This window comes from Salvelinus namaycush, chromosome 19 (genome assembly GCF_016432855.1).
Source record: "Salvelinus namaycush isolate Seneca chromosome 19, SaNama_1.0, whole genome shotgun sequence".
NCBI lineage: Eukaryota > Metazoa > Chordata > Actinopteri > Salmoniformes > Salmonidae > Salvelinus > Salvelinus namaycush.
In genome coordinates this window covers 27,765,872-27,866,816 of record NC_052325.1, presented here as the reverse complement: position 1 = coordinate 27,866,816, position 100,945 = coordinate 27,765,872, and the positions used below count along the sequence as shown (strand labels likewise).

The 100,945-nt window shown below is 43.1% G+C and overlaps 2 protein-coding genes and 1 pseudogene across 4 annotated transcripts; 1 reads left to right on the top strand and 2 right to left on the bottom strand.

Annotated features, from left to right (window-relative positions):
* Positions 1 to 4,196: 4,196 nt before the first annotated feature.
* On the bottom strand, positions 4,197 to 8,053 carry frzb (frizzled related protein). Its single transcript, XM_039014082.1, has 6 exons — positions 7,211 to 8,053; positions 6,992 to 7,030; positions 6,780 to 6,839; positions 6,421 to 6,486; positions 5,864 to 6,068; positions 4,197 to 5,588 (listed from the first exon to the last, which is right to left on the bottom strand). The coding sequence occupies exons 1-6, from the start codon at positions 7,668 to 7,670 to the stop codon at positions 5,465 to 5,467; spliced, it is 954 nt and encodes a 317-aa protein (XP_038870010.1). The 5' UTR covers positions 7,671 to 8,053; the 3' UTR covers positions 4,197 to 5,464.
* Positions 8,054 to 11,984: 3,931 nt separating this feature from the next.
* Positions 11,985 to 82,846, bottom strand: LOC120064270 (nck-associated protein 1). Of its 3 annotated transcripts, none has more exons than XM_039014715.1 (31): positions 82,574 to 82,846; positions 73,343 to 73,453; positions 70,762 to 70,854; positions 70,617 to 70,673; positions 70,296 to 70,438; positions 70,003 to 70,093; positions 69,624 to 69,761; positions 65,563 to 65,611; positions 65,122 to 65,278; positions 64,914 to 64,970; positions 64,702 to 64,798; positions 61,270 to 61,376; positions 60,084 to 60,216; positions 58,249 to 58,330; positions 57,818 to 57,876; positions 52,957 to 53,102; positions 45,460 to 45,592; positions 36,143 to 36,262; positions 33,343 to 33,482; positions 32,319 to 32,450; positions 30,823 to 31,041; positions 28,333 to 28,463; positions 27,879 to 27,976; positions 20,550 to 20,643; positions 20,194 to 20,276; positions 18,735 to 18,815; positions 18,428 to 18,521; positions 15,500 to 15,616; positions 14,964 to 15,073; positions 13,359 to 13,448; positions 11,985 to 12,185 (listed from the first exon to the last, which is right to left on the bottom strand). In XM_039014715.1, exons 1-31 carry the CDS (start codon positions 82,691 to 82,693, stop codon positions 12,069 to 12,071), a joined length of 3,399 nt encoding a protein of 1,132 aa, XP_038870643.1. In that variant the 5' UTR covers positions 82,694 to 82,846; the 3' UTR covers positions 11,985 to 12,068. The 3 variants fall into 3 exon arrangements, with proteins under 3 accessions (XP_038870643.1, XP_038870644.1, XP_038870645.1); XM_039014716.1 differs by having other exon boundaries at positions 20,194 to 20,273; XM_039014717.1 differs by having other exon boundaries at positions 70,762 to 70,848.
* Positions 82,847 to 83,843: 997 nt separating this feature from the next.
* LOC120063895 lies at positions 83,844 to 86,386 on the top strand (annotated as a pseudogene).
* Positions 86,387 to 100,945: the final 14,559 nt, after the last annotated feature.

Below are 100,945 nucleotides of genomic sequence, written 5' to 3'. Positions count from 1 at the left end.
ATTTGCACACACTGTATATATACTTTTTCTATTGTGCCTTTGACTGTATGTTTGTTTATTCCATGTGTAACTCTGTGTTGTTGTTTGTGTCGCACTGCTTTGCTTTATCTTGGCCAGGTTGCAGTTGTAAATGAGAACTTGTTCTCAACTAGCCTACTTGGTTAAATAAAGGTGAAATAAAAAATAAAAAATAAAAGTCCCTGGACAGGTAGGTATTGTTTTGTTCTCAATGTAGCCGGTGTGAAATGCCTAGCTAGTTAGCGATACGTAGCGTTCAATCGCTGATGCCACTCGCTCTGAGACCTTAATGTGGTTGTTTCCCTTGCTCTGCAAGGGCCATGGCTTTTGTGAACAGATAGGTAACGATGCTTCGTGGGTGACTGTTGTTGATGTGTTCAGAAAGTCCCTGGTTTGAGACAAGGAGAGGTATGGAAGCAATACATGAAGATTGAAAATGCTATTCTATTCTTCCTCAGTGTAATCCAGTGTGAAGTTACAGCCTGTGGGTAACTTTATAGGCACTCTAATTGAGAATGTAAGTCAGGCACTTGATGGAGAAAAGCCATTAACTTGAATAGAGGGCTCCTGGGTATAAGTAACCACTATGTGAAACACATAAACAGATAGGATAGGGGCCACACGGGACTCCCCGTGTACGTTACTTAGCCTGACACTTTTTCATTGTGTGAACCGACCTTTTTCATTCTAGTCTGTGGCTGCTGCACACAGTTTGAGCAAATTAATTTAGGAACGTAGCTACAAATAAAAACCAAACTCTCTCAGTTGAACTATTATCCAATGAAATTATAAAGCTTATAACACAAAACAAAATTCCAATATTTTTTCTAATGGTTATTTCAAATGACGTACACTTTCAAAGTTATATTGTGTGTTTTCCGTGAACTTCAATGTTCCCCTCATAAAAACCACACTGTGGTTATAAGGTGTTACAACTCACTGACGCCAGAAATGGTGGAAGGGCTGCCAGCTCTACACCGCTCCACAGCTCTCCGCTCCAACCCATTCCAGTGGCCCCGGGTTGGTCGGGTGGGTGGGGTTTTTCCACCTCTCAGAGGAAAATAAACATGGAGCAATCATTCAGTCACCCTGAGGCCCAGCAAACAGGCTCAGCGAAGCCTCGTTGAAGCCAGCCATCAGCAGGGGAAGTAGAGGTCATCTCTCCAGGGGGAACATTAAACACGCTGGGCCTGGGCAATAAGCAGAAAAGCAGCAGCACAGAACCTGTCTCTATACATCTACCCAAACTTCATGTTTCACTCTTCTAACGCCCATGGTCTGGCCCGTTCACACTTCTACCAATGATAAACCACAAGATAATCCATTAGGGTCTGTTGCAGCCTGTTAAATCTTATCTGACGCAAGTTAGTTTGCATTGGACATGGGACAAAAGCAACCATGGAACCAGCTGGGACACTGGTTAAACACATTTTGTCCGGTCTTGATATGCTTCCTAGCTAATTCTTCTAACATGTGGCTCTTCTACTCATAAAGCCAGAGGATGAGGACGGAACAGATCAGCCATCTCCTCCAAAGGGTCCAAAGGGGTCGCTTGTGGTGATGAGAGATTTTGTTCCAGTGTGTTCTCTATGTGATGGTGGTCGGTGCGTACCGCAAACCGGTGAGGACAGAGAAAACAGAGGTTTCTGACAGAGAGAGAGAGCAAGAGAGAGAGAGAGGGATGGAGAAAAGATGGAGAGAGAGAGCGAGAGAGATGGAGAAAATATGGAAATAGAGAGATGGAGAAGAGATGGAAAGAGAGAGAGAGATGAGTTTGATGTGTTGCCACTGTGTTCTCATCCCTGGACCGTTTCATCTCTCTCTCTCTCCAGCCACAGCCTCTGAGCATTGAGCCAGGGAGGGCTTTGACCCAGGGTTCTCCCCACCCCGTCACCTCCCCCCTGCCTTCCCCTGAGCTCCAGCACAGGAAACAGGGCTGCTGAGCTTTCATGGGAAACGGGTAGATACTGCCTCAGTCTCCCCAGCGAGGTAGAGGAGAGGAACAGATAGAAGGAGAGCAGATAGAGGTGAATATTCTGGAGTCAGGGAATAGTTTCTCAGCATGCGTCATTGCGAAGAATGAGAGAATGACAAATGGCAACTCTAATGAAATTGTTTTAGAGTTGATGCATAATTCCATTATTGCAAAGTCATAATGTGAAATAAAATCACTCCTTTTGCAGAGTGAAGAGTGATTAAAAGTGCACTTTATCTGGCCTATAGTTCCAGCTTTCAGCCGAGAGGTAGCGGGTACAGTAGGGCTTGATGGTGTGTCACTCACTGTGCTCTTATGGAAGTCATTAAATATGTGTCTTATAAACCCAGTCAGTAATGTGTTTAGGGAGGCAGGAAGGCGCTGGCCTGGAACAGAGTGGTGCCCCTTCCATGATCTCACACCACTTGATCTGTGTCCAAATGACACCCTGTTCCCTAGATAGTGCACTACTTTTGACCCTGGCCCAAAGGGTAGTGCACTATAGGGAATTGGGTGCTATTTGGGACACAACCCAGCACTGAGCAGAGCGGCTACGCCGGAAAACAAGATTTACATCTCTCACTGCACTGTACTGGGATTTGATGGTTTCCATATGGTGCATAATTTACGTGAGTAAAATGCAGGAGGTGGGACAGATTAATTATGAGAGTGATTTATCCCAAGTGTCAGGTTGCAGTAAAACAAGTCAGAGGTAGTAGTGTGTGTGTGCACCTGTGCATGCCTGCGTGTGTATGGCTGAAGATGGCCTCCCAATTCATGGACCTAACATCGAGGTGGGCTTGTTATAACAAGTTCATTTTGTGTTCATTATCTCATAAACTCACCACAGACAGTCCATGATTAAGTTGAGTCTCCTCACTCTACTCCTCACACTATATTCCTCCCCTACACTTCATCTCTGCTCACCTGTAAATAAGGTTCTGGCAGCACCCGACAGGATGCCGTTGTCATAGAAATAGAATGATCATCATTCTTAGTCTATGGACTTCACATAGGGAGATTTAGAATCTTTGATGACGTACAGTAGTGTGGGCCAGGAAGCATTTAAGACCTCAGTATTATCGCTGACCTGGGTGACAAATAATACACTATCCACTTTCATATTTAGTTTCATATGACAAGTAAGCAACAGTAAAATAGTTAAATTATGAATTGTATTCTTGTTCTATTGTGCATTTTTTACTACACACTCTATTCTTCATTTGAGTGGTGAATTAGGTTGCTTCACAAACTAATAAACTTTGTATGGTTCATGTAACATTGGTAGACCTCTTTTAGTGTGAGGAGAATCTGTTTTGCTGCTTCTGTCTGTCACTGCGCAAGGCCAAGCTTTGTCTGTTCACAGCGAGCAAGCCACTGTATGTCAAAACAAGCATTATTTCACATTAGAGGCCGACACTCTTTCCCTATCGATTGGTTTGGTTTGGAGACTGTGTACTGTTGGATGATAAACAGACTCCCTCTGACTAAGAGCATGAATGCTTTCATAGGCCGGGAGGGAGCAGGCGAGCAGTACGCTGATTTGGCCTCAGTCCAGATTCTCTCTCTGACTTTCCTCAACATGGTAGCCACTCATACATACAGCTTCCCTCTTCATTACTTTTACTCCTGTTCATTTACAGTACCATCCAGACTTCTCAACAAGCTTCTCTCAATATGTTGAAGTGTTAGGCTAGTCAGTCATGGCTACCCATGTTGTAGTTTAGTCCTACCGGGTGGCGCAGTGGTCTAGGGCACTGCATCGCAGTGCTAGCTGCGCCACCAGAGTCTCTGGGTTCGCGCCCAGGCTGGGCTGGGTTCGCGCCCAGGCTCTGTCGCAGCCGGCCGCAACCGGGAGGTCCGTGGGGCGACGCACAATTGGCATAGCGTCGTCCGGGTTAGGGAGGGTTTGGCCGGTAGGGATATCCTTGTCTCAGTATGTAAAAAAAAAAAATGTAATAAAATGTATGCACTCTACTGTAAGTCGCTCTGGATAAGAGCGTCTGCTAAATGACTAAAATGTAAAAATGTAGTCGGGTCAATTTAGTTTAAATTGTGGACAGGTTGATTTCTTCAAGTAGGTTAGGCTATACTGGTTCGGGTAATACTGTACACTACGTGTTTGCTGAGGAAAATATTGTTTCGGAATAAAAACATGTTCTGATCACATTATGTGCAAGACAGCTCATACAGACATGGACTATGCGTTGGACATGACACCAGCCAGACAATGTTTAATAAAGCACTCAAATCAGATTTACAATCACAATTGAGTGGTGGTTAGCATTTCATAGATTGATATATGTATGTATGTTGTGTACGAAGACAAACCAGAGTGATGTATATGAGAAGTATAAAACTACAGTTCAGTTTAGAAAAACCCAAAGCACCAAAAACGACTAGAAGAAAGAAACCTAGCAAATCATCAGAGCTCCAAAGCATGAGACATATAAGAAAGCAATTCAACCTTTTTGTTCCACAGACAGACAGACAGACAGCGCTAAGCCGGGAGACATATTACATGTAATGCAATCATTATTTCAATAGCTCAATGTTGTCGTGTTTTGTGTTGTCATCAATGACATGATATACTCTGTCTTCTTGGATCATTCTGACTTTTCTTTGCATACTGACAAAAAAATATGTCCCCCTCCCACCTTCCTCATCCTTTGTTCATTTTTCTCCTTTGAAACGTGTTAAATCCTCTTGTAGTGGAAAATAGCCAGATTACAACTTGTTTGTGTTTCCTTTAAAAGAAATAAAGCATAACAGAGCACCCCATCATAAAAGCACTTTGGTATCTTAAAGACATCCACTTCATCCCATGTGCAGTCTCTAGCTGCTAGATAAATATCCACAATTTTTCTTTAGAGTGCTTCTAACATAATGCTGTGCTAAGACCTTTGTGCATCCTAAATGACACCCTATTTTCCTATATAGTTCACTACTTTTGACCAGAGCCTGGGCCAAGTCCAAAGTTCCCTATATAGTAAATAGGGTGCCATGTAGGATGCAGTCCCTGTCACTCTTCCAGTAAAGTCCCTCGCAAGTCTCGTCCAACTGTACACTGTTAAATGAACATTTTGTTTGTGCAAAAAAAAAAATGAAAATACACACACAAAAAAGAATTATAAACAAATATAATACAAAACAAAGCAACAACTAAAAAAGAATCTACATTCAGCTACAACAGTTTTGAAAAAAAAAACGTGCAATAGTGCAATTTCAGTTTTCTGTCTGCAAACACTTTTCTTTCTATCTCCATATGTTGTCCCATATGTCATCATTTAGGGTTGCAACATTCTGGTAACTTTCCCCAAATTCCCAGAATTCACAGTTGGAGGATTACAGATTTCTTGCTTATTCCCTCCTGATTCCAGAAAACTTGGAATTTTGGGAAAGTTGTGGAATTTTGGGGAATTTGGAATTTTGCAACCCGATCATCATTGCACAGGGACGCGTCTTGGTTGATCAGTGGCGGCTCCTCCGCATATTGCTTCTCCCCGAGTTCCCCCGGCTCTGGTCCCAACGCCTCACCTTCCTCCCCATACGGTCCTTCCACTTCTGTGCAATGGAGCCTTCGATGAGCAGAAGCCTACAGACAGGTGGTTGGCATATGAGTTACAATGTGGTATGAATTACATAAAGCTGGAAGTAGGCTACAGTAGGTCCTACTGCCCTCCTTAAAAATGTACAACAGGGTTGGAGTCAATTCCATTTCAATTCAGGAAGTAAACTGAAAGTTCCATTCCAATTCAATTATGAAATTTGGAATTGACAGCTCTGCTGATGTACACAATAATATATACATTATTGCATGAATGATTGTTGCTAATAGAGATACAGTAATACGACTGGCTAAAGACGTACCTGGATCTCTCCTCGTTCTCGTAACCCATGATGATGTACTCGTCGTTGGCAGTGAGAGGAGGACAGGGACAGCCAGAGTTGTAGTACAGTGTGACTGTATCACGAGGGATGTTCACTAAGGAAGACTTCAGGATGTCTTTGACCTCCACGATGGCACTTAGATCATGATTTCTGCTTCTAATCTCCTTCACCCTCGCACGAATCACTGGGAGGAAAAGATTAAACATGATTTTAGTTCATTTGATTATTTTAGGATCCTTTACATTTGAAAGCCAATTTGTTTGACTGAACATTCAGGGCCGGTTTCCTGGATATGAATTAAGCCTAGTCCAGGACTAAAAAGCGCGTTTGATGGAGATTCCATTGAGAGTGCTTTTTACTCCATGACTAGGTTTAATCTGTGTCTGGAATAACATCCAGAGTTTTAGGACAATGATAATATCATGCATTGTAATAATCAGCTAACTATATCTCTCTCATTCTGGAATCTTCTCTCACTCACTCACTTCAGAACTGCAAAAATAATTGCCTAAAAAATCATACAGAAAATAACCCACCATAGTTGTAATTACTCTTTAGGTAGGTCTTGAGACCCAGTCTTACCGACTTGCACTTGCATCGATCTGAAACAATAAAAGGATGTGATTCATTGTAGAACATCTGGTTTTTGAACAGCAATATTACATTCTTGAAATGAATGTAATGAAAAACATATGACATCAAAATCTATATCATATTCTAACATAATACTGTACAGAAAAGATTCTTCAGCACTAAATTCAATAGCCAAAAATGTTGTAGACATACATTTCTAAGCACATTAGGTTACATTTTCAGTATGTTAGGACAAAAACAGCTCCATGCAAAAGTATTCAAATGTTTAGATAAAGCAAAGAAAGTTTGAATATAATTTTACCATTGTTGGCTCCTTTACAGTTGACATTGTGAGAGTCACTTGGAAAGTCAGGAGTTGATTCTGAATAAAAATAACTATGATGAGAACATTTTCACTGAAGAACAGTACAATATATCAACTTCACAAGTAGCCTCTAATAAAATAGGCAACTGTGGTTACATTTTTTTGTCACTTTATTTTGGGAACATATTCAAGGGTCACATGGATCTTACCAGGTGAGCATTTTGAGGGGTCTTGATAATAGGGGTTGTCTGAGGAAGAGAGGAATAATATTTACTTACAAGTGGCTGATGTAGAGAATTGTACAACATCATCATCATCATCATATTTTCCCTTTGATCTCCCTCTCTTTATATTATGTGAGGTATATTTATTCACAATATCTATTTCAGAAATACACCATGGAATCATCATAATCACCCTTATCCTACCTGGTCCTTCTGCTTTGACAATGGCCTCTGGCGAGATACAGACTCCCCTGTCATAGACTGGCAGATCCTCGCAGGCCAAGCTCTCTGGCCAGGTGTGATTATACCGCTTCATCACCGGTTCACAGCCGCACTTCGCCCGTTCACACACCGACTTGCAGGGCTTGATAGGGTCGTGTTGGAAGTCAATAGTGCATATTGGAGCGTACATGGCGCACAGGAAGAACAGTAAATCTGGACTGCACTGAGTGCCAAGAAGCCCTTCAAACTGCTCAATCGCTAGGACTGCGTTCGCCTGGGTGCTGTGGTGGAGGTGGTTGGGCATTTTCGTCATGTTCCAGGGCATGGACTTGCACAGTGGGATCCGGATGGGCTCGCATGCCGCTGCGGACGCTCTGGGTATCCCAAACAGACAGGTAACCGCGAGGAAGGAGACGAAGAACTCGTGTGAAAACATGATCATCCTCAGTTATATTCAGACAGGTGGTTTAGGATAACAAAATTTAAAAAATGAAATCTAAATGCAATGCCTTGTTATGAAGTCGGCATGGATAAACTTCAATGCAATCCTAAAATCTATAGCCCTAAAGTCGCTGTCGAAAGTTGTCTGTCTACCTGGACGTGTCCAAACTTAGCGTCACGTAGAAGGAACGAAAGTCATCTTTCGTGCGTAAAACCAAAACAACAAAGCCTATTCGAATCGAATTCCTAGCGGGAGATAACGTGGAGATTCCTTTAGTTTTCCCACTGTTCTTTTGTTGCTTATTCCATCGGCGCGTGTGTGATCATATTGGAAGTGGACTGGGGTGGTGGCTCCGCTCTCTCTATCCCTTCCTCCCCAGACCAGTTTGCGCTGCAGTGATTGCTCGCTGGAATCGCAGTGACCGCACAGTGCGGGACCAGCTTTTTTACCCCTCCGCATCATCATCATGCCTCAGTCTGACCCAGGACACTCCTACTCTCCTGCTTCAAGCCAATACCAAGCAGGGCTGGATAGCTTGTCCCACAGCCTTCTTTGAAATGCTTGGTCGTTATGGAATAGGCTATATAGCCTAACTCATTTCAGTAGCTAGGCCTATTCATTTCTATTTGGATTAAAAGTAAAGTCATGAAACCCTTATAAAGTCACACATCTAAAGACATATGAGGACAGTGCTAAGTACACAAGAAACTTTAATCAAGCCTAATTATTAGTGTAAACACAACACAATTGTCTTTGATGAGTGTTAATAGGATCATTGGCTGTTGACAAGATTAAGAATGTGTTAAATAGCATCCTTTATGCAGTGTTTAAATAATATACAATGAACAGCATGGAGGATTTTAAAGGGATCGTTTACATTACATGTGACAAAGAGGTCATATAGGGTCAAATAGTTAATTATAATTAAGATACAGTATTCACCATTTCAGTGTTCACTATTTAATTAATTACCATTTCAGAGTTTTCTGGATCCATACAAAATTAGGCCAAATAAAGTGGAGCAAATTACTCTGTTATGAAAGCTTCTTAAAGAGCCTTTTCATTTAGTTTCTCACAAATGCTGTACCAGTGGAAAAGAGAGCAGATTTAGGATTTAAGATTTGTAGATCAAAGGGTCGTCTGATTACCTGTCAGCCATTATTAGAATGTTCATATTTGTTCCTCCAGTCAAACTTGAACACGGAAACTACTGATCGTGTGTGTGTGTGTGTGTGTGTGTGTGCTTACGTGACTGAGGGGGTGTTTAACATGATGACCAGGGGAACGTCAATGTGAGGGCTGCTGGCCGGGACCCTCAGAGCGGAGGAACACTTCCCCACTAATATTTTGACAGCAAAAAAAAAAAGAAGCACGAACCAAGTGACTAAGACCAATATTGGCCTACGAAAATACAACTGTTCTAGGAAAGACCTTCAAGTTCTAGACAACCTTTGTTTCAGAATACTGAGAAGCCAACTCAATAACACAATAAGACAATCAGGTCAATGTGAGTTTGACAATTAGCTCCCAAGTGTGACAGCTTGAACTTTTGTGGACAATTCTCTAAACGAATGTCTCAAATGCAAACTCAAGTTAAAATGATTAGGCTAATCGTAGTACTGTATGTCTGTCTGAGTATGTATAGCATTTTGTGTGCAGTTTGTGTCCTGAAGTTTAGATTCAAACATGTCAACAACAAAGAAATCCCACATTAGGCCAGTAAGTGGATATAGCCTAAGATTTATTGGTCACGTTATGGAGGATACACGGTTCATTGAAACATCGAAAACATATAAAAGTGGTAAAAGGAGAGCTATTTATTAACATTCAATAAATATGAAAGAATGTTTATTATATACCGTACAGACAGGTACAATGGAGTGGTTATGCCAATGCATTTAGTTAAAAAATTATTCTATGCTTTATACAAATATCAACCATCTGTTACCACTTTTCATAATATTTAAGTTTAATACCAACATTTTAGCTTAGCTCCAAATAATATAAATGCTATGGTTTCTCAACAGTTTGGCAAATATCTCAAAAGAACACAAGAATGTAATTAACACAAATTCACAAATACACATACTGTAATAATCAACAGATGATGATGGTGAATGTAATAACTGTGGATCATCATTTTTCCAAAAATCTGCAATTAGTTTTGCACATTGCAATGCTTCACTTTACCCTTAATAGCAATTTTAGTGTTACATTTTTTAACCCATTCAATATTTAGAAACTGAAAAACTAAGACAGTATTCAAAAATGTAATTAAGTAGTAGTGTACCACTGATCATTGTCAACAAAGCTTACATCAGATTCATTTAAGTAAACAAATTACTCATTCATAAAACTGGGTGAAAAGAAAAAACCCTGATCCCACAAAACCAATAATATTATTTTTTGTTTTCTTTAAGACAGAAGATGAAACACAGCACACCCACAATGGTCACATCATCATATCAGACTCTCAAGTTGTCCAGAGCCATATATTTATATTCTCAGTATAGGGCTCTGGGGCTGCCTGCATGTATCAAGCGTCTCAGAGTAGGAGTTCTGATCTAGGATCAGGTCCCCTGTCCATGTAACTGCTGGGTGTAACCCTAGCTAGCAAACTGTCATGGTCAAAACATATAGACTAAATGGTTGCTAAAATGGGAAGACTTCTGTTCATGATAAGAAGTTGCTCTGCTTTCTTGGCATCGAAATCAACCAGACAGGTCCTACAGGCCCTAGTTTTGTCACACTTGGACTACTGCCCAGTTGTGTAGACTTGTGCGGCAAAGAAGGACATAGGAAAATTGCAGTTGATCCAGAACAGAGCAGCACATATTGCACTGAAAATGTATACAGAGGGCGGATGTCAGTGGTATGCATGTCAATCTCTCTTGGCTCAAAGTCTTTTTTTGCCAGGTGTTGATTGGTTAAAGGTATCAAACTGTTTGTTCAAGCAGTTGGCACATAGTTCAAACACTCATTGGTACAACACAAGACATGCAGCCAGAAGTATCTTCACAGTCCCCTAGGTCCAGAACAGAGGCTGGGAAATGCACAGTATTAAATAGAGCCATGACTGCATGGAACTCTCTACCACCCAGGATAACTCAAACTAGCAATACAACCAGATTAAAACAAATGGATAAAAGAACACCTTACGGCACAACGGGGACTGTGAAGAGACAGACATTTTTATATATTTTGTATTATATTCTGCATTGTATTAAGTATTGTATTATGTAGTGTATTCTGCATTGTATTAAGTATTGTATTATGTAGTGTATTCTGCATTGTATTAAGTATTGTATTAAGCATTGTATTATGTAGTGTATTCTGTAGTGTTATGTATATTATGTATTCCATTTGTTGTTTTGTTTCCTGTTTGGACTCCAGGAAGAGATTAGCAGTGGGATCCAAATAAAATATAAAATCAAAACTGATCTCAAATTAGCACTCCTACTCTGAGAAGCTTGATACATAAGGCCCCTGGTGTTGTCTTCTTCACTCTCTGCATGCTAAGGCTCCAGACAAAACCGCTTTCTCTCGCTAGGCAGGGAGCGTCCCCACCTGCCTTTCTCTCTCTCTCTCTCTCTCTCCGCTAGCCTCCCTGCCTCTCTCTCTCTAGCCTCCCTGCCTCTCTCTCTCTAGCCTCCCTGCCTCTCTCTCTCTCTCGCTAGCCTCCCTGCCTCTCTCTCTCTCTCGCTAGCCTCCCTGCCTCTCTCTCTCTCTCGCTAGCCTCCCTGCCTTTCTCTCTCTCGCTAGCCTTCCTGCCTTTCTCTCTCTCGCTAGCCTTCCTGCCTTTCTCTCTCTCTCTCTCGCTAGCCTCCCTGCCTTTCTCTCTCTCTCTCCAGCCTCCCTGCCTCTCTCGCTAGCCTCTCCTCCTCTCTAGCCTCTCCTCCTCCTCCTCTCTAGCCTCCCCTCCTCCTCTCTAGCCTCCCCTCCTCCTCTCTAGCCTCTCCTTCTCTTCCTCCTCCTCTCTAGCCTCTCCTCCTCTCTAGCCTCTCCTCCTCTTCCTCCTCCTCTCTAGCCTCTCCTCCTCTTCCTCCTCCTCTCTAGCCTCTCCTCCTCCTCTCTAGCCTCTCCTCCTCCTCTCTAGCCTCTCCTCCTCCTCCTCCTCTCTAGCCTCTCCTCCTCCTCCTCTCTAGCCTCTCCTCCTCCTCCTCTCTAGCCTCTCCTCCTCCTCCTCTCTAGCCTCTCCTCCTCCTCCTCCTCTCTAGCCTCTCCTCCTCCTCCTCCTCTCTAGCCTCTCCTCCTCCTCTCTAGCCTCTCCTCCTCCTCTCTAGCCTCTCCTCCTCCTCCTCCTCTCTAGCCTCTCCTCCTCCTCCTCTCTAGCCTCTCCTCCTCCTCCTCTCTAGCCTCTCCTCCTCCTCCTCCTCTTTTCACCTCCTCTCAGGGCTTTCAGGTTGAGGAAGGCACACTCTGCTTGTAGACGGCGTGGTATGCGTTACGGAGTAGCACATAGGGGAAGCAGGACTCCAGAAGGTCCATGGTCAGGAATGGGGACTCCTGCACAATCTGGTAGAGAAAACACATGGATGGATAAGGATACAACCCAAAATAAACACTGAGAACAAAGTTACACATAGAATTCATCCCAAATGGCATTATTCCCTATTCCCTATATAAGTGCACAACTTTTGACCAGGGCCCACATACGGCTCTGGTCAAAAGTAGTGTGCTATATAGGGAATAGGGTGCCATTTGGGATGCAGATTAAGTTTAATCACACTTTTGTGATCTTGCCTTGTTCTCTATGTTATCGGGGCAGAGTATCCCAATGGATAAGGCAGAAGGGTGTGTGTGTGAGTGTGTGTGCGTGCCTCCGTGTGTGTGTTCTATCCTATGCCAGGTCCACTGCAGGATAAAGACTGTGGCTGATTCTTCCTTCTTTCCATTACAGTTGTCTTTCTATTCAACAACCTCCCTCCTGTAGATTATTCTTCAAAGGAAAGCAAATCCCACAGACCAATGAGTAAGCATCTCTGATCAAAAGACCATACATGTGTATGCATGACTGCATATGTAATTTTCGATACAGTCAGAAAGAAAATAGTGCTCTGTTCATTTTCCAAGGAAAATAGTGCTCTGTTCATTTTCCAAGGAAAATAGTGCTCTGTTCATTTTCCAGTAGAAAGAGGTTATGCGATTCTCTTCCTTTTCTTTCTACTTTGGGCTGGCCAATGCTAGTGAGAATGTTGACCTTGGAACCAACTGGTATATTACATGTGTTAGGTAGGTGATGGCTAGATGATAATTAGATGATGTGACAATGTATTAGATGATGGCTAGCTTAGTCATAATGCATGTCAAGTTCAAAGTTCAAGTGCTACAGTATACAGTAAAACTCCAATCTACTTGGACTATTGTAATCCTTATTTATAGTAAGCCTAACTTTATTAATCTGCAACTCTTAGTCATTCGGTTTGATATAGTATCATCAATTTTTAGTATAGGACTCTCTCCTAAATGAATTTCCCAGGTCTCCTTTGAGAAACATTTCTTCTGACCTAAACAAGACTTCCTGGTTAAATAAAGGGTTAAAATAGAACATTAATCTGCATCCCAAATGGCACCCTATTCCCTATATACTGCACTACTTTTGACCATGGCCTATAGGGCCCTATATATAGTGCACTATATAGGGAATAGGATGCCATTTGGGACTCATTCATACAGTATGTGACTCACCATATCCAGGAGCAAGTAGACAGATTCTCTGTTCCTTGTTGTGGTTTTGTCAGTCTCCTGGCCGATCTTCAGCAAACTGGAGGAGGCAAGCTGCACGGGAGAGAGAACAGTTTAAATCAGTTTCAACTGACTGTGTAGAAGAATGGTAAACTAGAAGCTTTAAGAACAACTTAAAAATGGGGCGGCAGATAGCCTAGCGGTTAAGAGTGTTGTGCCAGTAGCCAAAATGTCCATGTTCCCTTGAGCAAGGCACTTAACCCTAATTGCTCCTGTAAGTCACTCTGGATAAGATTGTCTTCTAAACGACTCAAATGTCAAATGTAAAGTTTAACACTGAAAGAAGCATGGTGTCTTTTCACAATGTTTCTACAAGTCACCAAGCTGCACCGGAGAAAACAACTCTCACACCGAGGGCCGGTTTCCCAGACACAGATTAATCCTATTTCTGAACTAAACAGCAAACTCAAACTTTTTGTCCTGTAAGATTTATCTGTGTCTGCGGAAACCGGTCCCAAATGTATAGAAGCACTTGTGTCTCTTCTATCAGTTTCACAATGTTACTAGACATTTAAAGCACAATGTTACTAGACATTTAAAGCACAATGTTACTAGACATTTAAAGCACAATGTTACTAGACATTTAAAGCACAATGTTACTAGACATTTAAAGCACAATGTTACTAGACATTTAAAGCACAATGTTACTAGACATTTAAAGCACAATGTTACTAGACATTTAAAGCACAATGTTACTAGACATTTAAAGCACAATGTTACCAGACATTTAAAGCACAATGTTACCAGACATTTAAAGCACAATGTTACTAGACATTTAAAGCACAATGTTACCAGACATTTAAAGCACAATGTTACCAGACATTTAAAGCACAATGTTACCAGACATTTAAAGCACAATGTTACCAGACATTTAAAGCACAATGTTACCAGACATTTAAAGTCTACCACTCTAACCTTGCCTCTTGGATTTTAACTAAACACTGCAGGGTTTCAAAGAGGACGGGGCTTGGGCTGCATCTCACATGGTATCAGACTGGAGACAGCATTACATATTTTAACACGGTTGTAGTAATACAATATTGGAGCGCAATACAAAGTAAGAGACAACATTTTATGAGGAATAATTCCAATGGAAACACAGAGGGGAAAACAAGGTTGGTGGTGTGCTGTACCCTCCTCCGAAGCGATGCAGAAAAAGCCCCGGCATCCAGGAAAACTCATTTCAGATATTAAAATAAAAAATGATTTAGAATCGCAGAAGGTTTATGGAACATTAATGTTTATCAATCCCGGTCATGAAAATAAAAAATGAAATAAAATAAATATCCTGCCTCCTCCCACGCTGTGTGTAATAAATTCTTACACGACCTTGGCTCTGTCCCAAATAGCACCCTATTCCAGGGCCCAAAAGAAGTGCACTATATAGGGAAGTGTGCCATTTAGCATACACTCGCTAGCATTTTGAATAACCCACCAGAGAGATTAAATAGAAAACAGATGAAAGAAGAGAGCTGCTTATAATAAATAATAAGAAAGGGTGGAGAGAAGTGTGGTATAAACCAAATGGGCTATTACTATAAAACGTACTGCGAGGAACTCTTTGAGGCGGTCCTCGATGCTGCCCTTGTGGATGGTGAATAAAGCTGCAGCGATCTGGTTAATAGCTTTAGCCAGACAGTGGATGTTGTTGCAGTGACCTGTGAAAGGATGACAGACAAGTAGATATTAGTGTCTCGACTATCTTTAAACACTGTGGGTAAAACTATCTACTATATCTTTCTACAATGTTAACTTGAGACTAAACCACATCAGTCCATATACATGTAACAACAAATGAACATAAAATGTCCTTAAGACAATTAAATGTACAATATCAAACAAGATAAATCATAAGACAGTTATGTATATTCTTCTGTATATCAAATTATATATACATGAACTTAATTTCCTTTAAAGACTCAGCCATTAGTTAGAATCTAAATATTGCACAATGTTCTCATTTGTGGTTGTGTCACAGCACTGTTAACAAGGACTATTATGAAGGAACCATATCAATAAGTATAACAACAAATAGACTTAAAATGTACATAGAACATTTACTTCATGTATCTAAAAACAGGTACCTTCAATAGCAGGGCTATACTGGGACATGACGTTGCTTGCCAAGGTGGGCATAGAGACTGCCACAAAGACCATCAGCAGGCACGCTATCTTGTACTCCTCCTCAGGACTGATGTTCTCTGTTACCAAAGAAGGGAAATGTCTGTTAACAAACCATCACCATGACAGCTTAACAGCACGCCTTTATCTTGGCATCATGACAGAGAAAAATATATATAAAAATAGCAGTTTGGGGGAAATCGGGGGGATCCAATTTGGATATTATCTGAACACGAAGACCCTCTAGCCAAGACAAACTGCAATAAGGCTCCGTAATTAACTGTAATTTATATTAACAGGACAACACTGGGAGATGATTCAACTATGTGGAACCAACATGGGGTAGGAGTGCCTCCCAAATGGCATCCTATATTGCACTACTTTTGACCAGAACCTTATGGGTCTCCCTATGGGCCCTGGTCAAAAGTAGTGCACTACATAGTGAAAAGAGTGCCATTTGCATCCTAGGAGATGAAGTTGAGGGTTGATAACTATTTTGATATTAAACAGAGGTTTGTATAAGAGCAGCAGGGGCATAATAGAAATATCTTCGCTGGCCAAAAGGCCTGCAGGGCTCTTAATGGCTCTGACAGAGTTAAAGCAATGTTATTGAGTATTTTCCTTAGAGCAACAGAGAGAGGCTGGGAACTTGAGGAGAGCCAGTGGCTTCGTCCCAAATGGCACCCTATTCCCTATATAGTGCACTACTTTTGATCAGACACCTATACAGGGGATAGGGTGCCATTTGGGATGCAAACAGAGGAATCTCTGGGAATAGGGTAACATTTGGGACATAGAGTGCATTCGGAAAGTATTAAGACCCCTTGACTTTTTCCACATTTTGTTAAATTACAGCCTAATTCTAAAATCGATTAAATAGCTATTTTCCCCTCAATCTACAAACAATACCCCATAATGACAAAGCAAAAACAGGTTTAGATATTTTTGTAATAAAAAACTCAAAACTAAACTGAAATTAGACATTTACATAAGTATTCTGACCGTTTACTTAGTACTTTGTTGAAGCACCTTTGGCAGCTATTAAAGCCTCACGTCTTCTTGGGTATGACGCTACAAGCTTGGCACACCTGTATTTGGAGAGTTTCTCCCATTCTTCTCTGCAGATCTTCTCAAGCTCTGTCAGGTTGGATGGGGAGCGTCGCTGCACAGCTATTTTCAGGTCACTCCAGAGATGTTTGATCGGGTTCAATTCCGGGCTCTGGCTGGGCCACTCAAGGACATTCAGAGACTTGTCCCGAAGTCACCCCTGCGTTGTCTTGGCTGTGTGCTTAGGGTCATTGTCCTGTTGGAAGGTGAACCTTCGCCCCAGTTTGAGGGCCTGAGTTCTCTGGAGCAGGTTTTCATCAAAGATCTCTCTGTACTTTGCTCCGTTCATCTTTCCCTCGATCCTGACTAATTTCCCAGTCCCTGCCACTGAAAAACATCCCCACAGCATGATGCTGCCACCACCATGCTTCACCGTAAGGATGGTGCCAGGTTTCCTCCAGGCGTGACACTTGGCATTCAGGATCTTGGTTTCATCAGAACAGAGAATCTTCTTTCTCATGGTCTGAGAGTCCTTTAGGTGTCTTTAGGCAAACTCCAAGCAGTCTGTCATGTGCCTTTTACTGAGGAGTGGCTTCCGTCTGGCCGCTCTACCATAAAGGCCTGATTGGTGGAATGCTGCAGCGATGGTTGTCCTTCTGGAAGGTTCTCCCATCTCCACAGAGGAACTCTGGAGCTCTGTCAGTGTGACCATCGGGTTCTTGGTCTGGTCCCTGACCAAGGCCCTTCTCCACCGATTGCTCAGTTTGGCTGGTCGGCCAGCTCGAGGAAGAGTCGTGGTGGTTCCAAACTTCTTCCATTTGAGAATGATGGAGGCCACTGTGTCCTTCGGGACCTTTAATGCTTAAGATATTTTTTGGAACCCTTCCCCAGATCTGTGCCTCGACACAATCCTATCTCGGAGCTCTACGGACAATTCCTTCAACCTCGTGTCTTGGTTTTTGCTCTGACATGCACTGTCAACTGTGGGACCTTATTTAGACAGGTGTGTGCCTTTCCAAATCATGTCCAATCAATTGAATTTACCACAGGTGGACTCCAATCAAGTTGTAGATATATAATTTTGCAAACATTTCTAAAAACCTGTCATTATGGGGTATTGTGTGTAGATTGATGAGGACTTTTTTATTTAATACATTTTAGAATAAGGCTGTAACGTAACAAAATGTGGAAAAAGTGAAGGGACGCACATATGGAATGGACAGCACTTTGTGGATATGGCTGCAGGCTACATGACTTGACAAACTAATACCAGTGTGTATAAGCATCAACATGTCCTGTTAAGTAACACGTCCCTCAGGGGTGCTGGGGTGTTAAAACATTACCTAAACAAAGCCTGGCGTATCTGTTGCGATTATGAAAAATTGACAGGACATGTATTTCTTTTTAATTTATGAAAACATTGGTTTGATACATGACTACAACAGGGAATGTAGTTCTAATGCTTGTCCAACTCTCTCTTCCTTTGCTATTATTAACAGATTTATTTTCAAACTCTGAGATTTCAACAGCGAATCAGTCATCCCTATACACAGTGTGTGGACATGTAACTCAGGCTATGAGGCATATGATAGCCATCATCATTTCAGCTCAACAACTAAACATATCCATTCATTCAAAATGTAAATTGTAAATGGCTGATTGACTAAATCCAAGATGTGCAGCAAACTAGTTCACATGTGTTCTTGTTACAGTTAGTCATTATTCAACAATAATTTCATCGAATACACAATCATAGAGACGTCCTCAACAATGGTGCGTACAGAGAAATGGACTTCCATGTATCAGCTGTGTTATGCAGCAGTGTATGGCGCGTCCTATCTTACCTGACTTCTGGGAGGAGAGGGCCACCACTAAGGCAGGGTCTATCTCACAGGGCAGGCCTGCTGCAGAGGACAGCTCATAGACATTCATGGCCACCTGATGATCAACATACAGGACATCAGAGAGTCAGTCTGCTTCAAACACAACAGCCATTTATATATCATATTAATAATATGAATAATAAATGCCACTTGGCAGATGCTTTAATCCAAAGCAATTTACAGTACAGTGTATGTGATCCTTGTGGGAACTGAACCCACAACCTTGACATCATGAAGCATCATTTAAAGGTCCTACTGTGTCTCTCACCTTCATGTCGGTCTCTCTGGGAATGTGATCCTTGAAGTCCTCCACTGAGCTCACCAGGAATGGGATGTGGCACGACAACACCTGTTGACAAGAAGATAATGTGTTACCTCAATACTAAGCCAGAAATATTTGATTTAACTAACTTCAGCACAGGATGAAATATGAGAAACCAGCTTTAGACAACTCAAGATAATTGTGTACTCTATTGTGTATATGATGCCAATTAAGTGGGTGAAAGTTAACCCCCTAGAGTTGATTGATGCACCCTTGCGTCAATATAATTAACATAATGAAATAATCTCCATACAAATCTGTCTGTTTAAGCTAGAGATATCATAGGGCTGCGATGTAATCCACTGCATCCACCGATGTCAGCCTCAAACGAACACAATGTGTTTTCCGTTTTGTTCTAAGACCTCCACAAGCCCCAAAGGCAGTGGTGGAAAAAGTACCCAAATTTCAAAAGTACCCCATTTTAAATGTACTTAAGTATCAAAAGTAAAAGTATAAATCATTTAAAATGTCTTAAATTAAGCAAACCAAAGCAAATTGTCTTGTTTTTTTTAAATTTACGGATAGCCAGGGTCACAGTTCAACACTCAGACATAATTTACAAACGAAGCATTTGTGTTTAGTGAGTCTGCCAGATCAGAGGCAGTAGGGATGACCAAGGACGTTCTCTTAATCAGTGCATGAATTAGACAATTTTCCTGTCCTGCTAAGCATAAAAAAATGTAACGAGTACTTTTGGGTGTCAGGTAAAATGTAAGGAGCAAAAAGTACATTATTTTCTTTATGAATGTAGTGGAGTACAAGTAAAAGTTGTCAAAAATATAAATAGTAAAGTAAATTACAGATACCCCAAAAAACTACTTAAGTAGTACTTAAAAGTATTTTTACTTAAGTACTTTACACCACTGCCCATGGGACACGTCTGAAGTCGGTACCGCCAATGTGCCAACTACTGTCTGTAGCTTCTGAACTGTTTGGGCTACAAACTAATATGACTCCACATGGAAAGGGGAGATTCTCACAAACAAGATGGTGTTCCCCGTTTTGCTCTACGACCCCCACAAGTGTCACAGGACTCATCTGAAGGTAACCTTGTACCGGTAAAAAGAAATGAATGGAAGTAGTTTGGTACCGTACCAAAAAAGGGGCTTTTGTAAAAATCTGAGCTTTTGTATATCTCCTAGATATAGGACAGACACTTTAAAACTTTATTCGTTATGATATCTTTTTTTACTCTCTGTTTTGCCATTCATGAATGTGTTTCTATGAGCTATAGCAGTATTATTATCATTATAATATATATTTTTTATATTGCTACAGGGGTCCTACATTTCAAAATCAAATAACTAAATGATCTGTGGTATGACCATCTTAAAACTATTCCATGTTAGCTTAGTAGAACCCCCCAAAGGCTTAGACTTTTAGGGGGTTTAAAGAGCCGACTTACATCTCGGAGTGCCTCCTGAGCCAGTGATCGGAATGAGAGGATAACGCCGATGATGGTCATCCGTTTCAGAACACTGTCGACTGCTATAACACCAAGACAAAAAACATGTGAGCCTCACAGACAACGGACATGTCTCTAGTCATTTTACTGGTATGCAAATAAGATTTAGATGTTATGTTATGTCACTTTTAACCTTCAGCAGCCACAATCAAAGGTCCGTACGCATAACAGTTTTATTTAATGGGAGAATGTATCATGTATCTGTTGCTTATTTGGCCCTTGGCAGCACTGAGCCTAGTGTCTGTCTAGCACAGCAAGACTGACCAGGCCAGTAGAAATACAGACAGACTACCCACATGAGAGCTTCTTGAACAGAGCAGCCATTTCTCCAGGCTTGTCAAAGCTGGTCCTCATCTGGGTCAAAACCTCAACGTTGTCCACCACCAGTTTCTGAAGAGGAGAAGAATAAGTTGAGGGAGACAGGGAGAGGAGTAGGAATGTGAGGGAAAGTGAGAGGGAAAGAGGAAGGAAGAGAAATAGGGATATAAAATTTATTAAATTAACTTTTTTCCTCATCAATCTACACACAATACCCCATAATAACAAAGCGAAAACAAGTTTAGAATTTTTTGCAAATGTATAAAAAAAAAAACTACAGAAATACTTTATTTACCTAAGTAAATTCAAACCCTTTGCTATGAGACTCGAAATTGAGCTCAGGTGCATCCTGTTTCAATTGATCATCCTTGAGATGTTTCTACTTGATTGGAGTCCACCTGTTGTAAATTCAATTGATTGGACATGATTTGCAAAGGCACACACCTGTCTATATAAGGTCCCACAGTTGACAGTGCATGTCAGAGGAAAAACCAAGCCATGAGGTCGAAGGAATTGTACATAGAGATCCGAGAAAGGACTGTGTCGAGGCACAGATCTGGGGAAGGGTACCAAAAAGAAACTGCAGCCTTGAAGGTCCCCAAAAACACAGTGGCCACACAAACTGAGCAATCAGGGGAGAAGAGCCTTGGTCAGGGAGGTGACCAAGAACCCGATGGTCACTCTAACAGAGCTCCAGAGTTCTTCTGTGGAGATGGGAGAACCTTCCAGAAGGACAACCATCTCTGCAGCACTCCACCAATCAGGCCGTTATGGTAGAGCGGCCAGACGGAAGCCATTCCTCAGTAAAAAGCACATGACAGTTCGCTTGGAGTTTGCCAAAAGGCACCTAAAGGACTCTCAAGACCATGAGAAACAAGATTCTCTGGTGTGATGAAACCAAGATTGAGCCCTTTGGCCTGAATACCAAGCGTCACGTCAGGAGGAAACCTGGCACCATCCCTACGGTGAAACATGCTGATGGCAGCATCATGCTGTGGGGATGTTTTTCAGTGGCAGGGACTGGGAAACTAGTCAGGATCGAGGGAAAGATGAACGGAGCAAAGTACAGAGATATCCTTGATGAAAACCTGCTCCAGAGTGCTCAGGACCTCAGACTGGGATGAAGGTTCACCTTTCAGCAGGACAATGACCCCAAGCACACAGCCAAAACAATGCAGGAGTGGCTTCAGGACAAGTCTCTGAATGTCCTTGAGTAGCCCAGCCAGAGCCCGGACTTAAACCCAATCGAGCATCTTTGGAGACCTGAAAATAGCTGTTCAGTGAACACGGAGGCCTACAAACCTGACTCAGTTACACCAGCTCTGTCAGGAGGAATGGGCCAAAATTCACTCAACTTATTGTGGGAAGCTTGTGGAAGGCTACCCGAAACGTTTGACCCAAGTTAAACAATTTAAAGGCAATGCTACCAAATACTAACTGAGCGTATGTAAACTTTTGACCCACTGGGAATGTGATGAAAGAAATAAAAGCTGGGGGAAAAAATCACTCTCTCTACTATTATTCTGACATTTCACATTCTTCAAATAAAGTGGTAATCCTAACTGACCGAAGACAGGGAATTTTTACTAGGCGTAAATGTCAGGAATTGTGAAAAACTGAGTTTATATGTATTTGGCTAAGGTGTATGTAAACTTCCGACTTCAAGATCTACTTTGTGCATGACACAAGTCATTTTTACAACAATTGTTTACAGATATATTATTTAACTTATAATTTACTGTATTACAATTCCAGTGGGTCAGAAGTTTACATACACTAAGTTGACTCTGCCTTTAAACAGCTTGGAAAATTCCAGAAAATGATGTCATTGCTTTAGAAGCTTCTGATAGGCTAATTGACATCATTTGAGTCAATTGGAGATCTACCTGTGGATGTATTTCAAGGCCTACCATCAAACTCAGTGCCTCTTTGCTTGACATCATGGGAAAATCAAAAGCAATCAACCAAGACCTCAGAAAAAAATTGTAGACCTCCACAAGTCTGGGTCATCCTTGGGAGCAATTTCCAAACGCCTGAAGGTACCACATTCATCTGTACAAACAATAGTACGCAAGTATAAACACCATGGGACCACGCAGCCGTCATACCGCTCAGGAAGGAGACGCGTTCTGTCTCCTAGAGATGAATGTACTTTGGTGCCGAAAAGGGCAAATCAATCCCAGAACAGCACAGTAAAACGACCTTGTGAAGATGCTGGAGGAAACAGGTACAAAAGTATCTATATCCACATTAAAATGAGTCCTATATCGACATAACCTGAAAGGCCGCTCAGCAAGGAAGAAGCCACTGCTCCAAAACCGCCATAAAAAAGCCAGACTACAGTTTGCAACTGCACATGGGGACAAAGATTGTACTTTTTGGAGAAATGTCTTCTGGTCTGATGAAACAAAAATAGAACTGTTTGGCCATAATGACCATCGTTATGTTAGGAGGAAAAAGGGGGAGGCTTGCAAGCCGAAGAACACCATCCCAACCCGTGAAGCACGGGGTGGCAGCATCATGTTGTGGGGGTGCTTTGCTGCAGGAGGGTCTGGTGCACTTCACAAAATAGATGGCATCATGAGGCAGGAAGACTATGTGGATACATTGAAGCAACATTTCAAGACATCAGTCAGGAAGTTAAAGCTTGGTCACAAATGAGTCTTCCAAATGGACAATGACCCCAAGCATACCTCCAAAGTTGTGGCAAAATGGCTTAAGGACAACAAAGTCAAAGTATTGGAGTGGCCATCACAAAGCCCTGACTTCAATCCCATAGAACATTTGTGGGCAGAACTGAAAAAGTGCGTGCGAGCAAGGAGGCCTACAAACCTGACTCAGTTACACCAGCTCTGTCAGGACGAATGGCACAAAATTCACACAACTTATTGTGGGAAGCTTGTGGAAGGCTACCCGAAACATTTGACCCAAGTTAAACAATTTAACGGCAATGCTACCAAATACTAATTGAGTGTATGTAAACTTCTGACCCACTGGGAATGTGATGAAAGAAATAAAAGCTGAAATAAATAATTCTCTCTACTATTATTCTGACATTTCACATTCTTAAAATAAAGTGGTGATGCTAACTGACCTAAGACAGGGAATTTTTACTCTGATTAAATGTCAGGAATTGTGAAAAACTGAGATTAAATGTATTTGGCTAAGGTGTATGTAAACTTCCGACTTCAACTGTATATAGAAAGAGTGATAGAGACCTCCTGAGTTGTGAGGGGATTATTTGGGGAATCAACTAGGGATCCTAATTCCAAAGACTTTCCCCTTCGTTTGAACAACAGGAAAAGGCCCTTACCACCACCAGATGTTGAACTATGCTGTGATCTTACAATGTGTGTCCCCCAAATGGCACCATATTCTTTATATAGAGCACTACAGAGCCCTACGCAGGGAATTGAGTGCCATTTGGGACACACTCAAAAACAATTAGAGGCGTAGAATTTTCTGTGATGGGTGTCTTGGCGCAACGAGCCAAAGGATTATTTTTGAAATGTTGAGACAGTCATGTGTGCCGCTCGCAATGCCTCACATGTCATCCACTCCTTCAGTTTGCTTTGAGACTATTCGCCAAAAAAGTAACTTGATGACCACGACTCGGTGTGTACAGAGACTGAATAAAACCAATGCTTAATTCCTACATCTGATTGTGAATCAGATACCAAAACAATTTTATTTTCCCAAATTGCTTTCAGATGTGGAGGGAAACGTTTGCATGTTAGAGAATCATAAATATGTACCTGAGCTACGTTGACACACCAATGTGTGCTCTAGGGACTAAACAAATTATATTACAATCCAAAGACCGGTTTGAAAAAACATGCATAATATTTTGTCAGTCTGCTGCAATAAAATAATTTAACATTGATTATCATTCTTTAGGTAAATGACATTCCAACAAGAACTCGTCTAAAACAGTTTCGCAACACATTACGACATTAGTGTCATGTAATGCACACTACCGTTCAAAAGTTTGTGGTCACATACAAATGTTCGTGTTTTTGAAAGAAAAAAATGTGCTTTTGTCCATTAAAATAACATCAAATTGATCAGAAATACAGTGTAGACATTGTTAATGTTGTAAATGACCATTGTAGCTGGAAACTGATGATTTTTAATGGAATATCTACATAGGTGTACAGAGGCCCATTATCAGCAACCATCACTCCTGTGTTCCAATGGCATGTTGTGTTAACTAATCCAAGTTTATAATTTTCTGTGAAGGGAGTAGTACACAGCGCTGTACGAGATCTTTAGTTTCTTGACAATTTCTTGCATGGAATAGCCTTCATTTCTCAGAACAAGAACAAGACTGACGAGTTTCAGAAGAAAGTTCTTTGTTTCTGGCCATTTTGAGCCTGAACCCACAAATACTGATGTTTCAGATACTCAACTAGTCTAAAGAAGGTCAGTTTTATTGATTCTTTAAAATCAGCACAACAGTTTTCAGCTGTGCTAACATAATTGCAAAATGGTTTTCTAATGATCAATTAGCCTTTTAAAACGATTGGATTAGCTAAAACAACATGCCATTGGAACACAGGAGTGTTGGTTGCTGATAATGGGCCTCTGTACGCCTATGTAAATATTCCATTAAAAAAGTTTCCAGCTACAATAGTAATTTACAACATTAACAATGTCTACACTGTATTTCTGATCAATTTCATGTTATTTTAATGGACAAAAAATGTGCTTTTCTTAAAAAAACAAGGACATTTCTAAGTGACCCCAAACTTTTGAACGGCAGTGTATTTCTATAAGGACTGATTTTGTCCCTAACCATAGTACCTTTTCATCACAGTTAGACTAAATCTAATCAAAGAGATTTTGCAGCTCTAAAGTGCAACACTAACCAAATAATACGCCATGGAACGCAGAGGTCTACGTATGTACAGTACGTCTATTAGAAGTGATTTTGGTTCTGATGTAGGTTTATCAATAGGCTGGTTAGCTGCTTTCCTAACACTTACCATGAACCCATTTTGTCCCAGTCTAATATACCGAACAAAAATATAAACACAACATGTAAAGTGTTGGTCCCATGTTTAATGAGCTGAAATAAAAGATCTCAGAAATGTTCCATACGCACAAAAAAATATTTCTCAAAAAATGTGGTGCACAAATTTGTTTACATCCCTGTTAGTGAGCATTTCTCCTTTGCAAAGATAATCCATCTGCCTGACAGGTGTGGCTAATTAAGCTAATTAAACAGCATGGTCATTACACAGGTGCACCTTGTGCTGGGGACAAAAGGCCACTAAAGTGTGCAGTTTTGTAACAAAACGCAATGCCACAGATGTGTCTAGTTTTGAGGGAGTGTGTAATTGGCATGCTGACTTCAGGAATGTCCACCAGAGCTGTTTCCAGAGAAGGGTAATGTTCATTTTTCTACCATAAGCCGCCTCCAACATAATTTTAAAGAATTTGGCAGTACATTTAACTGGCCTCACAAGCACAGACCACGTGTAACCATGCCAGCCCAGGACCTCCACATCCGGCTTCTTCACATCCGGCTTCTTCACCTGGGTGGCTGGTCTGAGACCAGCCACCCAGACAGCTGATGAAACTGTGGGTTTGCACAATCGAAGAATCTCTGCACAAACTGTCAGAAACCATCTCATGGAAGCTCATCTGCGTGCTCGTTGTCCTCACCAGGGTCTTGACCTGACTGCTGTTCGGCGTTGTAAACGACTTCAGTGGGAAAATGCTCACCTTCGATGGCCACTGGCACGTTGGAGAAGTGTGATCTTCACGGAAGAAACCCGGGTTTCAACTTTACCGGACAGATGGCAGACAGCGTGTATGGTGTCGTGGCGGCAAGTGGTTTTCTGGATGCGGGGAGGTTATTTTATGGGCAGACTTAAGCTACGGACAACAAACACAATTGTATTTTAACAATGGCAATTTGAATGCACAAGGGATACCGTGACGTGATCCTGAGGCCCATTGTAGTGCCATTCATCCGCCTCCATCACCTCATGTTTCCGCATTATAATGCACGGCCCCATGTTGCAAGGATCTGTAGACAATTCCTGGAAGCTGAAAATGTCCCCGTTCTTCCATTGCCTGCATACACACCAGACATGTCACCAATTGAGCATGTTTGGGATGCTCTGGATTGCTGTGTACGATAGCGTGTTTCAGTTCCCGCCAATATCCAGCAAATCGTAGTCACTCCAGATACTGACTGGTTTTCTGATCCATGCCCCTACCTTTTTTTAAACACATCTGTGACCAACCACCATATTTGTATTCCCAGTCATGTGAAATCCATAGATTAATGGATTTATTTCAATTGATTGATATACTTATATGAACTGTAACTCAGTAAAATCTTTGAAATTGTTGCATATTGAGTTTATATTTTTGTTCAGTGTAAGATCTAATCAAAAAGACTTTGCTGACCCTACAGAATTCAGTCGTCCTCTTTTTTTTAATAGAATTCTTATTAGTTACCCAAAATTCAGTGAGGGTAGGGAACCTGATCCATCGTCAGTCAGTCAGCAGTAAGAGGTTAGCCGTAACCCACACTGCCTCTGCTCTTCTCTGGGAAACACCTCATTAACGAATAATGAAGAAACAACAAAATTGCTCCGCTGTGGGTCTGGTTCTGTTTCTGGAAAGAGCATCTAACCTCTATTGGCTCATACAAGGCAGTATCTGAAATGGCACCCTATTCCCTATATAGTGCACTACTTTTGACCAGAACCCATAGGAGACCACCATAGGGCCTAGGTCAAAAGTAGTACACTATATAGAGCAGGGGTGTCAAACATACATGTCCAATCCAGCCCGTGGGTGGTTTGAGCAAAAAATGTAATAAATAATAATAAAACAAATCGATATACTTTAAAATTAGTAAAACCAAATCGAAACTGTGTAGAAATGATAATAGACCTACATTCATACAATTTACTGACTGTCCAGCACATTGGCAATGAAATATTTAAAACATTCAGTGCAGCCCTCCGGACTTCATTGAAGACCGATTTGCAGCCCGAGGCAAAATGAGTTCGACACCCCTGATATAGGGCATAGGGTCTCCTTTTGGACGCACACTAGGAATTAGAGAAGCAAGAAACCAGGGTCGTGTTCATTAGGCACCAAACGGAACAAAGTGGTCCTAAACTGGCATGGGACTAGTTAGACCAATAAAAAAATATATATATCATTTTTTTTTTTTTTTTTGCTATGGCGGAGTGCCCTAATGAACATGACCCAGCCTGCCCTGAGTTAACCCTGGATTACCTCTGGGCCGCGACCTGTAACCCCTGACCTCCATGCCCCCTCACCTTGAGCTCGGCCACCTGGGAGGAGATATGCCACATGAGACTCTCACTGAGGAACTTCATCCCATAGGGCCCCAGCAGCTCTGACAGGGACCGCATCTCTGAGAAGAGAAGAAGAAGATAGGAATAAGATGACTTTATTGTCCAATAAATGTCCAACGGAAATTTGGCGTTCTGCTTTAAACCAATACAAGATGTCTTCTTCTGTATACATCGTCTGTATACTTAAGGTGCTTTATCGTCCACAAATGTCGAACATACATGCGTTTTTGTTTTATCCCAATCCTTCCGACATAAGATGGTAATGTTTTGTCAGTGATTCCTTGTGTCATCCAACACTGCTATGGCTATAAAAAAGCAATGTTTAAATATGCTAGATAGTAAATCATCAGACTCACTCTCAGTAACATGAATGTATATTGGTGTCTAAAAGGACAATATAACTAATGAAGCTTACCTGAGATATCAGAGTATTCCTCTGCATTGAAGGTGAGCTCGTTCTCCGTAGGCAGGTTGACAAAAGCCTTCATGGCTGGGAAGTAAGCAATGTGTCCGTTACTTACTTGGCGCAGTAAGGTCTCCAGATACCTGTAGCACAGAGAATGTATGGTGTCTGCGTCATTGAATGGAAGGCATGATCAAGGCTGGGATTCAAACCAATCAATTTCTCAGATGTTCACAGAGATCCCGTTCACTGCCTTCCTGAAGACAAACAATGTATACGAAACGCTTCAGTCTGGTTTTAGACCCCATCATAGCACTGAAACTGCACTTGTGAAGGTGGTAAATGACCTTTTAATGGCGTCAGACCGAGGCTCTGCATCTGTCCTCGTGCTCCTAGACCTTAGTGCTGCTTTTGATACCATCGATCACAACATTCTTTTGGGGAGATTGAAAACCCAAATTGGTCTACACGGACAAGTTCTGGCCTGGTTTAGATCTTACCTGTCGGAAAGATATCAGTTTGTCTCTGTGGATGGTTTGTCCTCTGACAAATCAACTGTAAATTTCGGTGTTCCTCAAGGCTCCGTTTTAGGACCACTATTGTTTTCACTATATATTTTACCTATAGGGTATGTCATTCGGAAACATAATGTTAACTTTCACTGCTATGCGGAGACACACATCTGTACATTTCGATGAAACATGGTGAAACCCCAAAATTTCCCTCCCTGGAAGCCTGTGTTTCAGACATAAGGAAGTGGATGGCGGCAAATGTTCTACTTTTAAACTCGGACAAAACAGAGATGCTAGTTCTAGGTCCCAAGAAACAAAGAGATCGTCTGTTGAATCTGACAATTAATCGTGATGGGTGTACAGTCGTCTCTAAATAAAACTGTGAAGGACCTCGGCGTTACTCTGGACCCTGATCTCTCTTTTGACGAACATATCAAGACTGTTTCAAGGACAGCTTTTTTCCATCTAAGTAACATTGCAAAAATGAGAAACTTTCTGTCCAAAAATGATGCAGAAAAATGTATCCATGATTTTGTCACTTCTAGGTTAGACTACTGCAATGCTCTATTTTCAGGCTACCCAGATAAAGCAATAAATAAACTTCAGTTAGTGCTAAATACGGGTGCTAGAATCATATTACTCCAGTGCTAGCCTCTCTACACTGTCTTCCTGTTAAGGGGGTTAAGGAGTTAAGGGGGTTAAGGAGTTAAGGAGTTCAGGGGGTTAAGGCGTTCGGGGGTTAAGGAGTTAAGGGGGTTTAGGGGTTAAAGAGTTAAGGAGGGTTAAAGAGTTTAGGGGGGGGTAAAGATTTAAGGGGGGTTAAGGGGTTTAACTTCTCTAGGGTATAGGGCAGTATTCGGAATTTTGGATGAAAAGCAGGCCCAAATTAAACTACCTGCTTCTCGGGCCCAGAAGATATGATATGCATATAACTGGTAGATTTGGATAGAAAACATTCTAAAGTTTCCAAAACTGTTAAAATAGTGTCTGTGAGTATAACAGAACTGATCTGGCAGGCGAAAACCTGAGAAAAATCCATCCGGGAAGTAGTTTCTTTTTTGTAATTTTCTATTCAATGACATTACAGTATCCATTGACTTAGGACTCAAATTGCAGTTCCTATGCCTTCCACTAGATGTTAACTGTCTTTAGAAATTGTTTCAGGCTTGTATTCTGAAAAATGAGGAAGTAAGAGCAGTCTGAATGAGTGGACCCTAAAGTGTGTCAGAGCTTTTTCATGCGCACGACCGAGAGAGTGCCTTGTTTACCTTTTATATTGACGACGTTATTGTCAGGTTGAAATATTATCGATTATTTAGGCTAAAAACAACCTGAGGATTGAATATAAACATTGTTTGACATGTTTCTATGAACTTTACGGATACAATTAGGATTTTTTGTCTGCCTGTTTTGACTGCGTTTGAGCCTGTGGATAACTGAAGAAAACGCGCAAACAAAACTGAGGTTTTTGGATATAAAGAGACTTTATCGAACAAAAGGAACATTTATTGAGTAAATGAATGTCTGCTGAGTGCAACCATATGAAGATCATCAAAGGTAAGGGATTAATTTTTATCTCTGACTTGTGTAACTCTTCTACTTGGCTGGTTACTGTTTGTAATGATTAGTCTGCTGGGCTATGTTCTCAAATAATCGTAAGGTATGCTTTCGCCGTAAAGCATTTTAAAAATCTGACACCGTGGTTGGATTCACAAGAAGTTAATCTTTAAACCTATGTAAAATATGTTTAGTTTTCTGAATTTTTATAATGAGTATTTCTGTATTTGAATTTGGCGCCCAGCAGTTTCACTGGCTGTTGAAGAGGTGGGACGCTAACGTCTCACGTACCCAAGAGAGGTTAAGAGTTCAGGGGGTTAAAGAGTTATGGGGGGGTTAAGGAGTTATGGGGGGGTTAAGGAGTTATGGGGGGGTTAAGGAGTTAGGGAGGTAAGGAGTTCGGGGAGTTAAGGGGTTAGGGTTAAGGGCTCACCAGTTGGTGTAGAGGCTGGTGATGGTTGGTTCTCCGTGACTGTCCAGATGTTGTGTCTGCTGCAGTAGCACATTGTTGAACACCCTGGTGATATCTATTTGAACATAGTTCTCTATGCTCTGGAGCACAGTCATGTAGGCCCTGACACTGGTCAGCAGCTCAGACGGTTTGGCTATCTCCTGGGTCGACTGGTTATACATGGTCATCCCCACGATAGACCTAGAGAAGGAACAAAACACGATCAGTCAATCAATCAAAGGCACGATGATCAATTCTTTATATTTCACTGACAGAGATGCAGAGAGGGAATTCATCATGTCCAGGAATTTGATATTTGACTGACAGATCCAACAGTTAAGATTGGAATAATAGGGATCAATCAATCAAATGTACTTATAAAGTCCTATTTACAACAGCAAATGATCCCTGTTACTGTTAGTTACATGGACTCCAGGGAGTTTGGGCGACTCTTCAACAACGTTCAACAATGGCTGTATTGTTTTCCCTAATGCCTAACCTTTCCGTATTTCTACGTAGATAACTTGGTGTGGAGTGGGCAGATCTGATCCAACATGGCAGGGTTAAAAAACTATGGCGCAACAAGTGGTAAAACGCTTTTTCACACCCTGACCGAGCATTAGGAACATTTTGTAAATAACTAGCCACTTTTCCCTTCTGTCTGAAGTGTGCTGGGAACTGGGAACCTAAGAGCAGTAAAACTTTTATCCTGCGCTGATCTGGAGGAGCAGGGCGGAGTGGTAAGTGGCGGTAATGGGGTATGTGTGTGAACCTTCTACTCTCTGAGAAGCCTGGACAGTGGAGGGGTTCATGGCACTGTGGAGAGGGGCCAGCCAGCCAGCCAGCCAGCCAGCGCACGCACGCACGCACGCACGCACGCACGCACGCACACCAGCCAAATCACCAACGTCACAACCCCAACTCCCACAGTGGAAAATACCTGTTACTCTCCAGCACAATGTTTATTTCATTGGACCGGTCAGGCCCCATTCTGGATGCATGTCAAAAATCACTCTGACCCCAAATAAACGTTTGTCTGTTGGACCAATAAATCACAGATAAAATCATAAACCCCGGAGAGGTTTTTTGTTAAACTCTGGGGATTTGAATTAAAATGAACAAATGGATGACAATGTTCCTTGATTTATAACAATAAACTAAGCCTCCTTCCTTTTGCATGAGATAGTCAATGGATTGGTGTTTGGGGAGGAGAGACAGGTTTCATAACTGACCAGCTAACGTTACAACACAGTGGGAAGCAGTCAGACTATCTGCAGGAATTCACTCATAGCCTCCTGTGAGGATTGGTGTTATAATAGGAGAGTGGATTCCCTAAGTTTGTGTGTGTGTGTGTGTGTGTGTGTGTGTGTGTGTGTGTGTGTGTGTGTGTGTGTGTGTGTGTGTGTGTGTGTGTGTGTGTGTGTGTGTGTGTGTGTGTGTTCGTGCACGATCATACATATGCGTGTGTGTGTACTCACTTGGTGAAGCGGATCTCCAGGTGTGAGGTGAGGTACTCCCTGGGAGTGAAGGTGTGTTCCCATATCACCATGTTGGGTACATAATTGATGGAGAAACACAGCTCGGATAGAGCTGTGTGAAGCTTATCCAGGCTAGGAACACAGACAGTTAGGCAGACATTAAAACCTAATTTCGTTCAGATTAAAGGGGAAATCTGTGACAGAGCAGATGGATTAAGTTCCTCCAGAACCACAGCTAATGTTGTTTTTACACATCACTTTTTTAGCCCAGACCTGAATCTATTTTATCCTAGCCTTGGCCATGGTATGTTTCTATGCAGCTTACTGGAAGCTGTGAATTAGGAGTAGAGTAGTAGAGTTAGAACCAAATTCAAGTGGAATACCCAGAGCAGGGAGGGCAAGTGATGGCAGTAAATCTTAGCATGGTATTTTTAACACACAGTGGAAGATGAGGTTGCAAAACCATGTCTGCATCCCAAATGGCATCCTATTCCCTATGTAGTGCATTACGTTTTACCAGTGTCCCCACAGAGCTCTGGACAAAAGTAGTGCACTTTGTAGAGTATAGGGTGCCATTTGGGACACACAGACCATGACTTACAAAACCATCCAATAACAGTGCGCTGTTGAAAATATCTGAAAGTGGAAAGGTGGTCATGGAGGGGGAGGGGGACAGGTAGCCTAGTGGTTAAGAGCGTTGGGCCAGTAACAAAAGGTCGCTGGTTCGAATACCCGAGCAGACTTGGTGAAAAATCTGTCGATGTGCCCTTGAGCAAGTCACTTAACCGTAATTGCTCCTGTAAGTCACGCTGGAAAAAAGCTTCTGCTAAATGACAAAAATGTAAATGTCTCCAATTCATCTTTCCTTGATTCCTCGAAATTGGAGGAGAATATCCAAAGTTACCTTCCAGTGGATGTTCCCCTCCAACTTGTTTTGAGAAAGAGCAGAGGACGAATCGAGCATAGACACATTGGGAGAGTCCCTAACCTTACTTAGGGACCCTACAGAGTGTACACTACTTACTTGGTGACCAGCAGCCTGTTCTTCCTCATGCTCTCTACTCCAGGCTTCTCTCTCTCAGGCTCTCCTTTCTTCCCAGTCTGCTTCTTTGACTTCTTGTTCACCGCCTGACTGATGGTTTTGGCACAATGTTTTGGCAGCAGCTGCAACAGGAGCACAGCAGGGACAGGAAAACCCCTTTAACACCCACAGACCAATAAGGAATGAAGTGACAAATTATGTTTCCAAGGCACTTAGTTGGAACGTGCACGATGTAGGCTATATCATGTTCTATTTACTAGGCTTGGGCGGTATACCGTATACCGGTATATAAATTATTTCTTTGAAGTTTTTCAATAAATGTGAATTTTGTAGCTACTTAAGATATTACCTGCAGTCAACTTGTGCAATACGTTAGGAGATAAAGCAGACTGCATTCTTCATTTTACCTGTCACATTATTTTAAATGATGAAGCTTACCATAGTTCCCCAGAACAGTTGAGCCAGTCGGGTGTTTGTTAGTAAATAGCACAACAGGAGACAGCAGGAGCTGGTGAACCCATAGTGTTCTATATCCATCAGAGTCTCTGCTGTGCGGCGCATATGAGCTGATTAACTTACACTTGGATACAATTCACTACTAAATGTTTGCCATCAGATATCTTAATGTCTTTCTGCCAGAAGTCAAAGAGATCTGGATGAGTTCTGTACAGCTGCCATTTTTTCCCTGTGCTTCCTACTAGTGTTTTCCTCCTCCGTTCTTCTCCCATCTGCTCCATGTACACACGCTGCTCTTCTTTCAGTAAAGCATGCATCACAATTTTCCCCATGTGCACAATTTCTCCCGTCCACTTTCACTTGTAAAATGTCCACACTCACTGAAAATGACATTCAGTAACAACAGGCTATGCTTTTATAACTTTATGAGCTGGATTTGCCGGTCTTTGCAATTAGCTTATGTTTGGTTTCGCACGTTAGCATTTAGCTAACAGCGTCTATATGATTTTGCTATTAGTTCGTGCTAATTCTGTTAGCATTCTGGCAATAGAGGCCCAATGGGCTTTTCTTGTGTTTTTAGCGCACCCTTGTGTGTTATCTGGTAATACAGTAAATCCCAGGATGTGAGAAGGATGGTATAGCAATATGAAAATCTGGATACCGCCGAAGCCTATTTACTTGTACATGACAGAAATAGAATTTTGAAGAGTATCTGACTTAAGACCTACATTGAGTCATCAGTTGAAAAACTTAAATGGCTAGTAAATAGGTCCAACATACTAACATACAATAGTTCCAACACACAGATAACAAGGCATGAACTCAAATGTACCTTACGGGCCTGTTTTCCAGACTCAGATTAGGCCTAAATGACGAGCCTTAACCTGTGTCTGGGAGACCGGCCCTTCTCAGTAATTATAATAAATGAGATGGCTAGGAATGACACGAGAGCAAACCCAGACCACTCCTAACAAACAGTAAAAAAATAAATAATGTTAAAATACATTACATATTTCGTAATGACAGAATGCATTTGAAACTTCACGCACAGTAAAACTTGTGTATGACTTTGGCCTAATTATTTTATCGACAGGAGTGGGGAAAAAGGTGCTTGTACATTAATAAGCAAAGACAAAGACGGCCTTAACGATGCGTAATAAAATAAAGACGGCCTTAACGATACGTAATAAAATAAAGACGGCCTTAACGATACGTAATAAAATAAAGACGGCCTTAACGATACGTAATAAAATAAAGACGGCCTTAACGATACGTAATAAAATAAAGACGGCCTTAACGATGCGTAATAAAATAAAGACGGCCTTAACGATACGTAATAAAATAAAGACGGCCTTAACGATACGTAATAAAATAAAGACGGCCTTAACGATACGTAATAAAATAAAGACGGCCTTAACGATACGTAATAAAATAAAGACGGCCTTAACGATACGTAATAAAATAAAGACGGCCTTAACGATGCGTAATAAAATAGACGGCCTTAACGATACGTAATAAAATAAAGACGGCCTTAACGATGCGTAATAAAATAAAGACGGCCTTAACGATACGTAATAAAATAAAGACGGCCTTAACGATACGTAATAAAATAAAGACGGCCTTAACGATACGTAATAAAATAAAGACGGCCTTAACGATACGTAATAAAATAAAGACGGCCTTAACGATACGTAATAAAATAAAGACGGCCTTAACGATGCGTAATAAAATAAAGACGGCCTTAACGATGCGTAATAAAATAAAGACGGCCTTAACGATACGTTATAAAATAAAGACGGCCTTAACGATACGTAATAAAATAAAGACGGCCTTAACGATGCGTAATAAAATAAAGACGGCCTTAACGATACGTAATAAAATAAAGACGGCCTTAACGATGCGTAATAAAATAAAAACGACCTTAACGATACGTAATAAAATAAAGACGACACTTCAACAAGCCTATTTCACACCATAGCCTGCTGAATTTGCAAGACAACTCGTCTTTCATTTTGATTTTGGCACAAATTAAAATGTGGCACTGACTCGCCCATAGACTGATGTTTCAGCATTGTATCAATTAAGAGTTCAGCCTTCGACTAGCCACGTGCGACATGCACGAGCAGTTACCAGCCTGCTCGAGTTAGCGGCAGGTGGACGAGCAATATCCTCCATTGTAGTGTGGCTGAAGCCTGATCTGGAAAGTGAAGCTAACTGAAGCTGGCTAGCTTTAGAAAATCCTGAGTAGATCAAGCTTGTATCATAATATAGCCCTCTGGTCACTTAGTGTGGACTTTGATTAATCACAATGACAACAGAACCTCACCTGGTCGCTGAGCGTGCATTGCTCGGTGCAGATGTCTGTGATGAGGTTGCGGGCCTGTTTAGCCATCTCATCCAGAAACATGTTGCACAGGGACAAGCTACGGTCGCCTATGTGATGCCTCTGTAGGAAGGAGGGGAAAAGGGAAGAAAATTTTATCCAGGGTAAAGCAGTTTGCACTTTAGGAGATTGGCTGGTGGATGGTTAGGTGAACGGCTGTTTGTTAGTCTGGTCCCAGATCTAACTCCTTCAGTATTTGTCAATGCCAAACAGATCTAGGACCAGACTAGCTGTTTGTGAATAGCAAAAAGTTCTAGGTAGGTAGAGAGGTCTGAGTGAACCTGTCATGCATAGGTAGCCAACACTTAACAGTACACACTGACTGAACAGCACACACTGCCACGCTCTAAAACTGGTCACACAATCTCTACAAACAACTCTGGTCAAACAGAATAGCTCACAGAACAGGGCTGCGGGCACCTGAGCGGAAACGGAGGAAAACTAAACTTCCGGAGGACCTATCATGCTTCCACTTCCTCCTCTCTACCTTCTCTTCCTCTTTGTCCGTGCTAAAGCTGCTTTCTATCACTCTAAATTTCAAGCTTCTGCCTTTAACCCCAGGAAACTGTTTTCCACCTTCTCTTCCCTCCTTAATCCTCCACCTCCTCCAACCACTTTGAAAAGAAGGTCGACAATATCCACTCATTCACTCAGCCTACGGAGTCCACTGGTCCGACTCTCACAGAACTACCCTACGCCTTGACCTCCTTCTCCCCTCTCTCTCCAGATTAAATCCTGCAACTAGTAATGTCCAGCCGCCTGACAACCTGCTCGCTCGACCCCATCCCCTTCTCCATCTCTGGAAACCTTCTCCCATTCCTCATCAAGATGGCCAATGTTGCTCCCCTCCTCAAGAAACCAACTCTTGACCCCTCTGATGTCAAAAGCTATAGACCAGTACCCCTTCTTTCCTCTTTCCAAAAACCTGAGCGTGCTTTTGTGAGTGAAATGTTATGTTTGTGTATCAAATCAGTGCTTCGAATCCCCGAGCTGACAAAGTAAAAATCTGCCGTTCTGCCCCTGAGCAAGGCAGTTAACCCACTGTTTCCCGGGCGCTGAAGACGTGGATGTCGATTATGGCAGTCCCCAGCACCTCTCTGATTCAGAGGGGTTGGGTTAAATGCGGAAGACATTTCATTTGAATGCATTCAGTTATACAACTGACTAGGTATCCCCCTTTCCCTTTCCCCAAATCAATGCTACTTTTCTAACCAATTAGATAGGTTCATGCAGGTGACTGACTGATTGTGTATGGAGGAATCCTCACTATCACTGACAAGCAACTTGGCAGGACTCCCAGAATGTTGCTATGGGAACAACCAAAGTATCTCAGTTTCAAGGTCTCAACTTGGAGAGAGAAATCCTCGTGAGCTATTGGTCAGCCACATGTGCGAACCACCGGTAATGATTAATTAATTATGCTAAATCATGCAAATATAACTTGTCTGTGTTCAGTATAGCTGTATATAAGACAACTGCTGGGACTGCCCCAAGGGAGCTTCTGATAGACCTGTACGGTGTGCAGAGTTTGTTGTAACCTGTTGTAAGCTTGCTCATAAAAGAGTGATTAATTTAAGCTTGACTTTAGGTGTCCCTGGTGTTGAATTTCCACCACACTGTCTATGACCAACTCTCTCGTTATCTCTCTCAGAACGATCTTCTCAACCCTAACAAGTCAGGCTTCAAGACAGCTCACTCAACTGAGACCTCTCTCCTCTGTGTCCCGGACGCTCTCCGCTCTGCCAAAGCTAACCCTCTCTCCTCTATTCTCATCCTCCTAGATATATATCCACTGCCTTCATCACTGCCAACCATCAGATCGTACTCTCCACCATCAAGGCTGGGCGTTTCAGGCTCTGCACACTTTTGCATTGCGTCCTACCAGGCAGGTTGATCATACCAGGTGACATGGAGAGGAGTCTGCATCACATGCTCTCAATACTGGTGTCCCCGTGGCTCAGTTCTAGGCCCTCTCCTCTTTTGTCAACACACAAAGTCACTCGGCTCCTTCAAATCCTCACATGATCTCTCCTATCATTGCTACGCGGATGACACTCCCAGGTGGCGACATGTCTGCCTGGCACGCAGAGATACATCTCAGCTTGGATGTCAGCCCATCACCTGAAGCTCAACCAAATCGACAAGACGGAGCTGCTCTTCTTCCCAGATAAGACCTGCCCGCTCTAAGACCTCTCCATCATGGTGGGCAACTGTGCCCCCCTCCCAGAGTGCAAAGAACCTTGGCATGACCATCGACAACACCCATTCTCTGCAAACATCAAAGCAGTGACTCGCTCCTGCAAGTTCATGCTCTAGTCTACAACATCCATAGAGGTCCCCTGTTGCTCAGTTGGTAGAGCATGGCGCTTGCAATGCCAAGATAGTGTGTTCGATTCCAGGGACCACCCATACATAAAAATGCATGCATGACTAAGTCGCTTTGGATAAAAGTCTCTGTTAAATGGCATATATTACACTGAGTGTACAAAACATTAAGAACACCTTCCTTATATTGAGTGGCACCCCCTTTTTCCTTCAGGACAGCCTCAAATTGTCGGGACATGGACTCTATTAGGTGTCGAAAGCGTTCCACAGGCATGCTGGCCCATGTTGACTTCAAAGCTTCCCACAGTTGTGTCAAGTTGGCTGGATGTCCTTTGGGTGGTGAATCATGTTGAGCGTGAAAAACCCAGCAGCGTTGCAGTTCCCAATTACCCCATTCAAAAAGGCACTTAAATATTTTGTCTTGACCATTCACCCTCAAATGGTACACATACACAATCCATGTCTCAATTGTCTCAAGGCTTAAAAATCCTTCTTTAACCGGTCTCCTCTCCTTCATCTACACTTATTGAAGTGGATTTAACAAGTGACATCAATAAGGGATCATAGCTTTCACCTGGATTCACATGGTCAGTCAATCTCATGGAAACAGCAGATGTTCCTAATGTTTTGTATACTCAGTTGATTATTATAATAGAGTACGACCCTTCCTCACACAGGAAGCAGCAAAGATCCTAATCCAGGCTCTGGTCATCTTCTCTCTAGACTACTGCAACTCTCTGTTGGCTGGGCTCCCTGCTTGTGCCACCAAACCCCTGCAACTTATCCAGAATGCTGCAGCCCACCTGGTGTTCAACCTTCCCAAGTTCTCCAATGTCACCCCGCTACTCCACACACGCCACTGGCTTCCAGTCGAGGCTCACATCCACTACAGGACCATGGTGCTTGTCTACGGAGCAGCAAGGGGAACTGACCCTCCCTATCTTCAGGCTATGCTGAACTGAAACCCTACACCCCAACGCAAGCACTCTGTTCTGCCACCTCTGGTCTCTTGGCTGTCCCACCCCTACGGGTCAGCTCAGTCCATTGTTCATTTTGGATTTAGTCGAGTCTTAGTCATTTTGACAAAAATATAATTAAGTCTTAATCATTATTCAAATGACAAAAATGTGACTGAGTCTAGTTATTGTCGGAACGACAAAAGCAGCAGGCAATTTTAGTAAACTAAATGCCCTTTCATTTTAGTCACATCACATTTGTATTGTCTCATCAACCTATAGTAAACAAAATCACTGACTTCCATGTGCACAAACACACAGTACATAGCCTTGTCCTACCAACATATTTTTCTGCATAACATCATATTCTCTTCCCAACAGCAGAAATATGACAAACATATACAGTGCTGTGGAAAAATATTTGCCTCCTTTCTGATTTTCTCTATTTTTGATATTGAACATTAACAGATCAAGCAAAACCTAATATTAGATAAAGGGAACCAGAGTTTAGATATAGCAAAAAATATATATAGTTATTTTATTTATTTTAAAAAGTTGTGCAACACCCAATTCCCCTGTGTGAAAAAGTAATTGCTCCCTTACACTCAATAACTGGTTGTACCACCTTTAGCTGCAATGACAGCAACCAAATGCTTCCTGTAGTTGTTGATCAGTCTCTCACATCGCTGTGGAGGAATTTTGGCCCACTCTTGCTTTAACTCAGTGACATTTGTGAGTTTAAGCATGAAGTGCTTGTTTCAAGTCTAGCCACAACATCTCAATTGGGATCAGGTCTGGACTTTGACTAGGCTATTCCAAAACTTCAAATGTGTTGCTTTTTAACCATATTCATGTAGACTTGATTGTGTGTTTTGGATCATTGTCTTGCTGCATGACCCAGCTGCGCCTCAGCTTCAGCTCACAGACGGATGACCTGACATTCTCCTGTAGAATGCAGAGCAGAATTCATGGTTCCTTCTATTAAGGCAAGTCATCCAGGTCTGGAGGCAGCAAAGCATCTACAAACCATCACACTACCACCACCATGCTTGACCGTTGGTTGAAGATCTGATAACATTCGGTATCAAAAATAGAGAAAATCAGAAAGAGGGCAAATATTTTTTTCATGGCACTGTATTAGAATATATGAGAATTATCTGGCCATGTAAATGCCTATTTCAGCCTACATTGATATTACACATTACATACAAAACAAACAGACACATGCAAGCACAGACAGAGAGACAGAGAGAGAGAGAGAGGCACAATCACCAGATGGTGGTGTAAAGTATTTGCAAAGTAGTATGGGTTACACCACCATCACTCATCCCGTCATTGACATTGTTATCATCATTTCACAGACGCCGCAGCCACATTGATGCCTAAAAGTACAACGGGAGCTAATGACTGTTTCATCCAATGATGTAGTTGAGTCACTAAACTAAAAGTCTTTAGTCCCAGTGCTTGAGTCCTGGTCCAAGTGATCAAGTCTGAGTCTCTGGGTCCACATTAACTCAAAATAAAGATATTTACCCAGTCAGATATAGTGTAGTGGCGAGAGGAATTTAGTCAATCAATTGTTTGCTCTCCCTTTTCCTTTCTTTTATGTTCCACCAAATGTTTGCATATAGGCTGCATATAGGCTACTGGTAATGTTACCAGGGCCACGTTCAGTTGAAAAATGTTCTCGAATGTTGAAGATAGAAATACCATGAATAGAGCCAACGTTATTCGTTACTCAACATGTCAGAGAGGCAGGTTTGTTCTACATAGCATATTTCTATCTGAACGTTCTAAACGCTGCGTTCTACTGAACGCGCCCCCAGGTTGTTAGCTATATCTAGCTAATAAGGTAACCTGACTGAACAAGGTGTAGCCTAAACCAATGGTTAACAGTCCTGTCCGCAAGTAGCTAAGTTTTAAAACAGCCCGCGATATGCTTAATGAATGTAAAATGCAGCCCACCAATGCATGATAGAAAGAAAAAAAAGTAGTGCCAGTATTATGGGTCATGTCTTTTGAACGGTAACCTAAGGGCTATTTTCTCTGAATAAAAGAGCGGGAATTGTCTACTTTGGCTACAGAACCTATATATGAAATGCAGTGGGAAAAGTGGGAGGGTTGAGCGAGACTACATTTACTGTTTGGACATAGGCGGCAGAAAAAGCGCTTAGGCGGTCCGCCCAATACTTTTTTTAATGCAGAAAAAACACTGCCAATGGTGGAACCATCTTCCCCCTGAAGCTAGAACAGCCGATTCCCTGCCCATCTTCCAAAAACATCTGAAACCCTACCTCTTCAAAGAGTATCTTAAATGAATCCCATGGCAGTTTGCTCTTTAAACCATTCAGTTTGGTCTTTTTGAAAGCCATAGAGGGTGGGGGAGTTATTTGTTCCCCCAGGCATGGAAGACATGAACAAAGGTTGAAATTTAAAGCTGTGAGTGACAGGTCTCATTTCTCCCTCAGGCAATTGCTAACCGGCAGACTCTATATTAATACTGTGTGTGTGTGCTCCTTACACAACATACTTCAATTATTATCTAGTCACTCAACATTTTCTGAGAAGAGTTCACATGGAATAGCTTTCTTTCTAACAATTGTTGCATTTTCATTTTTGTTGAAATGATTATGGCCTAAAAAGGTTAAAATGCTGAGGATTTTTAAAAATAAATAAATCGGATGTAAAATGACGTTTAGCTACCAAAAGAATAAGACAAACATTTTTAATCAGATGCCTTTCGCTGAAGTTCTGTGACCTTGGTTGCGTCCCAAATGGCATCCTATTCCTTATGTAGTGCACTACTTTATGTAGGGAATAGGGTGCCATTTGAGATTTATGAGGCCCAGAGGTGGGGACCAAGTCACTATTATTTGAGTCACAAGGTCCAAGTCTCAAGTCGAGTCCCAAGTCCAAGTCGTGCATTCTAAGAGCAAGTCAAGTTGAGTCAAGTCACACGCTTTTTCAAGTCAAGTAAAAAAAAATGTATACAGGCAACGACTTGTTCAACTAAAAATCTGTCTATTTATGGAAGCTACTAGACAGCCCTTTATTTAGTCTACAACACATTGATTATGTAATAATACATTAACAACCAATTCCAAACACAAGCTTCACAAGTACATTTTGACATAGCAAAATACCAGTAGGCCTATGTTAGTAATTGTTGCTTGATGCCCCATTGCTGGTGAGCTTGCAAAGTAAACAGTTCATATTCTTGATCACCAAATCACTTGATTTTCAGAGCCGCATATTTTATTTTTTATTTTACCTTTATTTAAATAGGCATATGAGACTATTTTATTTGATATGAATTTATGATTTGATATTAATTTATGTCAATCATCTCTCCCTACAATTTGACGTTTGTGCTGCACCCGATCCTATAGCTGTACAGCAAATCAGCAAGCAGTTCACTCAGCAGTTTTCAAACTTTTTGACCTGCGAAGCCCAAAAAGGATTGGTTCAAAGCTTGCGACCCCTCGTGCACGCGCGCACAGGGCGAACACAATCACTCCGCAAATGTAGCCTGTCATTACAGCCATAAACGGTGATGCATTTTCAAAACACAAGATACAGAAATAAACTGCGTTTTACATTTGGAGCTGAAAGTCATTCATGTTAGCAGTCAATATCAACTAGGGATATTATGTCACTGTCACTTCTCTGGAGGTCAGAGCAAGCAGGATCATACGGCTTAACTGTATGCAGCGGAGGTTGCAGGATCGGATGGAAAGCATGATCTGTCTGTAGCCTTTTTCTTACTCATTAATTCTCCAGAATGTAACATCTTCCTCCCGTAAGTATTGAAGGTAGTGCGATGTTACAGCTATCTTTAGACATATAGCCAGTACCAAAACTGAGGTATACAATTATAAACCACCCAAACTAGGCCTATCTGAAATTTGAAAATGATCAATGAAATCACCAGCTTGTTGTGGCAAAGATGCGTCCGTAGATTGCTAAACGGTACTTTATATGGATAATATGAATGTAGGTATGCTACTCTCTTTTTGCCAGGCAAAACTGGAGAATATCAAACAAGCGCTTTCTGGTCACTAATTTGAATATGTGCGTCTGCCTTTGCGCGCCAATGCTGGTGACTGGTCAACAGTTAAGACGCACAACTTTTTGGTTCTGAAGCACAGATTAGAAGTTTTTGAAACAAGAATTTGGTCCAATGCCGTAGGCTAACGTTAGGTGACCAGATCGAATAAGCAAAGGTATAAATATAAAACACAAACAGTATGTATGTAGCCTATTAAAATATGTATGAAAAATATATATTTTCCCATTCAGTTTCACACTCACAATCCCCCAAAACCTTCTCACTGTGCTAGCTCAGCCGACCTGTGTTGATTGACAGTTTGCAGGTTCAATCAGAGGGCAGAGTGTGCGTTTCACTAGCCAATCAGTTTTTTTGCAATTGCGATACTGTCTCTGGCTGCGTGTAGAGCAATCCACGGAGACTCTGTGCCACAAAATGAGTGACAAGACGTTACAAAACCTGCCCAGATAATTTTAAGTAATCAGTCTCAAGTCAAAGTCGAGTCCCGAGTCTTGAGGCTCGAAGTCCAAGTCATGTCTCAAGTTATTTTATTTTCTATCAAGCCGAGTCTCAAGTCATCAAATTTGTGACTCGAGTCAGACTCACATCTCTGATAAGCCCTGGTCAAAAATAGAATAGGGTGCCATTTGGGAAACCGACCTTTTACAGTTAATACAAACCACTGTAAAAAGTTCTGTGCAAGATGGAAATATTCTTGGAAACATTTAATGCTTTTCCAACATAAATAAAGTTTGCAGCTGCCCAAAGCTATGAGGAGTGGACATAGGAAGAGGAACATTTTGAAAACACGCTGAGAGAGGGAGTTTTGTGAAATCCAAGCCTATGGCTCAATAAATCTATTTTATTTCTCTAAGTGCACTCAGACAGCTCCTAAGCAAAAGGCCCTCCTTTGACCACTCTGCTCGGCCACATGAGAACGCCCATTGTGCCACTTCTTTTGGTACTGTTTGTCAACCAATTAGGAGTGAAAATATGCCTTATTTACCAAACTAAATGGATATTGGGCTCCATGTTTGGCAGGAACAAACATGAATGTGCCTGGCGTATTTCAGCAGAGAGGGAAACAGAAATCTGTTGTGGAGGCTGTGTGAGCGGAGGGCTTCCACATCCCCTTGGGAGTAGCTAGTAGCTGCACCAGTGTATGGTTCAACTACAGATTTAATAAATCATGCTTTTCAGCCCTCTACTTCTCAGTACACATCCGGGTACATGGACCACAGCACTGGACGCTTCGTTACACAACATTCCACAACCCCAGAAAACTTGCAGTTACTTTCCTGATTCTCTGTATGACTCCATCCTGCTGCTGCGGAAGGAGACAGAGGCTGTGTCCCAAATGGCACACTATTCCTTATTAGTGCGCTACTTTTGACCAGGCAAAAGTTGTGGCCAAAAGTAGTGCACTAATAGGGAATAGCTTGCCATTTGGGATGCTGCCATGGGCCCTAGCAGCACTGAGACGGAGCTGAATGAGACTTTCCCAGCCTGTGTGAGACATCCTGTGAAATGGCCTGTTTCTCTGAGACTAGCAAAAATAAGAGCTACAAAACTAATGAGGGAGATAAGTCCAAATGGAATAGGCTGCTACTGCACCAATATATTTTACTTAAGATTCCAATTCTTGGAAAGACATCTAAAAAACATACAAAAACGATCATCTTTACATTACATGTATTATACATAAACATGTCAGGGGCCATTACATGTATTTTATGTATTCATTTATTTAAGTAGGAAAGACCCTTAAAAACATATTTTGCAAGGGCGACCTGATCAATTGAATATGAGTTATGTTGAAAATACATTTCTTTAATAAATGACTATCGCAGAGTGACCTGCCAGACCTTAGTGATGCTTACTGTGATGTTTTGTGACACAGTGGTAACATCATATCTCAATGTGACACTCACCTCCTCAGGACAGAGCTCATGGGTGCAGCTCATGAAGTGGGTACAGAGCAGAGGGAAGGAGATGGAGTGACGAGACTGGGATGGCAGCTCCAAACACTGCTGGAACATCTTCTCAAACGCACGACTGTAAAAGCTATCAGATGGGAGAAGGAGAGAGAGAGAATGGGAAAGAGGAGAGGGAGAGAGAAAGAGGAAAAGAGGAGGACAGAAAGAGGGAAAGAGGAAGAGACAGAGGGAGAAAGAGGATGAGAAAGAGGATGAGAGAGAGAGAGAGAGAAAAGAGGAGGAGAGGAATAGAACGAGCATGAGCTGCAAACTTCAAACATCCATCTGGTACAATCATATTTAAATCTGTCCAACCCTCTCCTCTCCTTTGCTGTCTCCACCAAACATAAAGAAAAATAACATAACAAAACCTCTAACAGACAGTTACCATGGGGTTTTAGAGGATGAGTGATGGCTATATAGCCTATTAGCTTTTACAATGTTTTCCTTGTAAACGACTTTAACTGAATATGGAGGTAGATGTAAATGTAGCCTCCAGAGGTAAACCTCCCACTTGCACACTGCACCTTTGATCCAATCTATTTCTATTGATGTCGCGTCTTCCTGTTTTTACTTTTATATGTACATTTGATGTGTTTTTATTAATATTTTACTTTTTCAATTAAATTGCCCAGCAATGGCTCTAACTGACTCTGAATTCATTATTTTAGGAGATTTGAAGTGGGGCATGATTACATCTGTATCGGACTCTTTTAAAGAACTGTGTGACTCTCTGAATCTTGCATAATTAATTAATGCACCTACAAGATCAAATCTCAGAGCACCTAACAAACCAACGCTATTGGACATTCTTCTAACGAATACCCCTCACAAATACACATGGACTGGGATATTCTGTAATAATGTCAGTGATCACTGTGCAATAGCTTGTGTTAGAAATACAAAAATGACCCTGTTACATTTTAAAGACATTTTAGACAGCTCGATAAGCAAGCGTTTACATGATCTGATTCCCAATGTTGACACTGCCTGGGAATATTTTTATATTACATTTTTGATCAGCATGCCCCTGTGAAGAAATGTAGAATCAGTGGGAGGGACCATCCCTGTTTTTCTGATAACTTAGCAGAATAAATTAGAAACAGAAATGTCTCTTGGGCTCAAGCTAGACATATAAATCAAATCAAATTTTATTAGTCACATGCGCCGAATACCACAGGTGTAGACCTTACAGTGAAATGCTTATTTACGAGCCCCTAAACGACAGTTCATTAAAAAAAATATGGATAACAATAAGAGAGAAAAGTAACAAGTAATTAAAGAGGAGCAGTAAAAAATAACAAAATATACAGGGGGGTGCCGGTACAGAGTCAATGTGCTGGTGTACCGGTTAGTTGATGTAGTATGTACATGTAGATAGAGTTAATTAAAGTGACTATGCATAGATGACAACAGAGAGTGGCAGTGATGTGGAGAGGGGAGGGGGGCAATGTGAATAGTTTGGGTAGCCATTTGACTAGATGTTCAGGAGTCTTATGGCTTGGGGGTAGAAGCTGTTTAGAAGCCTCTTGGACCTAGACCTGGCGCTCCGCTACCGCTTGCCGTGTGGTAGCAGAGAGAACAGTCGATGACTAGGGTGGCTGGAGTCTTTGATACTTTTTAGGGCTTTCCTCTGACACCGCCTGGTATAGAGGTCCTGGATGGCAGGAAGCTTGGCCCCAGGGATGTACTGGGCCGTTCGCACTACCCTCTGTAGTGCCTTGCGGTCGGAGGCCGAGCAATTGCCATACCAGGCAGTAATGCAGCCAGTCAGGATGCTCTCGATGGTGCAGCTGTAGAACCTTTTGAGGATCTGAGGACCCATGCCAAATCTTTTCAGTCTCCTGAGGGGGAATAGGTTTTGTCGTGCCCGCTTCAGGACTGTCATGGTGTGCTTGGACCATGTTAGTTTGTTGGTGATGTGGACACCAAGAAACTTGAAGCTCTCAACATGCTCCACTGCAGCCCCGTCGATGAGAATGGGGGTGTGCTCAGTCCTCTTTTTCCTGTAGTCCACAATCATCTCCTTTGTCTTGATCACGTTGAGGGAGAGGTTGTTGTCCTGGCACCACACTGCCAGGTCTCTGACCTCCTCCCTAAAGGCTGTCTCGTTGTTGACGGTGATCACTGTTGTGTCATCGGCAAATTTAATGATGGTGTTGGAGTCGTGCCTGGCCGTGCAGTCATGAGTGAACAGGGAGTACAGGAGGGGACTGAGCAAGCACCCCTGAGGGGCCCCTGTGTTGAGGATCAGCGTGGCGGATGTGTTGTTACCTACCCTTACCACCTGGGGGCGGCCCGTCAGGAAGTCCAGAATCCAGCTGCAGAGGGAGATGTTTAGTCCCAGGGTTCTTAAGCTTAGTGATGAGCTTTGAGGGCACTATGGTGTTGAACGCTGCGCTGTAGTCAATGAATAGCATTCTCACATAGGTGTTCCTTTTGTCCAGGTGGGAAAGGGCAGTGTGGAGTGCAATAGAGACTGCATCATCTGTTGGGGTGGTATGCAAATTGGAGTGGGTCTAGGGTTTCTGGGATAATGGTGTTGATGTGAGCCATGACCAGCCTTTCAAAGCACTTCATGGCTACAGACGTGAGTGCTACGGGTCGGTAGTCATTTAGGCAGTTTACCTTCGTGTTCTTGGGTAGAGGCACTATGGTGGTCTGCTTAAAACATGTTGGTATTACAGACTCCGACAGGGAGAGGTTGAAAATGTCAGTGAAGACACTTGCTAGTTTGTCAGCGCATGCTCGCAGTACAAGTCCTGGTAATCCGTCTGGCCCTGCGGCCTTGTGAATGTTGACCTGTCTAAAGGTCTTACTCACATCGGCTACGGAGAGCGTGATCACACAGTCTTCCGGTACAGCTGGTGCCCTCATGCATGTTTCAGTGTTATTTGCCTCGAAGCGAGCATAGATGTAGTTTAGCTCATCCGGTAGGTTCGTGTCACTGGGCAACTCTCGGTTGTGCTTCTCTTTGTAGTCTGTTATGGTTTGGTCTTACCTGGTCTTACCAGACGCCGCTGTTCTATCCTACCGGTACATCGTATAACCAGCCACCTGTAAGTGAGATTGTTGTCGTTCAGCCACAACTCCGTGAAGCATAAGATGTAACAGTTTTTAATGTCCCGTTGGTAGTTTAATCTTCCCAATAACTCGTCCATTTTATTGTCCAAAGATTGCATGTTTGCGAGCAGATTTGAGGGGTGTGGGGGTTTATTCGATCGCCTCCTACTCCTCAGAAGGCAGCCCGCCCTCCGGCCTCTCTTTCTCCGCCTCCTCTTCACACAGATCACTGGGGTCGGGGCCTGTTCCCGAGGGAGCCATATATCCTCCGCCTCGGGCTCGTCAGAGTCGTGAAAGGAGAAAAGGGATTCTGCTAGTCCGTGGTGAGTAATCGCAGTCCTGATGTCTAGAAGTTATTTTCAGTCATAAGAGACGGTAGCGGCAAAATTATGTGCAAAAATATTTTTTTTAAATACGTTTCAAACAACACAGATAAACAAACAAAAAAACAATCGGTTGGGGGCACGTAAAACGTCTGCCATCTGCTCCGGCGCCATTTTACTCAATGCTCCTGTTGACTGGGCCTCCTTCAGAGCGCTAAGAAACAAATGTACAGGATTGATCAGGAAGTCCAAATCAGATTTCTATCTAAATACAGTCACAGAGAACCTTAACAACCCTACCAAGTTTTGGAAGCTAATCAAATCAGTGTCAGGTTCTAATGTATCCTCTGGCCTTCCTGACCATTTAATGATGGATTCTAAAGAAGTGAAGGACAGAGACGATATTGTAGAGGTTTTTAACAAGCACTTCATATCTGCTGGTTCCGTTTTTGATAATGGTGGGGCCCAGGTCTCTAATGTAAGCTCTGTTACAGTAAACTATGATATAGGCCCTCATGTGAACCATTAACTTTGAGCCTGTTTCTTATGCCGAGGTCTATAAAGCATTAAAGGCAATAGACACAAAGTCTGCAGGCCCAGAAAACCTGGATCCCTACCTCTTTAAGATAGCAGCTGGTATTATTACTGAACCTGTGGGTCACATTTTCAACTTGAATCTCTTGACCAATTCCATAACAAGCATTTGGAAATCAGCTTATGTCCTCCCACTGCTAAAGGAAGGAGATCCCTCAGATGCTAATAACTATTGTCCTATCTCCAAACTCCTTATCCTGGCCAAAGTCTATGAATCCCCAGTGAACCCAGTTAAAAAACGTCTTAATTAAAAAGAACATGCTGAGCGGGGTTCAGTCTGGTTTTAGATCGGGGAACAACACCACAACTGCAGCTATGGCAGTGGCAAATGACAAACGCACCTGATAAAAAACAACATTGTGCTGCTCTGTTTGTGGATTCATCAAAGGCCTTTGATTCAGTTGACCAAGAATTGTTGCTAGCTAGACTCAGTAACATTGGTCTCAGTAAAGGGGCAGTAAATTGGTTTAGGAACTATCTTTCTGACAGAACACAATGTGGATATACTGACAATCACAAGTCTAGCTTTCTTGAGATTAATAGAGGTGTGCCCCAGGGTTCCATTTTAGCTCCTGTGTTGTTCTCAATTTTTATTTATGATTTGGGAACTGGGATGCAACCAGCAAAGTTGTATCTATATGCAGATAATAGTCATATATTCATGTGCTCCTTCTCTGGTTCAGGCTGTTGAAGAGCTCCAGACTGCTTTCAGTCACTGTAGGCCTCCCTTTATGGTGTCAAACTGGTCTTGAACGTAGAAAAAAATTAATTAATGAACTTCACCAGAGCTCACACTCAGCCAAAGAAGGTTAGCATTGTCTTATAAATGGTGGCTTATAAATTGAAAAAAAGTGGCATCCTACAAATACCTAGGTATATACACTGCTCAAAAAAATAAAGGGAACACTTAAACAACACAATGTAACTCCAAGTCAATCACACTTCTGTGAAATCAAACTGTCCACTTAGGAAGCAACACTGATTGACAATAAATTTCACATGCTGTTGTGCAAATGGAATAGACAACAGGTGGAAATTATAGGCAATTAACAAGACACCCCCAATAAAGGAGTGGTTCTGCAGGTGGTGACCACAGACCACTTCTCAGTTCCTATGCTTCCTGGCTGATGTTTTGGTCACTTTTGAATGCTGGCGGTGCTTTCACTCTAGTGGTAGCATGAGCCGGAGTCTACAACCCACACAAGTGGCTCAGGTAGTGCAGTTCATCCAGGATGGCACATCAATGCGAGCTGTGGCAAGAAGGTTTGCTGTGTCTGTCAGCGTAGTGTCCAGAGCATGGAGGCGCTACCAGGAGACAGGCCAGTACATCAGGAGACGTGGAGGAGGCCGTAGGAGGGCAACAACCCAGCAGCAGGACCGCTACCTCCGCCTTTGTGCAAGGAGGAGCAGGAGGAGCACTGCCAGAGCCCTGCAAAATGACCTCCAGCAGGCCACAAATGTGCATGTGTCTGCTCAAACGGTCAGAAACAGACTCCATGAGGGTGGTATGAGGGCCCGAGGTCCACAGGTGGGGGTTGTGCTTACAGCCCAACACCGTGCAGGAAGTTTGGCATTTGCCAGAGAACACCAAGATTGGCAAATTCGCCACTGGCGCCCTGTGCTCTTCACAGATGAAAGCAGGTTCACACTGAGCACATGTGACAGACGTGACAGAGTCTGGAGACGCCGTGGAGAACGTTCTGCTGCCTGCAACATCCTCCAGCATGACCGGTTTGGCGGTGGGTCAGTCATGGTGTGGGGTGGCATTTCTTTGGGGGGCCGCACAGCCCTCCATGTGCTCGCCAGAGGTAGCCTGACTGCCATTAGGTACCGAGATGAGATCCTTAGACCCCTTGTGAGACCATATGCTGGTGCGGTTGGCCCTGGGTTCCTCCTAATGCAAGACAATGCTAGACCTCATGTGGCTGGAGTGTGTCAGCAGTTCCTGCAAGAGGAAGGCATTGATGCTATGGACTGGCCCGCCCGTTCCCCAGACCTGAATCCAATTGAGCACATCATGTCTCGCTCCATCCACCAACGCCACGTTGCACCACAGACTGTCCAGGAGTTGGCGGATGCTTTAGTCCAGGTCTGGGAGGAGATCCCTCAGGAGACCATCCGCCACCTCATCGGGAGCATGCCCAGGCGTTGTAGGGAGGTCATACAGGCACGTGGAGGCCACACACACTACTGAGCCTCATTTTGACTTGTTTTAAGGACATTACATCAAAGTTGGATCAGCCTGTAGTGTGGTTTTCCAATTTAATTTTGAGTGTGACTCCAAATCCAGACCTCCATGGGTTGATAAATTTGATTTCCATTGATAATTTTTGTGTGATTTTGTTGTCAGCACATTCAACTATGTAAAGAAAAAAGTATTTAATAAGAATATTTCATTCATTCAGATCTAGGATGTGTTATTTTAGTGTTCCCTTGATTTTTTTGAGCAGTGTAGTTGGATGACATGTCCTTTGAAGTTCATATGGATAATCTTGTGAAGAAACTGAAATTGGGTTTTTATTTTAATAATAAGCCTTTCTTCCTGCTTATGGCTAGAAAGAAGCTTGTTCAGGCCACATTTCTCTCTGTAATTGATTATGGTGACTTGTTGTATAGGCATGCAGCCTCCTCTGTCTTACAGAAACTGGACTCTGTTTATCATGCATCCATTGCGCTTTATTACAAATGCCAAGTCACTCACCCATTGCACCTTGTACCAAAATGGTGGGTTGGACCTCACTTTATATGTGCAGAAAGCTATATTTGTATGTGTTCGTCTACAAAGCCCTTTTGGATAAACTCCCTCTTTACCTCTGTAGTCTGGTCTCCTTCACCACCAGCAGTTACCATACCCGGTCTGCTAGGTGGTTTCTACTTAAGACCCCAGGACATTTACAGTATTAGGTAAGACTGCCTTCTCGTCTTGTGCACCAGAGGCATGGAATAGTCTACAATCCATGCTGCATCTAGATATGTTTGTGCCACTGAATTCATTTACATTTTTTATGGGGGAATGTTACAGGAGTGTAAATGCTTATTTTAGGCTGGATCATGCTGGTGAATTGTATTGTAATGCTGTATGTTTTAATTTTGTAATGTATTGATTGTTGCTGCCTCCATTGAAAAAGAGACTCTGGATCTCAATGGGCTTTTCCTGGTAACATTTTTATTTTATTTTATTTTAAAAATGGGACATGTAAGTTTTTCTAAATAGGAATCCGAATCCCAAATGTAGACGCCTACCAGAAGATGGAGTCCACATAACCTAATACCTTTTACTGTTTTAAACGGCTGTGTAACTGAACTGGACATGGAGGTAAATGTCAACGTAGACCCTTACCAGAATAGGCCCTGCTGCAAACTAGCGTCTTGTCCAGGGGGTGTACTTCTACACCAAGCTGCCTCACGCTATGGAAACAGGAGATATGCTCCTGCCCTTTGGGTTGTTCTGGCGCAAACAAGGTTTACTTACCAGAATATGGAGAGGTCAGACGTCTCCACCAGCATCTCCACCAGGGAATCCACCATCTTGGTGTGGAATATAATGGTATTCATCATCTTGCCTAGCTCACGGTGGTCTGCGATGCCCAGAGAAGCCTTGGACACGCTAGTATAGGCCTAACCAAGAGATAAACAAGGCATTATTGGTAGGTCTGACCAGAGGAAAACACAACACGTACCTTCTCATCCAAGGGTTTTTCTTATTTTTACTATGTTCTACATTGTAGAAAAATAGTGAAGACATAACTATGAAATTACATATGGAATCATGCAGTAACCAAAAGTGTTAAACAAAATCAAAATATATTTTATATTTGAGATTCTTCAAAGTAGCCACCCTTTTCATGACAGCTTTGCACAATTGGCATTCTCTCAACCAGCTTCATGGGGAATGCTTTTCCAACAGTCCCACATATGCTGAGCACTTTTTGGCTGCTTTTCCTTCACTCTGCAGTCCAACTCATCCCAAACCATCTCAATTGGGTTGAGGTCGGGTAAACCATCTCAATTGGGTTGAGGTTGGGTGATTGTGGAGACCCGGACATCTGATGCAGCACTCCACCACTCTCCTTCTTGGTCAAATAGCCTTCACACAGCCTGGAGCTTTGTTTTGGGTCATTGTCCTGTTGAAAAACAAATGACAGCCCCCCTACGCGCAAACCAGATGGGATGGCGTATCACTGCAGAATGCTTTGGTAGCCATGCTGGTTAAGTGTGCCTTGAATTCTAAATAAATCACAGTGTCACCAGCAAAGCACCCCCACACCATCACACCTCCTCCTCCATGCTTCACGGTGGGAACCACACATGCGGAGGTCATTCATTCACCTACTCTGCGTTTTTTGTAACCAAAAACCTCAAATTTGGACTCATCAGACCAAAGGACAGATTCCCACCGGTCTAATGTCCATTGCTTGTGTTTCTTGGCCCAAGCAAGTCTCTTCTTCTTATTGGTAGTGGTTTCTTTGCAGCAATTCGACCATGAAGGCCTGATTCACGCAGTCTCCTATGAACAGTTGATGTTGAGATGTGTCTGTTACTTGAACTCTGTGAAGCATTTATTTGGGTTGCAATCTGAGGTGCAGTTAACTCTAATGAACGTATCCTCTGCAGCAGAGGTAACTCTGGGTCTTCCTTTCCTGTGGTGGTCCTCATGAGACAGTTTCATCATTGCGCTTGATGGTTTTGCGAATGCACTTGAAAAAACGTTAAAAGTTCTTGAAATGTTCTGTATTTTGTTTCTCTTTGCTTATTGGAGCTGTTCTTGCCATAATATGGGCTTGGTATTTTACCAAATAGGGCTGCCTTTTGTATACTACCCCTACCATGTCACAACACAACTGATTGGCTCAAACGCATTAAGAAGGTAAGAAATTCCACAAATGAACAAGGCAACCTGTTAATTGAAATGCATTCCAGGTGACTACCTCACGAAGATGATTGAGAGAATGCCAAGAGTGTGCAAAGCTGTCATTAAGGCAAAGGGTGGCTACTTTGAAGGATTTCTATTTGTTTAAAACTTTTTTGGTTACTACATGATTCCATATGTGTTATTTCATAGTTTTGATGTCTTCACTATTATTCTACAATGTAGAAAATGAGTAGGTGTCCAAACTTTTGACTGGTACTGTATGTAATGTTGTCTACAGCTGAAGCGGCTTTATATCTATTTTATTTGTCAAATATATCAAATCAACAGATTTCTGGTTTCATGCAGTTTGAAGTCTTTTAAAGAATCATTTTCCTATTAGTAGCGTTCCTTTGCCACTTTCCCAAAAACTCCCTCTTTCCTAGGAATTAAAGAAAAAACTGATTCAATTTGGAAGTCAGTGGGAGTCTGGAAGGAAAAGTGTGGTTGGATGAGTTACCATATCATTAACATCTAAGGAAAGATTTCTGGGAAGACGTCCGTGTTAACTTGATACCGCTGATACTGACAATAGCCAAATAACACAATTTCCTCCCAAAGCATATGGTATCAAACCAAGACTGTATGCAAAACAGATTCTCTCTGGTGTCTTTGCAGAGTTCAAGACAATGCTTTCTTTGATTGTCGAGATCGTCAGAAGGAAAAATGGCTACAGTTCTGAAACTGCGTCCCAAATGGCACCCTATTCACATAGTGCACTACTTTTGACCAGAGCCCTATGGCGCAATATGTAGGGAATAGGGTGTAATTTGGGCAACACAACAAGAGCAGTGAAACATCTGCGTTACCAGGGTACAACTAGGCCTTAGAGAATCAATCTGAGAGTCCAAAAATAAAAGCACATACTTTTTGTAAAGAAGTCATCGTGAGCTACACAAGTGTGAGAAAATGCAGCGAAAGTGTTGACTCGAACATGTTCCACTGGGTTTCAACATCTCTAAATTCCTGCCAACTTAAAGAGCATTCGATGCCAACCTGGTACCACAGCCACAAAGACATTTAGCAGGTGCTAAACCCACACAACCGTTGTTCAAACGTCTGAGCAAGGACAATATATTAAAAAATTAGGCAAGGGGAAAGCTTAAAATGATTGAAATTCAAGGCCTATTTCGAAACGTTAAAGTGCTGTTGCATGATGTTCATGGTGCCATTGTCAGAACCGAATTAGAAAACAGCACCGTGGAGAAAAGAGACATGACAAGAGAAAAACAGAGAAAGAGAGAGGGTTAGGGTTTCTCTTCCCTCAATCCAGTCCAACTGTGGCTCAACCAACATCTGCTAGTTGGAGTTAGATCATGACACGATGCAAGACTCAGTTTAGATTACAATCACTTACATGATCTTACTGTGGTAATGGCAGCTTGTGTTTCTCATCCAACATGTTCACTTAATGGATCAGACAAACAACAAGAGTTTCCAAAACAAAACTATGAGAGATTTAAAGAAAATAAAGAAAAGTACTTGATAGATAGAAAGAACATTGATATGGCTTATGACAAGGTCTGTGTCTGCCATAGTGCTGTAACCGCTCACATGGCTTGTGGGTTGTGGTTGACAAGCAGCTCGGAGGAGAAGTGAGCACATGTGGTAGAACCTTTAGAAGTAGTGTTCTTGATGCTTGTGGAACAGACAGGTTTAGGTTCTGATCCAAACATGAAGCTTTCAGGACCATCTTGATAAACGAGGATTATTCGCTGACACATTCTTATTTACAACCATCTATTTTTAGGGACCACAGTGACACCTGAATATGTAGATATAGGCATATACTGTGTATACAGTATAGCTGTTCATACATTTGTCAGCTGTTCTTGTACATAATGTTTAAAATACTTTCTGAATTTGCTTTGACCCTGGCAAACACTGAACGCAAAAACACAGTGAATAAACCAACATCCTGCTTCTTGTAATCTGAGCAGTTCTGTTTTTGCTATCATAGTGTTAAGAGGTTGGCTGTGAAGGGTGTAGCGCAGTCAGTAGAAAAACCATGAGACTTGAGAAAATAGTTGTTCAGCTGTGTTGGGAAAACAGTCCCCATTCCACGCATGGAAGCTTTTCTCTTTTCCCCTTGCCTGCTGACTAAACTGAGAAACTTTTCAGAGTTGAAGAATTTCTTGCCGAGGCCCTGAGCTAAGATCAAACATCTCAGAGGGAGTTGAGTGGGATGGTACGTCACTAATGGCACCCAATTCCCTATGTAGTGCACTACTTTTGACCAGGGCCTAAAGACCTAACTCGTAAGGCCCTGGTCAAAAGTAATGTGAACAGGGCGCCATTTGGGACGCACCCTGAAATATCCATCTGAGTTGAGGGCTGGGCGAATCGGAAGGCAGCGAAACGGCGAGCCGACCAACGGGTCAGGGAGAGTGATGTGGGTCCCTGACAGCAGGGATGGTTGTGTTGATCTCAGCAGAGTACTGAGGAGTCAAGCGTGATTGAGAGAGAGAAAGAAAGCGAGAGAGCGAGAGCTCAACTCAACCACACTTGAAAATAATATGCCATCTCTCTTTTCTGGGGTGAGTTGCGATTTATTTGGGACAGGATAAAAGACGTGCAACGATTCTTAAACAAACACTGCTTCAAAGAAGAATATTTATTGTCATTCATTCCAAATTCATTTTTAAGAAATGGTTAGGGAATGGGGCCCAGAATCTATCTTCCAATATCCATAAGTTATTTTCCCTGAGAACATCGACATTTCTTTTTCATCACTTCAAATAACATGTACATCATGCACATGAATAAAAAAAGAAAACAGATGTCTTTATGATGAATAGACATTTGTCCTCCTCACAGTATCTCAGGCCATATTCTCTATTACTAGTCTGTTAAATGAATGTGCAGTGGGGCTTCTCACACAGGTATACAGAACATCGCTCTGGGCCTGTATTCACAAAGTGGAGTGTGGATCTAGGAACAGGTCCCCCCTCTTATTCATTACGATCTAAAAGACTAAACTGTCCTATATCAGTTATATATTGGTTCCCCTCCCCCACATGTCTCACACACACACACACACACAGGCCTACAGATAGGAAACAGTAAGACAGGAGTAGGGTAACTGGAGTAGTGTAGCATGCTAAACACTGCTCTCTCATTACTAGCTAATTATGAGTGCTAATTACGACACACACACAGAGCACAGTGGCCTCTCAGCCAGACCTGGGTTCAAAAAATATTCAAAATCTTTCAAAATACTTTAGGCCTTTGCTCTAGCCTGCCTGGAGTGCCAGATGGGCTGGGTTTGACACTTTTGGGACTATTATAGTTGTTCCATTGCACCAAACAAGCTCAATTGAGCAGAGATAAAGTATTGTGAAATGATTTCAAATACTCTTTGAACCCACGTCTGCCTCCCAGCTCCAGCCGCAAAGCTGGTCTCATTTTCCTGATGGCTTCTTACCTGCAATCTGAACCAGTCCAGCCTCATGCCCCTGAAATCAAACACGTCCCCGTCTTCCACTGTAACACCGACAGAGACAATTCACTCAGATACGGGATCACCGTGACACAGGAAGGAGGGAGGGCAGAGTAGGGGAGAGGTGGAGAGCGGCTCGGGCTCCTACTCTGCTCGCCATCTGCCCTCCCTCCTTTCATCTGTCCTTCACTCAGCCATTACCAAAACAACAGAAAATGGCTTTTAGTTCTCAAGACTAACATGGCTAGATAAAAAACAACTAAGCATGATCAAGTAGACATTTCCTAACCTGGAATATTTACTGTACAGCAACAGGATGGATTGAACTGTGTTATCAACAACAGTCTCAATGAGAAACTGTTTATTGTTGATGATATTTCTGTAATATGAGTGGCAGGCCGTGTTAGGTTGAATACCTTGTTTGACGCCGAGGGAAGTCATGGTGTTGACGAAGGAGGACATGATAATGGACTCATCCTCAGGACAGACGGACAGATTCTAGAGGAGAGGAAAATGAGGAGAGGACAGGGCATCAGTTAGACACTGTTTAAAGTAGGAATTCACACTGCATATCAGAGAGCGAGACATGGCCAAGCAAAAAATAAAATCAAGAAAATACTTGGTCTCCATCTAGTGGTCAGCTCTGTTGTTTTTCTTCAAAATAGAAACCAGCATATAACATAGTACAGTACACTGTATCATCAGTCATACCCTAGATCATAAATACTAAGATATTATGAAACCAAAGGGAGAACATTGACAATGAGTTCCTCTGAAATGGCACCCTAATCCCTTCTTAGTAAACTACTTTTGACCTGGGCCCTATGGACCATGGTCATATGTGGTGCAATATATACAGTGCATTCGGAAATAATTCAGACCCTTCACATTTTGATACGTTACAGCCTTATTCTAAAATTAAAATTAAAATCATCAATCTACACACAATAGCCCATAATGACAAAGTGAACACAGGTTAATAGACATTTTTGCAAATGTATTAAAAATAAAAATAAACTGAAATTATTCAGGCCCTTTGCTATGAGACTTGAAAATGAGCTCAGGTGCGTCCTGTTTCCATTGACCATACTTGAGATGTTTCTACAACTTGATTGGAGTCCACCTGTGGTAAATTCAAATGATTGGACATTATTTAGAAAGGCAGCATTGAAGGTCCCCCAAATAACAGTGGCCTCCATCATTCTTAAATGTAAGAAGTTTGGAACCACCAAGACTCTTCCAAGAGCTGGCTGCCCGGCCTAACTGAGCAATCTGGGGAGAAGGGCATTGGCCCCCGATGGTCACTCTGACAGAGCCCCATCTGTGGAGATGGGAGAACCTTCCAGAAAGACAACCATCTATACAGCACTCTACCAATCAGGCCTTTATGGTAGAGTGGCCAGATGGAAGCCACTCCTCAGTAAAAGGCACATGACAGCCCATTTGGAGTTTGCCAAAATGCACCTAAAGGACTCTCAGACCATGAGAAAGAAGATTATCTAGCCTGAATGCCTGGCATCAAACCTGGCATCATCCTCACGGTGAAGCATGGGGGTAGCAGCATCATGCTGTGGGAATGTTTTTCAGCGACAGGGACCGGGAAACTAGTCAGGATCGAGGGAAAGATGAACGGAGCAAAGTACAGAGAGATCCTTGATGAAAACCTGCTCCAGAGCGCTCAGGACCTCAGACCGGGGGCGAAGGTTCACCTTTCAACAGGACAACGACCCTAAGCACACAGCTAAGACAACGCAGGAGTGGCTTTGGAACATCTCTGAATGTCCTTGAGTGGACCAGCCAGAGCCCGGAATTGAACCCGATCGAGCATCTTTGGAGAGACCTGAAAATAGCTGTGCAGCGACGCTCCCCATCCAACCTGAAAGAACTTGAGAGGCTCTGCAGAGAAGAATGGGAGAAACTCCACAAATACAGGTGTGTCAAGCTTGTAGCGTCATACCCAAAAAGACTCGAGGCTGTAATCACTGCCAACAATCCTTCAACAAAATACTGAGTAAAGGGTCCGAATACTTATGTAAATGTGATATTTAAATAAAAATAAAAAACTATTTTTGCCTTGTGGTATTGTGTGTAGATTGATGACGAAAAAAACGATTTAATACATATTAGAATAAGTCTAACGTACCAAAATGTGTAAAAAGTCAAGGGGTCTGAATACTTTCAGTATGCGCTGTATAGGGAATACAGTGCCATTTGAGAGGGAGCCCATGTGAGCTTCAGCTAGCAGTCTTACCTGTACTAGCTCGTTGAGCACCACGGCATCGAAGCCAGACAGGTACTGGACATAGTACCTCTGCATGACAGGACCATACTTCCTCACATGGGCCCTCAGCTCCTCCATGTAGAAGATCAGCTCTGCGATGTGCCTGAGGACATAGAATAGCAAAAATGATCTATACAAAACATAAACGCAAAATGTAAAGTGTTGGTCCCATGTTTGATTAGCTGAAATAAAAAATCCCAGAAACTTTCCATATACACAAATCTTATTTCTCTTCAATTTTGTGCACAAATGTCTTTACATCCCTGTTCGTGAGCATTTCTCCTTTGCCAAAATAATCCATCCACCTGACAGGTGTGGCATATCAAGAAGCTGATTAAACAGCATGATCATTACCCAGGTGCACCTTGTGCTGGGGACTATAAAATGCCACGCTAAAATGTGCAGTTTTGTCATAGAACACAATGCCACAGATGTCTCAAGTTGAGGGAGCGTGCAATTGGCATGTTGACTGCACGAATGTCCACCAGAGCCGTTGCCAGAGAATTGAATGTTAATTTCTCAAATGTTGTTTTAGAGAATTTGGCAGTACTTCCAACCGGCCTCACAACCGCAGACCATGTGTAACCACGCCAGCCCAGGAACCTCCACATACGGCTTCTTCACTTGAGGGATCATCTGAGACCAGCCACCCGGACAGCTGATGAAACTGAGGAGTATTTCTGTCTGTAATAAAGCCCTTTTAAATGGGGAAAAACTCCATTCTCATTGGCTGGGCCTGGCTCCCTAGTGGGTGGGGGTCTATGCCCTGCCAGGCCCCACCCATGGCTGCGCCCCTGCCCAGTCATGTGAAATCCATAGATTAGGGCCTAATTTATTTATTTCAATTGACTGATTCCCTGATATGAACTGTAACTCAGTAAAATCATTGAAATTGTTGCATATTGCGTATTATTTTTTATTTAGTATAAGAGAATAGAAGACCTAAACTTCATTAGCATGCTCAATACTCCTACACACCACGGCTTTCCTTAAAGGGTAATTTTATTTAAAAATCTTTGAGACATCGCACTTTTAGCCTCCTGATGGCAGTCAAGCAAGAGAAAAACGTGTCGCGGAGATGCATTTTTACACAGGGCCACTACATTTCATGAGGGGAAACCCCATAGTTACAAGTTGAGTCAGTAGGATGTCTTACTTGTCAATAAAGTCATCTGTGCTCTTCTTCTGGATGTTGTCTGCATGTCGTAGCAGCCAAATGATCTCATCCCGAGCGAACGACAGAGCCATGAATACAAACAGGGCCTAGGCAGGGGACAGGAGTCAGGTTTTATAGTTAATATCACCCATCAATTAGATACGACAGCCCACTTAGAGAGTGTAAGGACTACTGGATCTAAACAGGTCATTCAGGATTTGAATCCCAATCCTCTGACCCCTTTAAAGTTAGTCCAACTAGCATTATCATGTCAACACAATTAGAGTGCCTATAGTGTCAGTCCAACTAGCATTATCATGTTAACACAACGAGTGTATAGTGTCAGTCCAACTAGTATTATCATGTTAACACAACGAGTGTATAGTGTCAGTCCAACTAGCATTATCATGTTAACACAACGAGTGTATAGTGTTACTCCAACTAGTATTATCATGTTAACACAACGAGTGTATAGTGTCAGTCCAACTAGCATTATCATGTTAACACAACGAGTGTATAGTGTCAGTCCAACTAGCATTATCATGTTAACACAACGAGTGTATAGTGTCAGTCCAACTAGCATTATCATGTTAACACAACGAGTGTATAGTGTCAGTCCAACTAGCATTATCATGTTAACACAACGAGTGTATAGTGTCAGTCCAACTAGTATTATCATGTTAACACAACGAGTGTATAGTGTCAGTCCAACTAGCATTATCATGTTAACACAACGAGTGTATAGTGTTACTCCAACTAGCATTATCATGTTAACACAACGAGTGTATATTGTCAGTCCAACTAGCATTATCATGTTAACACAACGAGTGTATATTGTCAGTCCAACTAGCATTATCATGTTAACACAACGAGTGTATAGTGTCAGTCCAACTAGCATTATCATGTTAACACAACGAGTGTATAGTGTCAGTCCAACTAGCATTATCATGTTAACACAACGAGTGTATAGTGTTACTCCAACTAGCATTATCATGTTAACACAACGAGTGTATAGTGTCAGTCCAACTAGCATTATTATGTTAACACAACGAGTGTATAGTGTCAGTCCAACTAGCATTATCATGTTAACACAACGAGTGTATAGTGTTACTCCAACTAGCATTATCATGTTAACACAACGAGTGTATAGTGTCAGTCCAACTAGCATTATCATGTTAACACAACGAGTGTATAGTGTCAGTCCAACTAGCATTATCATGTTAACACAACGAGTGTATAGTGTCAGTCCAACTAGCATTATCATGTTAACACAACGAGTGTATAGTGTTAGTCCAACTAGCATTATCATGTTAACACAACAAGTGTATAGTGTTAGTCCAACTAGCATTATCATGTTAACACAACGAGTGTATAGTGTTAGTCCAACTAGCATTATCATGTTAACACAACGAGTGTATAGTGTCAGTCCAACTAGCATTATCATGTTAACACAACGAGTGTATAGTGTCAGTCCAACTAGCATTATTATGTTAACACAACGAGTGTATAGTGTCAGTCCAACTAGCATTATCATGTTAACACAACGAGTGTATAGTGTTACTCCAACTAGCATTATCATGTTAACACAACGAGTGTATAGTGTTAGTCCAACTAGCATTATCATGTTAACACAACGAGTGTATAGTGTTACTCCAACTAGCATTATCACGTTAACACAACGAGTGTATAGTGTCAGTCCAACTAGCATTATTATGTTAACACAACGAGTGTATAGTGTCAGTCCAACTAGCATTATCATGTTAACACAACGAGTGTATAGTGTCAGTCCAACTAGCATTATCATGTTAACACAACGAGTGTATAGTGTCAGTCCAACTAGCATTATCATGTTAACACAACGAGTGTATAGTGTTACTCCAACTAGCATTATCATGTTAACACAACGAGTGTATAGTGTCAGTCCAACTAGCATTATCATGTTAACACAACGAGTGTATAGTGTCAGTCCAACTAGCATTATCATGTTAACACAACGAGTGTATAGTGTCAGTCCAACTAGCATTATCATGTTAACACAACGAGTGTATAGTGTCAGTCCAACTAGCATTATCATGTTAACACAACGAGTGTATAGTGTTACTCCAACTAGCATTATCATGTTAACACAACGAGTGTATAGTGTTAGTCCAACTAGCATTATCATGTTAACACAACGAGTGTATAGTGTTAGTCCAACTAGCATTATCATGTTAACACAACGAGTGTATAGTGTCAGTCCAACTAGCATTATCATGTTAACACAACGAGTGTATAGTGTCAGTCCAACTAGCATTATTATGTTAACACAACGAGTGTATAGTGTTACTCCAACTAGCATTATCATGTTAACACAACGAGTGTATAGTGTTAGTCCAACTAGCATTATCATGTTAACACAACGAGTGTATAGTGTTAGTCCAACTAGCATTATCATGTTAACACAACAAGTGTATAGTGTTAGTCCAACTAGCATTATCATGTTAACACAACGAGTGTATAGTGTCAGTCCAACTAGCATTATCATGTTAACACAACGAGTGTATAGTGTTAGTCCAACTAGCATTATCATGTTAACACAACGAGTGTATAGTGTCAGTCCAACTAGCATTATCATGTTAACACAACGAGTGTATAGTGTCAGTTCAACTAGCATTATCATGTTAACACAACGAGTGTATAGTGTCAGTCCAACTAGCATTATCATGTTAACACAACGAGTGTATAGTGTTACTCCAACTAGCATTATCATGTTAACACAACGAGTGTATAGTGTTAGTCCAACTAGCATTATCATGTTAACACAACGAGTGTATAGTGTCAGTCCAACTAGCATTATCATGTTAACACAACGAGTGTATAGTGTTACTCCAACTAGCATTATCATGTTAACACAACGAGTGTATAGTGTCAGTCCAACTAGCATTATCATGTTAACACAACGAGTGTATAGTGTCAGTCCAACTAGCATTATCATGTTAACACAACGAGTGTATAGTGTTAGTCCAACACAGGAGGTGGTCGCACCTTAATTGGGGAGGACGGGCTCGTGGTATTGGCTGGAGCGGAATGATATCAAATACATCTAACACATGGTTTCCATGTGTTTGATGCCATTCCATTTACTCAGTTCCAGACATTATTATAAGCCATCCTCCCCTCAGCAGCCTCCACTGTAGTCCAACTAGCATTATCATGTTAACACAACTAGAGTGCCTATAGTGTTAGTCCAACAAGAGAGCAGTAGCGCAGGTGCAGAGCTGTGGTTGAGTGGCAACACTCCCAGCAGAAGCCACATATACAAATCTCCCTAACTGAGACTGGGGTTCAATTCCTGTGTCCACCCTTCCCACTGTTTCTCCCACCTGCCTGTATCCCCTTCTGATTTCAAAACTGTCTAAATGGTGCCGTGATGAAAGAGCAGTGGTGCAGTACCTTAGGGCCCAGTAATCCTGGCTGGTCAGATAGGACTGTGGCCAGCTCCTTCAGGGCAGATCTCAAGAACTTGCGTCTTTCTCTGTGCATCAAGCCTCTGTAACAAAACAAACAATCACATTCTGAGAGGATAGTGTGGCAAATTCCATTTAAAATCTCTGTGCTGAATTTTATCCTAAACAGTCAATGAGATACATTTGAGGGGCACTTACGCATGTGACAGAGCTTGTTCTTTGCACTCTTTGATGTCATTCACACGCTTATTGTAGCTGTGAAATGAAAAGGAAGAATAGTTAATTTACTCATAGACACTTAAAATGCCTGGGTATATTCTTAAACTGTCCCTCATTGAGCATGCTTTTCAGTCCAGGACTATGCTTAATCTGAGTGCAGGAAAGCTGTTAATGTGTGATCCCTCACCCGCGGATGTTGATGAAGAGGTCCTCAGCAGCCTTGTGGATGTGGAACACCTCGTCTCTGAAGAGACAGAGGCAGGTGCTGCTCTGAAGAGCCAACTTCCACAGGCTCAGAGCTGCCTGGTCGCTGTTCAAGACCCCATGACACAAGATGAAGCCAACTGACACACAAACACAAGGACAGAGAGTTAGATGCATAGAAATAAGATTGTGAAACATTCAAAACAAATACGGTATTTGTGGGGAATACGAATATTTAGACTGATTTATATTTTTACCTGTGTTTTAAAGTGTTATGCTTTTAGATATGTACATTGATGTTAAATACACCTGTACCTGAACCATGAATTACAATTTAAAAAATGATCATGCTCCCCATTCCCTCCAATGGTATAAACCTATCAAATCAATTAGGTCAGACTGTACTCTACAAGCAAACACTTACATACTATCCACTTCTCCATGGCGTCCAGGGACAAGTATTCACAGGGCATCTAGAAGAAACAGAATCATAGGTCAATGCATGTGGCTGTGAGCAGGAAACGGTGTGATTGGAGATCCTCAGTGCCTATAGAAAGTCTACACCATTGAACTGTTTTCATATTTTGTTGCATTACAAAGAGGGATTTAAATAGATTAAATGTTCATTTTTGATCCACACAAAATATTCCATAATTTCAAAGTGAAAAGAAAATTCTACAAATGAAATAACTAAAATACACAGAACCAGTCAAAAGTTTGAACACACCTACTCATTCAAGTTTTTCCCCCCTTATTTTTACTATTTTCTACATTGTAGAAAAATAGTGAAGACATTTAAAAAAAACAAAAAAAACACATATGGAATCATGTAATAACCTAAACAAAAAGTGTGAAACAAAATCAAAATATATTTTATATTTGAGATTCTTCAAAGTAGCCACCCTTTGCCTCGATGACAGCTTTGCACACTCTTGGCATTTTCTCAACCAGCTTCATGAGGAATGCTTTTCCAACAGTCTTGAAGGAGTTTCCACATATGTTCAGCACTTGTTGGCTGCTTTTCCTTCACTCTGCAGTCCAACTCATCCCAAACCATCTCAATTGGGTTGAGGTCGGGTGATTGTGGAGGCCAGGTCATCTGATGGAGCACTGCATCACTCTCCTTCTTGGTCAAATAGCCCTTACACAGCCTAGAGGTGTGTTAGGTCATTGTCCTGTTGACAAAAAAATTATAGTCCCACTAAGCTCAAACCAGATGGGAAGGCATATCGCTGCAGAATGCTGTGGTAGCCATGCTGGTTAAGTGTGCCTTGAATTCTAAATAAATCACAGACAGTGTCACCAGCAAAGCACCCCCCACACCATCACACCTCCTCCTCCATGCTTCACGGTGGGAACCACACATGCAGAGATCATCTGTTCACCTACTCTGCATCTCACAAAGACATGGCGTTTGGTACCAAAAACCTCAACATTTGGACTCATCAGATGTCCATTGCTCGTGTTTCTTGGCCCAAGCAAGTCTCTTCTTGTTGGTGTTCTTTAGCTGTGGTTTCTTTGCAGCAATTTGACCACGAAGGCCTGATTCACGCAGTCTCCTCTGAACAGTTGATGTTGAGATGTGTCTGTTACTTGAACTCTGTGAAGCATTTATTTGGGCTGCAATTTCTGAGGCTGGTAACTCTAATGAACTTATCCTCTGCAGCAGAGGTAACTCTGGGTCTTCCTTTCCTGTGGTGGGTCCTCATGAGAGCCAGTTTCATCATAGCGCTTGATGGTTTTTGCCACTGAACTTGAAGAAACTTTCAAAGTTCTTGAAATGTTCCATATTGACTGACCTTCATGTCCTAAAGTAATGATGGACTGTTGTTTCCCTTTGCTTATTTGAGCTTATCTTCTGTATACCACCCCTACCTTGCCACAACACAAGTGATTGGCTCAAACGCATTAAGAAGGAAAGAAATTCCACCCATAACTTTTAACAAGGCACACCTGTTAATTGAAATGCATTACAGGTGACTACTTCATGAAGCTGGTTGAGAGAATGCCAAGAATGTGCAAAGCTTTCATCAAGGCAAAGGGTGGCTACTTTTAAGAATCTCAAATCTAAAATATATTTTGATTTGTTTAACACTTTTTTGGTTACTACATGATTCCATATGTGTTATTTCATAGTTTTGATGTCTTCACCATTACAATGTAGAAAATAGTAAAATAAAGAAAAATCCTTGAAAGAGTAGGTGTGTCCAAACTTTTGACTGGTACTGTAGCTGTTACACAAGTACTCACCCCCTTTGTTCTGACAAGCCTAAATTAGTTCAGAAGTAAAATGTGACTTAACAAATCACACAAATAAGTTATTTGTACTCACACTGTGTGAAATAATACAGGTTCACATGATTTTTGAATGACTACCCCTTCTTCTGGACCGTACATCTGTAAGGTCCCTCAGTTAAATATTGAATTTCAACTACAAAGACCAGGGAGTTTCAAAAGCCTCAAAGAAGGGCAGTGATTGGTAGATGGGTAACAATAACAAATCAGACATTGAATATCTCTTTAAGAATGGTCAAGTTAATAATTATGTGGATGATGTATTAAAGTACCCAGACACATCAAAGATACAGTCATCCTTCTGAACTGAGCTGCAGGACAGGAAGGAAACTGCTCAGGGATGTAATCATGAGGACATTGGTGATTTTAAAACAGCTACAGTGTTCAAAGGCTGTGATGGGAGAACACTGAGAATGGTTTAACAACATTGTAGTGATTCCACAATAATTACCTAAATGACAGTGAAAAGAAGAATACAAATATACAGAATAAAAATATTCCAAAACATGCATCTTGTATGCAACAAGGCACTAAAGTAATACTGCCCGAAAAAATCCTAGAGGAAAACCTGCTTCAGCCGGCTTTACACCAGACACTGGGAGAGGAATTCACCTTTTAGCAGGACAATCTACATCACAAAGCCAAATCTACACTGGAGTTGCTTACCAAGAAGACAGTGAATGTTCCTGAGAGGCCAAATTACAGTTTTGACTTAAATCTGCTTGAAAATCTATGGCAAGACTTGAACATTATTGTATAGCTATGATCCTTGACAGACCTTGAAGAATTTTGAAAATAATACTGGGCAAATATTGCACAATACTTGTGTGCAAAGTTCTTATGAGACTTTCCCAAGAAGACTCATAGCTGTAATCGCTGCCAAAGGTGATTCGAACATGTATTGACTCAGTGGGGTGAATACTTATCTAATTAAGATATGTGTTTTATTTTTCATTAAGCTAAAATAAAAAATGTTTGGGCTGGGTTGAGCACGGTAACTCACTGTGTCTGACTGGGCTGGGTTGAGCACGGTAACTCACTGTGTCTGACTGGGCCGGGTTGCGCACGATAACTCACTGTGTCTGACTGGGCCGGGTTGCGCACGGTAACTCACTGTGTCTGACTGGGCTGGGTTGAGCACGGTAACTCACTGTGTCTGACTGGGCTGGGTTGAGCACGGTAACTCACTGTGTCTGACTGGGCTGGGTTGAGCACGGTAACTCACTGTGTCTGACTGGGCTGGGTTGAGCACGGTAACTCACTGTGTCTGACTGGGCTGGGTTGAGCACGGTAACTCACTGTGTCTGACTGGGCTGGGTTGCGCACGGTAACTCACTGTGTCTGACTGGGCTGGGTTGCGCACGGTAACTCACTGTGTCTGACTGGGCTGGGTTGCGCACGGTAACTCACTGTGTCTGACTGGGCTGGGTTGAGCACGGTAACTCACTGTCTGACTGGGCTGGGTTGCGCACGGTAACTCACTGTGTCTGACTGGGCTGGGTGCTGGGTTGAGCACGGTAACTCACTGTGTCTGACTGGGCTGGGTTGCGCACGGTAACTCACTGTGTCTGACTGGGCTGGGTGCTGGGTTGAGCACGGTAACTCACTGTGTCTGACTGGGCTGGGTGCTGGGTTGCGCACGGTAACTCACTGTGTCTGACTGGGCTGGGTTGCGCACGGTAACTCACTGTGTCTGACTGGGCTGGGTTGCGCACGGTAACTCACTGTGTCTGACTGGGCTGGGTTGCGCACGGTAACTCACTGTGTCTGACTGGGCTGGGTTGCGCACGGTAACTCACTGTGTCTGACTGGGCTGGGTTGAGCACGGTAACCCACTGTGTCTGACTGGGCTGGGTGCTGGGTTGAGCACGGTAACTCACTGTGTCTGACTGGGCTGGGTTGAGCACGGTAACTCACTGTGTCTGACTGGGCTGGGTTGAGCACGGTAACTCACTGTGTCTGACTGGGCTGGGTTGAGCACGGTAACTCACTGTGTCTGACTGGGCTGGGTTGAGCACGGTAACTCACTGTGTCTGACTGGGCTGGGTTGAGCACGGTAACTCACTGTGTCTGACTGGGCTGGGTTGAGCACGGTAACTCACTGTGTCTGACTGGGCTGGGTGCTGGGTTGAGCACGGTAACTCACTGTGTCTGACTGGGCTGGGTGCTGGGTTGAGCACGGTAACTCACTGTGTCTGACTGGGCTGGGTTGAGCATGGTGCTAGGAGCACTGATGAGACTGAGTAGCTGGGCGTTCCTCCACTGGTCAGCAGACAGGTTTCTCCTGGGGTACACCATCTGGAGGGAGAGCAGGGCGTCTGACAACGACTACAGGGGAGGGAGGGAGAGATTGTTTTAGGACAGTTTATATTAACTTTCATGAACAAGCATTAATCAACTATTAACACATATGTATTTTATTATTAGTAAACATTTAAAAACAATATAAGCATTTATAAACATGGCTTAAGCATACAGGTTATAATACAGTGTAACCAAAAGATGTGTTATCATTGTTAGTGCTCAGGACAAGAACATAACATGTTGAGATATAGGTGACAATATTCACCTTCCCATGTGGAACAAACTCCTCCATCATCTTTTTCAGCGGGTTCTCGTAGTCAACGATCATCTGTCCCAGCCTAGGGTACTCTCGATCACTAGATGGGGAACAAACATACAACAATGTTGTTGATATTTCTAGTTCTAAGGGATTTCTAAGTCCGAATCAACAATACAAAGAGTGTTTTAGTCATGCATTACATTTTCCATATAATACTATGCAATTTTAATATAATGCCACTGGAACTGTACGTATAAAAGCTTTAAGCTTAACTTATTTGAATATTAATATTGTTTTACCTTGATCCATGTGTCATTTCATGGGCATAGTTGTAGAGGCCAATGATAGCTTTCCTCTCTTCAATCCGAGACAGTAGCATCATTAGGTTAGTGTAGGTCACTACTAAGTCAAGGTAGTTTTTGGTCAGGTCAAAGTTTACAGTCTGTAGAAAGATATGGGAACAAAATTAGGAACAACATCAAGACCAATCTACTTCGCCCCTTAGAGTCAGCGTACTTATCTAATCCAAGTAAAAACATAACATCTTTGAGATATAATCTTGGAGGAATAATCAAAAGCATCCTGTAATTACATGTATTGTATAAATAAATGTGTCTTACAATATCAAAGAATACTTGGCAAGCATCGATAGTGTTCAGCAGCTCACAGACATGGTCCTGGAAGCAGAGAAAGAAAACAGTATTTATATATATAAAACCTGTTCTCTATTTTCACTACATTGAATGATGCTTAAGTTGCACATACCTTAAACTCCATCACATCTACGAATGTGAAGTAATACAACGCTAGATTCTTAAGGATTTCAGACTTCTCTTTTTGTAGTTGTGCAAGCTGTTGCTGTAGAAGAAAAATACATGATTGTAACAAAAAGGTGCTCTAGGGTTAAACATAGGACACACAAAGGTTCAATGTATGGATGCTATGGAACAATGAGCACAGTCAAATAGGCTGACGGAATCTGGTATAAGAGTTCAAACATTGTATAGAGGTCGACCGATTAATCGGAATGGCCGATTAATTAGGGCCGATTTCAAGTTTTCATAACAATCGGAAATCGGTATTTTTGGGCGCCGATTTGCCGATTATTTTTTTTATTTTTTTATATACCTTTATTTAACTAGGCAAGTCAGTTAAGAACACATTCTTATTTTCAATGACGGCCTAGGAACGGTGGGTTAACTGCCTTGTTCAGGGGCAGAACGACAGATTTTCACCTTGTCAGCTCGGGGGATCCAATCTTGCAACCTTACAGTTAACTAGTCCAACGCAATAACGACCTGCCTCTCTCTCGTTGCACTCCACAAGGAGACGTTACGCGAATGCAGTAAGCCAAGGTAAGTTGCTAGCTAGCATTAAACTTATCTTATAAAAAACAAATCAATCATAATCACTAAACATTCATTCAAACAGCACTTTCGTGCGTTTTGCCAGCAGCTCTTCGTTGTGCGTCAAGCATTGCGCTATTTATGACTTCAAGCCTATCAACTCCCGAGATGAGGCTGGTGTACCCGAAGTGAAATGGCTAGCTAGTTAGCGCGCGCTAATAGCGTTTCAAACGTCACTCGCTCTGAGCCTTCTAGTAGTTGTTCCCCTTGCTCTGCATGGGTAACGCTGCTTCGATGGTGGTTGTTGTTGTTGTGTTGCTGGTTCGAGCCCAGGGAGGAGCGAGGAGAGGGACGGAAGCTATACTGTTACACTTGCAATACTAAAGTGCCTATAAGAACATCCAATAGTCAAAGGTTAATGAAATACAAATGCTATAGAGGGAAATAGTCCTATAATTCCTATAATAACTACAACCTAAAACTTCTTACCTGGGAATATTGAAGACTCATGTTAAAAGGAACCACCAGCTTTCATATGTTCTCATGTTCTGAGCAAGGAACTGAAACGTTAGCTTTCTTACATAGCACATATTGCACTTTCTTCTCCAACACTTTGTTTTTGCATTATTTAAACCAAATTGACCAGGTTTCATTATTTACTTGAGGCTAAATTGATTTTATTGATGTATTATATTAAGTTAAAATAAGTGTTCATTCAGTATTGTTGTAATTGTCATTATTACAAATAAATGTAAAAAATATCGGCCGACTAATCGGTATCGGCTTTTTTGGTCCTCCAATAATCGGTATCGGCGTTGAAAAATCATAATCGGTCGACCTCTAGTTTGGTAGTTCATGTTTGGTAGAACAGTGAGAGGTCTCAATTTGTTACAATAACTAGATATCCTGAGAAATACTACCAAGGACATCACACAATGGGTCAGGGTGACATTTTGACAACGCTAAACTGTAGAGCTCTAACCAAAAACCCCTTTCCAAAATACGCATGTCGCCTTCGATAACATGACTGCATTTTTAGCACTGTCACAATGGGGGCTTTATTTAACCAATGATAGCCTCTCACAAGCCAAAAATGAAGTCATGTTTTCTGGATTGTTATCTTTGGGGTGCGTCCCAAATGGCACCCTATTCCCTATGTAGTGTGCTTCTTTTGACCAAGGTTCATAGGGCTCTAGGTAAAAGTAGTGCACTATAATGAGAATTGGGTGCTATTTGGGACAAACACTTGGTCTCTTGCCCATAAATGTTACTTATTCTAACTATTAACAGTTACCTAACAGTATTGAAAAACTTGAGTGTGAAAGATAATACAAATATGAATAATTAGCAACAAATTAAATGAAAATCTGCTACATAGAGAATACGACATGCAAAACATAGAAAAAAAGGAACTCTGAGGAGCTTCAACTTACCAAAAGAATATTCCAGAAAAAAGCCAAGAAGTTAAGCATGCAAAACAAAAACACAGACCAAGTAAAACATGAACCACTGCAGCAAAAAGTACAACATAGCAAACCACATGACAGCTACACCATAGAAGCAGTTAAACATTTCAAATGAAATAGAAAGCCGGCCAATGGTGATAGATAAGTATCGGGTGTAAAAACAATTGAAAAGACAAACATGGTGAGAATGAATTAGTTGTACTGAAAAAGGCTAGCTATAAAAAGATTGTCATACAGACCATAACATTTATGGAAATGTACATGTGGTTGATACATCTATAGTGAAGAGATAGGATGATGGATCTCAGATGGAATTTCATTTCCATTAACAATTCCTATTTTATCTCAAAAGAGTAAAATACTATTAATAAAATATGACTAATTACAACAATTATTGCAATTAATAAATGCACATTATTGCACAGACCTTGTAATGCAATAGGTAAAGGACTGCATATAGATACCAAGCAGCATTCAAATGAGCTGAAATAACATGGAATAGATCTGGAAAATACATGCAATAGACAGACTTACATTGTTGTTGCGTGTTTCAACCGCTGGGAATTTTCTGACAATGAACTTGACAGCAGACTCCAGGTTCTTGTCTATTAGATAGGATGGTTTGGCTTTGGGGTCACCACATGCCTATAATGAAGAGGGTCAAAAACACAGACAAATGCTAAAGAAGCATCAACAATAATACGAACAACAACAAAACATTGGCAGAAAACTGATAGGATGATGAGGTAGTATTTTGGTCACGTTTTGAGTGAGTGAGTGTATGAGAGAGTGAGAGAGCAAGAGACGGACACAGAGAGAGAGACTGAGATAGAGTATGAATACATTTCCACTGACAGAGTGCTGTATGGGAGGTTGGAGAGCAGTTAGTGAGAAAGCAGTGCATGGGTATACTCCTACTGGGAGAGAAGATAGTTGAACTGTGTGTTACAATATAGATGTTAGAAGCAACAAAAAGTTAGCAGATGTATGTTTGAGGTAGGGTGGTGTATGGTATATGACACTGGGCATGCACAGCTACCTGACAAAACAGGAATAGTTATGTTTTAGTATTCAGTCAGTCTATAACACATAAGAGTGAGGTTCGCAATACAATAAAACTAAAAAACAGCAGAGTGACAAACATATAGAGAAAGAGTATGTTCAAATTCTCATATCATCAAAACTGGATTCAAGATTAGTGATACGATGTGATGGATCCATGCAGGGAACACTTTCATTTTGCAGAGGAGAGCAGGGTAGTGTTGAATTGCATAATGAAGTGTCAGTGAATTCAACCAGGCCCTATCTTTTCCCATTGCCTGATCTTCAATCCCTAAAAAAATACAAACTTTTTGTTTTTGTGATGCAAATGTCCGGGAACTGTGAATTTGATGCTCACAAACAAAAAGATGACCATGGTTAAAGCTTTAATGTATTATGATCTAGTTGTTGGACTATAGGTGCTCACCTTTTTTTAATAACAAGCTAGAGATAACTAACAGTTGCAAAGTCTATCTTGTAAGAAATAAACGGGAAAATATTATATCTATTTTAACCTAATAAAATTATTCCAGCGATTCAATTGCACTTTGGGATGGGCCTGTTTGTTGAATTGTGAACGTTGTGAGTACTGAGTAGTATACAAGTAATTCTTGGACATGATGCTGGTAAGGATAGCAGGGAGGGGTAGAACGAGGGGGAGTGATTTAGGGAAGAGCTGAGCAAACCTTCCAAACTTGTCCTTGCTGAGGGAAGCATTGACAGAAAGAGAGAAAACCACACAGGTAAACACAGGTAAACACAGGTAAAGTCAGGTTTAAAACATAGAACCATGCATCGCTACATTAAAAAGGCTTCGGGTTTTACTTCCGGGATATTTGTTGAGGGATAGTTTGGCTTTACACTGTGCACAATAATGAATGTGTTGCCTGTCAAAGCATTGTTCAATCACTATCTCACACCATGCTGGGGACACTCCTCCTAGAGTAGCAACACCGTAGAGTATTAAGGCTTTAAGTTTAAGAGAGGACATAACGTATTGTTTGATTAGTACAAGTAGGAACAGAAACATGCAAGTAAAACCAAGGAAAATGCTAAGCCAGTGCATCTACCAATGAACCAAAAAAGAATATGGCCTGAAACATTTCATGCACAGACCCCGTAAAGTATTAAGGCAACATATTGATCATTTCACTCAGCTCATATAGGCAGTTAGGCACTTCATTGTTCATTTCCAAGATAAATTCACAGCATAAAAAAATAACAGAACATGTCTAACAGTACAATGACATACAGTAATTAGCTTTGTTGTAAATATTTTGTTAAAAAATTTGCTAAATCAAAAGAAGTAAAATAAAATATGTTTCTCTGCTTCATCCAACACAACCTTGGCCTGAGACCGGTTAAGTTAAGATAACTTGGTCTAATTTAGTGAGCAGCACTTCTTCTCTTGTGCTATTACTAATAGCTCTAACAGAGCTTCCCAAGTGCTAGCAGTGCTTCCCCCATGCTAACAATGCTTCCCCCATGCTAACAGTGCTTCCCCCTTCCCCAGTGTCAACTGCTCCTCCCCAGTGTCAACTGCTCCTCCCCAGTGCTAACAGTGCTTCCCCAGTGTCAACTGCTCCTCCCCAGTGATAACAGTGCTTCCCCAGTGATAACAGTGCTTCCCCAATGATAACAGTGCTTCCCCAATGATAACAGTGCTTCCCCAATGATAACAGTGCTTCCCCAGTGCTAACAGTGCTTCCCAAGTGCTAACATGGTCATAGGAGAGTGAATAATAGATTGAGGTAGAGATTATGTACTCATAGGAGACCCTCCCCCTCTGACCTCATAGATGCGGTAAAGACATCAATGGAACTTGACCCAAACAATGGAAATTCCATGGAAATACGTGGGGGAAATATCCCAAGTCTTCTCATTGCCCACCCAGTAAAATTAGCCTGCATTTAGGCTATTGTTTATTTCACACTATGTTGAGGTAATAATCTGAGTATAAATGCTTGTATGGATGTCAACCCCAACACATGTTCATGTCATCGTCACCAATCAACTGCATTGCAGTTAAAAACAACTTTGACGAGCACCACTGATGTCTGTATGCCAGCTATGCTACCAGCTAATACAAAAAGGAGTTATCATTTATCAGTCACTTCTTCTATACCTGAAAATAAACAACTTCTACATGTTATGCAGCAAAAACAGCCAAATATATCCAAATCAGACTTTAGTAACCACATTGTGGGGCTGTTACAATACATCAATCATGACGGATTAGACAAATATCCACTTTGTTAGATCAGATTTCTTCTATCCTCTTCAGTCTGCGTTCCATTGACCTCTTTTACTGAGTTCCATTGACCTCTTTTACTGCATCTATAGGAGACCTCTTCCCACCCTCTATCAGGACCCTCCGTCTATCAGGACCCTCCGTCTATCAGGACTCTCCGTCTATCAGGACCCTCCGTCTATCAGGACCCTCCGTCTATCAGGACCCTCCGTCTATCAGGACCCTCCGTCTATCAGGACTCTCCGTCTATCAGGACTCTCTGTCTATCAGGACTTGGACTGAAACACACAATACCAAGGAGCTGACTGAATTCCTATTGCACTCACTACATCAATGTACTGATAAAGTCTTGATCTGGTTATTGACATATGGATGGATGATTTGTGTTTTTTCTGCAGTACTGCTATCCAATGTTCAACCCAGTGACCAGAATCTCTGTTGAATGTTGTGAGTCTTTCAGCAGGACAACAACCCAAAACACACATAAAAAGCACCCTGGAATGTTTCAAGAACAGATGCTGGACTGTTCTGGAGTGGTCTGAATCTGAATCACATCCAAAACCTATGGCGAGATCTGAAAACAGCAGTTGGTGGGAGGCACCCCTCAAACATTGAAGAATTAGAGCAGTTTGCTGCTGAAGAGTGGGCCAAATGGTCAGTAGAAAGGTGCAGCTAGCTCATTGATGGCTACTAGAAGCATTTGTTGGCAGGTATCTTGACCAATTTTTTATTAAAATTGTAAACTTAAGTTTACAAAAATAAAATTGGTTCTGCAATGTTGAAAATCCAATAAGGTGTTGTCATGACGTTGACCTGGGGGTAGGTTTATGACAGTCATAAATACCTCTCCCCCCTTTTTCCTCTCTCTACCCTACTGATGTGACATTTGAACATCCTTTGGTTAACATAGAGATTCTGGGAACATCAGAAGGTGGGTGAAAATTAACTATATTCTGGTAATCCGACCAATTGAACATATGCGGTGGTACTTGATGAATATGATGTCAGTTCGGTTGTCATCTGAGACATTCTCATCAATGATAGGATGACAAACTCTACAGTGGAAAGTCTGCACATTGTAGTTATCGGCGTCACATGGAATTGTTGTTCAATTTAAATGTTTGAATATAAAATTATTGGTTAAGAGATTAAATGTAATTTTAGCTTCCAAATGAGAGATTTGGGTTTTCATAAGGTTAGGGCTCTGCTCAATCAGTGGCCCACCCCTGTGAAGAGACATGGGTTATAAAACTATGAAGACACACCCTTCTCCCTCCACTATATAAAGCCTTGACGAAAATGTAACCTCCTGTTCCAAGTACGTGAGGTCTGCGTTAAAAGGACTAACATGTCAACTACAGAACTAAGCCAACCTCAGCGTGAGCTTTGGTTGCGAATGGTATGAACTTTGAACTCTTATTCACTACAGAAGTGATACCTCCTAGCCGTTGAGTTAGCAACAGCAGCTGCAAACGTGGGCTAGGAAAGAACAGACAGAGTATACCGTCTACCACACAACGACGTTACTACAACATATCCAATTTACCACCAGAGACATTCTTCAAAGGACAAAGGACTCGGTTGGCAACACGGCCTTCCATCTACCACCAACCTACCGAAGCGCAGCTCAGAGTAAATATTTATTGCATTTTCCTTTACCAAATGGGCAGTAATTTAGAATGCATAAGATACTGTATTTACGATAGAGACATCGCTTCTCCCTTTGTTCCTCAGTCTTCCCGCTCTTTCACTCAAACCCAGCCCCTTTTCTTTGTGTAACCAGCTATCATATCTGTTCCGCCCACTAGGGACGTTTTCCTTTATGATGTAATTTGTAATCAAGGTATGATTCATTCTGTGTATATGTAATTCTGTGTGATTAGTTAGGTATTTAGTAAATAAATAATTAAACCCAATTTTGTATTGCTGATTCAACTTGTTAGCCAGGGTTCGTGAAGATAACCAATAATTTACAACTTTCAGATGAGACTGAATTAAGGTGACGATTAATATTGACTGCTATTGATGTAAAATATTACTAGGTCTTTAAGAGTTTATTCGGAAGATAACAGCTCTATAAATATTATTTCGTGGTGCCCCGACTTTCTAGTTAATTACATTTACATGATTAGCTCAATCAGGTAATATTAATTACGGAGAAAGGATTTTATAGAATAGCATGTCATATCACTGTCATATCACCGGCATCACCGGCATAGCCAAAGACACAACAGTGTGAAGAACAAAAGTTATTTTCAATTTAAATTCATTGAAATAGGACATTTAAGAAAAGTGCAAGGGTGCCAATATATTTGGCCGCAACTGTATGTTCGACTCGAGGACAATTTGAGCTAACCCTAACTCTTTTCCTTAACCTACTTCACCTAGCCTGCCACAGGTAATTATCCTAACCTGCTGCAAAAAGTCCCTTCTGCTAGTGAAAACCAGCAGGCTTGCCCCTGAGAGCAGCAGGAGTTTCCACTATGCGATACACGTTCATTTATGACATCATAAGAAGCTCTCTCCTCTCCACAAACATGGTTATTTTTATCAATTTGAAAACCTATATTTGAAAGGGTAAATGTTTCAGCAAGTAGTCTATTTTTCTGAACACATAAATTGCTACATTGCAATATAAGGGGGGCATACATGCTTATGACAAGTCTTACACTTTTCAAACAAATATTGCACTGTGACACTGATACACTACATAAGCATTATTGTGAGGTGACAGAAATATCATCAGAAATATTTTATCATGAAAAGCTAGGCGGTTGTGTAAGTCAGGGGTTCTCAAACTCTTTGGGCCCAGGGACCACTTATGCGATAGCAAATTTATCAGGGACCACTTCATAATCAGAACACAACTTGAGTTAGATAAAAATAGCATACAAAGAGTTTTACTAATTTCCTAAAATTCTACACATTTTGTCATGGGTCAGAGAGATTGTGTTGTTGTTGCAGCTTCAAAGCTAATATCCTGCAATTCTACACATTTTACCATAAGGCAAGGAGAAAACGGTGCAGTTTTACATCTTCAATTACAGCGCATTTATGTAAAAAATGTTTTATAATAATTGGGTGGGAATACAAGAAGTATTGAGTTGAAAAATGTATAATTGGTGGAGTCCTGTGGATACCAATATCCAGCTGAGCCTCCCAGTCCCATGTTGCCCAGGGTTAAGAACATGAATTGTAATTTAAATATATTGTACTACACCCTCTAAACTTATTCCCGGATCCATTGGCAAAAATGTGTTTAATCTGTTATTGTTAGTAATATTCATAAAAAAATGCAAAGTCAAAAATGTAAAAAATATATATTAAAAAAATATATTGAGATCTGGCCGCGGACCCCCTGCAGTAACTCTGCGGACCCCACTTTGAGAACCCCTGGTGTAAGTTACATCAATATAATGAGAAATACTGCTGGCCCAGACAGTGGTGTCCCACTTGCAGCCAGCTGTCATATCAGGGGTCCCATTGTTTTGCTGTCAACAATTCTAATGCTAAGCTATGAACTGTTCTTGGTACATAATCCCATATTGTTGGCCACTGAATCTTCAGATTCACATGTTACTCGCTGAGTGGGTATCAACAAAATATCTCTATTTTGGATGAACGCTCCAATTAATTGTGTTTGATAAAGCTGCTAGTCTAAGCAGTTTGATTTACTGAGGTAGTCCTAGTAGACTTGTGCAGTAGGCTACAGTAATGGGCTTTACTGGGGTAGACCTGTGGCAGTAGTAGGAGTGTGCAGTAGGCCAATGATATAGGCCTGTGGTAGGCCTGTATGCCTTAGGCCTGTGCAGAAGCCTCCAGTTGTTTGATTTACTAAGGTAGGCCTGTGTGCCTTAGGCCTGTGCAGAAGGCTACAGCTGTTTGATTTACTAAGGTAGGCCTGTATGCCTTAGGCCTGTGCAGAAGCCTCCAGTTGTTTGATTTACTAAGGTAGGCCTGTGTGCCTTAGGCCTGTGCAGAAGCCTACAGCTGTTTGATTTACTAAGGTAGGCCTGTGTGCCTTAGGCATGTGCAGAAGCCTACAGCTGTTTGATTTCCTGAGGTAGTCCTGTGCCGCAGCCTACAATCACAGCACGCTACAATCACAGCTGAAACAAAAAAGCCATCTGAAATTCTTCATAAGTGCTATCAATGCCTACCAGTTGCCAAGCAACAGATCTGCTAGTTCAATGCACAAGCATCGAACGCCGCCACAGTTTCAATAAAGTACATTTTCCCAATAACAAGAAATGTTAGGCCTATATAATAACAAGAAATGTTAGGCCTATATAATAACAAGAAATGTTAGGCCTATATAATAACAAGAAATGTTAGGCCTATATAATAACAAGAAATGTTAGGCCTATATAATAACAAGAAATGTTATTGGAAGCATGAAAATGGAGGTTTATAAATGGAACCGTATGAGTAAAAGGCCTAATATTACTCATAGATTGTCTGCAAAACTGCTGCTCTTTAATTATTTGTTACTTTTATTTGTTACTTCTTTGGAGGTATTTTCTTAAAATTGCATTGTTGGTTAAGGGCTTGTAAGTAAGCATTTCACTGTAAGGTCTACACAAGTTGTATTTGGCGCATGTGACAAATAAAATTTCATTTCATTTGAAATCGGCAGACAACTCAGCTCTTGCGTGTTGTGACAATCCTGTACCTTATAGTCATTTTGATAGTCATCCTGTGTTCTGAGGAAAGTTTTTTTCCCTTCTGAATCCTGTATCTAACTTGGGCTGCATAATGTTTTTATGCTAATGTATCTGTATCACCATCTAACTTAAATTGAGAGTTTAGAGAAAGAGAGAGACACAGATGATTCTGTGGTGCCTATTAAGGGCTAAGCCTTCTAGCCCGGGTAGGCCGTCAGCACAAGGGTTGATTGGCTGGCAGACAGACAGGCAGGCAAGGCAAAGAGGCATTATTCTCCACCAGCCTCCTTTCAGCTACACGCTGGACTGCCTCCAGCTATCTTCTATCTGCTGCCATGTTCCCAAAGTGGTCCAAGCATCTCCGATACCCAGTCTGTCCCCCAAATGGCACCCTATTCCCTACACAGTGCACCTCTTTTGACCAGAGCATAGGAATAGGTTGCGATTTGAAACAGTCACAGTACTCTCTTCTCATTAAAGGACTGACTGTATCAAGGCCATTAATATGGACAGATACACTAAGAATGCTCTTTTCTGTTACACTGAATGAAAGTCTTGTATGGAATCTGCATTTTATGACACCTCCCCAGTCCCCACTATGAATAAGTAATAATGAATAGTGAATAGTATTAAACTAGTAATACTACTAAGAATGTTTTTCTCGGTAGGGGTTTAAAATAAGTCAATTAAACATCATGGGCCAGTTTCCCAGACACAGATGAAGTCTAGTCCTGGACTAAAAAGCACTTTCATTTAATGTTTCTTTAGTCCAGGACTAGGCTTAATTAGTCTCGAGGAAACTGGTTCTAGTGTGGAATCTGTATCATAATGTCCCCACTTTTACAAGTGTAATAAACAAATCATTATAATCTCTAAAATGGTGCCTTCTGTTAGGTACTTCTCCCTTCTATCCTGCAAAAATGTGTTTTGTTGTGTGATTTTAAAAACAGGACCTATGTGCTACTATGCATCAGGCATTAAATAACAACTCTACAATAACTGTATAACAACCATATCCAATACATGTACAACGACTGTAGATACTGCCGTGCCATTGGTTAGTATCCTACAGTCATGATGTGCAATTTGCCCAATGATGTGTTGATTTGTGCTGGGTGTTTAGTGAGTGTTTAGGCCTACTGGGTGATGTGATGGCTGAATAGAATGGTCTATATCAACAACTGACTGCTGTCAGACCTAGGGCCTAGGCCTAATGTGTGTCAGATAGTGTTAATATTATTACTCTAGTATCTACTAATCCGACACATTATGTGTTCACATTAAATTGATTGATCTCCGATGTCAATCTCACCAACAATAGCTCAAGAATCTAAAACAGAATTCCATTCTTAATTTGATTGAACATTATATTAGCAATGTGGTGAACGAGAAACTATGTAACGTTAACTAACGTTAGCTAGCAGCAATCACAAAACAAAATTGCACATCTAGGCATGTAGGCTATTTCAGTGAGATACTATTTTATTTCAAAGGCAGTGAGCAACATCTTTCAAATATCCCATGAGTTTTTATTATTGTTATACGAAAATTGAAATAGATCAATCTCAGAAAACAGTGATTTGGCATTTTGATGCTATTGATGACAGAGCTTGGCTAGCCACATAGCTAACTTATACTGCAACACATTTCAGGAGGGCCTTGGCTGGAATTCTACAGCCCTAGCCGTCATCCTTTGGATTTCAAATGAAGGCTTCTGCCATACATCACAGATCATTTTGGGGTTTGATCTTTAATTTCTCTTCAATGTAGTGACAATTTGAAACTGAAGAATTACACTGAGTACCTTACCTTCTTGATATTATAGACACGAGTGAGCATCCCGATGCCCCGGTCGTTCAGAATGGTAAATTTCTCGGCCAGCTTCTGCTGGCCCGGTTGGAGCGAGCCGCGCGACAATGTTGCCGACATAGCTACTGAATCTTGTAAAATAATCGTTGTAGAATTTGTTTGTTGTGAAAATAGTGACACTCGAGTGTTAAAATGTTATAAATCGCCCATTCTGTGGGTTGAGCGGTTTCGCCAAGCCCCACTCCTCTCTCCCGTCGCAGACTCGGTTTTTACTAGGTGTTGTCCTATCTGACGAAAACGAGGCTGTTTCCTGCAATCCAAAGGCACGTCACGTGACCAGCTAGGGACGGAACATACTATTTTATATGTAGGCTGCACCCACACTACACCCACGACAAAATAGTTCTAAATTATAGATTTGTATTATTCAATTTGTTTGGGCGAGTCATGCGTGCATACATGTTTAATAATGGGAGGTCCCAGGAATCGAATCCACTATCCTGGCGTTGCAATGCTCTACCAACTGAGCTACAGAGGACCAGCATGCATTCCTTGCATTCTTGTGGTGGTCATTATCATTAGTGTGACATTTTATTATATTATTTTCTTAAATATTTGTCATTTGCTATGGTATCAAGAACATACTCTTGCTAAACCGGTTTTTAAAACTGGTTTTTAAAACTCATCTCAACCAATCACAATGCTTGTTTTGACCCACCTGTTGTAGAATACATTATTTAAACATAAATACTGTTCATGTGTAAAACTTCATATGGGCAAGCCCTTTAGGTCAATCCTCGATTCAATGGTATCTCGGTTGTGTTGGAAAATGATGATGACAGAATGTAAAATAGACTTTGAAATAATATACCACTGCACCAGCCTATTGGACACACACACACACACACACACACACACACACACACACACACACACACACACACACACACACACACACACACACACACACACACACACACACACACACACACACACACACACACACACACACACACACACACACACACACACACAGGCTTTAGAATGGCATCATGTGATAGTGACATCTGTGACGCCCAGAAAAAAAGCCCAGGGACCCATATGTGTTGATTGACTGATAGGAGTTCTCAATTTTCAAATTGGGGTTGACAAAATCTGTCCAGAAAACATGCAGGAGTCCATTTGAACCAGGAGCTAGGCACTGTTCACAGTACATCCAAGGGAGTAGCATACCAATTATTCTTTGCTTTGTTTTGAGAAGACAAATGTGATGCAGTCTCTTACCCAGGAAATAAAGACATTTTCCAAGACCAATTTGAGAAAACAATGCACCCGCGTGACAACATTGAGTGGCAGGAGGATTATTGAGACATGGAAAGGGTCAACTATTCATGTTGTAGAGGATACAACTCAGCCTGAGACAGCATGCGGCTATGTACAGGACAACAGCTGGGACTTACAAGTTGGAGTTATTTAACCTTATTTAATATTAGGTGAGTGGATGAGATGTGTGTTATTGACAGGGGACACTTAGCTGTCATAATACAATTGACAGGTGCCTACAGACACACAGAGGTATCAATAAATGATATGGGGGTTTTAAGTTTGTTGCCAATGAGACTCTGAGTCCACTCGATTATTGCATGTAAACACATGTATTTTTCCCTTCAGACAGTTTAAACTTTTACAGTATCATTACTGTAGTAAGTCATTATAAACATATCTGCCAAATCTCTATAGGCTCAGTTATATTTCCATTACAAAATGCCTCACAGGTTCACAATTTGATGATTGTTAATTATTGTTGTAGGCTCACAAGATGCTGCACATGACTTTGGAACTCTGAAAAAATATAAGGTATTGGTTTTATGTAATAGAGACATGTTTATATAATTTTCTGTCTACTTCTGTTTTGTTTTGGCGTTTCATAAATATTCTTCTTCCATTTCAGGTGTCCCACATATTGAATGTAGCCTATGGTGTTGAAAACGCCTTTCCAGACCTGTTCATTTATAAAACACTGAGCATTCTGGATGTGTCTGATACTGACATAACATCCTATTTCCAAGAGTGCTCAAAATTCATAGACCAAGCATTAAGTTGTTAATGTTCTCACGACCTTGTAGGCTAATGTAGACTAATGTAGACTAATGTAGGCTAATTGGGGGCAGTAATATCCAGTTAAATTTATTTTTCTTCATATTTTGTTTTTATGCTTTAATACCCTATATTTCACTGCATTCATCTTACCTGACAGTAAACATTCCTAAGCATCATGAATGGTGACACACGTTTTTTCCACTTGCTAACTTTTATTATTAATAAGCACTCTACTGTGTACAGCACATAGGTCAAATTACTTTACTTTACGTTAAGCTACTTTGTTTAACTTTACTTTAGTAATTTCCTTGACTGTTCAAGTTTATTACCTGGCCTATATCTGATACTGGACAGCAGTGAGCAAATGCAAAGCCTCCCTCACTACCTCTAGGTATCCCCAATGGGTAATAAATAATACACGGCAGAGTTTTCACCATGCATAATTTATCCTGTTGTAGAAATATCATATATATAGTGGCCCTATGTTTGCTATACAACCTTTTAGCAAAATGCTGTGCTGGTTACCCAACAACCTGACACTGCCACATGCTGAAAATTCACCAAAGGTTTATGATTACAATAACTTGGCCTATTGGAAATAACGTTCCACTCTCAGTTGAATGGAGGTTGGTGGCTACTGGCTATTTTATTTCCCTATGTAGCCTGTGATACCATGCAGGGGTAACTCCAATTTGGCTAATCCAACCATCAATGATGCTTAGCTGACTGGGAGAATAATTATATCACCTTACAGCTTGTAATTGTGCCATTGTGTGTGATTAGCATAAGAGTATTTTATTAGTGTAACGATTTTCGTCTGGTGAAGGAGAAGAGGACCAAGGTGCAGCGTGGTAAGTGTTCATTTTAATAAACAAAATAAACTGAACACTGATATTACAAAAATAATAAAGCGCGAGAACGAAACCGAAACAGTTCTGTAAGGAACACGCACAAAACAGAAAACAATCACCCACACCCAAAATGGGGAAAACAGGCTACCTAAGTATGATTCTCAATCAGAGACAACGATCGACAGCTGCCTCTGATTGAGAACCATACCAGGCCAAACACAGAAATGGAAAACATAGAAAAACAACATAGAATGCCCACCCCAACTCACGCCCTGACCAAACCAAAATAAAGACATAAAAAAGGAACTAAGGTCAGAACGTAACAATTAGACTACCATGAAGTGCAGGATGATGTAATTGATCTTGTGTTACTGGGGCTGTGTGAATTGAAGGGATGGGATTAATATTTAAAGCAGCCGAGCACCTCATGTCTCATGCTTTTGGACTAGATAGCACTAAACTGACATAATGCTTCATAAAAATTAAATAAAAAAATCCCAGAACACTTCTAAAGGTTTTTTTGATTATCAAGTCCCTCAGTTGAGCTATTAATTCCCTTTTTTGTTCAAACTGGGCTGAAGTGCTTTTGGGTATGCCTTCATTCTACTGGCATAAGGCTTGTTTCCCTCTTCTTCCCTCTCAGAAAGGAGTTGTGTTGGTTCACTGCAATTCCGGAGTCTCAAGGTCCGCCTCGGTTGTCATTGGATACCTGATGTCCAGGGAAGGGAAGCCTTTTGATGACGCATTTGCCTTGGTAAAATCAGCCCGGCCAGCCACATGCCCAAACCCAGGCTTTGTTGAACAGTTGAAAGGTTTCAAACCTAAATGGGGCATACAAGCCAATGGTGGGGACTATGAATGAGCAACAACAGCAACACCTGCAGCTCCAGAGTAATGCATTTCATCATCAGCCACTGTTTCTCATAAAAAGATAATTCTGATAAAGATCCTTGGCTGTGTCCGAAATAGCACTCTATTCCCTATACAGTATTGTGCTCTGGGGCCCTGGTCAAACGTAATGCACTATATAGGGAATTGGGTGACATTATGGATCTTAATATGGCCCCTAATCCCCTAATCCAAGGGACCCCACCATCATGTTGAGGTGTTCATTAGCTGTCATTTTTAAATGCCCTACAATGCCCTGTCAATTTACACTGTGGGGCCAGTGTTATCCAATAGTTAACATTCCCGTCATCAATTTCTATAAACCACTGAGGGTGGTTTGAGGCCACAATGGAATTGAAAATAATCTAATTTGAATAGGAAAGGTATAAATATACAATTCTCAACTTTATGAACGATGCCATGTCTGTGCAACAATTCTTAAATACATTTTGAGTCTTTCTTTTTTTGTACCAAAAATGTGTGGGGTGACAGGTAAAGAAACTAAACTAGACTAAACTGATACAAAAATATTATTGTTTAATGTAGAGTTTTAATTTGATTAACGTTAATTTTGGTTTAAGAAATATTACGGACATCCTTAGATATATTATTGTAAAAATCTATGGGATGTTGAATAACAGATGTATTCTACTGGAGGCAAGATTGTGAGGGTGTTGGTGAATGGAAAAATGCAGAGTCAGGCGCAGGACACAGATATGAGTAATAGTCCAAATTTACTCAAAATATAAGTAAAGTTCCAAACAAGGAATAAACACAATATTCCAAAGCACTATCAACACGAGCCCACATGACAAACAATAACACACAAAACAGAGAGGGAAGTCAGAGGGTTAAATAAGGAACATAATTAATGGAATGAAAACCAGGTGTGTATGATCAAGACAAAACGAAAATGAAACATGGATCGGTGGTGACCGCCGAACGCCGCCCGAACAAGGAGAGGGACCAACTTCGGCCGAAGTCGTGACAGTACCCCCCCTTGACGTGCGGCTCCAGCAGCGCGCCGACACCGGTGTCGGGGACGACCCGGAGGACGAGGCGCAGGGCGATCCGGATGGAGGCGGTGAAATTCCTGCAGTAATGATGGATCCAGGATGTCCTCCACCGGCACCCAGCATCTCTCCTCCGGACCGTACCCCTCCCACTCCACGAGGTACTGAAGGCCTCTCGCCCGACGTCTTGAATCCATGATGGCTCGCACAGTATACGCCGGGGCCCCCTCGATGTTCAGAGGGGGCGGAGGAACCTCCCGCACCTCAGACTGCTGGAGCGGACCAGCCACCACCGGCCTGAGGAGAGACACATGGAATGAGGGGTTAATACGGTAATCAGGGAGAAGTTGTAACCTATAACAAACCTCGTTCAACCTCCCCAGGACTTTAAATGGCCCCACAAACCGCGGACCCAGCTTCCGGCAGGGCAGGTGAAGGGGCAGGTTTCGGGTCGAGAGCCAGACCCGATCCCCCGGTGCATACACCGGGGCCTCACTGTGGTGGCGGTTGGCACTCGCCTTCTGCCGCCTGATGGCCCGTTGTAGACGCACATGAGCAGCATCCCATGTCGCCTCCGAGTGCCGAAATCATTCATCCACCACAGGAGCCTCGATCTGGCTCTGATTCCAAGGTGCATGGACCGGCTGATAACCTAGCACACACTGGAAAGGGGATAGGTTAGTGGAAGAGTGGCGAAGGGAGTTTTGGGCCATCTCCGCCCAGGGGATGAAAACCGACCCCTCCCCCGGCCGGTCCTGGCAATAGGACCGCAGAAACCTACCCACATCCTGGTTTACTCTCTCCACCTGCCCGTTACTCTCGGGGTGAAAACCTGAGGTGAGGCTGACCGAGACCCCCAGGCGTTCCATAAACGCCCTCCAGACTTTAGACGTGAATTGGGGACCCCGATCAGAAACTATATCCTCAGGCACCCCGTAGTGCCGGAATACGTGGGTGAACAGGGCCTCCGCAGTCTGTAGAGCCGTAGGGAGATCGAGCAAAGGAAGGAGACGGCAGGACTTAGAAAACCGATCCACAATGACCAGGATCGTGGTATTGCCCCGTGACGGGGGAAGATCCGTCACGAAATCCACCGATAGGTGTGACCACGGTTGCTGTGGAACGGGAAGAGGCTGTAATTTCCCTCTGGGCAGGTGTCTAGGTGCCTTGCACTGTGCGCACACCGAGCAGGAGGAAACATAAACCCTCATGTCCTTAGCTAAAGTGGGCCACCAGTACTTCCCAGCAAGACAGCGCACTGTCCGACCGATGCCAGGGTGACCCGAGGAGGGTGACGTGTGGGCCCAACAGATCAAACGATCGCGGACATCAAACGGAACGTACAGACGCCCAACTGGACACTGTGGGGGAGTGGGCTCTGCACGTGACGCCCGCTCGATGTTCGCGTCCACCTCCCATACCACCGGTGCCACCAGGCAAGAAGCTGGAATTATGGGAGTGAGATCCGCGGACCGCTCCTCCGTGTCATACATCCGGGACAGTGCGTCTGCCTTAACGTTCTGGGAACCTGGTCTGTAGGATAGAGTGAAAACAAAGCGGGTGAAAAACATGGCCCACCTCGCCTGGCGAGGGTTCAGTCTCCTAGCTGCCCGAATATACTCCAGATTGCGGTGGTCAGTCCAAATGAGGAAAGGGTGTTTAGCCCCCTCAAGCCAATGTCTCCACGCCTTCAGAGCCCTGACAACAGTCAACAGCTCCCGGTCCCCCACATCATAATTTCGCTCCACCGGGCTGAGCCTCTTCGAGAAGAAAGCGCAGCGGCGGAGCTTTAGTGACGTACCCGAGCGCTGAGACAGCACAGCCCCTATCCCAGCCTCGGACGCATCCACCTCAACCATGAACGCTAAGGAGGGATCAGGATGAGCCAGCACGGGAGCCTAGGTAAACAGAGCCTTCAGTTGACAAAAAGCCCTGTCCGCCTCCGCTGACCACTGCAGTCGCACCGGTCCCCCCTTCAGCAAGGAGGTAATGGGAGTCGCTACCTCCGGTAGTAGTTGGCAAACCCTAAGAACCGCTGCACCTCCTTTACCGTGGATGGAGTCGGCCAATTACGCACGGCTGAAATGCGGTCATTCTCCATCTCCACCCCTGACGCGGAAAAGCGGTACTCAAGAAGAAGATGGACTGTTGGAAGATCAGACATTTCTCAGCCTTGACGTACAGGTCATGCTCCAACAGTCGACCAAGCACCCTGCGCACCAGAGACACATGCTCGGCGCGTGTAGCTGAGTATATTAAAATGTCATCTATATACACCACTACACCCTGCCCGTGCAGGTCCCTGAAAATCTCGTCTACAAACGATTGGAAGACTGATGGAGCATTCATTAACCCGTATGGCATGACGAGATACTCATAGTGCCCAGATGTAGTGCTAAATGCCGTCTTCCACTCATCCCCCGCCTTGATACGCACCAGGTTGTAAGCGCTCCTGAGGTCCAATTTTGTGAAGAAGCGCGCCCCGTGCAATGACTCTGTCATACTGGCTATGAGAGGTAGTGGGTAACTGTATTTTACCGTGATCTGATTCAAACCTCGATAGTCAATACACGGGCGCAAACCTCCATCCTTCTTCACAAAAAAGAAACTCGAGGAGACAGGTGAAATGGAAGGCCGAATGTATCCCTGTCCCAGAGATTCGGTGACATATGTCACAGGACCTCTGTCCTCTGTCACAGGAGGAGCCGCCGTCTCCTCCTGTGACAGAGGATACACGTGACTCCTGGGAAGTGCAGCGTCTACCAGGAGATTTATCGCACAACCCCCTGTCGATGGGGTGGTAATTGAGTCGCCTTCTTTTTACAGAAGATGAGTGCCAAATCGGCATATTCAGGGGGAATGTGCATGGTGGATACCTGGTTTGGACTCTCCATCGTAGTGGCACCTAAGGAAACACCTACACACCTCCCTGAGCACTGACGAGACCATCCCTTGAGAGCCCTCTGTTGCCACGAAATATTGTGATCATAAGAGGCCAACCAGGGAAGGTCCAACACAACAGGAAACGCAGGAGAGTTGATCAGAAAGAGACTAATTCTCTCCTCATGACTCTCCTGCGTTATCATACGGAGTGGAGCTGTGACCTCCCTGATTAGCCCTGACCCCAAAGGACGACTATCTAAGGCATGTACAGGGAAGGGGACATCAACAGGAACAATAGGGATCCCTAAACTAAGTGCAAAGGTACGGTCAATAAAGTTCCCAGCTGCGCCTGAATCTACTAGCGCCTTATGCTGGGAATGCTGGGAAATCTCAGGAAATGCTATATACAACCACATGTGTGCAACAGGGAGCTCTGGGTGAGGTTTGTGCCTACTCACCTGAGATGATCCACCAGTGCTCCGCCTGCCACCTCGCTTACCTGGGGAACCTCCCCAGCACCGACCAGCAGTGTGTCCTCTGCGGCCACAGGTGGTGCAGGGAACGGTCCCCACTCCGGTCCCCCTCATAGCAGCACCTCCCAGCTCCATCGGGGTAGGATCAGAGGTGCTGGGGGATGGAACTGACAGACCCCGATTTGGACGTCCGCGGGAGGCCAACAGGTTATCCAGCCGGATGGATAGGTCCACTAGCTGGTCCAGGTTAAGTTTGGTGTCCCTGCAGGCTAACTCCCTATGAACGTCCTCGCGTAAACTACACCTGTAGTGGTCGATCAGGGCCCGCTCACTCCATCCCGCGCCGGCGGCCAGAGTTCTAAAATCCAGAGCGAACTCTTGAGCGCTCCTCATCCCCTGTCTTAAATGGAACAAGCGTTCCCCCGCCGCTCTCCCCTCAGGTGGATGATCGAAAACCGGGTGAAATCTTCGTAGTTGTCCAACGTCGGGCCTTCTTCTCCCCAGATGGCGTTGGCCCAGACCAGTGCTTTTCCAGTCAGACAAAAGATGAGGGCGCTCACTCTCTCGCGTCCCGAGGGGGCCGGCTGAACAGCTGCTAGGTAGAGCTCCAGCTGGAGTAGGAACCCCTGGCACCCGGCAGCCGTTCCATCATATGCTCCCGGGACCGAGAGCCGAATCCCACTGGATCCTGATGAAGGAGGTGTGGACATCTGGGTCGGTTGTTGTGGGAGCTGGGGAGGTGCTGATGGGTGATCCGGAAAACCCCCTCTCTCCCATCGGTCCCTGGTTTGCAGCACGCGATCCATGGCTGTACAGAGATTCTGTAACATGGTCGCGTGCTGCTGAACACGCTCCTCCATTGGGAGAGGAGGAATGGCTGTACCTGCTGACTCCATTATTGGTGCGTTATTCTGTGAGGGTGTTGGTGAATGGAAAAATGCAGAGTCAGGCGCAGGACACAGATATGAGTAATAGTCCAAATTTACTCAAAATATAAGTAAAGTTCCAAACAAGGAACAAACACAATATTCCAAAGCACTATCAACACAAACCCACATGACAAACAATAACACACAAAACAGAGAGGGAAGTCAGAGGGTTAAATAAGGAACATAATTAATGGAATGAAAACCAGGTGTGTATGATCAAGACAAAACAAAACGAAAATTAAACATGGATCGGTGGTGACTAGAAAGCCGGTGACGTCGACCGCCGAACGCCGCCCGAACAAGGAGAGGGACCAACTTCGGCCGAAGTCGTGACACAGATTTTAAATGTTATAATGTACTTCCATGATTTTGTAACAGACATATTATTTTAGATGTTATTATCTTTAGTTTAAAATGTGTTTTTTATTGTAAAAAATATTATTATCCTTCAAGAAGTCCTTTTAGATATTTAATGATTGTGGGTATATGAAATGAGTTGTTTACTAATGTTAATTTGTTCTATATGAACATGTTTGACTGCAAAATAAAAATGTTGTGAACTCTTGTTCAAGAACAGGGATAAGCAACTTCGATGGGGGTGGGGGCCACAAAAACATCAGTGCCCACAATGGCTCGCGGGTCTGCGTACCCACATCCATACAGGCATGCAGTCAAACTGATTTGTGCAATCAATCTATTTACGCAGTTCACATTTTTGTTTTGAAGTTAATTTCCTGCAATTCTACACATTTGGCCATGGGGTGTGGAGAAAATGTTGCAGTTTTAAAGCAAGTTTTCTGCAATTCTACTCATTTTGCCATGGGGCGGAGAGAACTTTTTGCAATTTTATGACACATTTCATGCAATTCTATTCATTTTGTCATGGGGCAGGGCGAAAGAATGTGTAGTTTTACAGCTGATTTTCTCATGCATTTTGCCATGGGGTGGAGAGAAATTGTTGCCGTTTTAAAGCAAATTTCCTGCAAATCTACGCATTTTGCCGTGACATATGTCATGTTAATATGATATCTGAGTGAGAGTGACTAACCCTTTAGGTCAAGGCCATTGGGCATGTGTCCTGCGTGCCAGGTGGATATTCGGCCATGATAACCATATGTTTAGATAGCTGGCTAGACTAATTTACCAATCTAAAAATTGTTAGCTGACATGGCTAATTCAGTGACTGTCAGTGACTGACATAACAAGAGAAAAACTGCTGATTCACAACCAAATTTGCACCTTGTGCATTCTACTATTCTAACTCTCAACAGTAAGTTGAGACCACAACTCAGTAAAAAAATGAAGAAAAAAAAATATATATTTTTCAATGTTGGTCGGGGGCCCGTTTTTGGAAATTGATCTGAGGGACTACAAAAGGTGGGCCGTGGGCCGCATGGGCCGCCAGTTGCAGATCCCTATTCTAGAATGTAAACTTATTTTATTTGAGTTTCTTGGACTTTTGTCGCCCATGAGGAAATCGGGAAGGGGACTGTGGATATGTCTCCGTCCGTATAGTACATTTGTATGTTCGTTCATCACACGTGATTTCTCAGACAGCACTTGCCCGATTTTGACTAAACTTTGGTGAATGATGCGTCTTGCCATAGAGATCCACCTTTTACAAAATTACACTGATTGGCCCAAGGGGGACGTTATAGTAATCAACTGTACGTACATTAGTCACACGTGATATCTCAAACACCACTGGCCCGATTTTGATGAAACTTGGATGAATGAAGCGTCATGCCATAGAGATCTGTCATTGACAAAATTACACTGATTGGCCCAAGGGTGGCACTGCATCAATCGTAATGGATGACATGTTTACTGTTGCCTTGCTTTATTTTGGCTTCCATACACAATGTACTGCTTACATTTCCTCCATAATATTTGTTTAGGCAACTAGTGTGAATTATTCGTCAAGAACCTATCTCTTGATTAATGCAAGAATTCACCCTTTTGATCAATGTGCGTGTGTATTCAGAATATACAGTGCCGTCACAAAGTTTTCATATTGTCACGCCCTGACCTTAGAGAGCCTTTTTATTCTCTATTTTGGTTAGGTCAGGGTGTGACTAGGGTGGGTACTCTAGTTTGTATATTTCTATGTTGGCCTGGTATGGTTCCCAATCAGAGGCAGCTGTCTTTCGTTGTCTCTGATTGGGGATCATATCAAGGCAGCCTTTTCCCACCTGTTGTTTGTGGGATCTTGATTATGTATTGTTGCTTGTTAGCACTACAAAGCTGTACGTTTTGTTTTGTTACTCTTTATTGTTTTGTTGCTGGTTCACATTAATAAAATGTATGAACGCCTTCCACGCTGAACCTTGGTCCAATCCTTCAAACAACGATCGTTACACATATCCATTGAATTATTCCACATTTTGTTGGGTTACAGCATGTATTCAAAATTGATTAAATAGATTTGTTTCAACCATCCACACACGATACCCGATAATGCCAAAGTGAAAACATATTTTTGAAAATGTAGCACATTTATTGAAAATGAAATACAGAAACATCTAATTTACATAAGTATTCACCCCAGAGTCAATACTTTGTAGAAGCACCTTTGGCAGCGATTACCACTGTGAGTCTTTTTGGGTAAGTCTCTAAGAGCTTTCTACACCTGGATTGTGTAACATCTGCCCATTATTCTTTTCAAAATTATTCAAGCTCTGTCAAATTGGTTGTTGCTCTTTGCTAGATAGCTATTTTCAGGTCTTGCCATAGATTTTCAACTAGATGTAAGTCAAAACTGTAATTTGGCCATTCAGGAACATTCACCGTCTTCTTAGTAAGCAACTCCAGTGTAGATGTGTTTTTGGTTATTGTCCTGCTGAAAGGTGAATTTATCTTCCAGTGTCTGGTGGAAAGCAGACTCAACAAGGTTTTCTTCTAGGATTTTGCCTGTGCTTAGCTCCATTCCATTTCTACTGTGCGCCTCAGCAGGTCAGAGTCGGCCATCTGCCCAACGCCGCCTGCACTGCTCGTCTGTCCAGCGCCGTCTGAGCTGCCTGCCTGCCCAGCGCCGTCTGAACTGCCTGCACTGCTCGTCTGCTCAACGCCGCCTGCACTGCTCGTCTAGCACGGAAACCCGAGAGGAAATCCCAAAAATTTCTTGGGGGGGGGCTAAAGGGTAGTGTGGCGAAGGCAGGTAGGAGACCTGCGCCCACTTCCCATGCTTACCGTGGAGAGCGGGAGTACGGGCAGACACCGTGTTATGCGGAAGAGCGCATGGTGTCTCCTGTACGTGTGCATAGCCCGGTGCGGGTTATTCCACCTCCCCGCACTGGCCGGGCTAGATTGAGCATTGAGCCAAGTGCCATGAAGCCGGCTCTACATATCTGGCCTCCAGTACGTCTCCTCGGGCCGGTGTACATGGCACCAACCTTACGCATGGTGTCCCCGGTTCGCCAACACAGCCCAGTGCGGGTTATTCCACCTCCCCGCACTGGACGGGCTATGGGGAGCATTCAACCAGGTAAGGTTGGGCAGGCTCGGTGCTCAAGGGAGCCAGTACGCCTGCACGGTCCGGTATATCCGGCGCCACCTTCCCGCCCCAGCCCAGTACCTCCAGTTCCAGCACCCCGCACTCGCCTTATGGTGCGTGGCCCCAGCCCAGTACCACCAGTGCCTACACCACGCACCAGGCTTCCAGTGCGTCTCCAGAGCCCTGTTCCTCCTCCACGCACTCTCCCTGTGGTGCGTGTCTCCAGCCCAGTACCTCCAGTTCCGGCACCACGCACCAAGCCTCCTGTGCGTCTCCAGAGCCCTGTACGCACTGTGCCTTCTCCCCGCACTCGCCCTGAGGTGCGTGCCCTCAGCCCGGTACCACCAGTGCCAGTACCACGCACCAGGCCTATAGTGCGCATCGAGAGTCCAGTGTGCCCTGTTCCTGCTCCCCGCACTAGCCTTGAGGTGCGTGTCTCCAGTCCGGTACCATCAGTTCCGGCACCACGCACCAGGCCTACTGTGCGCCTCAGCAGGTCAGAGTCGGCCATCTGCCCAACGCCGCCTGCACTGCTCGTCTGTCCAGCGCCGTCTGAGCTGCCTGCCTGCCCAGCGCCGTCTGAACTGCCTGCACTGCTCGTCTGCTCAACGCCGCCTGCACTGCTCGTCTGCCCAGCGCCGTCTGAGCTGCCTGCACTGCCTGCCTGCCCAGCACCATCTGAGCCATCCGTCTGCCCAGCGCCGTCTGAGCCATCCGTCTGCCCAGCGCCGTCTGAGCCATCCGTCTGCCCAGCGCCGTCTGAGCCATCCGTCTGCCCAGCGCCGTCTGAGCCATCCGTCTGCCCAGCGCCGTCTGAGCCATCCGTCTGCCCAGCGCCGTCTGAGCCATCCGTCTGCCCAGCGCCATCTGAGCCATCCGTCTGCCTAGCGCCATCTGAGCCATCTGTCTGCCCAGCGCCATCTGAGTCATCCGTCTGCCACGAGCCATTAGAGCTGCCCGTCTGTCCCGAGCCATTAGAGCCGTCCGTCAGTCAGGAGCCGCTAGAGCCGTCCGTCAGTCAGGAGCCGCCAGAGCCGTCCGTCAGTCAGGAGCCGCCAGAGCCGCCAGCCAGTCAGGAGCCGCCAGAGCCGCCAGCCAGTCAGGAGCCGCCAGAGCCGCCAGCCAGTCAGGAGCTGCCAGAGACGCCAGCCAGTCAGGAGCTGCCAGAGCCGCCAGACAGTCAGGAGCTTATATTTATATCCTGAAACTCTCCAGTCCTTAATGATTACAAGCATACCCAGAACATGATGCAGCCACCACTATGCTTAAAAATATGGAGAGAGGTACTCAGTAATGTGTTGTATTGTATTTGCCACAAACATAACACTTTGTATTCAGGATAAAAAGTGAATTGCTTTGCCACATTTTTTGCAGGATTACTTTATTGCCTTGTTGCAAACAGGATGTGTAACGGCTTTCTTCCTGGGATGAATGAGAGGACCAAAATGCAGTGCAGTTAGTGTTCAACATGTTTAATCAACAGAATAAACGGTGAACATTAACCAATAGCAAAATAACAAAACGTGAAAGCCGAAACAGTCCTATCTGGTGCAGAACACAAACACAGAGACAGGAAACAACCACCCACAATCCCCAACACAAAACAAGCCACCTATATATGATTCTCAATCAGGGACAACGATTGACAGCTGTCTCTGATTGAGAACCATATCAGGCTGAACATAGAAACAGACGAACTAGACACACAACATAGAATTCCCACCCAGCTCACGTCCTGACCAACACTAAACAAGCAAAACACATAAGAACTCTGGTCAGGACGTTACAGTACCCCCCCCCCCCTGAGGTGCGGACTCCGAACGCACCCCTAAAACTCAAGGGGAGGGTCTGGGTGGGCATCTGTCCGCGGTGGCGGCTCCGGCGGTGGACGAGGACACCACTCCACCACTGTCTTTGTCCCCCTCCTTAGCGTCCTTTGAGTGGCGACCCTCGCCCACGACCTTGGCCTAAGAATCCTCCCCAAGGCCCCCACATGATTTAGGAGGTAGCTCAGGACAGAGAGGTAGCTCAGGACAGAGAGGTAGCTCAGGACAGTGAGGTAGCTCAGGACAGAGAGGTAGCTCAGGACAGAGGGGCAACTCCGGACAGAGAGGCAGCTCAGGACGAATGGCAGCTCCGGACTGAATGGCAGCTCCGGACTGAGTGGCAGCTCCGGACTGAGTGGCAGCTCCGGACTGAGTGGCAGCTCCGGACTGAGTGGCAGCTCCGGACTGGGTGGCAGCTCCGGACTGGGTGGCAGCTCCGGACTGGGTGGCAGCTCCGGACTGGGTGGCAGCTCCGGACTGGGTGGCAGCTCCGGACTGGGTGGCAGCTCCGGACTGGGTGGCAGCTCATGACTGGGTGGCAGCTCATGACTGGGTGGCAGCTCATGACTGGAGGGCAGCTCATGACTGGAGGGCAGCTCATGACTGGAGGGCAGCTCATGACTGGAGGGCAGCTCATGACTGGAGGGCAGCTCATGACTGGAGGGCAGCTCATGACTGTAGGGCAGCTCATGACTGTAGGGCAGCTCATGACTGTAGGGCAGCTCATGACTGTAGGGCAGCTCATGACTGTAGGGCGGCTCATGACTGTAGGGCGGCTCTGGCAGCTCCTGACTGTCTGGCGGCTCTGGCAGCTCCTGACTGTCTGGCGGCTCTGGCAGCTCCTGACTGGCTGGCGTCTCTGGCAGCTCCTGACTGGCTGGCGGCTCTGGCGGCTCCTGACTGGCTGGCGGCTCTGGCGGCTCCTGACTGGCTGGCGGCTCCTGACTGACGGACGGCTCTGGCGGCTCCTGACTGACGGACGGCTCTAGCGGCTCCTGACTGACGGACGGCTCTAATGGCTCGGGACAGACGGGCAGCTCTAATGGCTCGTGGCAGACGGATGACTCAGATGGCGCTGGGCAGACAGATGGCTCAGATGGCGCTAGGCAGACGGATGGCTCAGATGGCGCTGGGCAGACGGATGGCTCAGACGGCGCTGGGCAGACGGATGGCTCAGACGGCGCTGGGCAGACGGATGGCTCAGACGGCGCTGGGCAGACGGATGGCTCAGACGGCGCTGGGCAGACGGATGGCTCAGACGGCGCTGGGCAGACGGATGGCTCAGACGGCGCTGGGCAGACGGATGGCTCAGATGGTGCTGGGCAGGCAGGCAGTGCAGGCAGCTCAGACGGCGCTGGGCAGACGAGCAGTGCAGGCGGCGTTGAGCAGACGAGCAGTGCAGGCAGTTCAGACGGCGCTGGGCAGGCAGGCAGCTCAGACGGCGCTGGACAGACGAGCAGTGCAGGCGGCGTTGGGCAGATGGCCGACTCTGACCTGCTGAGGCGCACAGTAGGCCTGGTGCGTGGTGCCGGAACTGATGGTACCGGACTGGAGACACGCACCTCAAGGCTAGTGCGGGGAGCAGGAACAGGGCACACTGGACTCTCGATGCGCACTATAGGCCTGGTGCGTGGTACTGGCACTGGTGGTACCGGGCTGAGGGCACGCACCTCAGGGCGAGTGCGGGGAGAAGGCACAGTGCGTACAGGGCTCTGGAGACGCACAGGAGGCTTGGTGCGTGGTGCCGGAACTGGAGGTACTGGGCTGGAGACACGCACCACAGGGAGAGTGCGTGGAGGAGGAACAGGGCTCTGGAGACGCACTGGAAGCCTGGTGCGTGGTGTAGGCACTGGTGGTACTGGGCTGGGGCCACGCACCATAAGGCGAGTGCGGGGTGCTGGAACTGGAGGTACTGGGCTGGGGCGGGAAGGTGGCGCCGGATATACCGGACCGTGCAGGCGTACTGGCTCCCTTGAGCACCGAGCCTGCCCAACCTTACCTGGTTGAATGCTCCCCGTAGCCCGTCCAGTGCGGGGAGGTGGAATAACCCGTACTGGGCTGTGTTGGCGAACCGGGGACACCATGCGTAAGGTTGGTGCCATGTACACCGGCCCGAGGAGACGTACTGGAGGCCAGATATGTAGAGCCGGCTTCATGGCACTTGGCTCAATGCTCAATCTAGCCCGGCCAGTGCGGGGAGGTGGAATAACCCGCACCGGGCTATGCACACGTACAGGAGACACCATGCGCTCTTCCGCATAACACGGTGTCTGCCCGTACTCCCGCTCTCCACGGTAAGCATGGGAAGTGGGCGCAGGTCTCCTACCTGCCTTCGCCACACTACCCTTTAGCCCCCCCCCAAGAAATTTTGGGGATTTCCTCTCGGGTTTCCGTGCTAGCCGCGTACCTTCATAACTCCGGTTCCTCTCTCCGGATGCCTCTGTTCTCCTAACTGCCTCCAGCTGTTCCCATGGGAGGCGATCCCTTCCAGCCAGGATCTCCTCCCATGTGTAGCAACCCTTGCCGTCCAAAACGTCTTCCCATGTCCATTCCTCCTTTCTCTGCTCCTGCTGTCGCTGCCCGTAGCCACGCTGCTTGGTCCTTTGTTGGTGGGTGGTTCTGTAACGGCTTTCTTCCTGGGATGAATGAGAGGACCAAAATGCAGCGCAGTTAGTGTTCAACATGTTTAATCAACAGAATAAACGGTGAACATTAACCAATAGCAAAATAACAAAACGTGAAAGCCGAAACAGTCCTATCTGGTGCAGAACACAAACACAGAGACAGGAAACAACCACCCACAATCCCCAACACAAAACAAGCCACCTATATATGATTCTCAATCAGGGACAACGATTGACAGCTGTCTCTGATTGAGAACCATATCAGGCTGAACATAGAAACAGACGAACTACACACACAACATAGAATTCCCACCCAGCTCACGTCCTGACCAACACTAAACAAGCAAAACACATAAGAACTCTGGTCAGGACGTTACAGGATGCATGTTTTGGAATATTTTTATTCTGTACAGGCTTCCTTTTTTTTCACTCTGTCAATTAGGTTAGTATTGTGGAGTAACTACAATGTTGCTGATCCATCCTCACTTTTCTCCTATCACATCCATTAAACTCTGTAACTGTTTTAAAGTCACCATTGTCCTCATGGTGAAATCCCTGAGCGATTTCCATCCTCTCCGGCAACCGAGTTAGGATGGATGCCTGTATCTTTGTAGTGACTGGGTGCATTGATACACCATCCAAAGTGTAATTAAGAACTTCACCATGCTCCAAGGGATATTCAACGAATGCTTTTTTTTATTTTACCCATCTACTAATAGGTGTATTGGACAACCTCCCTGGTCTTTGTGGATGAATCTGTGTTTGAAATGCACAGCTTGACTGAGGGACCTTACAGATAATTGTATGTGTGGAGTACAGAGATGAGGTAGTCATTAAAAAAACAGGTTAAACTCTATTACTGCACACATAGTTCATGCAATTTATTATGTGACTTGTTAAGCACATTTGTATTCCTGAACTTATTTAGGCTTGCAATAACAAAGGGGTTGAATACTTATTGACTCAAGATGTTTTATTAATTTGGGAAAATTTGGAAAAACACAATACCACTTTGCATTATGGGTCATTGTGTGTAATAGGCCAGTGACAAAAAAAATCAAAATGTAATACATTTTTAATTCAGGCTGTAACACAACATAATGTGGAAAAGGTCAAGGGGTGTGAATACTTTCTGAAGACACTGTATATTGAATAAAATACTGCTACTGAAGAGTTCATCTCCATTCAATTAAGTTTATAAAGTTATTATATTATATTATTTTTGGCTGTTGATCTTCATATCAATTACATCCCTAACACAGCACATCTGATTACAATTACAATATTATGTC

Coding starts and splice junctions, on each gene's coding strand:
- frzb (XM_039014082.1), bottom strand. CDS start 7,670: ATGATCATGTTTTCACACGAGTTCTTCGTCTCCTTCCTCGCGGTTACC. Junction 6,840..6,991: donor CCCCTCAAAATGCTCACCTG/GTAAGATCCATG, acceptor ATTTTTATTCAG/AATCAACTCCTGACTTTCCA. Junction 6,069..6,420: donor AAAGAGTAATTACAACTATG/GTGGGTTATTTT, acceptor TTTTCCTCCCAG/TGATTCGTGCGAGGGTGAAG.
- LOC120064270 (XM_039014715.1), bottom strand. CDS start 82,693: ATGTCGGCAACATTGTCGCGCGGCTCGCTCCAACCGGGCCAGCAGAAG. Junction 36,263..45,459: donor ATGAGCTCTGTCCTGAGGAG/GTGAGTGTCACA, acceptor TCCTTCCTACAG/AGGCATCACATAGGCGACCG. Junction 20,644..27,878: donor CCCAGGTGGCCGAGCTCAAG/GTGAGGGGGCAT, acceptor TCTCCTCTTCAG/AAACTGGTGGTGGACAACGT.